The 144,179-nt window shown below is 39.9% G+C and overlaps 1 protein-coding gene across 1 annotated transcript; it reads right to left on the reverse strand.

The window, feature by feature from the left end:
- Positions 1 to 11,582: 11,582 nt before the first annotated feature.
- PREP (prolyl endopeptidase) lies at positions 11,583 to 96,453 on the reverse strand. Its single transcript, XM_064709866.1, has 15 exons — positions 96,251 to 96,453; positions 94,886 to 94,960; positions 90,933 to 91,066; positions 88,011 to 88,141; positions 84,378 to 84,587; positions 83,010 to 83,131; positions 74,459 to 74,564; positions 58,109 to 58,300; positions 49,456 to 49,653; positions 45,773 to 45,876; positions 26,643 to 26,779; positions 20,850 to 20,944; positions 17,582 to 17,713; positions 13,220 to 13,376; positions 11,583 to 12,463 (listed from the first exon to the last, which is right to left on the reverse strand). Exons 1-15 carry the CDS (start codon positions 96,293 to 96,295, stop codon positions 12,169 to 12,171), a joined length of 2,133 nt encoding a protein of 710 aa, XP_064565936.1. The 5' UTR covers positions 96,296 to 96,453; the 3' UTR covers positions 11,583 to 12,168.
- Between the last annotated feature and the right edge of the window lie 47,726 nt (positions 96,454 to 144,179).

Consider the following 144,179-nt stretch of genomic DNA (forward strand, 5'->3'; position numbering starts at 1 on the left):
CAGACTTAATAGTTTACTTTTCTAATGGTCTTTTAAAGATGTGTATTTGTGGAGTTTTTTGTTGTTTTCTCTTTTTCCTTTTCTTTTTTTTTTTTTTTTTTTTTTTTTTTTTTTTTTTTTTTTTTTTTTGTGCATCACAGAACTACAAGGCACACACACTTGCCAGCTGAATTACATTTTAACAGGATTCCCTAGCAGACTTCATGAAGTCTCCATTCTCTGAGTTGTTTATCCATAATCCTACCTTTAACTATTCCCATTCCCTCTGTTCTATTTATGAAAGAAAGTGTGCTGAAAACACTCTGGAGAAGTGTGAATCACTGCAGCTTGCTTGAATTTAATGAAGTTAGAAGAATTTTTATTAGGGAAGGATTTTGCCTTTTCATCTTCAGTTGTCATGGGTTTCTCCAGCTATCTCTGCTGTAAAACCCGAGGGGTGCAAACCTATATGATGAAATAGCATTGTGTAGTTCATTCAGATGGTTATGATTTATCTGCTCATTATAAATCACAGATATCTGTCTAGAATTGATTATATTTAAAGATTTTGAGAGAAAGAAATTCTTTGTGATATTTTGATTAATTCTGCTGTGATATGAAAGTGATCATGTGTCTTCCATAGAACACACTCCCATATTAGATGAAATAAAGACTTGGAGGGCAGTAATGGATGTGTGGTCCAAGAGTAACTGTTCTGAAGTGGAAAAATATTCTTTGTGTAACAGAGGCATCACAGCCTTTAAGACATCATTTATCTGGGTACGTAAAATTGAAGAAAACTTTTTCCTTTCAGCATAATGGAATCTTGTCAGGAATTATGAAACACAATTTTTCTTTTTCAGGTTTTAACACATTGCTAAAGAATTGAAATTTTTTGCTTTTGACAGAGACAATAGGTAATAATTCACTGTGCATGAAAATAATACCAAGATTGGACAAATCTGCAAAAGACATTGTTAACAGAGCTGACAAGAGCCGTTAATCTTTTTTTTTTCTTTTTGTAGCTGGCAAACTAAAATATATTTTCCATTTCCCTCTGAAGATGTGTCTATGAGATTCATTGTAGCACTATGATAAGTGGGCAAGAAGAAACTAAAAATGAGATGGTATAACCTGAATTGTCTGAATGGCTTAAGAGAAACCTTCCAGTGAGCTCCTCATACCTTTCTCTTGAGCACCTTTAAACTGAGCTCAGTGCACATGTGGCTCCCCGCAAAGTTACTGGGAAACACAGCAGGAACAGCATCCCACAGTCCCCTTTACTGCTGGAATCATTCCTGCCTCTCCCTGCACGCTCACGGCACCTGGAGCATCCCCAGAGCAGCCCCTGATGGGAGGGAAGGGAAGGGAAGGGAAGGGAAGGGAAGGGAAGGGAAGGGAAGGGAAGGGAAGGGAAGGGAAGGGAAGGGAAGGGAAGGGAAGGGAAGGGAAGGGAAGGGAAGGGAAGGGAAGGGAAGGGAAGGGAAGGGAAGGGAAGGGAAGGGAAGGGAAGGGAAGGGAAGGGAAGGGAAGGGAAGGGAAGGGAAGGGAAGGGAAGGGAAGGACTGAGCTGCCCTGGGGACGCTGGTGGCTCCTGCCCCGCTCCTGCTGTGTCACTGTGGGCCAGGCTTTGCTTCTGAACAATGGAAACCATGAAGGAGGCTGAAGCCCACAATTTCTCACTACTGTTTCAGACTTGCCCTCGAGGATCAGAGTTTTCCCCACTGCCTCTGAGACTGTCAGAGAAAGAGAAACCAAAGCACACAGAAAGGGGAAAAGAAGGAAAGCCCTTTCACTGGGCAGAAGCATTTAAAGATGAGACTTAAAACATGGCAAAATCTTGCACGCAAATATGGATTTAGGAATTCTAGAATGTAACTGCTACAAATCCTGCTGAGGACACATGGGGAAGTCTCTCCATCCAGCAGAACTGTCACTGCAGTTAAAGTAATAACCAAGAGGTCATTGATTTTGAATCAAGGCTGAGAAATAATCCCCCAAGTGCTGTTTATAACTGGCAAGGATTTGGCAGGAGGCACTGATTAATGCTATTGTGCTCTAGCTCCTGTTGAGAGCTTACATGTTTTCAGCAACAATCTGGCAGGAAAAACCAGAGGAGCAGCAGCAGACCCGTTCTTTGAAGAAACCTTATAAAAGTAAAGGTGGAACCACACTAAAAATCTCTCCTGGGCTTATAAATGCTTTGGAGTAATGTAAGATTATTTAGAGCATGAAGGACAGTGAACAACAATATGCTCAAACAGGACTCCATATTTTAGGACCACATAGTGATGTGTTCATGACACATTCAGTGAATTGTTGGCAAAGAGTCTCACAAAATGTTGGTAAAATCAAGTAATTTCATTTTCTAATTTCCTCCCTTTTGTAATAGATGTGCTTTTTTGCCTTTTTGCTTTTTTTTTTCCTGGACAAAGGACAATTTTTCTACAATTAAATAAGAATTTTAGGACATGTGTTTCAGTGAGTAAAAAAACCAAACAGCAAGACATTGAACTCAATATATGTGAGTTTGACCAGAAAACTGAAAGGGACATTTGCACAAATAGCAGAGGTGGAAAATGGCAGTGAAAAGGCAGAGACTGCTGGCATCAATGTCAGTATCTACAGCAGAGTCAGTTAAGTTAGAAGAGAGAAGAAAAAAGAATGAAAGTATCTCAGCTTAATTGCCAGTTGTCAAGCCAGCTTGAAATCGTGTGAGTAGAGCAAAGGATGTGTAGGTATTTAAAGGCATTTCTAGTAACGAGCTGGCACCAGAAGTTTGGTTTTGTTTTCATTAGGAAGCAAAGAGCTCAGGGAACTCCTTGATAGCCCTTGCATTAATCCAAGTAGTAAGGGAGTAGTAGTAATGAACAGGTACACACATATTCCTTTGCATAAAACCACCTCTGAGCATTTTACCTGTGTCTCTCTTTCAAACACTGCTGTTCAACCTTCCCATGGGCAGCAAAGTCCCCTCAGATCATCAAAGGGGATGAAGACACACAAGGACTGAGCACAGAAGGGCATTCCCTTGGCTGAAAAATCCCAGCAGTGGTAGGGTGTCACATTCAGAGAACATGTGAAATTAGTCTTTATAATCTTATTAATTTTTAAATCTTAAATGGCTTCAGACTGCAAGAGCTGGAAAGGGTTTAAGAATGAAGGGAAATATTTCCTTTTTACAACCATTTCCTCACTTGTCTCCCACCATCTTTCTAGTGTGAACAATCCTCAGGATGTGTCATGGAGACTTGAGAGCCACGATGTTTGGAGGTTTTTTCCCCTTTGATTTAAACAGTAAATTGTACATGAAAGTGATTTGCTCCAGTTCAGAGGGGACTGTCCACACCTTTGTGGTAAGGCTTAGACTTCCCAGGACTTGAAGTGAGCAGGTGCAGGAGGGTCTCAGGCTCTCTGCTGCTCTCAGATGCTGTCAGGGATGCCTGCAGGGCTCCCTGGGGGGAGCTGCTGGCTTGGAGCCAGGTGGGGCCTCCCTGGGGATGGGGCACAGCAGCTCCCTGGCCTTGTCCCTTTGCCTTGTCCCCAACATGTGTTCACTGAGGGTGGCTCTGATAATGAATGACCTGCAGTGCCCACATTGCTCAATGACTCAGTTAAATATAGGCACAAAATTAGAAGTGGCAGAACTACCCAAGTGAAGTATACTTAAATATCTCAACAGGTATTTGAGGGCTCTTTCGTACCATCTACACTGCAACTTCACAATTACACCAGTGTGAAAATTTCCCTGCTGCTTTTGGATCTGATCTGAAAGTTCATTGCCAAAATGGGAAGATTCACACGGATTGTTGTGCTTTGGATGAGGAATGCCTTCTGCTGCCAGTCATTTTTCAGTTGTGTTGGGGGGGATGGTGTTTCACTCTCAGGAATCCCCAGACTCCTCCGTTCTGTTGGATTTGGTTTGATTTAGATCTTGCTGGCTGTGTTTTCCTGAAATGAGAATAGGAAAATGCCAGACATACTACTTGTGTGCCTGCAGGAGATGCTGAAATGAAAACAGCACAGAATTTGCAGGAGGAGAAGCCCACATTTTCTTGGGGGCCCTGTGTCTCTGAGACAATTACTGGGACAAGTGGCTGCTGTAGAGGTGAAATCACCATCGGGGCTGGAAGCTCTGCAAACTTCCCATCTTCCAATGTGGAAAGCATGCACAGGCAGCATCTTTTCATTAGCAATTTCAAGGAATGAGATGGAGGAGATGCACTAGAGGTGGCAGCAGTCTGTGGGGACAGCTTGCCCTGGTGAAATAATGAGAGAAAGGAAAAAACAACAGAAGCTAAACCACAGCTAGTTCCAGCTAGAGGAGCTGATTAAACAGACCAGGAGGAAGTTCAGAGCAGCAGAATGTCTTGGGCATTACTTGTTTGTTAAGTAAGGACATCCAATTATCACAGAAGCAACTGGAGAGAAGGTTTTTCTTATGTTCCAAAAGTGTTTCTTTAAAAATCAACAGCTGGAGTTTGCAACAGATGGTGAAAGCACAGCGAAAGCAGGGATTACAACCAGAGGGCAAAACGGGAATTTTAATGCTAGCACCAAACATTCCTGATGGGGGAGATTCAGTGGTCTGTGGATAATAAGCATGCTGTCACAGTCCCTGCAGCATCCCAGAACTGCCATTTGAGTGAAACAGTCCTTAGGAGGGCCACGCTTGTGGCAACCATATGTCACCCAAAGAGAACAGCTAGTCCTCAGAAACTGGCCCAAGGGATTTCTGAATTTCTAAAAAGTGATCTGGAACAGAAAGAAGAGAGAAAATGAAGCAAAACCCCAAGGAAAGGTCTCTCTCTGCATATGTGTGTGTGTTAGCCTGCAGCTTGTTTGTTTTGCCATAAGCTTTGTAGACATTCTCAGATGCTGAAGCTCTGGGTAGTTCAGAGTAGACAAAGCTAAAAAGCAAGAAGGTGGAAGAATGAAAAATTATCAGGTGTAATGTGATTAGGAAATATGAGAACACTTTTTAGAGCTCAAAGGTAAAGAAAATTAGGTATTCCTGTAACATGCAAAACAGTGCAGAGAGAATGGGATGGGAGAATGAGAAGGACAAAGCTGCTGCTGTAAGATATGGGCTCAGAGTCAACAGGAGGATCTGTGTCAGACAGGTTTTTAAGTCTAAAGCTGTCACTCAGAAAACCCTGTCAGTTCATTGCTTCCCTCCAAAAATATCTCTCCTGCAGGCCAGAAATCTCTCTTGGTAGCCAGAGATCTCTGCTCTAGCAAAGGCCTGACCTGAGCAGGACTGCTCCAGGCTGGCACTGAACGACAGGCCAGGCTGTTTCCTGCCAGCCTCACACTTTACAGGCCAGCAGGACACTGAAACAAATGAGCCAGTGGCAGAATTTTGGTAATTCTGTAGAAACTGGGGCTCCCCAGCTTTCCTTGCCTTGGCTGCTCTTGCTGGTCCAGGGGGTCTCCTTGCTTGTGGCATCTCCCTTATCTATAGGTCTGTGTGGTCCTGGGTTGGCAGGGCAGGAAGATGAGCTCCATGCCTCTCTTGCAGGGAGGAAAACCCCTGGGAAGCTGGCTTCTAAGCTAAACTGGTATTTGCATCAAAATCTGTGCTAGAGAGAAAGATGACATGTTCTCCCAAAAGGCTTGTGCAGCCTTTGAGGGCTTGACAGAAGAGTAATTAGCTTCCCTAGATGTCTGCTGTCATCCTGAACAGTGGAGAAAACCCACAAATGAGATGAGCAGGCTAAAAAACTTGGGAAAAAATAGCTTTGAGTGCAGATGTTTAAAGGCAGAGAAAGGTAGCCTCTGTAATTTGGCAGCACTCAGGCCCTCTGCTGAGGCAGGGCATGTGGTCCTGGACACCTCAAATTCCAAATTTATTTCCCAAGTTCCTATGTAAGCCCATTTTTCTCCACAGACAAGACCCAGGTCACAGGATCAAGCATTCAGAATCATTTAGGTTGGAAAAGACCTCTGACCTTTGATTGTTCACTACCTTGTTAACTACACCACAGCAATGAGTCCAGCTGTTTCCTGAACACCTCCAGGGATGGTGACTCCAGCACTCCCCTGGGCAGTCCATTCCAATGCTTAACAACCCTTTCTGTGAAGAAATTATTTTCAATGTTCAATCTGAACCTCCCCTGGCACAGACTGAGGTAACAACTTCTGAATTTTACCATGGCAGCCAGGCAAAAATAATTAACACCAGACTTCTTTCTTGAACCTTAATTCAGGAGAGGCATCTCCCACTAATCAGATCCTAACATGGAACAAGTATCAAAGATAATGAAAACAATCCAAATTCTCCAATGAAATGTTCTCAGTAACTGTCTAACTCATTAGCTGGAAGCAATTCTGTAAATTTGGTACCCTTCCCCCTCATTTGACTTCCTCTCACAATCGCAGTGCCTGGAAGGCTCCACCAGGCAGGAGGATTGGGCAGCAGGCCCATGGCAGCAAACTATTTAATGACTGGGTTGTTGTGTGAGTGACTGTCATCTGTGAGAGGAGGATGTTTTCCAGTTTGTCCTTGGCAGCTGAAGCTTTGCTGAAGGATTACCACATTACAAAGATGGGGAATTTCAAGAACTGCTTTTGCTTTTTGGCATTTTGAGTGATGTGTGCTCTTATGAAGTTCAGATTTGGAGCCAGACTTCCTTGAAGCTCAAGGAGAGCTGAGCATCTCTAATTAGGAAAAGTAATCCCTTTAATTTCAAATAACAGCTGGAGGCTTGTTTACATACAGTCAACCACAGAGGTTTCTCAAGATCTTCAGTCTACAGGCAGTGATCATCTACTCTCACTCATTTCACTGTTTTACTGTTATGTGAAGTTTTTCTAGCTCAGTCTGAAAAAAGCAGCTTTGGGCTGACCCAACTGTGGCCTTTCAGTACAGGTAGGAAGCCTACAAGAAAGATGGAGAGAGACTTTGTACTAGGGCACGTAGTGAGAGGACAAGGGGGAATGGCTTCAAACCAAGAGGGTAGGTTTAGATTAGATATTAGGAATAAACTCTTCATATGAGGGTGGTGAGGCACTGAACAGGTCATCCAGAGAAGCTGTGAATGCCTCTTTCTTTAAGTGTTCAAGACCATGTTGGATGGGATCCTGAGCATCCTGGTCTAGTGGAAGGTGTGCCTGCCCAGAGCAGGGTAGTTGGACCTGGATGATCCTTAAGGTCCCTTCCAAACAAAACCATTTTATGATTCTACCTGTGCCTACTCAGTGAAACACAAAATGAAAGGTAACCCATTCAGGAGCTGAAGCTGGGGTCCCCTATCAATGGTCTTAGGTCTACAGCTTTATGCCACTTATGATGAAAACATGGTTTTAATGCTGAGAAACTTTAAACTAAACCAAAGTTTCAGCAGCAAAATGTTAATTATGGACACTAAATATATGAAGTAGGAAGTATTTAACAACCTGGCCCAGTATTTCTTTTTACTGAAAGAAATATCTGCACACACCTAGATCACAAAGCTTGTTCTACAGCAGAGCTTCCTCTGAAACAGCAGTACTACCAGAAAACAACACATCTTGTTGTTTTGAAATGACACTGTTTCATTTGAAACAATCAGAAGACAATAAGTATTGTTTATCTGATTCTGTTGCTGTTCCAAAGGATTCTGAAGAGTCAAATGCCCAAGCTCTTTATTCAGTTTCTTCCTCAGGAAGGAAACAATAGTCCAAGTCACAGCATTTTGTCACTTGGTGCCACAATGACATGCTCTTGTTGCACACTAGAAATGGCCTAAAATAATAAATCAGCATGGGTAACAGTTTTTCACCAGCTAAGCATTCCCCAAACTTGTAAAAAATTGCCTTAACTGGTGTAAAACTAACTAATGAATAAACTCCTCTGTTATTTAATATGTTCATGGTAGTTAGCACTACCAAATACCTACCTAGGACACATCTTGCTTAAAACAGCATGTGTTCTCCCACCTTAGGGGCTTCAAGAATAATAGCTCCTTCCTTTTTGCACACAGAAGGCCTGGGAGGCATTGAAAGCAGTGCACAAACACAAATAAGAGTTTTCTGAGCAGCATGTGGCCAGCTGGAAATGTTTAGTGAAGTCACCACACTCTGACTCTTGCTATTCAGACTTTCAGCATTAAACTTCCACTGCAATGGGTAAGGGCATGAGCACAAAGTTTGTTCTTTGCCTCCTTTACTCCTGGTAACAAGGCAGAGGGATGTCAACAGAAAAGAGATTCTCACTAATACATTATGGCTTTGCTTTGGCTTTAAATGTTGAGTTTTCAGTTATTCTTATTGAAAATTGGGAGAAACAGTCAAACCACAGTCCTCTTAGTCCAGAATTTCAGTAAATTTCTGTGCCAGTAGCTAATCCAGCTTGCACTGAGGGGCTCTGTCACTAGGATTGCCCTCCTGTGAATAAACTGAAGACATGAACTTACTCAGAATTTTCTATTCGTGGATAATGCTATCTTGAGGACACACTATAGTTACCTTCAGGGACATGAGAACTGGAAGGCTACCCCACATCACTCTTCTGCAAGAGCAAGCTAAAAAAAGCCTGAGTAATGCCTTTTTTTTTCTTTCCTTCTCTCCTGGCATATCTGAAGGCAGAAGTAATTAACACAAGGAAAAATGAACAAAGATGCCAAACCTGGCTGTTCAAACCTATCCACATTCTGAGAGGTCTGTACAAAGAGACAATTACACAAAAGTGGTCTACTAAAGATTTTAAAAGTAGAAGACCTTGGCAGAAAACTGTCTGTTGTTTATTAGCCTGGCTTCCAAGTCCCTCCCTTGGCCTTCCCCCTAAATCCTACTCAGCTTGGAAAACCCCTTTCACAGGAGACTGTCAGGAAGTCTATAAGCAGATCTTTAGGCAATCCTGAGGGGCAACCTCAGGCTAAAAATAAATAAATGACCTGGCAACACTGATCTCTGAAAGCTGCTGCTGGCTGTGCTGAGTCCAGAAGTGCTGCTGCTCATCTTTCTGCCTCCCTACAGACAGATGGCAAAGCAGAGCCAAGTCAGGAAAACCCCGCTCCAGAAGCTCCAGGTGCTAGGGACAGGTATCTATCCCCAAATTCTCTCTTGAGCAGCCTTTATTCTTACATACCCACTGCCAGCTGCCCTCTTCCATCCCTAGGCTATAGAGTGCAGCTCCCAGCTGAAATCAGTGCATACAAACACATAAATATATCTATACATACACATCTATCTTTTTTTGCAGCTACCAAAATGTAAATCAACTCCAATGCAAAGGAATTCAAATCTCTCTCTCTGTAAAGAATATGAAGACTCTCAGCTTTTAAAAATACTTCTGACTTTTTTCACATAAATCAACTCTAATGCAAATGTACATTCATGGGAGGAAAGACAACTAAGATATCTTTACATCAGTTGTAAAGACTATTAGGAGAATTATGTAAAAAGTTCATTTATTTCTACATAAAGCCAGATTTTTGTCATGCAACATAAGCCTCTTACAGGGCTTTTTTGGGGGGTTTGGATCTTGGTGCAAAACATCAGTATTTATTTTTCTAAGGTGGTTTTGAAAAAGCAGATATCTGGGAGGTTACCTTGCCCAGCTTGTGAATTTTGCTTCACATACTGGAAATAGACACCATAAAACAAGATACAAGAGTATCTTCATAAAATAGCACTTCCACTATAGAGAGAATAACCTTGAAACTAGACTAATAGAAATTTCATTATGTTTTATACAGCAGGAATAGTTTGTCTCCAGGTCTATTTAATCAAAACCCCAAAGGTTTAAATCCCACTATATTACAAAAGCATTACTCACTCAGACTTAATTACAGATTCCAGTTGGAGTATGACCCTGTCTGCCTCAAATCAGCAACTCAGGTAACAGGACAGCTTTGCAACATCATTTTTTTGGCACCTGAATCCTGAATGTGGCACAGCTGATTAAGATCAAATAAATGTTGACATGGTGACCCTATCAGAGAAACACAATGCCTTTCCAGTACTCTGCAACATTTACTTTGTGAGTGGTGTCTCCAGCAAGCAGCTCCACGTTCAGTACTTCTGACTGCCACTCACAGAAATGTTTGTTTCCAAAGTGCCCAGATTATGGGTCATCTGTCATGACACGGAGTCATTCAGGGAACTCAGCCTAAACAGAAAGCTTCACAAGGAAAAGGAGTTACTTTTAACCTGTGCCAGAAGTTTTGTGCTTGAGCAACTGGAGAACAAGGAAAAGCATTTTTAGGAACAGGCCTAGAGATGACTGAGCTGGCTGTACTCAGGTATTTGCAATTCAATGCATGGACACAGTTCAGCTCTATTTCTTGAATGTCTGAGGACCATGCTTCCACTTCCTGCAAAGGTGAACTGGGTACTGCCCTCTTGACAGAAACCACACATTCTATAGAAGGCTACATGCCACAACTATGAATATTTCAAATGGAGATGGCATGGCTTTATGTGCTTTGTTTCTGCCACGTGGGAAAGCTGTTGAAAATTTCTGGATGATCAAAGAAAGCAATTCATGCACCTCTGGGAAAAGGGACGGTGCTGAATCTGTACCCTGTTTTCACAGCCTGGAAGGAAAAAAAAAAATCAACCCTCCCTCAACTCTCTACTCTGATTGTTTAATTCAATGCTGTGATCAGAGTGCAAAAGTTTACAGAGTATCTTGTAAACAACTCTAATGCCTGTGGGTCCCAAATAAACCCCAAATCACACACAGGTTTTACATGTGGTACTTCATATGAAAGCAGAAATAATTTTTTATTTTCTCCTAAAATCAAATTAGCCATACCTAATAAGGGCCTGGAGAGGATAATCTTTCCTGGACTCCAGAGAGAATCAGAAGAAGTCCAGATCATCAGGGAAACACAGAGTGACTCTGGTACAAATTTATTTTAATTTTGCTGCTCTTTAGAGCATTGCCCTCTCTTTTAAATACCACTCCTTCCTCTTCCTGCACCAAGACACTGTTTGTTTAGAGATAAAACTCCTGAGCCCAGAGTAAAAATACTGTCCTTAGGGTCTAAGTATGAATGTACAGACAAGCATGACTCTGGAAGATTACATCAGTTCATCCAAAAATGAGAAACACTGATGTTTTGTGGAGGGGCAGCAAGACTAATAATAGTTGATAGAATATTTTTTTCTGTGCAAAATCAAACTGTAATTCCTGCAGTGCATCAGAGATTAAACAGGAAGCAAATGCTCACATCTACTTTGCAGCTCTACACCTAGATGGGAAAAATGGCAGTTCAAATAATGTGCCTGTGTCAAATCACAAGGGAGTATGACTATGAGCTTTTGCTGTTTAGCAGCCAAAACTAGGTTATATATGCATGTTCAGATTTTGCCTTGTTAGAGAATGTCCTGTGAGAAGCATCAGCAAAAAACGGAACCTGAATAATCTGGACAAAGCTGTGGCTTTGGGTTGGAGTGGAGTTCTGTATTTTGTTTTGTGTTGGTTTATATTTTGTTCATTTACTTGAATCAGTGCCTGGTCTACTCTTCAGAAACAGTCAAAGAAATAATTTCATATGGGTTGTTGGAGATCATCTGTATAGCTTGACTGAGATTACAGTGAGAATCTAAGATTTCATCAAGTTTTTCAGCCTCCACTCTTCTGTGCAGAAATAAATTGCAGAAGAGAAGACTGGTGACATTTTGAAGTCTCTTTGGAAAGAAAGAACAATTTAGCAAAATCATTATTATAGACTGTAACACGTTTATGAACAGAATGTAATATAAGCTTTTTAATAATATTTGACTTAACTGGATTACCATCTCTTCAGTTTTTCATGGTTATCACTGAACACCTTCAATTTACATTCTTAAATAAATTACTGTGTAAATAAAATATGCTCAGAGATCTTGTATGTGAACAGTACTTACATTTAATTACAAATGATCTGGATATGTTTATAGGTGAAATACATTAAAACTGTTTACAGGAAATAAGCTCAAATAGCACTAATTTTGAAATCTAAATTTTCACAACAGTACTGAGAGTAGCTCAGCTATTTTTTTGAACATGCTTTTCAAAATGGAATTTGGAATGCAGTAGAAAAAAAATCAAAGAAATGCCAAAAAGAGGGAAGCACAGATGAAAACTCCATAGCAGGTTGGATCAATAAAATATTAAACTGTAGTTCTTAAATGTAAGTACTACACCATGTTGTAGTGTTGCTGTTCTTTAATGTTAAAGCCCTTGTTTTCTAAAGGAGACAGTAATAAGCACTTTTCCTATTCAATCCACTCTAGATTTAGACATCGTGCTACAAAAGCAAACATATCTGACACTTCTTCTATAACTTTAGCAGTTGGCTTTCCTGCTCCATGGCCAGCCTTGGTGTCAACGTGGATGAGAAGGGGATTGGTTTGTTTGCTGCTCCGGCCCACGATGTACTGCAGGGTGGCGATGAACTTCAGAGAGTGCAGCGGGACCACGCGGTCGTCGTGGTCTGCTGTGAGCAGCAGCGTGGAGGGATACTGGATGCCATCTTCTTCTGGCAGCTTGACATTGTGAAGTGGAGAGTACCTGAGAAAAACACACAGATGTTTCCATATCTCTTTTCTCAAGACCCAACAAGAAGGTCCTTTCCTACTGAAACCATCACAGTGGCGTTTGTTAGCACTCAGAATAAGTTCTCAGTTACATTAATCAGAATTGTGCTGATGGCAACTGACATGCAATAGGGGCCACAGATCTCTGGCTCTGAAATGTAAAGCAAGTATATTTCTTTATTTCTAAGAGAGATGTATGTGTACATCTCACAGGAATGTCCAAAACATCAAGAGAAGCCAGCAGGGAAACTGCAGGGAAACCTGTCAAGTCCATAACAGGATCCATCCTGCTGGAAACAGGGAAATTGAGACTCTCAACAGAAGCTGAGAAATTAATTAACATCCTATTATGGTTTAGTACAAATAAATCCAACCCACACTGTATTATACAATTCACAATGGTGACTGTCTCTCCCTCATGGTAAAAAATACAATTGATGTAGTGGTCCACTTGAGAATATTCTGTTGTAATAGCCTAAAAGAGTCATTATTCAGAAAGAAAACCTTATGAGCTGTTAAAAGCTGCTAGGAGCACAAGGTCTTTGAAAACAGGACCACTTGATTCAACTGGACTTTGGTTCAAAACTGACTTGTAAGGGAATGCTGAACTCCCAAATTCAGTGTGGGAAATGATAAGTAATCACTAGAACAGATATTGATCATGACAACTGGAAAGGTTTGAGCAGACTGTGTGTTTTAACAGCCACAGAAAGGATGTGAATGCACTCACTTGCGCAGCCATTCGAACTGCTCCTTACAGTCAGAACAACCATAGTCAGTGGTCCAGGCATGGCCGATGGTGTACTTGTGGAATTTCAGCATGTCCATCACTCCCACTTGGGCAATGGCACAGCCAAACAGGTCAGGGCGCTGATTGGCACACGCAGCTTCAGCAGGAGAACAAAGCCATTAGTATTCAGGTCTTAAAGAATTAAGTTCAACAGTAAAAGGTTCACTACAAGGTTGTACTGGGAGTAGGCTGTCAGTGCATATGAAGTCAAATGCAGTTTCAAGCAAAACTGTAAGCAAATACAAAAATGGATAAAAAACATAACTCTGAAAAATGGTACGTTCAAAAGAACTTAAGAGCCATTTCTGTGCTCTTCAGACACCAAACATGTCGTTCTATGAAAACTGCCTTTCAAACCACCAAATTGGGACTGAAAGAGAAATCAACTTTTAAAGCACGTGAGATTTTGAACTACTGAACTGAAGGTACCTAAACCATTCGCTGTTTAAACTTTTAATATTAGTTTCAAGAAAGAAAAGGGCACTAAGGATCAAAAGCCCCTCCATTTCCTGATGAAAGTTGTCTTCCATAATTACTATGTAAACCCATAAGAAAAGAGTTTTGTTAAAAGCAGACTATTACAAAATCAGTGCAATATCCTCAAATCAACAAAGTGAATTGCTGCGGTATTTTCTTGTTCTACAATTTTTATCTTCCAACAACTGGAAGGGACAATTTCTTTAAGAATAATGCTTGCCTCAAATATTTTAAAAACATCGGCAGTAGACCTATCAAGCTGAATGTTCAAGGCATAAGAGTGGCAACTGGGAGATCTCTCCTGTAAATTATTATCTGATTAATTAGCTATTTCAGTTTTCTGCAAGCTGGAGTTAGCTTCAGCTATTCGATTAAACAGCCATTAAATACATATCCTCTGTAAATACAACTGTTTCCTCTCTTACTGTTTATTCATCCAGTGTTCATCACAGCCTGTAAGTTCTTAAATTCCAATTCCTGTTTCTTGATTTAAACCTTTTCCCTGATGATTTTACAAATTCCCCTGCCTTTTTTGAATTTTAAGAAACAAGAGCACTGAAATTTTCACTACAAGGGATCCCAGAATCCCTTAATTAATTCAGAACTATTCACTGTGCATCCACATGTAGGTATGATCTTTCCCGGATTACTCTTATCTCATTTTTGTCCATTGTGAAAATGGATTGATTATCACCACTCTTTGCCTCCTGCTAACCATGACATTGCTATGACATGACTTTGCTTCCAGCTCAGCAAGGACTTTCTTTCACAGCTTTTGAAAATCCAAGAATAGCTCCTCACCTAGATCACTGTTACAAGACCCATATCCAGCCTGACTCCTTCAGATAGCTCCAATACATTTGAAAGCTGCAACTTCAGCCTGCAAAATTCTTTCTTTTATGTCAGCTATTATTTATTGGTATTCATTTATTAGCTTGCCCATTAGAGAAGTCAGATTTACTCATCTGCAGCTTGTGGATCACCATGAACCATTTAAAACTTGGCATTACACTTGCCCCCTTCTGTTCCTCAGATATTCAGGCTTAGTAGCCTGCAATTTCATACCAGAGTTCACTTAGGATCCTGCATGTGCACCATCTGGCCCTGGCAACACACCACTTTTCATGGATTGATTAATTCCAAAGTCTTTCCTGCTGATGCTTCAACTGGTGTCAGCTCCCCAGAATATTCCCCATGAAGACAGACCCATGCAGGGAACCCCCACCCTCTCCTCAGGAGGGAACATCAAAACAAACAGACCATTTAGTTGTTCTGCTTTGCAATTAATTTCCTTTAATGCTCCTTTTACATCTCACTAACCTGCGAGTCCCACAGATCATCTGGCCAGCTTCCTGCCTCTGATGAGCATGGAAAAATGTCATTGCTAATCTTAACACTGGAACCAATTTGCTCATCAGTCTCCTGTGATCTGTCTGTCTCTGCCAAGAGTTTACACTACACCCTATTTTCTTCATTTAAACTTTCTGAAAAATGAAATTTTGCTTCTGGTCATCTCTGATATGTAACTATGCTAGAATTATGAGTAATTTCCATAGGTACATATAGTGCCTTAAAGAGATGCTATGTAAATGATCTTCAGGTTTTAACCTAAAGATCAGATCCCTCCTCTTCAAGCTATTTTCTTTTATGAACATAAATTGTATTGTGGTAGGAACAAAAGACAAAAAAACTAGCATAACATTTTACTTTAATACTCTTTATTTCAGAGTGTCTCTTGAAGCACTGTCTGTTGCTCAGGATTTTGGAAGAAATTGCTCCTTGCTAGTTCCTTACGTAGTTACTTCAGTGAGAAATCTGAAGTATGGAGACACTCATCCATGCACATGACCTTTTCAATTAGCCATAATAATTATATGCATTAATAAAGTGGAATCTGGAACAACAATTAATTTGTGTATTTTATGCCCCTGTACATAACTTTGGGTTTTAAAATTCAGTATGAAAATAAGCCCTCAAAATGTCAGACCTAGTTTTGTCCAGGCAAACATGAGAGGTCAAACACTGCATTTGCAGGGAGGTTTTCAGCTCACAGCTGTGCTGCTCTGCTCAGCTTGGGGATCACACTGCAGGACAAGGAAGTCTTGTTTTGCAGTTGAATGAGGCAAGATGAGCTCAGGGCTCTGCAGTCCTCAGTCACCTCCTGTTAGTCTGACTGAAAGGAAACAGTATTTTGGAAGAGTGACAATACTCTTCCTTGTCAGCTCTTTCTTCAATAAATAAGAAAGAAGAAAATGTGGCAGTGGGTCTTTGAACCTACAGGATGAGTTATGATCTCTAATGTTGCATCAATAACTATTGCAAAATTTATTTTTGCTTTGATAAAAAGGACCTTATAAGAATTTCTGAATTCACCTAATTCTACTCAGTCAAGGAAAATACCTATCTGGCTCATCAAGAGCATGGAAATCCTGCTTGACTGTAATCTACCAGTAAATTCAAGGGAAGGATTCTAACAAAATTTTTTAGAGCAGGAAGGTCTAGATTCCCAACACCTGTCTCCTACAGGTGATGTATTTCCTGTAGTTGTCACTTGCTTCCCCTTATTGACACAGGAGCCCAGCTGAACAGTTCAGCCAGTAATCCAGGGGGTTTTATTACTGAAGCTGGGTAGGATGAATCTCCTCCTGACTGAAGCTGAAGTCCACATAACAATAAAAAAGTATTTTCAGAAGCTATGCAATATATTCAAAGTTTAACTGCACTTCCAACTATGTATTTAGGCCCAACATAAAACTGACTTGTGCACTGCTTGTATTTCCAAATGGAGTACAAAGCCTTTAATCCCTTGTCATATTCAGCCATTTCTATTTTAAATGCACAAACACCTTCTGCCACTTGTTATTGAGAAGCATATAAGCAAAAGCCAAAATACAGCTTTACAAGTACTTGTTACTTGATCTTTAAAACAATTGCTTTTTAAAAATAATAATGCAGGTCTAGCCAAGATGGCTTAGACCAAAGATCCATATAATTCCAAATTCTGTTTCTCATGCTGGATGCTAATTCACTGAAAAACAGAATAAAATCAATAGAGTCAGTATACAGCAGCTAATAAATACAAAAGAAGAGTAGGCCTAGGAAAACTGCTCATCTTCTATAATTCAGTGGTTCATGAATTTGAGGTGCCTTTTTTATCCCCTTCTCACATAAGTAGCTCAAATCTGTCATACTGTCACCTTTCATACTGCTTAAAAAAAGGCAAACAGACCCTGATACTATTACTGTATGTCTCATGTTCCTTTCAAAATTGCACAAAAAATCACCTTCCTTTTTCTTCTGTTACTTTCAGATAACGATCTCATTAGAAATAGATTTTGTAGCTCCTAGACTGCTCAGAATATGAGATCTTTCTGTGACAAGACTTCTGTTTAAGAGGAGGCTATTAATTTTCTTGAATTTAAGAACACAGCAGTGAATTTTAAGTGAACAAGATGCATTTGTAACAGACCACACACAGTTTTCCCAGTGCTACATAAATTAATAGGTCAGTGGTTATTTTGAAATGGTTAACCTGAAGAAAGAAAGATAAAAAACCTCCATGTTTTTGCAACCATTCTTACTTTCTGTCTGTGATTCTACCACAGGGTTAGCTCTTACCACACGTGTGGGGCTTTTCCAGAGAACTACAGAATTCCAATGTCCTATGCAAACAGCAAATGAAGTACTACTGTACATATTTAACACCTGGTATACATTAATGCATTGACATTCTGGCAACTTTTGACAGGCAGATCTCATCAATTTTTGTCTGATTACTTTGATAAGCCCAGCACCAAATCTGGGAAATAGACAAGCAGTTCTTACCAACTAAGAGGCCCCCATTTGAGCCTCCATTAATAGTCAGCTTCTTTGGGGATGTGTAGCCTTCCTTGATGAGGTATTTGGCAGCACACTGAAAGTCATCAAAGCAATTCTGTTTGTTGGCCAAGATACCACCTAGCAAGGAAACAAAACAAATCAGTTGATACCATCAAATCCTTTTGATACCATCTTTTCAGAAAAACATGTGTCCAAAAATACCTGGGAACAATTCCAGCTTCATGAACATTTTAATAATTGATGCTACTCAGAAAAACAGCAAAAATGAAAGATTCTGCCAACACAGAGAGGCTATAAGATGGTTCTGTCAATACCTCTGATGCTTTCAGAAACTCTGAATAATGCATACCTATACTGCAGAGTGAGTGCCAGGTAATGTTCCTAACCAGTGAAAGGAAAGCTAAAAGCTTTGCACAGCAAAATATATACAAAATGACCACAATACAACACACTTGAGGTTTAAGCTAATGGGACTTCAGCATCATTAAACTCAGTGACAGTTTCTTAGGGGAATAAAGATTCAGCTTATAAAATAGGCTATATAAAATAAGCACTTCTAATTTCCTGGATGTATAATATGTGGCTGGTAATTTACTTTTTTTTCCTATTAGTTGTTTTCAAACCAGATGATATACAGCTATGGTCGAAAAGAGACTTCAGAGTTCCATCTTGCTTTGAAAATTTATTAATTAATTTTCAATATGGAAATGTTTAAGATACTGCCATCATGTTGAATGAAATTCCAAATATCATCATATGTATAAGGGAACAATTAATGACAGAAATTGTTGGTTCTGATGACATCATTGATAAGACTTCTAGGTGTGAAAAAAAAAAATTTTCAGGGTCGAATAGGGAAGGAAAAGGATGGTTTTCCCTACAATCTTTGAATTATTTTAATAGAAGAGTATCAGCTTAGAGAATGCACAGCTGTCCAAATCTTGCTTGTTTGGCAAGAGACTAAAACTAGATCCTCCTCAAACATTATCATACCTAAAGCCCATGGTAATCTCAGCCAATTAAATGCTGGTAAGAAATGGGAACTAGGAGGAAAATCCTTGCATTCCTGCAGCAAAGGCAGTGGCCCTGCCATGCAAGTGGGGCTTACAGGATGCAGAAATGAAGTCCAGTTTCTTCTACTTTCTTTAAAAGTTGGATGTTTATTCCAAGCTAATTGCCTAAGGTTCCCCCTATGGTCCAGAAACCTCCAGGACAATTAATTTTACCCTAAATTAAGTTAGATGAGCTACAGTCTTGAGATGTCTCTTTATCTCCATTCTCCATCATGTGATCCTTAGATAACCAGTTTACAATGGTTTTGTAAAACCATTTAAAAAACCAATAGTTTTGTAAAAACTTTGTTTCTGTGCCACAGAAGTTTAGCAATGTAAGTCTGACATTTAGTCATAAAGATCTGCTAGAACTGGAACCAGTACATTTGTAAGTTTTGTTGGGTTTTTTTTAACAAATACACATCATTCTTGTATTAACAAGACCATTGAAAATAGACATACTGGGACAACAAAAAAGTCTTTAAGTATGTGGCAATAAAGGAGAAATAAATCTTACTCCTTGCTCAAAACACCAGGCTGGTGTAAGGTCAGAATCCTATTTATAAAATTGAACCTAAGCAAAAAAGCCTTCTGTAATTGCTTCTGGAATTAAAAAAGAACAGATACATATTTTATTTCAAACTGCAATAAAAGACTTGGGTCAAAATCAAGCAGGAAATAGGTGCATCAAAGAAGCATTATCATATTAAAATAAATTTTATTAAAATCTACTACAAATCAATCTCCAAATTAAAATTAATGAAGGATACTTCATCTTTAGCAATAATATCCTGTATCTGCAAGCACATACAGCTTCTATTTATGAAACTATTACATAATTAACTCAATTGTGAGGAAATGACCCAGACAAATAGTTACCACAGATGAAATAGTAAAATCAAGATGCAATGATCTGGAAATACCATTTTGTCTGATAAAAAGATATTATGGCTTACTGCCATGGCAAATTGCTAGATCATAAGCACCATTGTTTTGGTACATTTGCCTTGCTGACAACATTCCCAGCAACTTATGCACCAGATTCTTGGAATATGAGTAAAGTGTCACCTTTAAATAAGGATAGGTATGTTCCTGAAATAAGAAGAACTTTTCCAAGCTTTTTCCCCTGGTGGAGGAATGTGGACAGTTGTCAACAATAAGGCAAGTGGACAAAGACAATTAAATGTTTAAGACAAGATGGGAGAAACATGGACTGAAATACATCAAAAGTGTTCAGAAAAGGGGAAAAGAGACTGACAGCTTTTCAGTGTTTGACTGAGTTTCCCTGTGGCATGACAGTCAGATTTCAGAAAACCCTAAAAGGTCAAATGATTGCCTGCAAGTTGGATCCCCCAAGAGTTTGGAGGGGATGATCTGAATGCACTTCTGGAGCTGACGGTTTTCATATGAACTTCAATCACAGAATCACAGAACATTTAGGTTGGAAAAAACCTTTAAGATCATCAAGTTCTACTGTTAACTCAGCAGTGCCATATCCCTAAGACACATCTATGTGTCTTTTAAATACCTCCAGGGATGGTGACTCAACCACTTCCAGGGGGAGCCTGTTCTGCTTCTTGAAAATCCTTTTGGTGAAGACATTTTTCCAGTCATATTCATCAAATATTCAAAAAAAAAGGTCTATTCATAAATTATGCAAAAACAATAGAGAAGAGTTTATACTCGAAACTCAAGAGTTCACACCTTCCATAAAGTTCTGCAAATTTTTTTGTGTGTGCATGTTTCATACCAAGAGAGTCTAAATAGTCAGTGTTGTCTTGGGGATTTAGAATTGAGAACCTGCAATAATGAAAGAGGTATGTGAAAGCAAACCAGGTCTTTTGCAATAGGCAGACATATTTTGTAAGATCAGTTCAATATAAATAGCTGCATTTTCCTGTGTTTAACTCCAGGGAACTTGATATTGCTTAAAAAAACCCAATGCTTTTGTTGGAAAATATTGTCTTTGTACAAAATTGTTTTTAAGTAGGCTGCAAAAATGAAAATAATCTAATGAAAACCATCAAATTAACACTGGACAACGTACAGATCTAACATGTAAGTATGGAAAAAGATCTACTTTTTTGCAGAATAAATAAAATGCAAAAGGAGATGTGAGCATGGGAGAAGGAGTGAACAGCAAATGTTGCAATTTGCATTGCTAAGCCTGCAGTTTTGTTCCTGTGCTTTGACTGACTCACCTTTGTGCCAGGTTTCTCCATATTCGCCCCCGCCCCTGATGTTCGCCACTGCCAGAACCCCTCCCAGGTGTTGCACAAAAATAAGTCTTGACACGCTGAAAAAGCAAACAGATAAGAGGACTATTTTTATTTTCCAATTTTTATACACCTACCACTTCTGCAAAAATACTCTGAGGGAAAGATCTCTCCCAAAGTCAATGATGAAATTGTGAATTAAGTCCCTCTTGATGGTGAACCTGAGTAGTCAGGCTTTTTTGATGGTTATCCATGGAAATGAAACTCCCAGCAGCTTTAGGAGAGGAAGGAACAGTGCTGGTCTGCTCCTCCTCCCTCAGTTCTGCTCTTCAGAGGAGAGTGGCCAGTGGTTTGGCTTAGCAGATGACCACTCAGAATGTGTCACCATTTACAAAAATTATCTTCAAAGCCTGCAGTCTAGTCCAGTCTAGTCTGCAGACTAGAGTTATGCAGTACCACTGGACCTCCATAGCTTTCTGAATTGTTCCTCCATCATGGGACCTCCACTTCTACAGAGAGGAAAGGAAGATTTAGCCCAAAGGAAGAAATCAAAGAATTAAGACTTAAGATCAGCACTTGGTTTTTTTTTTATGAGCATGAATTTTCAACCTAACTTCCGCTTAATTTACTTCTTTTGGACCTTTGCAATATTGTGTTTGCAAGGAAAAATTCTGTATCTACCATTCTTTTGTGCCATGGTCAGCAGTCAAGTCAGCAGCTGGCCAATCCCATTCTTATTCATTTTCTTCTTACATTGCTAAATACAAAACAAATAGTATAAACATAAAATTACAGGTTCTGCCTCCCCTACTATCTCCTGAAACTGTCTGAAAGCGAAAATAGCACATTTTTTTAAAATGTCAAGTTGCAAAAGTATCAGATGTATTACTATCTTTTTTTTTTAATAGACTGAAGTAATCAAATTATATTTAACAATTAAAAAATGTTAATTGTTGATGTGCTGAGGCAGTAGCTTAATACAGGCAAAGCTGCAGAAGGCCAACCACACCTATGCAAAGAAGACAAGTAAAATATTAATATTTAACCTCAACAAGTCTTTTTTTTTTCCCTCTAGTAGGTTTAAATTTCTTATTTACTTGAATTCTTTTTTCACACAGAAACCACTGTCTGCAGGAAACAAATTTGTTCAACCACAAGGGCAAGGGCTGTGTCTTTTTACCTTTAAGTCCCACTGCTGTTTATCAGAAATGGTTTGAAAAATGGCAGTCTTAGAGTGTGTCTCCTGTGGAGGCAGTACCACAACAGGTGAAATTTTCACACCTCCCAAAGCAATTACTTATGTACTGGCACATGTTCTTGAGAGTATATATCAAGGAGTAAGGAAATGAAAAGGAAAGCACAAGGATAACTGGTAAGAGATTTCTGCATTTGCATAACCATCAAAGGAAAAGCTTCCACCTAGGCTGGTTATCCAGCCCATCAGATGGCTCAGGAGCCATGAATTATCTCAGCTTCTGTAAAATGAATTCTTAAGACCATCACTTGAATTGCATTTTCCTTAGACTGCTGTGACATGCTGATCAGATGCGAGATTGATATTCTAGAAGCACATTGTGCAAAGGTCAAAGAGTATTACTCTGTCAAACTCCAGGACTCTTTAATTTCAGCAGGTTGCTGCACAGCTAATGTGGAGTAACCTGACAGCAGGTTGCCTCATCAGACTGTGGCTTCTTAATTTTTGGTATGTAGAGTCACAAAACCCCCCAAAATATTCTGCACTTCTTTTCCCTGTCTACCTCAAACTTTGGACCTCTTGGTCCAAAGTTATTTGATTCCCTAATAACCAGAAGTAGCAAGTAACAATTAGAGGTAAGATAAGAGCTTGCTTCACAAACATACTGCATGAGAAGACTTCAAAAAATCAGATATTCCACAACAGAATCCATCCTCTTCCATCTGCTGAAAGCAACTGTGCCCATCTGAAGGATCATGGTGAGTCAGGACCCTAACTTGACCAATATTTTGAGTATTTGTAACAAACTTTCTCAAAGTTTTTCTCTTCACCTTTACCTTTAAGTTCAGGAACCAGGTTTTACAAATATAGATTCCAAACTCATTACTTGTTTAAAAAGTGAAAATTCCAAGTAATCAGCACAAAGCTCTAGTTTCACACACAACCCTAATACTGCCTGCTGTGTTTTTCTGGGTGGATTCTTGCTTCCAGATTTGATTACAAGTCAGTTTGGTGTCTGAGTCACAGCCAACTGCCCAGTCAACCTGCATGGCTATGAAATGTCTCATTCTGCAAAGCAAAGTCTGGCTCCCTGCCCTTCCCATTAGCCTTTTGCTCATTATCCCTGCTCTTCCTTCTCTCCTGGAAGCAGGGTAAAGGAAAGGACAACAGGGTCAAGATGGAGTCAGTGGAGGGATCAGAAGGCAGTTCCCACCATGGAGAGCTCCTTCCTGACCCTCTAATCACTCTTAAAGAGCATAAAACAAGAATTAATTAATCAGATATTGTTTTTTACAGTAGAGAACAATGTGAGGAGCAGTGCTTCACAGACCAAGAACACCTCCCCAGAATTACTGATCTGCTGTGAGGTACTAGAGTTGACAGAAAAACACAGGCTAGTGCACAGGTGATGGGGAAGAAGTCCTGAGCCACTGGACTTGGTTGCTTTTTAAGCTTTTGTCGAGCTGAAGAGAGCAGTAAGAGAATAAGCAAAAGGAGTAATCCTCCACTCTGCACTGAGGGCTGACCTTTCTCCAGGCTCACAGTCTCTCTTCCCTGCACCACCTCTTTGCTTAGAGGCTGGGAACATCCTGGCGGTGACAAGCAATTTCACAGTCTGCTGCACAACCAGCTGTATTCCAGGATGACTTAGAAATTGCTTCTCCTGTACCCACGCAGGCACACACACAACAGTGAAGGGAAACATGTTGGTTCCCACAGTGCAGTTAGCCAAATCTGAGGCATCAGTGGTGGGTTTGTGATGCCATTTCCCCAGCAGCTCTGCCAAGCCACTGGCATCAGCTCCATCAGCCTTCACTTGCACTTGCTATGTGGGCTGTATAATTAATGACAGTGCTCTAGCAAGCACCATCTCAAAATGCCACCAAATGAAGCTCCCCAGTCCAGAAAAGCCATATGAAAAATGCATGCTTGCATTCAAAAATAAACCACTACTGTAACTGACTTAATGACTTTGGCCCATCATTGCTGCAGTTATTTCTGGATCCTGTAACCTGTTGGTTTGTTTCTATTGCTTTCAGTGAAAAATATTTTTTTCATTTTTGATGTGAAAAGGAACATCAGTTTGTGAATTAAACAGAAATAAGTTCCGCAAACCAGAGAGCTGGCTCACACTAATGGGTATGAAATACCAGTAAGAAAATACTGTACAGCCTGGAAGACATACAGGACAGGATTGAACCACTGGAAAGGAGATGATGGAATGCTTTGTGGAAAGTTTTAAGTAAAAAAGCTTAGGAGTCTTTAGCCAGGAATTTTTGTTTGTTTTTCTTAAAGGTAAGCTGATTCCTACTGGTTACATTTCCATGGCTACATCTCAGCTCAGAATCAGGTGAGTGATGTAGCCTCAGCCTTGGCCATCCTGCGGCTGCTTTCTAGCACTCAAGCCTGTGGTCATAAAATAAAACAAAAACCAACCAACCAAACCCCCCCCCCCCCAAAAAAAAACCCAAAAAAACCCAAAACCAAAAACAAAACAAAAAAAAAACCAAACCAAAACAAAACAAAAACACCAAAAAACCCCTCCACCAAATCATGGTGTTGGGCTGTGGATAGAACAGCACTTGGATTTGGGAACTCCTTGTGGAGTACTGCATAATGTAGTAACAGAGATGGAGTAAAGCATTAGTGGAATCTGCCAGGTAAAGGGTGAACTGGACATCCTGCCTTTCTGACATAAATTCCCTGCCAGAATTTCCTTTCCCTGATTTTGCCTCCCTCCTTTTGGAACACATTCCCTCACCAAGTACTCCACTCTCAGGTTATTAGTCATAAACATGTATTTGAAGCTTTTGGCTTTTCTTTTTGTTTTTCTTTTAGAAAGAGAAAGCTGAGAAATCATATCTTGATATTACAGGGAGAGAGTAAGGAGGGAGCTGTGGCCAATTATGTTTTATTTACATTGGCAGTGGGACAATATATTTTGATCTGGAGGTCACTGATAGTTCTCTATGCATTTGCTTTTAAGGGACTGCTACAGATTCATATTCTTAATTTATGAACTGCATAATGAAGGTTTCACAGGGTTCAGGAAAATATAGGTCACTGCTCCTACCTCCCATCTTCCTCTCTTCTAAATGTCAGCTGCAACCTTTTGCTGCTGTTTGCTGGACTCCTACGAGAATCAATTTTTAGCTTGCCAAAATGGCAGAAACCCACCCACTCCGTTTTGCTGGGATAGTTTTCTGTCATTCTTGTGAGGTAAATCAGCTTAGCAAAGGCTCCAGCAAGCACCAGGGCCAATGGATGGGAGGTGGAAGCAGGGACTGTGAAATACCTTCTCCTTCTGCCAGCAACCAGCTCTCCAGGATGTGAAATTTTACCTTAAATCAACAGATATGTAATATTCATTTTACATTCTTTAAAAATGAAAACATGGTAAGTTTAATAGCAGTTCTCAGCATCTACAACAAACTGTAATAAATAAGTGGTTAAGCCTAAGTAAAAAAGAATTTTAAAACTATGCTAGTTATATAATTGTGTCTTTCAAGAACCACAAGAAATTAGAAGTGTAGCTTTATGAGGCAGATAAAAAGCTTACAAATAATCACAGAGTACAAGATGGGAGATTCATTGTTAGACAAGGTATTTGCTAAAAAGGACAAGAAACTGTAAATGCTATTCAGAAATACAATCACAGCAAATAAGAAAGTCAAGCACTATAGAGGATTTCTTGAAATGTGCTAACTCTACAGTAAGACTGGTAGCATTTAAACTTAATAGGATTGTTTTATAATAGATTATTTTTCGGTAGTGAGCTGCTCTTCTGCTTCCTGAAAAACTGTTCTCTATTCAGCTCTTTCCAGTTCTGCTTTCCTCTGCCTCACCTAGGAGCATTCCTTAGGTATTCAAGCACTGCCTCTTGGCAAGTCTATTCAAATTGCCTTGCTTAAGAAGTAAGCCTTTTCTTTAAAGGGATCATCTATGCAATAAAGCTAATGGTTTTTGAGAGCTACAAAGCCTGATCTGAACACAGCATTTTTGGTTTACAATGAGTTGCTTTGCATTTGTGAGGACAGTATCATTTGTGTGTCAAGACACAATCCTCTTTCCTGATCATATGGGCCACAGAAGGATTTTGTTTCCAATGTAATCTCAAAAGCATAATATGAAAATGCAGCCAAATTTTAATTATTTACATTAAGTTAGTCAAACACTTGATTTTCTATAATATTTAGACATAGGTAATCGTTTCACTTGGAATAAAGAAACTTTCTTACGGTATTAGTTCAGCAATGGGCTCAAATATTTCCTTAATATATTTGTCCATGTTTTTCTGTTCAACTCAGTGACAGAGCAAGAAGAGGTTAAGGTGTAATCCTAAGAGCAGGGTGACTGCTGTAAACCTCAGGAGAGCAGGGCACTTCTCTGCTCTGACATAACTTCTTCTGTGAGCCTGGGTAAAACCCTCAAATTCAGAACTAACAAAGCAGACAAATGATGCCTGGGCAGCCCTTATGGCCCTCATCTTGCTTCTTAGGAACCTGAAATGCATCCTGTCAGATTCATGGTGACAGCTGCTAATAGCAGATACTTCAGGAGAAGGTGTGAATCACCCTGCTTACCTGTAGCTTGGTGTAATTGATATGTTGAAGCCTCCATATCCATACAAGAAGGCAGGATGAGAACCATCTAATTTAATTCCTTTCTTGTGAATAATGAACATTGGGATCTTAGTGCCATCTTTGCTAGGGTAGAAAACCTAAGACAAGAGAAAAGAAATAAAAAATACTCTTAGGGCTGTAACTTCCCACAAGTGCTGTTAACAAGAATCAGAGGTGACCATTTCTATGGGGTCTGAGGGTAAAACCTGAGCAACTTGCACCAATTGCCCAGGTCAGGTTCAGTACTGGGCACCACCTGCTTGGTTGCTTAGCAGCTCTGGAAAATGTACCAAAATTAGACAATACCAAGGGTATGATGGTATCACCTTTAGGCATCTTATTCTTCAGTTCTACACACAAGAGGGTTTAAGAAAATGTTACAAAAAGAATACAGCTCTCTTCAAGGGAAGACTGTCAAAACACAAGGGCTGCATGGTCTGTCACATGTGAAAGGAGCAAAGACTGAGCTGGCACAGAGAACAAACAGAACTAAAACCAGATTTCCTGCACAGATAATTTCACTAAAGCCAGTCTGTATCCAGCAAAGGTGGACTAAGCATTGTCCAGTCTTTCAGGTTGTCTCAGGGACACCAACCTTATCAGGGTGGTAACACAAGCCATGACAGAAACTTTTGTAGCACTTTGGTGCATTTTCAGACATTACTAGGCAACTAGAACCAGGAGACCCAACCTTGCAGAATCCCCAGTCCGTCAAAGAAGACAACTGAACTGCTCACTGGCTTTCTTCCTGAAAGGAAACCAGCTCCCAAAACACAAAGTCTCCACGTAGCACATGCTTCCATACATCTTTCTATTGCTGCCACAACACAGTGTGAGGTTGAAAGCTGAACTCCATGTACACAAACATAGACTGTAATTGTTTAACACAGTTCCCACATCTTCTTGTTTTGATGCATGTCTCTGCCTGCATACTCTAATTTGGGATCCACTGTGTTATATTTTGCCAATCAAGAAAAACACGTGGCTGTGAATGCAGCTTATTGCTTGTCCTAAAATTCTGGCTGATTCCTTTTCGCTACCTTGCTTTAACATCGTTGCAGCTTCAACTCTAATTAGAACAAAAATGTAGTAAATGAAGAATGACACATTCTTATAATTTAGTTGCATGCTTACAATCTCTGCTTTTAAAGGAAATAGTCCTACAGTGATTTGTAAAGCACATGATCAACAGGTTCTATTTTTACAGCACATGAACCTCATCAGTAATATGAACCTATGCAATGCATTTATTCTGAGCATTGCCTGTAATGTGAAACATGTAAATCCACATGGCGGAAAACAAAGTAATCACATTTAATTTTAGTTTAATCATTGCTAAGGAAATGTGAGAAATTGCAAATGAAATCACATCTACCTCCAAAGGCTTTACCAAAACCTCTAGACATATTACAAATAAAAATTCAGAATTTCACAGCACCCACAGTGGATGAAAAAAACCCAACAAAACAAAACTAAAAGCCTAAGGGTGTTTCTACACAGATAAAATCACTGTTTCCAACTGTCATAACTGTATCTCAATTGACAAAGTGCTTGTCAGAACAGCAGAGTATAATGGATTTTTACTTTAAATAGTTACTTGAACACTATAAACAAATAAAATAACTGATGAACAGGAGAACTACTGAGGCTGATGATGAGGATTTCCAGAGACTCTTCCCTAAAACATTATCTGTCAACTCCAGCTGTTGCTGGAAATTCTCAGGAAGCAAGAACCCAGCTTTTCTATATTTCCAGAAACTTAGTGCAGTTGGCCAGTCCTGCCCTGATGATTGAAGTATGCCACTAACTTCACTGCTGGTTTCTGAATGAGGACTTTATCTTTTATATAACAGCTCCCTGAAAACTGACTTCTGTAGGGCTTTTATTGCCATCAGTTAAGATAAAATAACATACCATTAAATAAAATCTCAACAGAAAAAAAAAAATATGCATGTCAAGCTGCATGGCATTGCTTAAATTTGCGATTTAAGGGTTTTCAGTCCTATCTTTGCTAAAATAATTATTACCTCTCCCTCCAAGAACACAAGAGAGGGGGGACGGAAATAAATTCAGTGAGACGCTAAGATATGTGATGCCATTTAAACTTCTCCAAATAGACTATTTTCAACAACTGATTCAATCTCACCTTTAAATTAGCTGTTATCTCTGAAGCAAGTCCAATGGTTTACTCATGTAACCAATAAAGGGATGTGCTTGTATCTCAAAGATTAAGGTAAACTGCAAAGGGCAAGCCCTAAAAAGGATTTCCCAAGATGGTGTTTCATGCCTAACTTTAGAGGCTGTCAGCTTTTACAGTGCTAAATGCTCATAAAAGGGTACTACCTTTTCCTGTGTTATCACAGATAGGAGAGATCCACTTGTGCCAGTCACATTATATTACTCATTGTTCATATAGTTTCCAATAAGGTCTTATGTCACTAATGTCAGCATTTATAAGAAGAGGACAAGCTAGGAAAATTAATTTGAAGGGAAAAGGATGGAGAAAAACACTTCAGAAATATTATTATGAATGCTGAAACTCACCATTCAAAGAGGGACATGCTAAAAATAAGCACCTTCAGCCTTTAGGAATGCAAGAGCAATGCTGTGTGGCTGACAGGGCACTCCTGCTGCGTGCAGCCCTTGCTGCTATTCTAGGATTACAGTGCTGGAGCAGTGGAGCAGCCCTGGGATAGCTGTAACTATCAGTCTCACATTAATGTCCCTGTGCCACATGGCAGTGGGGTCTCAGGGCCAGAAACACCTTCAACTCAGATGGCAGAGCCTGAAGTATACATTTATAGCTTCTACTCTACTTATTGAGAGGGAAGGAGAAAGCAACACTGTTTGCACAGTTACTCATTGCTACAAGTTAATTAAAATTAAGCTATATAAGAGAAATAGAGCCCAATCTTAATAATTCTTCTTTGGTGATACAAATGTATTTATAGAGTGGTGTGTTACTTTCTTTTGATTTTTAAACTTAGCATTTGAAAGAAATTTAGACCAGAAAAAGTCAGTGGATGTTTAGTCAAAGACAGTTTACAGAGTAAGTTTTACAAGCCAGCGCAGTTAATAGCTTTGCCCTCTGGCTTGTAAATTTACTTAGGGGTTAAGCAGGATAAAAAAGTTCAATACATTAATTCCTGGGAAGGTCTTTGTCCTCCTAATTATCATCTGCTTTAAATGTGCAGTATTTATATTAGGTGAATCTTCACTTAGGGAAGAGGGGAACTACCATCAGGCATTGTAGACACAGACCTGAATTCAGAAAGGCTCTGTATTTATCCACCTCTGCCTCTGCAATGACAAGAAGCATCCTCTCCATCTCAAGTCACCAGGAGGCAAAACAAAGTATTTTAGAAAACCAAAAGGTCTGAAAAACAGATGCTGCAGATGAAGTTTTTCTTTCATTTATCTACAGAGATTACATAGCCAGACATTGATACACACAGAAGTAAAAACAATTTTGGCAATCATCCAATATGCACTTCTCTTGTAAATATGAAATTAGTACCCTAGAATATTAAAGAAATTGACACAATCACACCAATAAATAAATAAAACTAATCTGCTGCACACTCACATTGTGCCACATAACTAAAAATATCTAAAATTACTGACATTGAATAAAAACTTCAATTTTTAAAAATTAAAAACCGCAGCAACTTCTGAGTATTTAGTTTTACATTTTCTCCCTTTCAGAACTATTTTATGTGCTTATATAATGGAGAGATTAAAAGATGCATGTAATAATTATAATTGTTTGGGTAAGGAAAGTGCACCTGAACTCATCTTGCTTTTACAAAACCTAAAATCCTTCTACACAAAAAACAACTCCAAACCTTTACACATTTAAAATTCACCCTCTAAGGTAAGATTCAACACAGGTTTTGAAATGCAGCTGTAAAACACAAATCCAAAATACTCTTGTCCATTTGGGTCTAATCTATATATTTTTTGAACTGTGAACAGTATCTGAATGTTCACAAATCTTTTATCATTTGCCTGACTTGCTCATAATGGCAAAGCATTAAAATCCAGTTAAAAAGTGATTAATTTGTCTTGTCAAGAAAGAGCTATGTCCTGTAGATAAAACATGAATTTTATACGCAAGTAGAAACTTTTAATTTCTGAGACTTGAAAACACCCCCTAAGTCACAGCAGGCTAATTATTCATAGGAAGCCAGTAGTTATTTTAACAATATCTCTCCCAAATTCTCCTTCAAGATTAGGTATTACATACTAGAAACAGCAATTCTCTCCATGTCTGTGTGTGCTTGATTAAGAACAGGTAAGAATCACATTTGTCATTAACTGACATCCATTGTGTGAAATGCCAAAAAATTTTACAAGGAGCAACTAAAATGGCATATAAATCAAGCTGGAATGCTCCTTATTAAAAATTCATGTTCAATAATTTAGGTTTATTAACAGCACAATAATACCTTTAAAATAACTTTTTCCAGTATCTCCTATACACTTTTTCTGAGATAATTCCTTTTCATTTTAAACCAACACAGGATTTAACAGTTTTGTGGGATTTAGCAATTTTTTCTACTTCTAGGTAAGTATAACTGCCCTCCCACACTGCTGCAGCCACCACAAAGTTACAGACAGCACTGGGGAGGCAAAACACACTGCTCAGTCCCAGCAACCCCTGCACAGGGGCTACAGGGAATGACTACTTGGGACTGAGTTTCACATAAAGTATTCCCCTTGTTAAGTAAAGGTTTCTCATCACACAGCGACATTTCTGTTTTGAGATTTGGGGAACAAAAGTATAAGGAATTCATAGTAAATCACATAACGTTGCTCACATTTTGCCAAATGTCACAAATGCTTTGTTAAATGTTCACTGTGGGATTTTAAAAATCCCACACCAGTATCTTTGAAAGGTGATTAGAACAATAAACTTAAAGGCATAGTCCCTAGAGGAAGTCTTCCTTCACAGATGGTGGCATCAAAGTTTTCAAACCTATGTTTAGGTACAGAGATAAGGTGCCAGAACAATGCCACATAGCAACATCTCCCCCTGACAAGTCCTAACACTGGGTGCTTCAGGGGGGCAAGTCACAAAGACCCTGCCCTCACACAAGCAAGTCTGAACAGGCAGTGCTGGCAGGAAGGGAGAAATCCTCTCTTGAGATGCCAGGGCAGAAAATTCACTGATTCAAGCAGAATTATGTGCTGCCTTCCCCACCATCTGTCCATAGCTGATTCCATCCCTCATCACCTCTGATCTTACAAAACAGACACTAGTCTGGGGTTAAAGATCATAGTACATCACAAGCAAAACTCCCCATTTATTGCAGCAGTGGCATGGACCCAAGTGTAAGATCTGCAGTGGCCCCATGGGCAGCTCTGGCAGCCAGCCCATGGCCACACGTAAGAACAGCTCTTACTAAACACCAGATTTTGTATTCTTATATGGAACATGAATCAGAAGTCCGGAAAAATAACAGAGAACTGTTACCACTACAGAGCAAATCTACAGGATCTGAGGTTTCCTTTCTTCAGAGGGGAATCCTCATCAATCTTCTTTAAGCCTCTTAAATTAGCTTCAAAGCAATTCTGTGTGGGTTGCAAAGCTTGCTAAACACTGAGCTGGAGAGGGGCCAAAGTAACTCAGTACAGTAAAAATTCATGCAGGTAAAACCCAGAAAGAAGGACACCTACCACAGACATTTGCAAAAGCACTATGAAAATAATCAAGAAACTGCTCAGAAGAAATTGTTTCACTACCCACCCACCCACTGGCACAAAAAGCAGACTCATGCTGACCGAGGCAAAGTGCCAGGAGATGGTCTTTTAGAGGAAAGGTGTCCCTGCTACTAGGTTCAGCTGCCTAACAGGGTGGTGGGAGGATGCAGGGGAAGATAAGAGAAAAATACAGGTGAAAGATGGGAAATCCTGCAAGACTGGCATGGCAGAAACTGCTTTTAAATCACTCTTTTCTAAATAAGTTAAAAGGTATCATCCCCCTTACATAAAGCATTGGGGGTAAATGGGATCCAATGAGATCCCCACACACCCTCTACCTCTGTAGAGAGGCTTCTTGCCTTTTCTGTTTATCCTTTGCCCCTTCCAGTGCAGTCTCAGAGCCTCCTGCAGCAGAATAACTTAAATCCACCAAGTACAGTTATTCCTCTTCTTTCATCAATTTGTCTTGAACATGACTTAGTGTACAGTGGAGAGACAGATATGAGACAGATAAATCTACCTTTTCATTTAAACATACACTGTAGTCATGTTAAACAGAAAAATGTCCCAGGGGCCTTTGTAAGTTACAGTCTCTTTTCTGAATTACCTCTGTGTTTATGCATTCAGGAAATGTACTACTGTGAAGCAGTATAGCATGAGACAAACAAAGGGGTGTCTTGATGGAAGTAGCATACCATTTTGAATAAAATCATAAATAACAGCTGCTGGCTAGTGCATTTTCTTTCATTAAATCAAGGTTTACTTCACTCAGTAAACTGCTCTGACAAGAGACAACTCACTGCAGTAGTGTGTAGGCATTAGAAAATAAACACTATTCATTTTTACCATGCTGGAAATCAGTTCAAATTGTAATGAGAAACACTCCAAGAACAAAAATGTAGAGGCAACTTACCATGGGGTAAGCAAGAGGAAGAACTTACTTTTTGCAAGCTACTTCACAATAACTATTCTTATTTATAGTTTTATGATGTGGAAGATTCACACACCTAATCCAACACACTGAGAGATGAGAGAGATGCATTCATTCAAACTAGCTGGGAACTAGCTAACTAACTAACATTTACTAGTAACTAGTAACTAGAATTAGTAACTAATTCACCTTCCCTAGTAGTGACTCCATCTTGCTTCAAGCTTTCTTGGCCATCCCAACATGCCTCACCGCTGAGTGTTTACAAGCTTCAGGAAAACAACACAACTACTGTTGGATTTTCTCCCTAATGCTGGGCATCTACATAGTTCAGGGTGCTTGAATTTCACCTGCAAGCTCATACCCAAAAAATTCTTGCACAGAGAAAATTCAATCTTGACAATGGGGATGTCAAGTGTCAGCTTGTGTCAAAGCCTCAAGAGGATCCATGCATTTGCTTACATGGCCAAGAAGCTTGTTCAGGACTTTCAATGGCCAGGTAACTTCAGAGGGCTCTGCTCTCTCTTCCTTAGAGAACCACACCATGTTTACTGATGTCAAGTTGGGTACCCAAAATCAGAAGCACTATAAATCACTAAACACCTACAAAAATTCTGCATGTGGCTAGTAGAATATTAAAAAATTCATTAATGCTTTTTAGTTTGAAAGAAAAGAGAAATCTTCTACACCAGACAGTGCATGTTTCAAAATCAGCTCCGAATCACTTTCCTGTGAATACTTATTCTGAAGTACTAACTGAAATAAATAGGTCATTAAAAGTACTGCGAAGGAGTTCCATATTCATTTTCTCACTCAAATTATAGCAACATATAATTTACTTTCTGAGATAAACTTGAATTTAAAGTTACTCATTTGCACCCCTACATGATTAAAAACAATAAAAAACAAAATGGTAGGAGAAGGGGACCATTCTCATTCCCTTGAGAATGGTCAAGAAAAAACTAAAGTCCTGTAAAATACCTGGGGTGCTAACTTATAAAAAATAATTCTAATGTTCAGATGGTATTGATTTCAAGCTTCCTGTGGAGACAGTACAATTGTCTTCAGATTTGTAGCAGTCATTTGTACAATGAAGAAAAATCACTCAGTGAGTAGCAAGAAGCAGAAGTTTTCATTCATTGTTGTAACAATGTTTAGGGAAAAAATGATTCAAAGTCTAATACAAAACAACCCAGCAAAAATTCCAACTGATGGTATAGTTTCCAGACAGATGTCAAAACTAAGACATTGAAGGGACTTCATACCAGGAACACCAAGGACTGTGCTGAAGCACCTTTGTAATACTCTTGGAGCAGGGTAGAGAAAAACAAATAACAAAAGAGGAATTCTTTTTTTTAAGCCCTAAGACTAAGGACAGTTTGCAGCAATCTTTCCTTTCTTAGGTAAAACATGAACAAGACAGCAAAACCAATAAACCTGTATCATAATCCACAACTAATATTCAACTCTCAATAAATCAACAGATCAAATTTGTAATGGCACCAGATCAACTAGAATGAGTGCTATCAGTTCAAAAACCACCAGCAAGCAGAAATAAAAAGTCAGGGATGTCCTTACTGGTAAAATATGACTCTGGGATTTCAGGCATTATGCGTTGAAGCCTTTCTGCATCCAGACTATTTTTAGCTGTTAGCCGGGATCTCTGTACACTGGTTCTTCCAAAATAATTGACAAATTGGATTAAGAGCAAGCAGTTCAGGGAGTTGCCAAGGAGAATTTATGTAGCAATTTTTCCCTGTCTGTGAGAACACAAGCTGGGACTAAGGAAATCATCTCTTTCTTTATGTCAGTCATCTACACAGTTGAAACACTGGTTACTGTGAATAATAATAGTTCTTAGAGGCTCCCCATGTCCCATAAATCTCCTGTGAGATGACTCAAGGACAGAGAAGAAATAATTAATCTAAGGGAAGATAATATTTTATCAGTACCTCTGATCAGTGTTGATAAAATCAAATCAACTGCTAAATGAAGATGCAAACTAGCTTATCATTAGTAAAATTGCACACTGATGAATTTGTGCTGCATCATAAGCAGACAAAAGTCCAGAGAAAATGAGTGATTTCAATGTATTTCTGAGTAGAAAGTGAATTGAAAAATAACTATCTTCCTTTATTTTCTTTCCAAAAAATATCCTTTCAGAATTCACCAAGATTTTGTGATTTTTAAGTTTTTACTACTTCAGTTGTTATACTGAGGACAAATAAGAGAGGTCTGCAGAACGATTCCACTCATGTGTTCCACTAACACAATTTTGCAACTTTGCATCTCTGGATACTTATCAAAGCACTTTATGTTTAGCTTGTCTTTTCAGCAGTGATTCCAATTTAAGAAAAAACAAGCCATCAAATCTGTTGACAAAGCATTGACTAAGATTTTTTAACCTCTGCCTTGTTGTTACTAGTGCAATTTTTTTCTGTCTTTGGTATAAATTGAGTAAATGGAGACTCTGCCCTTCACAGTGGTCAGCAACACCAGTGTATTACTAAGAGGTGTGGTTGTGCCATCTAACACTGAATAGAGGTTCTCCAAAGTCTCTTCACTGCTATTTAGCAGAAATTATTTTCCCAGTATAAATGGAACTGCTCCTAATATTATATGATCATCCTGGTTAGTATGCATCCTTTTCTAAGGTGATTATGCTTACAGTGAATGCAAGAGCTGTAACTTTAGGTTACCAGACTTGTTATAATTTGCTTCTCTTATCCCCTTCCAATAGCAGAGTCTGCTCCAAGTAGTGGCCACACAGAATCATTTTTCAGAGGTTTTCATCTTCCATATGTCTATGTAAGACCTCACCAACATCTGAAATTGTTGTTTTCCACTCTCAACTCTGTTAATCTGCTTTCTACCATGATGATGAATGTTAACTAACAACAAGAAAAACCCTAATCCACCAAGCAGTTTTGACCCTGGATGAAGACAGCAAGTATAATTTTATTGGGCTGCAGTGATTATGTGTGTGTATATATATCAAGAGTTTATCTGCATTTTTTAGCAGTTCTAATTTGGTTTTGTCTCCTTTAGGTAGTTAATGCATAGCTACCATTATCAATCTTCCAAATGTAATTTATTTCTCTGTTCTGCTTCAAGCTGTGGTTGGTAAGGGCCCTGTGGTGGTCTGCACTTCCATGCTGCCCAGCACACTGCTGAATGTGGCCCATGATTAACTCTCTTAAGTCCTGCAATAATCAAGCAAATAAAGGAGCAACAACCTTCTCATTTATTCTCTGTGAGCTGCCCTACCTCCTTAAACCTTTTTGTAACCTAATAAATAACTGCATAAACTAGTTATGAACCTGTGTGTGCCTGGAGGCCTGCAACTCTGAAACAAAAACCTCCCAGCTCTGCCAGAGCCACTGCTATTCTGAAAACACTCCAGTTCCCCAGTTGCCTACAGAGACACTATTCAGAATGAGAGATGCATCCACTGTAAAGTATTTAAATGGGAGTATGGAGATGTGGTGAAGCTTACTTGCTAACAGGAAACACAGAGACACTGCAGAAAAGAGGGGACAAGGGAGCCCTTTTTGGAAGGAGCAACAAAGAGAAGCCAAAACTACCTGAAATAGTAAAATGCAATCCAGCAAGGCCAGAAATACAACATACTATATAACCTGATAGATGTAATCACATAAAGAACTGTGAACAACTCACTAAAAAGTAATTTAGAAAACTATCTTGGAGATGTACACATACCAAACTGAACAATGAATTGTTTGGGAAAAGGCAAACCCTACATGAGGACATAGAAACCAAATTCTCACGCCCAATGTGTTGTGAAGTAACCCCTCCTGTTGCATTCACATTTGCAAAGCCTCAGCTGGAGTGCTGTGCTCAGCTGACACCATGGCACACCATATGCTGAGCATCTAAACAGATTCCAGAAGAGGATGCAGAGTGAGAGGAGGCCAGGAAATACAATCCACTAGAGAAACTGAACAGAGTGCAGATTAAACATTTACATGTTAAAACCAAAGAAAACATTTTAAAAACTCGCCCATATGGATAACACAGATGTGCAAACACCTATTAACAGAGCGCCCAACATTTTATTTTCAAGTAATATGAGCCTCACTAACAAATAAACTACTGTAGTTGCTACTGTTCTGGAAATTTGTTGGAATTTAAACACTGTCCTATGGCACAGACAGATACATACCTGGGTATATAACTCTTCCTAAGAGTAAATCCCCTTCCTAGGAAACCTAATGACTATTAAATGCACTTACATGACACTGCTAGTAGAAAAATACAACCAGAAAAGTCTGGTTTTCTAGGAGGCCCAGTAAAGGCAGCCAGTGTGGCTCCCTGCTAGGGCAGTGGCTCGAATGCTGGCTCCTCTGCCAGTGACGAATGACAACTGCCATCATCTAATCATCTTTTGCCAGCTGAATAAAACTAATGATTTTGGTCCCAGAGCAATCTGTCCTCAATACAGCATTATCATCACAATTAAACCCCACCCCACCAGCCAGGCTCCATGAGGCAAAATGATGGGTGGGCAGATGGATAGAAATATTCCCATTCTGCAGAGGAGCATTCTCATTCTGAACAATGCTGGCATGCCACAGTTTGACATTTATCTTCTTAGTGAGAAAAGGGGCAGCTATCACTTTTTTCTTTCAGTAGAGGACTATGCTGAAATTTCCCATTTTTACGACTACTTGGTTTAAGCAAGAATTAAACAGCTATAAAGAGGTTTTAGAGCATTTTTTTTCCTGTGGACCTATTCTGTGTTTGACCCTCTATCATGGATGGTATTGCCCATTCAATCTGCACTATACAAGACACACAAACACTATAATGATCAAAAGACTGTGTGATGTCAGCCTTTATTACTATTAGACATATCAAGAGGGGGGCTTTTTATTGATGCTGAAGTTCTCTGAACTATTTGTGTAGGATTTTAATAACCATCTTGATTAGGTTTTCAATCCACATCTGAAAAATCAACTCTGAGGATCAGCAAGCCACTGCCATTAGAACAGCAAACCACATCTCCAGAGCAACACCTTATCAACGTGAAGCCATGGACAAATTTCATCCTGAATGTTTCTGTTCCTGTAGAATGAAGTTAATAATATTCACTACCTTTGAGAAATAACACTGATAAGCCTATACAAATGGGAGAAGAAAAGATGGAAGTAGATTCCCACTGAGGAACATTAAACAGAATTCTTACTTACCCTGTGAGTAAGAGAGTTAATTAAAATAGCAATGTGCTCATGCTTAATTAGTGGAGGTGAGTTCAATCAGAGAAGTGAATATCAAAGTTCCAGGAAAAATAGAAGGGAAGAAATTCTTCAGTGACTTTTTAGAAGGAAGACAAACCCCAAGTATTTTTACTACGACATTATCATTTTAATATCTCTATATCAGCAAAGAATCTACCTACTGAGCTTCCTGAAGACCTCAACACATGTGTTTATTTAAGGTGTCTGAGTGAATGACTTTCTAAATCTTTTTGATAGCAAAAGGCATTTTCCCATTTACTGTAAAAATCAAAACTATTTTTTATTTACAATCAATAATGCAATCATTTAAGACATGTGAGGCAATCCTTTAAGCTCCACTACAATTCCTTAAGCTCTTGTTTAAAACTCCTGGGTGCAAAGAGGAATTCAATTCACCATAAACACTATGTTTAATGCTTACAGGTCTGTCAGTCTGTGCTATTTCACCTTGTGTTTTAAGGAATTCTGAGAGTGTGTGGAATGCAGTTTGGGATTAAGTAAGCCAACTAACATCTCCCTTCACTAGAAAAGTAGAAAACAAACCACTGCAAGTTCAAACAAAAGTTCTACTGAGTAAGGTGCAGGAACAGTCTTTCATAATGAGCTTTAGTTAAACTACTGAGCAATCACTTCTCTTGAATGCTTGAAACCAATGAACGTTTTTATAAAGTCTAGAGCATGATGGTTCTACAGACACTTCCATTTTAAGAAGCTCTCCAGCTCCCTACACACTCAACAGAAAAATAAAGAATTTACTATTAAAAACTTGGAACTATTGAATCTCAAAGCCTATATGACAATACAAATGAACATAGAGAGTTTTTAAAAAAAAAATTTAGTATTATTTTCACATTGTGTAGTTAGTAGTGTATTAATTCTTCCTAAGAGAAGTTTTGCACTCCCCTGCATCCCAAACCACATTTCCATTGTTCTGCATTCTGCTGAACAAAAGCTCCCAAATTCCTAACTATGCATCAATCCCCAGGATATATAAGAGACAGAACAAATCTACACATTAGGACCTTAAAATAGGATTTGAACTGGATTGGTGAAGAAAGCAATGCAAAGTCCATCACTTCAGCTTCTTATTTGGAATATAAAGATGTGATTCCTACTCCAGATACCTAAGGAATATCTGAACTGCATTTGATGGGGCTACTTAAATGATAATGGAGGTAGAGCCAACTGTTATTCTGCTACTCCAGCACACGGATTTCAAAGTTCAAGAGCATTTAAGGTCATCATAAGAAATCCATCAATTGATACTCTATCTAGATGTAAAGTCCTTGATTCTGACAATTTCCTCCCTTAAGGAGTGTAATGTGGCTGCAAATATTTAACATATTTAATATACAATCTCTTGGCTTTCAAGAACTACAAGGGCCTTTAAACTAGAGCACAACATTTTCAGTGTTTCAGTGTTTCTTCACTGACCTCCAATTAGGAGAGATAATGGCAGACTGATGTGGTGTTTGTAACAATCACATGCCAAGGGTGTAAGATACTGTATTCCACAGGCAACTTGCCAGGGCTGTCACAGTTGTCACTGTGATTTTGTTGGTGTCCTCCAGAGCAAGACTGGTGCCTTGGTGCCAAAGCACTAGGTGAGATCAGAGCCAAAGCTTTCAATCTCCTTCCTGGGAGCTCTGAAAGAAGTGGCTCAAAGCTTATTTTCCCCTCTGCCGTACTGTGGCAAGCACTAAAACTGTGGTGTTTGTCACATTCCTTCTTCCCACCAATATTTCACAGAATCACAAATATGCTTAGCTGGAAGGGACCCACAAGCATCACTGAGTCCAACTCGTAGCCCTGCAGAGGACCATCCCCAAGAGTCATACCACGTGCCTGAAGTATTGTCCAAAGCTTCTTGAACTCATTTTCTTCCTTACTACAATACAAAACCTCAAGGAAATAAAAGGAATAAAATAGAAACAAACAACAATAAGCAACTTGTTTTCCCCAAGCATTAATGCTATCCTCCCATCCCATGAGATCAAGGCAGGATTCAAACCCCAAATGCTGAGAGAAGAAAGAAAGTCCAACTCTTCAAAAATCAACCCCTTTTTGGTTGTGATGGATTCTTAAGAGAGGGATGAAAATTATGCCAAAATTACTTATTCCTCTGTAGAAAAAGGGAAAATTATATGTCTCTGCTCAGAATCAGTTGCAAGTACATGCCTTCAGTTCTCTGGTATGAGAGTGCTTTGTCTCAGCAGATAGATTTAAATGATCTTACAACTTACAATGATCTATTAATACAGAAAGTCATACGAGTTCTGGTCAGTGGGGCAGTTCTGGGGCATTTGGGCTGGTGCTGCCTAACACCTCTGTCTGCAAAATGGACTGAGAGTATCCTCAGCAAGTCTGCTGGCACCAAGCTGTGGACATGCTGGAGGGAAGGGATGTTAACTAGAGGGACCACGGCAGGCTTGAGAGGTGGGACTGTGTGAACCTCATGAAGTTCAACAAGGCCAAGGGCAAACTCCTGCATTTGAATCAACACAATCCCGAGCACAAATACAGGCTGGGGGGAAGTGGACAGAGAGCAGCCCTGAGGAGAAATACTTGGGATGTTGGCTGACCAGACACTCCGTGTGTCCCAGCAAAGTGCACTCACAGCTCAGAAAGCCAACTGTGTCCAGGTGCATCCACAGGAGCATGGCCAGCAGGTAACCCCTCTGGTGAGGCCCCACCTGGAGCTCCTGAGGTGTCCCTGGAGCACAGGGACACTGACATGTCAGAGCAGGCCAGAGGGGACACATGAAGATGATCAGAGGGCTGGAGCTCCCCTCCTATGAAGACAGGCTAAAAAAGTTAGGGGTGCTCAGGAGAAGGCTCTGGGGTAGCCTCATTGTGGCTTTCCAGTACCTAAGAGGAACCTACAAAAGAACTGGAGAGGAACTTTTTACAAGGGCATATTGCAACAGAAAGAAGGAAATGGGCCTAAACTGCAGGAGGGAAAGTGTAGATGAGAAATTATGAATAAATTCTTTACTGTGAGGGTGGTGAGACACTGGAACAGGTTGCCCAGAGAAGATGTGGATGCATGATCCTTGGGGCCAGGATGGATGGGACTTTGAGCAACCCGGTCTAGCAGAAGATGTCTCTGCCCATGGGAGTGGGGCTGGAACTAGATAATCTTTGAAATCCCTTCCAACTCAAACCATGCTTTGATTCTAAGATATATATGTGAGTAAGGGAAAAAAACCAACTATGTTAAGACCATCTCTATAACCGCACTGAAAAAACCAAAGATAATTATAGTATCAGCTCTTGCATTGCTTAGCAGGTTGAGCTTACTACAGTTTTCAGAGGACACTGCTTTCCTCTGTTTTTTTCATTAATGAGGGAATCTAATGCTCATGGAATGATACCACCAGCAACAGCAAGATCCAGGAATAGCATGGGCAGGTGCTGTGCACAAGTTTCTCTGCCAGTCAATCTCAAGCCTGACTCATCTCTCAGTGTTGTATTTTCCTGAAGCAGAGATTAATCACTGTGCCAAACTGTATGGTGTAAAGTTCCACTTGGAATGAGAATGACTGTAGACGAATTTTCCCTATCAATGCTTCATAACTTGAAATCAGTACTGCAATGGCTTTGGGCTGGGAGTGAAAGTGAGCAAGAAAAGAATAAAATTCTCATGAAAATGACTTCACCTGCAAAAGTAATTTCTGCAAAAGAAAGGTGGAAAAACTCCTTCCAGCACAAACAGAAATATATTTTTTTTAAGGCCTGTGCTTCTTGCTTCTGTGCTGAAATAACTAAACAGCAGCTGCTTTTTTAATCAAACTAAGTTGTGTTATGAATTTCACCTTCTGCAAGAGCTAATCCAAAGTGCATCTGTCAATAGCAACATCTATTTTTGGTTCATCTCAAAGTATTTTAAGTACTGGAGGGTATTCAAAGAATGCTAAAAGGAGCCAATCAACATTTTTATTGCTGCAATTTTTAACACTTAAAAGCCTACACATCAGCCTAAAAGTAGGTGTGCTGTGAGCCACACCAGAAGACTGTTTATCCATGATTAAGTGTCACTGAGAGGTGCTAACATGGAGAGGCATATAAGAACATAGTTGGCACCTTTACAGAGATAAAATACTTTTGTTTAAATAAAATGCTTTTATTTAAAGCAACAGTTGAGTTATTAGCACAGTAAACATCTTAGGGCAAGTGCTGTTTTTAAGCTCCTATAAAAGTGTTTTTTCCTTCTGTAAAGCCCATCCCGGGCTATTTCCTGGAAAAGTCTGTCATTGTGATAGATGGAAGTACACAGGGAAGAAAAAACAAATTCAAGAAGTGCTTTGCAGAGGAAGATTAATTAATACAACTTAATGTGTCATTTAACAAAAGCAGCCAGGATAAATTTTTGATGTGTGGCAAGCATTTTAAACAGTTTGACTTTGTCATGAAGGTCACAGAGTCTTTCAAGGTAAGGACATAAATACAAGCTACAGCACAATGAACTAGACTGTACTTGCAGGGTGTCACATGGAGCCAATAACTCACAAACATGCTCCTACCCTGGTGCAAAAGTCAGGTGTGGAAACAGCTCTCCCTTCAGTGCAAGTTGGCTAATTTGTTCTCAGTTTGGGCTGTCAAAGGGTAAGATCTTAGCCCTAGGTACAAAAACATCAGCAGCTCTACCACAAAGTTTCTTAGTGTAGTAAACTTTATTACTAGTCTACCCTTGCACTTTGCAACATATCAACATATACCAAATACTGTAGATTGGATTTGAAAAACCAAAAATCAGGCACTGTGGCAATTTTCCAATTGCCATTAATTCAGGTTTCATATACACATGACACCTTACATTTCAGTTCAAATCTTGACCCTGTTATATTCAAAGATATTTAAAGAATAACTCATTACATTTTCATACATGCTGCACAGCAAAGCTGGGAAGATTGCTGGTATTAGTAGGCATTTCTTCAGGTATATGAGAATAAAGAAAGAACCTTGGCAGGAGACCTGCATTTCATTAAGGACATGGATTAGGACAGCCAGCAACATTATCCTTTATTACTTCATAATTCTGATGGAAATTACAATTATTAAATAGATTATGTAGCATTGTTCATTCTCCTTTAATAATCAAGGTTTGCCTACTTTCAGTATATTTCTTGTATCCTTATATTAGATTTTTTCTACAGTTCCCTGCAATGCTGCCTGTGTTTTGAAATGGCTGTGTATTCATTTAGGTTGACAGCCTTTTATACCCTGCTTTGATACCCCTCCATCCCCTTTCCCTCCTCCAAGCAGAAGCACCATCAAGGCCCTAAGTGGGACCACACAAATGGAAACAAAGGCTGGAGTCCATCTGACCTGGGCAGCACTGACAGGCTCAGTCACTACAAACTCGAGCAGGCAGCCCCAGCCCTGGCCTTGGCAAACAGCCTTTTCCACAGCTCAGCTGAGATTCCTCCATGGATCTGAATGAAACGTACCAAAACTAATTTCCAAGAAGTTGCCATACTGAGATAATTTCTTGATATAAGGCAAAACTGGATGACTGGTGAGCCAAGAGTGCTCTTCATAAGCCCTGATCCCAGTGTAACTACACAGGTCACATCTCCCTAGGGCTGGAACTGAGCAGAAGCCAAGTAAGGACAAAACCAGAAGCAGTGATGCTGACTTCCACCACATTACAGCCTAGCAGTGAATCTCTGCCAGTGCTTTACAAAGTGAAAGTTTCCAAGGGCATAGCAACAGCATGCTTCCTCTTTGAAATGATCTGTAGTACTGTTCTACTTTACCTTAATTTAGCATGCAATTGATTTAAGTGTAAAATGAGATTTTATTTTTCCAGACATTTATTATATAAAATTTGATTTACTGGAAGAATATATTATTTCTAATTTACAGCAACCTCTTCTATATCCTTTTTAATTACATGGGTATTTGTGTTTCATTATTATCCTTCTGGGTTTGATGGCAGCATTACAATTGTACCAAGTTCTTTCCTAAAGGGAATGCAGTTTTCTTTTTCTGATCCAGCTCACTCTGCCCTAAAGTTATCCTGAGAAAGACCCTTAATAAATTTGAGTGAAGCAGCAAAAATGCATTCTCTGTGAGAACATTTCCAGCAAATTGTTCTCTACCACACTCTTATTTCTGTCTGGAGATGTAGAGACAAACAGATGGGGCTGTTTACAACCACCTCATGTACACATACTACTGCCTTTACACTTTTAGAGAATGTGCCTTGGCATGTGTCAGAGGCAAAATTAAAAACAAGATATTAAAAGAAGTATCTAATCTCTTTTTGAAGACTCCAAGCCATGCTGTTACATGGCTTTATGTTGCTTACCTTCTACACAATTTCACCTTTTTGCAGGCTAAGCTTATTGAAGTTCCACTTTTGGCACTAGATTTTGTTACACCTTTGTCTATAGAAAGAAAAAGCCCCTATTCCATTCTTACTCTTAGCCAGAAGATGGAAACATCCTACATATATAAAATTGAATCCACCCTTCAATATCTATTCTAGAAATTGCAAGTCATAAATATGCTAAGCATCCCAATATAATGACTGTTTTTCTAGACCCCTAATGATTTCAGTTGAGTCACTATCCCTGGATGTTTTTAAAAGACAAACAGATGGGCACTTAGTGACACATTTAGTGATGGACTTGGCAATAATAGGTTTATGGTTGGATTTGCTCTTAAAAGGTCTTTTTCAGTGTAAATAATTCTATGATTTCAACAAATTTCCATGAACTCTACAAGTTCCATAACTGTCTTAAAAGTCCTGATCTGGGCATAGTACTTTATCAGGGTCTTACTAAAGCTGTGTTTAGTGAAAAGATCATTTACTACTTAAAATGTATATTTTGTACAATCTTTTTAGTAACAATAATTGATACGAGGTCATAGCAATTGTCTATGAAGAACCCTGTATTCTCCTGAACCTGTTCCATATAATCTGTAGCTTACACTGTTTTCCACTGAAATAGTTTCTCTTAACTTTATAAACCTTAAATTTAGCTAATTCTTATACACCTTCACTACGCGTAATAGGCACCTCCAAAGGAGTCTCCATGCTGCCACACTGAGATACTCGTATTGAATACAATAGTATTTCAATTCAAAACCAAAGCGTAGTTCTAAAGCAAACCTCCTCACCAACAGCCAAGTCCAGCTGTCTTGAGCTCTTGCATAGGTGATTAGAGCAAGACAGCAGGGCTCATGTTTATTACCTGAATTGTCTGGTAAACTGAAGGATCAAATCCTTTAACAGTCACTTCTCGGAAAACTCTTGGCTCCAGTTCCTCTTTGGTCAGATCACAGTGATATATAATACCTAAAATACAGAATACACATCCATCATTAAAAAGATGCCAGTTTAGGCACTGTGCTGGAGTCATGAATGGGAAAGGTAACTCAGCAAGGTGAAAATCAGTAGTTTTGGACACATTTTTTTCATTTATTACACAATTTAACACTTACATATATGCATTTCATCTAGGGAGAGTGCAAAGGCTTTCTGTGCAGAAAGAGTAATTCTCACCACTCACACAAAGCCAGGGGGACTTAAGCAAAATAGGGGGAAAAAACCATTCACATCAAGTTAGAAAGGACTTATTAAGAACAATAATGTTAGAAGAAAGAGATGTAAAGTCAAATTTAAACCACTCCCTTTTACATCCACCAGACTGAGAATAAATATATCAAGAATTTCACTCAGGTCAACAATTTTCTCCTTATGGTAAAATATTTGAAATTAAAATTCAAAGGGCCCAGATAACAGAAAGAGCTAAACATCCACTTGAAATTGTGGCAGACAGGCACAGGTTTCCTATGGAACTGAACAAAATTTGGTCTTGAGTAGCTTTTCTTACAACTTGATCCTGCAAGTTTGAAGACAACTTCACTTGAGTTGTATATATGATTTCCAAAGGACTGTGCCCATGAGAAAACTTATGTCTATAAATAGTAAAGAACTTCTAGGCTGCAGCAGAGGCTGAATCACAGGGAATGCAGTATCTAGACACTACACAGATGTGCAATTAACCAAGAATAATTTTGCATTTAAACTATAAAACGTATTTCCTGTCATTCAACCCTCATAACATTTGACTATGTGTCATACAAATGTGTCATACAAATGTGATAGTCATACAAGGTGACTATCACGTTTGCACACTGGTTAACATACTAAAAAATCCTAATATTCATGCCTGTACTACAGATACATGTGATACACAAACTAACTTGAGTGTTAATTATTCTTTTTCTCCTTTACAACAAGCTGGTCCCTGCAAAATTTGGAACATATATGAGGGAAAAAAACAGCCAAAGGTATGGCAGTAAGCATTCTACTGGGATCCTCAATGTAATAAAGTTAACCAAGGTGGACAGGACTTGATTGAAATCCTGATGTATTCTGTGTATTATAGATACATTCAGGAAATAGAAGTAATTACTACAGAGTTTATAACTATAAAATTCATACAGACTAAAACATGAAATAATGAGGAAACTTATCTGATACCAGGGAATTGCCTCTTTAAGTTAGTTTTATAGACTGGAAAATCAGGAAGATAGAGATTGGTAAACAAATGCAGATGTAAGCAAACATTTCTAGCAATTGATAAAGCCTTTTTCCATAACAGTGAATTAGCAGGGGACTAAAGTAGGACCACCCTAGTTTGCTGGGATTTTTTTTTTTTTTACTTATCACAAAATGATTAGTAAGCCTAATCAGGCTGATAGGTCCAAATCAGCATTAAGGTAGCATTTCCCTTAAAGATCAGGATCCAGAAAATTGTATGGAATTTCAGTGTAAAGCTCTCCAGTCAGCAACAGCAGAGCAGCTGTTTGACACACAGGCAGCTGCCCAAGCTGGGCAATGTACTGGCAAACACTGCACACACAGCAGGCACAATTCCCACATCTTAGCAAACCACATGATGAAGAATAAGCACAGTCACAGACTGCATTCCAGAGCAAATCAACCTTATGTTACACTAACATGCAATTCAACCCCTGCTACTGCATATCTTGTTCTGTTTTATTTTTAGTGTCACAGCAGTTAATATAAAAAAAAAAAAATTGTAGTATTTTTAACTGTTTTGCTGGGTACTAAATAAATGTAAAATGCCAGTGGTCACCTAAGCATCAGACCAGAGTGGACAGCAGGGATAGCCATATTTTTCAGGGAATAACAGAAATTGATTTATAGTGTCAGCATGTGTGGGTTTAGAACTCCTTTACTCATTATTTCATATGTATGGTTATTATTACTTTTGTTGTAGGTATTAAACACGAGTATGTTAATTTGTTTGTCATTAGAAAAAAAATAATAGTCCATCCAATTTGCATCAGTCCTAATACAGGTGCAAATTATATTGATAGTAAAGTAGGAATATTTATGTTAACCAAGGATCAGCCCCATACCTTTTGTATGATTATTCCACTGATGAGGTGAACAGAGGTTGCACACAAACTAAAATAAACCTACCTAAAAATTACCTCTTTGATCTGCTTTTCTCATTCTTTCCTTATCCTCATACAGTCTACCCACATTTCTTACCTCCCCTTTTACTTCCAGATTCCAGGTCACTCTGCCCCAGTTAACAGAGCAATGCCATAGTGAATTCTTTGTAGATGCTAAGGAAATCAATGAAAAGGAGAAAAATAATCTGCCTAAGCAACCAGCAAGCAGCGAGAGAAGTTATTGCTGGCCAGCTGGAAAGCCACAGACTAAAACAGGTCTGGACTCTTCCCCTACACATTTTTAGCAGCTGCAGAGACTCTGTTGGATGAGCTGAGATGAATGGTGCAGGCCTGTAAAACTGGCAACTTCTGGCCAACAGTGTGGGCAAGTCAAGCTGGACAAAGTTAGAGATAAACCACCAAGCTGGATGGACAATGTTAGAGATAAATGCAAGAGTGTCCTCAAGCTACTCTCCAGCTCCAGTGGATGCAACAATCTGAATGTTGTTTAAAAGAGGAACTGAAAATAGATCATATTTCTGTTTATGTAAACAGTAAGACAATAGGCAATTCATACACTTCTTATCTGCTAAGATCAAAACATAATTTTGATAATTTGACATAATCCTTTCTAGCAAAACCAGCAAACTTATCTGAAGTATTTTACAGCCATTTTGCAATGTAATGTTGCTGTGCTACAACTGAAACAAGCAAAAACACAGGTCAGATGCTATAAGCACATTTTTTATCCCCTTTTGATACAAAATCTTGCAAGGAGATAAAGGTGCCAAAATCGATCTGCCCCTTCATGTTTGAATCCTGTTTTGTATTAGGTATTGATTGTTTGGGCCATAAAGAAAGAAAAAAAAAAGTGAACAGTAAATACATTTTCTTGTCATGTACTAGATTGACAATTGACAAACTCCCTTCCTATGCAAAATCCTAGGATATTTACTGTTTTGCCACACCTGTATTATGTAATGCTATGGACAGTTCCAGCTTTGCAGGACTGTACAAACATGATTCCTACAGCAATCCAGCAACACCAAATACTGTAAGGGCAGACAGTAAGGATGCTCAAATAAGGATCATAAAAATATCAGAGAACAATTTCTGTGACTTTTATTAATGTTCTTTAAAATTGTGATTAAAAATCACATTAAATACATTAACAATTATCTTTTACTGAGGTTTTCCCCTTCTATCTTGCTGTATGAAGCAAGAACTGTGAGAATGCTACAATTTTATCTCCAGTACAAGTCAGTCTTTAGTCTTAATGAAGGTTTCTCAAATACTAGCAGTCACATTATTTAGGCTTGATGGATCAAAGACTGATGCATTTTTATGTGCACAATCACTGCTAATATGGGTGAAAACTACAAAAACTGAGAAAGGCACGGTTCTTGGGAAAAGGAACAATAACATGAGACAAAACAAACCTTACCTGGAGATAAAAAGGAAGTAAACTGGTAGAATATTTCAGTGTCCTTCTTTTGGCCACTATATCCCACAATACTACCAACTTCTAGGGGAAAAGTCTTGAGATGAGCACCAGTGGCTAGGTCATGAAGCTGCAGGATATTCTTCACATCATGCAGGTAGCACAACACCAGGTAATTGGACCTGACACAAGCAACCCATTCTGCACAGCATGGAAAAGAAAAACAAAGCCACAGAAAATACAATTTAAAAAAGTAAGAAAGAAAACAATCAGACATATTCTGATCCTATGCATTTAGCATACCTAAATGCATGCAGCAAAATTTTTGACACACACTGCCTTTAACTTTTAAATCTTTGTAAATGAACCCAAAGTAAAGTCTGACATTCTCTGGAAATACATTAACCATGCTGCTTAAAGTTAATTTATGCAGACACAGGAATAAAGAATTGCTTAATCAATATGCTTATGCATTTAGGATATTTATAGATCAATACTGCTCTTAAATATCACAGATTTCAATGCATAACCCAAGCAAAACATTTATCTTTGCCAGCAATACTTATGGAAAGTAGTGAAAATCAAAACAATCATTATGATTTATACTCAAACTAAACTCATAAGGAAAAAATACATGATCCTGTATTACACATTTTGGTATAGAACCTAGATGTTACTATTTCTCTTGGTTCTATTGCTGAAGTAATTAGGAGGCTATTCTTGAAGCAAGCCCCACTGGGTGTAAGAGAATGGTTATTTTGGGGTGATATTCTCATCATGCCATTAAAAAAGCCCACGTGCTTATTCAAGATGCTAATGTTGCTAAACAGCATTCTTGAGACTGTAAGGTAAGAGGAGCAGGATGCAGCACAGAGAACTGAATCCAGCAAAAGGATCCAGGAACAAATCCCTCTGCAGAGGTTCATTGCCTTCATCTCTCCTGGCAGTCCTAGTTCCAGTCCCACTGTGTCTGTGCAGCTGTGCAGGAATGAGAGCTTCTGCTCTGCAGAACTTCTCCCATCCTGAGTTTGTTCCTTGGAATAACTACTAGACATATGTGAAACTTTATTTCATGGCATGTTAATTTTTCAATTGGACGTAAAAAAATTAAACCAATTAAAATAAAATATCTGGGCTGTCATTTCTAAAAATCTCTGTGGTTCTGCTGAGTATCCCACTTCAATCTCCATCTCTATGGCCTGCAAAGTGTAGAAACTCTTTGGAGCTCCAGTTCATGCATGATATATAATGTAACATATTCTCTCCTGTCTCCTGTGTCATTGGCTTTAGATCTCTAGTGACAAGTCTATTTATTTACTCATACAGACAAGAGAAAGATTAAAACATCTTAATCTTGCTCAATATTTCTGTCATTTAAGAAATTATTTTGCAACAAAAGCATTTTAACTTCTCATTAATTCACAAATTGAATACAAGCAAGACAAAATATAAGCAAAGTTAAAAATCAAAGAAAGTATCCTGAAGGAGGTAATGTGGGAAATTTTTATTTGTTTGTAAGACTAGATGAGCAGGTGATTCTCTTCCAACTACATATACACAACTTTTTCTCTGACAACGAAGACTGGAAATCTATATCATGGGAAAAATATCAGTCTTGGAAAATGGCTTTTTTTTCTGCTGGAAGCAAAGAATTAGGAGAGGAACCAAATGAGCAAGAAATTTTAGGTAGGACCGACAGGGGTACACTGTAATGCCAAAGTAGCACTGTGAGATGGAGAGTTTAATGTGACAACATTGGAGAAAAAATATTAGAGCATAAGCATATAAAAATTGATGGAATTTGAGTTTTATGCCATTTTATCTTATTCACATCTTAACAGCTCTTTCTAGTTTCCTCAATGTCCTATAAAACCAAATAATTTGAATTCACAGAGTTGTAAAGAAGACAGTCTTATAAATGCATCTTTGCATATTCAAATTCCAGAATAAAAGTTCTGAGTTGTATGTTGTGCCCCTTCCATTAAGGGTAACAAGTTTTTGGACCTGAAGGTCAAAACTCATTATTCTGAAAGCATCATATATGCCTTCATATAGAGTTCACGTCTGTCATGATCTCCTAGAGCTCAACGACTTTCAAATTTTTTTAGCTTCTTTCTGAAGGACCACTGAAATGTGATACTTGTCTTTCTAGACATGTGAAATCATGTTTCATAAATACCTAAATAAAGCTTTACTACTCCCCTCTTCCCCAACACCACCATTCATTTTTTTTTTACCCTCAAACTTTCCAACACCCTCATGAACTTCTAGTCTAAATCTGGGAATTTTCTGACCAAAGCCCCAGAGAGCACTAACTGAAATTTTAGCCATGACCTGAAATAATAAGGTACAGCATAACGTAACACTGTTTATAAATTAGTAATAGATGTGTAATTTTAGCTCTAGGGTGGCTAAAATTTCTTAAGTGAGGCTGGAGAACATAATAAACATTGCAAGCTAATAGTTCTATTCAATTACATATTTTGAAATAGAGAATCACTCTTGGCTGTATACACAAAGAGAATATGTAGTAATTTAAAATATTTTTTATACTATCACTGCACAAATTTTCCAACATTTTAATGCGGTTTATGGAATTCATACAAAATATGAATTTAAAAGTTAGCATCCCAACAGCAACACACCTTTTTTGCATGCAGAATTATTGTCTCTGCAATGAGTAGATCCCATGAACTCCACTGCTATTCTTTACTAGATCAACTTCAAATGTATATAATATATAGACTTGCCTCAAGAAAAATATTTACGATATTTTTATTTTAAAATTATGTTGTGGTGATGCTTTCATTTCTCACTAATTATTTGATTAAACAACTCAGTTTAATGGATTTTTTCTTTAAGAGCTCATGTTCATTATTACTTTGACTTATATATTTATGAAGAGGTATTATTCTTTTTATTAGAAAGATTCAACTGCTCAGGAGAAAGGCTGCTGGCTTATGTGGGGATTTCTGCTACTAAGGAATTTGCCTAGGAAGCAGCAATATCAACTCTCCATCACCTCTTTGGTTTACAAATTAGATGCTCTCAGGTGGAGATAACAGATGAGAAGCCAGTGCAAAATGTCTTTAAAACATTCCATGAAATTTAGGAACACACCTTCTGTGTACAGTACCTGTATTATAACTGGGTTTGGTCATTGCTAACTGCCTCCAAAACTTACAGTAATGGCAGCTACAAAAATCAAAATAGAGCAAAACACTGAAGCAGACTTGAAAGACCAGAAGTAAAGGAAGACACTAAGAACCAACACTTACATACACAGCAAGCTAAAAAATGCTGAATTATTAACAAGAGCTATTTTTGGACTGCAAGCTTTGAGTCTCTGTTATTCCCATGCTCAGCACTGAGAACCACAGATACTGCTGGGTGTGTTGCATCAGCAGCCAACCTTTTGGTTTTCTCGTGCAGTGCAGGATGCACCCTGCATGCCTCTGAACTTCCTAGGAACTTTCAAGACTCTGTGATTTCAAATCTCCTCTCTAAGCCTGACACCACTGCTGTAGGCACCCTTTATAGACAAATGGAGAGAAGACATAGCACCTTTAGAGTGCAAGTGAACCATTTATTTTGGATGCCCCATTCTGGGATACTGTGAATTGCTTGCTGAGCACTTTTATATACACAAGTGATGGTTTTTGAAAAGCTAACTATCCAAAATCTCTCCAATGTATAGGTGTACAGGTATTGTTTTTAGTTAACACCAATGAACAGAGCAGTTACTCTATGGGATATACCCAAATTTACCAACTTACCTACTTCCAACATCCATCAGGCACAGGATTTATATTACGACACAATAAACAGAGGTTGCCTCCTCCAACCTGAGCATCTTGCTTCAGGCATCAGAGAGAGATGAACACACTTGGAGGCAGTCCTAAGTAGTGAAAGCAGCTATGAAGAGTTATCTTTGGTACGGCCAGTTCTCTCTGAAGAGTACAGTGACCATTTTGGTGATGACAATAGGTTACACACAATTCTTCAACAGCTAAATTTGGGCTAGAGGAGATACAATTCTTAACAAGGCCTAGAAAACTGAGCTCAACTGTGTTGAGAACTTCTAGTTCAACCTTCCAGAAATTCATATACTGCTACATTCCAAAAACTCTTTTTAAAATTTTGACAGCTGTCACTAATCACAAAGTCACTAACTGCAATGCTGCTATGAACAATTTTTTGAAACAGTTTCAGTGAAAAAAGGAGTTGAATCTTCACACTAAACATCTGTGCCACTAACCCTAATGACTTAAAACAGTTTTGACCTTTCCTTTCTGCAGCACTACTACAGCATGCCAAGTGTCTGAATGTACAAACATGCTTTGACAGATGCAGGCTGAAATGCTGATGGAGAACACACCACGCCAGAGGAGCCAAGCAGCCCCAGAGCTTCAGCAGGAATTGCTGAGTTACTCGATGTGGCTGTGCTTATGTGTCCACTCAACACACGTATTGCTGAGTGAGAATAATTAATGTATTTCAATGGATGCCAAAGCTGTAGCTGCAAGACGGACATGGAATGTCATGGTGGTTTTTTTGGTCATCACAGACAGTGAGAATAAACTTCAGGGTCTCTGCAGATTAACAGGTACCAATGCTGATCTCAACTAGAATGACCTGTAACCATTACTCAAGGCTACTTACAAGTAAATTTGCAGGTAAAGCATGAGCAATTCACAGAATAAAACATGAATAATTCTGAAATGTGTGAGTAAATGTTGACAAGCCCTTGCAATATAAAGCATGTATCTTCTCACTGAGACCCCATCCTCAGTGGCAGCCTGCCATGTTAAAGTTAATGGGAAAGCTTCAACCAATTTCAACAAGTCAAGGATTTGATGCTCCTTCCAGACTTTCCCTCCTGGCTTCACTATGGTGCTAAAACACAAATATCAGCTGCAGTAACTCACCTCCCCATCTCCCACACATTTATGAATTAGTTAGAAGGTTAAAGGTATATAAAAAAAACCCCAACTATTTTCCACTTGGGAATTGTAACTGACAAAAGGGAAGCTTTTACATGCACTGAGTTTAGGTGCAGATGTGTACAAGGTACAGGGAGCACTGCTAGCTTTGCCTCTGCTTGTTAAATGGCCAACTGAGATTCAAGGAACTGTTAAAGATCCTCTCCTCATCTACAACACATTCAGGAATTTGTCTTATTCCTCAGCTCTCCTTACACAGGAGATCTATTTTGCTTTTCATTGTCACAAGGAAAGGGCTGGATACTAACTTAGCTGCTCTCCAGCTGCCCTGCTCTACCAGTCCTGAGCACCCTGGGTGCAATGGGGGGTGTAACAGTTCTCAAAATAAATAATTTAACCTTCTAAACCCAGCAGGTCTATCCTTTGCCTTAGCACTAGGGCTGCAGGTCTGTTATGGTCAGTCTGCATTTAGAGTGTCATAGCTGCCTTACAATTCAGCACACTTCTTGCAGCTATGTGGTCATTTAAAGCACAAGTTCCATGTCAGATGTGAATCTCTCCTGTGGTTTGATTTCAGATGCCCTGAAAATTAAAACTAACACTTGATAAACAAACTCCAAAGGGAAGGAAATTAGCCTCATCACACTACAATATGCTCTGAGGTGCCCTCTTCAATTTCCTTTTAAAATAGCTGTCATTTATTTCTTCCCCTCAGCTCACAGAGTAGAGAACTAAATTTACCTCATCCCTGTGTAAAATCCTTGCTGACAGTTGTAGCAGGTGTGTGTACAACATCACTGCAGCAATATGCTTGATTTTTCCCCTTATTTCCCAAATTATCTCACTTATAAACAGTTGTTGAAAAAGAAAGGGTCAAAGCCAATAGAAAAGTCTATCTTAAAGGATAAGTTGAGGAAACCAAATGACATTCACACCATCACATAGGCATGTGTCTTTATTTCTTTAGATTGTATTAGCTGTAGCATCTTTCTAAGAATACAATAATACTTTGTGGAACATCTCTTTATGCCAGTGATGGACACTGGTAGAGATTCTTAATTCTCAATCATGAATTTATTATTTGTAAATAGATCTATTTCTGTAACTGCAGTTTTTATGAAACTGAATCTAAGTTAAGATGCAGAAATGAACAGCCTATGTCTTCCAGGTAGGTCATACCAGAGTAGGATCCATACATCCCAATAAAACAGATTTGTGACCTAGAGTATCACTAATTATAATGCTTGTGAAGAAATACTAATACAGCTAAATTACATCTTGTTAAAATCACTCCTACACATAAGTAAAAAGCAGTAATACCCATTTACCCTCTGAATCACTGCTGTCTTAGCTTTTGCAGAAGGAGCTTTATTACACTGTCATCTCTTTATCACCCAAATCAAATTCACTTGACTCCAAGGTTTTCAAGAAAGAATTATTAACTGTCATTGCTGCAATTATGTCTTCCTTAACAAAACTTGTAATGATTAAAAGAGCCTGACATGGAGACTGGCTTGCTTGCTGGCTACATCAAGTGAAGGAGTGAAGTTTTTTATTTATTCAGGACTACAACTTCCTGAACATGATAGAACTCCCATATCTTGATGCTACGATACAACATTAATCTGCAAGTGTCTGTAACAAAGAAGCAACTGAAGAATTTAAATTTACTTTTCTGTAAGATCTACTATAGATTTATTAAGATCTACTTAAAACTCATCTTTTTATGGAGACTCTTGCATTTGTTGGTTCAATCCAATTGCTTTACATACAACTCCAAAAAACTATAGAGAGAAGTAGACATATCATTGCTTGTTCTGGCTTCACATTCAACTACAGTAAAAGATTAATGACACACAACATATTCCTGAAAGTCCCCCTGATGGTTTTGTATGACAGATTATGTTTGCTTTCAACTGTTTAAGAGCTGAATGCCTGTTGGGTTTACAGTCTAAAGGCCAGTGTCCTCAGCAAACCCATTCCTCTGAGCTTTCAGCTTTTTTAGTGCAGTTCTTGTTCAGTCTGTACTGTCAAGGCTGTCATGTAAAAGCCATTAAATGAATGCTGCATGCATTAATTTTTTTTTGTTTGTGCATGAACATGAACTCATCACGACTTTGCCTTTAGAATGAAACCAAAATGGAGTTGAGCTAAATACCACCGTGCAGGAAAGAGCAGATCTGGCATTTATCTTACTGGGAAGGAATAGATAATCAGTGCTTACAGAGCCACTGGTCAAAGCTCCTTTGGCTGCCTAGACCACTCTCCATGTAAATCCACACATGGCAACCACATTTCATGTCAGCCACAGGTTCCTATCCCATTCAGTTTATACATTCACCACATCAATTCTTCAATTTGATCCCACTTTATAAACTTCCATCCCTCACAACTTAAGCATAGCTTAACACACTGCCAGTGAATTTGCACATGACCAAAATTAAGACTTGGAAGCAATTTTCACTTACATCTATTACTACTTCTCTGCTTAGGACTTGAAACATACTTCATTTAAGATGTAGGTTGCTCCTGATTCAAATAGTTCCCAATCTTAAGAAAAGATTTGTGCCTTACCAAACTCTAATTTGCTACATTTCCATTCACTAAAATTCTCTCAATATTCTAGACCCCAGTCTTTTGCAAAATCACTACAATTCTGGATATGTTTAGAATAAACATTTATGTCACACTGGGGACATCTAGTCTGGGGCAGAAATCACAAAGGACATATTGAGAACTGCAGACAGAAATAAAGATTTTTTTAAGTGACAAAAGCGTTAAGATGACTTTGAAATGCAGTAAAATAGGTGTGTCTTAGTGAGGAAAGACAGAAGGTACACTATATGTACATATGAAATCAGATACACAAAGAGAATTCTACTCATTTTACAAAGCAGCTCTTCACTGGAAAAGCAGCAAACATGACGGAATTTGTACAAAAATTGATTAATAAAAAATTCAGAGTATTTTTGAATAACTAATTATGCTAGTCAGATAAATCATAATTATACCATGTACTGTATGGAGAGCAAATTACATAAATGTACACGAGGTATCTGTCAAAAAACAGCTCAAAGGTGGTTCTTCTGCATTATCTGAAACTAATTCTAAGCTTTCACAGAACTTTCTGCAAAATTATAGGATTAAAAAATAAACCTTTATTTTGATTATATCAAAACCAAACGTTTATGTTTTGAACTTACTTCTATACTTTAAGAATTCCATGCCCTTACACTTTCCTGAGGCTTTTTTTTTCAAGTATTGTTTACTCCTCTTATTCCAGGAACAAAAGAAATCCTGTCTCAAATTCTGACCAATTCTGTTCAAAGCATGCTGCAGTACTGCCAGATTTGCTCTTTCCCTTCTTTCTGCTTACAAAGTCCCTCTTGATGTAATCACTGAGTGTCTAGTAAACATTTATTTCACTGACATGAAGCAGGAAAATACTTTCCCCTCATTTCCTATGAACACCAAATTAAAACAAGGATAGATGAAGCAACTTCACTAGGGCCACACAGGAAGTTGGAGAGAGAGAGAAAGAGATGTTCTGAATTGCTTGTATCTCAGCAAGTCTTTTAAACTGCAAATTCTAACCAAAGCTTAAACACAGGAAAAAAGCAAGAAGGTCTGTAAAAGATCATTCAACAGACTAACTACTGAATTTATTTGGAAAAAGCAGAACCTAATGTCTTTAACTTGACATGAACTCTTACCTAGAACATCTTTTTCATGTTCAGGGATGAGAACTTTCCATTTGGATTCCTCTGGATCGTTGAAGTCAATGTTGATTAACCGATAATTTGGAGAGTGGCGGTTTGTCTTGAAAGTGAACACTGTTCCTTCATTGGTGACATACTCGTACTCAGCCTCAAAGTTATCTATCAGCTTCACCCACTGAAGAATTCCTGTAAGATCAAACACAGAAGGTCAATTCCTCAAAAAAAGGGAAAGCCAGAATGTGTACCAGGTATTAAGAACCTCCAAAGACTGCTCCAGATCAATAGGCTGGAAAAATGGTAGTGGAAAAATGCCAGTTCACAGATATATTAAGATGACTGGTTTGGAGGAATTTCTAGCAAAATACTGACAGAATTACGGCTTGTGTTTTACCAGCTTTCCTAAGGGGCTTCTGGAGAGCTCAGGTGTTTGCCACAGCAATGCTCCTACCACAGTGGCTGCTGTGAAGCCAATGCCACGGAGCACGTCAGGTTCAAGGAGCTCACAAGTGCCCCCTTCAACAGACTCAGAATGAAGGGCTGCAGCTGAGCTGAAAGACTGCACTAAGCTTTCAAGTGCAATTTTATTTCTAACAGTTTTTCTAAAATAACTATTTAATTATAAAGAAATGTTTGGGGATTTCAGTTCCTGCAAAAAAATTTATTTTTAATGGTAATTTTTCCATTCTCCTTAAAAGCCCAGAACTTCCCGCAGAATAGAAATGATGCTATTGGAATGAGTACAATAAACTTCAACATGAGGAATTTCTCTTTCAACTCAGAAACAACATTCCTGAAATGCTGTTCTGCAGAAATTTGTCACCATCAAAGGACGACTACATTTAGGAAAAACATCTGGGTTTCTGAAGAAAGAAACTGCATTTTGCCTATCAATCTCTTAGAATAACACGCTCACTAAAAGAAAGACTTCTCCAAAAATGAATTGCCTCAGTTTCAGACTGTGGTACAGAGTGGATAGAATTGACTCAACCTGAAGATGGGATTTTAAGACTCCACTGCTTTTTATTCACATTTTCCTGTTTTGCAATAGGTTGAGAGGCTAGTAGAAAGAAAAATCAGCGAGGCTAGATAAGATATGTGACATATTTGTTACATATACAACCCAGCCTATCAACCAAACTTACTATTGCAAGCATGATACATTAGCTATGCTGAAAAATCAGAATCCTTATTGACATGTGAAACTGAAGCTCTTCTATCTTAAAATAACATTTAGTGCACTGTCTGCTCCTTTCCTAAAGCTACAGGTTGGGTCTTTGCTTTTAAGTATAAACAAACTGTACATAAATCTATTTGTGAAACTCTGAAATGCAATGTTTGTATCAATAAAAAAAGCATTTCAGCTTATTTTATAATAATAAAAACTGAGCAAGTAGATCATAGCCAAGCTGTAATTACTGTAAATTTTAAAAAAAGAAAAGAATAATTGAGGAAGCAGTGAGATGACTAAGGTCATTTTAAACCCATTAGATGTAATAACAGAGTATAGTCAGGCCTGGTACATTCATAAAGTTTGTATCTCTTAATTGCCATTTTGGTTTAAAGAAAACTTCCCTGTCTCATCATGCAAGTGACTAAATTCTACTTTGTGTACTGCTGTAGTATGAACTTTCCACACAATCCAGTCAATTTAGTATCCTCAGTGAATACACTGCCCCTTACATTTGATTTTTATTGAGATCCAAAGTTTAGGCCTTCTCAAGAGATTTCATGCTGAAGAAAAATCCTGCTAAGTCACTGCAGTTGCTGTGAGTTCCACAGAGAAAACCTGCTTTGATGCCCAGGAAAAACAAAGCAAATCCATCCTGCAGTGAACCCTAATAAGCACCACAAAACCATTTCAAGATCCCAAGTCACATGGCATTTTAGTAAATAAAAACTTTAACTGCAGAGTAACACCATAACAAGACTGGTAACTGACAGAATGAAACCATCATACTAAAGTACAAGACTTCATAAAAAGAAATTGCCAGGCTGCTGAAAAAACACACTTTTTAAATGGCAAATGTGCACAATTGTTGTAGTCTCCATGAGTGCAACAGAACTTGGATTCCATGAAGAAAAAGGACAATAATGTGACACTAGGGAGTTACATTGCTTCCTTGCAACTCATTCATCCACTCCCAAATGAGCAGAGAGTAAATAAGTGAGAGGGTTGATGTTCTGCAGGGGTACACTTAGTTGTTATTATACAAAAACAAGAGCATCCATCTTATTAAAGTGGCTTTTATGTAGTCCTTAGAAGACAAATATTGCAGTTGAATTACCTCTTAACCACTATCTTACTGAAGTGGTTAAATACACCAACATCTAATCCAGGATCAGAGGGATCTAGAGGCAGCCCTTACATCAGACACATCACTGCTGCACAGGGTATGTGCTGCTGCAGCTCTCCAGTGAGAGAACAAATCCTTTGCAATGGCACAGGTATCAGCCATAAGAGGATGCTTCTTTATGCTTGGTTACAGGTGACCTAGTTGTGGCTGTGACTGGAAGGGAAATTTTAGCATTGCTTCAGATCCTCTTGGTTAGCCTTCTCTTTTGGGCTAGAAATAACAACCTGATGACAAACACAGGCACTAATATGGCTGAAAAGTGATGGGGACAGACATCATTTCTCCCCAGGTCATGCCAGTGGCAACACAAGGAAGGGACAGGCCCATACAGCTCACTAGAATGGCACTGCCTCCATGTCAAGCACTCTGGCCTTGCCCCTCCGTAACAAAAGAACAGTATGTCTGTAAGTTATGGCTTCAAAAAGTACTTGAAAAACAAGGTGAAAGACAGACATTCAGTCCATTCTTCATAAAAAGGAGAGAAAAGAGTTGAGGAACTGGATTTTGATAAGGCATTCACAGGTTTAACCAGAAGCCCTCTGAGAACATGTGCCTTTGAGAAGAGTCACTGGGAAGTGGCATTTGGATAGTCTAAGGCTATTCTTAACACCTGAAATGCTGAAGACTTCAGTTTAATCCACATAAGCACACAATGAGACAGATTTATTACATACAGAAAAGCATGACAGTTTCTGTACTGCTGCTATACCCTAATCCTTTCCCCTGCCAGTCCTTCTATTAAAATACATTGCTGAAAAGATACAGATGGTTTTGCCTATATGTTTTATACCTATCAGTAATTCATCATCACATAACTGCATTACAATAGGAACTGCAGGTAGAATTAAGTGGACAATAAAGCCATGGCACACAATAGAAAATCATAATCCTACAGAGCTAGGCTTCTGCAAAAAACAAAAGCAACATTCAGTGTTACAGACAGAATTTTTAAACCAAGTTCCTGGATCCATGGAAGATCAAAAGATAAATTTTTTCAGATAAATTTTTTCAAGCATCACAGAATAAGCCCTGAGTCTTGTACTGGCCCCCGAACATAGTAAAATATTGCACAGTCTGCTGAGAGCTCTGGGTGATGAACCCTGTGGTCTGTGAATGACAACAACTACAGAAGAAGCTAATTTGAACAAATTGGTAAGAGCATGAATTGTCACAAGGTCTTGTTACCAACCCTCTTTATACAGAAAGGACAGAGTAGCTGAGAGTCACTGTCAATCACTTCACTTGATACTTCTACATTTCATTTTTCATGGAAAGGCTAAACAATCAATTAATGGCAAATAACCTCTTGCCTGTGCCTACTGGAGGACAGGGTTTAATGTTAGGGTTATCTGACACTGGGGAAAAAAGTTTACAAAAGGCAAACATTTGCATTTGGCTTTTTTCATGTGCTCTAACAGTCAAAATTATCAGGTGAACATATAAATGCTCACCTCCATAAATTCCATTGTGTCTTGTCATTTTTTGCAAGACAACTTTTCTACAAATGGGGCAGTGTTGAGAAAGCTCAGGAAGTGAACCAGGAGGCTTGGCTCATAACAGGACAGGTTTTCTAACCCAAAGAATGATGCCACATTTTATTACAGCACACACATTAAATAAATAAATTTCTACCTACAGAAAGATCATGATTTTTTAACTCCCAGATTTTCAAAGAATCACAAAATGATTTGGGTTGGAAGGAATCTTAAAAGCCATCTGGTTCCAACCACCCTGCCATGGGGATAGGGTCATGTTCCACTAGATCAGGTGCTTAAAGCCCTGTCCAACCCAGATTTGAATACCTCCAAGGATGGGGCATCCACCTCTCTAGGCAGCCTTTTACAGTGTTTCACAGTACTAATCCACAGTAGTGGATTACTTCTTTTACATTCAATAGAAGACAGATAATCTCAGGGTGTACAGCATACATCAGATTGGAAGAAACTATTTCAAGGCCCCTGTGGCATGTTCATTACATATTCTGGGAACTGAATGGCAGAGTCCTTACTCAGACATCTACTTCCACATCAAAATGCAATTTCTTCTTGAATCATGCAATACTCAGCTTGCTCCCAAGCCCGTGCTCTGAGCGAGGCAGCTAGGGAAAAGAACTCAGGGGTTTTTCCCTCTTTTTTCTTCAAAGACACAAATATTTAATTGTCTCACTCTGATCTCCAAAGGCCAGAGATATTTTCAAACAATTTGGACTTTCTTTAAAAGCAAGATCTCTCTATGTCTTGGGACCTGACTTCACCTATAAACATCTGAGGGAGGAAATAGGAAATACTGTAAAGGAGATATTAAGATGTTCTTAAAGGAATGCAACTTTTGTATTTGTATTGAGAGGGTACAACTCATCTTGCAGATGATGGATGACAGCTACTCAATGATCATGGAAAGATAATGTATTTGCCATCTAAAATATAAATAAATAGAAGGAAGCAATCTTCATTCCTTTGAGTTAAAAAGTTCAGACGTGTCAAGATATATTCAAAGATTCATCCAGAAGAAAGAAATCAAGCACTTTTATGAACAGACATTTCTCAATCACTTTCAAGGCTCCAATTTTACTTCCACTGGGATAATCACTCAAAAGACAGGAGAAGAGAATATAGATGATTCATTTTGAGAGAGTTATAGCTCATGCCCTCAGACAGCAGAACATAGCAACTGAAAAGCAGGCATCAAAGCTAATCTCTCTCCCTCACACTACACTTTCTCTAATACAAACAGATGAAGGCACAAATACCTCATCTAAAAAATAACTTCATTATGAATACTATTTACCCTGGTGGTGTTCAAAGCCAGTCTGAATAAGGCTTTGAGTAACCTGGTCTAAAGGGAGATGCCCCTGCCCATGGCAGGTAGGCAGGTTGGGACTGGATGATCTTTAAGGTCCATTCCAACCCCTCAACATTCAGTGATTTATAAATGTAATGTCCAGTCAGAGAGTAGCAGCATGAAGATGTCCTTGCTCAAATTAACAGCAAGCTATTTAATTTCACAGAATAGTTTGCATTTGAAAGGCCCTTTGAAGGTCATCTATGCCAATCCCTGTGCAATGAGCAGAGACATTTTCAACTAGATCCAGTTGCTCAAAGCCCCATCCCACCTGAATTTAAATGTTTTCAGGAATGGGATATCCATCACCTCTTTGTGATGTGGCAACCTGTTCAAATGTTTTAACATATTTCTTGTAAAAATCTCCTTTCTTTTGTCTAACCTAAATCTACCCTCTTTAAAGTTTAAAGCCATTACTGTTTTTTGTATGGGAACAAGCCCTGCTAAAAGTTTGTCCCCACCCTTCTTACAGACTCCCTTGAAGTTGTGAGGCAGCAGCAATGTTTCCCTGAAGCCTTCTCTTCTCCAGGCTGAACAACCACAGCTCTTTCAGCCTTTCCTCATAGGAGAGGTGCTCCAGTCTTCTGCTCTTCATCATGGTCCTCCTCTGGGCCCACTCCAACAGGTCAATGTCCTCTCTGGGCTGGGGTGCCCAGAGCTGGATGCAGTGTTCCAGATGGGAGAATGACAGAGGCACAGAATTCCCTCCCTCACCCTGCTGCCCATGCTGCTTTGGATGCAGCCTAGCACACAACTGGCTATCTGGGCTGGGAGTGCACATTGCTGGGTCATGTCCAGCCTCTCATCCACCAATACCAAGTCCTTCTCAGACCCAGCAGGGCTGCCCTCAATCCCTTCATCCTGCAGCGTGCATTGATAAAGGTGGTTACCCCAGCACAGGTGCAGCACCTTGCACTTGGCCCTATGGAACTTCATGAGGGGCCCATGGGTCCATTCCTTGAGCTTGTCCAGGTCCATCTGCATGGTATTCTGTATGGTATCCTGTCCTTCCTGTCCTTCAGGAATAAAGCACCACTCAGCTTGGGGATGTCTGCAGGCTGGCTGAAGGTGCCCTCAATCCCATTGCCTATTCAGCACTGCTCCCACTCTGGGACCCCTGAGTACCTATAGACACTCCTCACCCCTGACCATTGGGACACTGAGCTGTGGACCCTTGGGATGTGATCATCCACAAATACCTCATCCACCCAAAAATCCATCCATCAAATTCCTATCTTTCCAATTTAGAGAGATATTGTAGGAGATCACATCAAAGGTCTTACAGAAATTCAAATAGATGACACCCCGTAGTGCTTTTTTTGTCACTAATTTTATTTATTTTTACTGCTAATAATTTCCCTCCAAAAATAAATACAGACAAAGTATGTATTTATACTTCTATTTATGCATAATAAATAAAAAAATACAGTGAAAGCAAAACTGAAATTGACATTTAAGGGATATGAAACATTTTTCTTAAACACTCTATTGTTGATCCTTCCACATATTTTTCAAGACAACTAATTTTTTTTCTCCCCATTTGTTAGGACACAAGAGCCTTGTTTTGATATTAATTTTTGATTTTTTTTTAATTACTTCAATCATAGAAAAGTTTTTCAAGACATGGAAGAGTATATTCTCTCTCACCACATTCCACTTTATAGCTGATGTCTACTGTCACCTCACTGTCTCTTGCTCATGTTCATTACAAAGGTTTTGACCCACTATTTCAGGCTACACAGCACACACTGACTCATCCCTTTGATGTTACTGTATATAGCACTGTTCATTGCTTATTTATTTATTAAGAGAGTCTGATAGATTGCAAGACTAAACTAAAATACAAAAGGCCAAACAATCCTATTTTCAACACTGAAGTGGACAAACATTAACTTTTTCCACCTGCCCTCAAGTCATATATATGCTTTTTTAGTGTGGGGGAAAAAAACCCCAACATTCTAAACACAGAAAGAAAATTTTAAAAAATTCTGACTGACAGCCTTGCTCCTAAATTCTTTCTTGCAACCCTTCCCTGCCAGTCTAACACAAAGCAATTCCAGCTGACAATGACTAAGCAATTCCAGCTGAAAAATGACTAAGCTGTGAACTTCTGTGTTTGCTCCATTTTTATCACATCTTTTCAAGCCAGTGGTTCTCAAGTATTTTCCACTAGCTCCTATTCCTGTGCATGTGTCCTCCCATCACCTCACACTGTTCCCACCAGACACAAACCACCAACCTCCAAGCAGCCCAGTACCCAAGCACAAGAGCCCCTATCACTGTTCTCTCTCCAGAAAGCTCCTGTACCTCCTATTTAAAACAAATCTGTGTTTAGCTTCCTTTCCAATCCAACAACTCAGGTGTGCTTTCCAATTAGCCAAACCTCTCAGCTTTTTGCATTCCAGAAATCACTGCATCTTTTCATTAAGTCTGTGTTTCTACACAGCCAAAGACTATAAGAAGAGCCACCTCTTCTGCTCCCCATGCTGGTTTATATCCCTTCTTTTTTCCCCTCTGCTCTCATGCTTCAGGTCCCTTAGGAAGAGCAAAGTGGGGCTCTGCCCAGAGCTCTGAGTCAGTAACTCACAAACAGTTCTATAGTGTTCACAAGAGGATCCCAATATTTTTCATTAGGCTTCCCAGCTGCTACCACAATACAAAATAAAGAAAAAGGTCAATACTAAGGACAACTTCAACAAGACCAATAGACCATGTCATGCTGGTCTATCTTCATAGCCAAGGGTGATTAAACAGCTTTCATTTATTTCTTGTTGCACATCAACAGATTGGTGCTAAATTCCTTCTTCACAGCACCAAATAACATATTCAAAAGAGTAAACAGTCAAGGCTGACAATCTAATGAAAAAGAAACAAACAATCTCATTTCTCAAGAAAAAGGAAAAACAGAATTATTACCAGGCACAGAAGCATGAAGAGACATGCTACATAAAAAACTGCACTATTTCTGTGGTTTGTTTGGTGTTTTTTTTTGGTTGGTTGGGTTTTTTGGTTTCTGGTTTGTTTTGTTTTTTAGTAAGGTGTACAACAAGGTTTGCTAATAAATAATTGCTTGATTACTGTGTATCCAGCTGTTTGGCTACTATGAGTCCTTTTCAGGTATACCAAGAACAGTTAAGCAAAGTGATTAATGAAAGACGTTTTCTTGTTTGACTGGTTCAACAAACAAGCAAACCGGAGTGCTGTCTGTCTTGTGGAAGCCAAGTTTGATAAAACAGCTACCAAAAACTGTGCCTTACAGTGCTCAGCTACTGGGTAAATATGTGGTTTTTAAAGAAATACTTAGCATTAGATCACTTTTAAATGTTTGTTACAGGAGCCAAGAGTTGAAAAGCCTACGAGCAGCTTAGCAAGATAAGCAGGGAAATCTGGAGTCCTGAATGAGGGAATAACCCTCTGGTCATGAACCCACAGGGCTGTCCCTCCTGAGCCAGCAGGCACTGCACTCCTGCTACTGATTCATAAGGCAAAATTAAACCTTATCAGCTGGCTGACACAGTGGTCAAATCCAGACAAGAATCCCATAACTTTGTCCCTGATCTTTCTAAACCTCACCCCACAAGGAACTAAGAGGAAGAACAAAGCACAAAGGGAAGAGTTATCCATGTCCACAGTTACTTGAAACAGAGTGGAGCAAGGGAGTTACCCCAAAAGCTTAAAGGGCAGCCAGCTGTCTGCTCCCAGAGGGTCTTCCCACAGCACTGCCTTGCCACAATACTGTGAACTATGACCTCAGGTCTTGAGAAAGAGAGTATTTGTAAAATACTAATATGAGATATAAATCTTTTTAAAGATGTGTTTGGTTAAGTTAGCTGTAAACATAAACTTCTAATTGGTAAACCTGGTCATTTCTAACTCAAAGAGCTTTGTCACAAAAACTGCCGTGAACTGGGTTAATCTGGTGGGTTTCACAAAACTCCTATGATAGGAGGGAAGGAAGGGAAACAGTATCTCCCCAAATCTCTTATCTTTTCAGACTAATTTAAAATCTCCATTAAAATGAAGCTATTCCATATTTGTCATAACTTACTTAGCACAGTGATTTTCTATTCTAAAAAGGAGCATTCTTGGCACAAGTAACTCACAATGGCCTCCTTAAAAACCTGAACATTTGAAGAGGAAAATGACTCAGTCTGTACACAGTAGAAACCCTGTGAAGGGGGGAAGGAAAGCATGAAGAACATTTTAGCTAATCTGGGAGGCAGAAAAGATGCTCAGACGCTTCCTGTACCATTCTTGGAAAGAAACAGAAACACTGCTGTGTAGATTATTTTCTGAGGAAAACAATCTGACAAGGAATATCACAGGAGACTGCACAGCCAATTTGATTAATCTACAGCTGTTGACAAAAATATCATGACACAGTAAACGGGGAAGATTATTGATGCACCTAAATTTTCAGAAATAGACAAGTTAAATCCTTTTAAGTCTCCTGAACATTTAGAAATAGTCTACTCTCATTTATGAGATGTGATCTCCATTCAGAGACCAAGATGATTTCCCACTCAACACAGGACAAGTTAACATCTGTTGACTCAGCCTGAGAAACACATGAACAACCTATGAATGCACAGGACACAACTTCCTTCAGTACAACAGAACTAATACAATGTTCTCTCTTCCAGAGAGTCTTTGATGACATCATTATCATCTCACTTATTATTTAAAATATGCAAAAAGAAGCAACAGCTTATGCTGTGCAGGAAGGTAATGAAATGCATTAACTCAAAGATTACTAAAGCAATAATTAAGTGGCAAATAATGGACAAACCATGTTTTATAAAAAGATAAATTGTGAGAAAGATAAACCAGAGGTTTCCCCTTCCTCAAAGCAATTTACTTCAGTTTGTTAGCAAAATCATTCTGTTCCATTTCTTGATGATTCTTGTAGAACAACCTGGATCATTCCTTTTAGTGTCTCAGATTGAAAAGGTGCAAATTTACTTTTTTATTTGTATTGTCTAGACAGACAGCAAAAATGGAACAGGCATGTAATTGAGCATAAATATAGAAGTAGTTCACAATTTAAGAAGGCAAAAAAGGGTTTTACAGCTTTTTTTTTTTCAACTGAATGAGCTTATCTGGTTGGATTAAGATTTTCAAAACAACCACAAACTGTTGAGTTTAATTTGAAATTTAAAAAGGAAATATTTTCTTGCTATAAAAACATGCCATATATAAATAAGAGTAAAAATGGAAGAATACATATTCCTTTCATCTACTGGGGAAAGAAATATCTGAGCTCCTGCAAGCTTGTTATGGGTTCTGTTGTGTTGCTTGATGATTCCCACAGTAGCTGACTCACCCCTGAATTCACAGTCATATTCCAAGTTCTATCAGGCAGATATTTATTAACCATTTTTTATTTCCACACATGAGACATACTGTTTAATTTTCACTCCTGTTTCTTATTTCTTTTGCCAAGATGGATACCCCCCTTTTCACTCTGCTTCCCCACTCTACCCTGCAAATTTAAGCAAAATAATTCAACCAGCTACTGTGCTCTTTGAGGGAAAAGACCTCTTTTTGTCACTCAAACGGACAAAATGAACTTTATTCTGAGCAAGAAGGTCTCCTAACATATGGGTAGAAATATTTTTTAAAAATTGTGCCACATCTCTTACCTACAGTAAGTTAGAAGCAAAGCCCACAAATCAGCTAGCCAACCTTAATTCTAACAATCCTTAAGTAGAGCACATTTACTCATTCTAAACTATGACCTTACAATTCAAATAAACTCAGAAGTATGAGAAAGTTGTTGACACCAGACTTGAAATATTTAATGAGCATATAATTTCATGTCCAGCTGTGTGCAGAAGTAGACTAGTTCAGCTAAATCAAACAAGTCCCCAAAAATGAAAATAATTAAAAACTCTATCAATAAAGTCTATAGATGAAAGAGAAGACTTAAATTTTTATTTGATCATATGAAATCTGCCACATCCTGACCTCAATATATCCAGTGCAATATTGCCAGATTGCATGAAGTTTTCAAAATCTTTTTCTTCAGTCTCAGTGAAATGAGAAAACTATAAAAAACAATCATTGTTTCTAAATAAGCTGTACATCATACTACCAAAAGGATCCAAACTATCAATCACTTCATGGAAACACAAATGGCATTCACTGAATCCAAGAGCCTCAACCTAGAAACCACAATATTGCTATCCAGTACAAGAAGAGCTAGTACCAGGTAACTAGCCTATAAAATACCTATACAGGAATAGTTTGTTATTGTGATTACTTCATAGTTGAGGGATGTCCTAACCTTTCTTTTGCTCCATCCAGACAAGGGAAGTCAGGTCTGCCTATTCATCCTTGCTGCTACAGCCAGGATGCTGCTGCAGAGTGACAGAGTCAGTACATTGAGCACAGCAGCTTCTATGAGCATTGTGTGGCTTTAGTCCATAAATACATACATGTGCATTTATCTTGACCTGCTGCTCAAACAAGACTTAAATTCTGATGTATCTCATAGAAATTAAACAGTATAAAGGACACTTCTATAACCAGCCTCTGTGGGATTTTCAAGGACAAGTCCAAACAGTGTAAGTAATATAAGGAACACGGCTATAAGAGGTCTATTACAGAGGGAAGGATAAAAAAGAAGAGGGGGACAGAACCACCTAAGTGCAAAATTGCTACAAGATTGTTTGTAATACCAGTTGTGTCCTTTCAGTTCTGAGGTACATTCCATATATTAGGTCCTTTCCTTTGATTACTGACTCTGTTACTTTTTTCCCCTTCATTACAAAACCATAGTCCTCTCTCTTAATAGAAATTTTCCTTGGTCAATTAATTTTAACAATTCAGGAAGCAGTTTAGTCAATATCACTTCAATAAGGTGTTAAAAACAAAAGTAACTAAGAATTCAATGGTCATTTCCAGCTTTCAGTTGCAAAATCAGACTTATTTGCACCTTGGTTGCTGAAGAACCATCTCCAGGATGCAAAAGCATTTTGACTGAATTAAGCAGAGCCTCTCCAATATTATTTCACTACTTCTTTATGGTTACTAAATTGAAGCTTCACTGTAAAATCACTCTATCCTTAAAAGAGCATCTATATCAGATGTGTTATCTGCTAGATCCTACACTACCTATAATATCATCCATTTTCTTTCATTTTTCAGCTTCTCTCTTTCCCCTTTGCCAGTCAGTACAATTTCTGAAATAACCGGTATTCACTCAGACAGTCCTGAAACTAGTTCTCTTTTTTTCTGACAGCTTCTTCACAAACATCTGTGTATTAATCAGTTCATTTTCTATCTCCCCTCAACTTCATACTTTTTTTCAGATTTCCTGCTTTAATTTTTTCAAGTTGCTTTCAGTTTTGAGGTATTTCTCTTCTCCTTTTCTCCCTTTAATCTTGGAAGCATGTGAGCTACAAGCCACTTTTTGCAATCAGTACAGGGGCCCAAATCTGTCCAGAGAGATACTTGTATTTCACATGGACTGAATCATCCTGAGGGAGCACAGGAGAGCAGGAGCCTCAGCTAATGGCCTAAACAGGTACATTCAGTCCATCATCTTATCACACCTACAGTCTGGAGGTGATTCTCACTTTATCTCCAACACAGAATTTGGCAGCAAGCAGCAGAGTCCTTCACTACAGCACAAGGTTAGAAAATTCATTAATTATCTCATCCACTTTGGATCTCAAAGCAGTCAGTGATGTAACAGCTGTTGGATGAACATGTGGCTTAGACTAACTTAGACTTATTATTACATACCCGATAGCTCATTCAAGGAGATGGGTTTACAAATTTAAAACCTAACAGAACTACTCCACTTGTCCAACCTATGGGTCCTTTAAATCATACACCCCCCTATCAGCCAATATTACTTGCCTACAATATTACAATGCATTTCCCCATTTATTGAACACTCTTCCCTGTCAGACTTTATTTCAACTCTGAGAGCATACTTGTCTAACACACTATGAACTGGTCTATGACTTAAAGATGGCACTTCTGAGAAAAATCAGAATAAAACCCAGGTTGTTTAAAGAGCTCTACAGAAATGTAGCTATGCTTATAACTGTTCCTTCTAATCCACAGATGGGTTCTGAAACTTCATCATCTCAGGTCACCACAACCTTCCAGTGATGACAAATGAACACCATAATGATCCAAATAAACAGATGTACAGGAAGGGTGCATCCTAAAAGTCCTCTTAAGTGAGTACAACACACAGACAGAGTCATGTATGCAACAAAGAGACACAAGTCTCTGAACACTGGAAACAGCAGAACCTAGTGGTGTATGGGTTTGTATAAAGTCATTTGACATTCTAACTTAATTATATTAAGATTCAGCATAAACAGAGTGTCATCCAAGAATTCACACAGGAGAGTGCTATTATGAATATCAAAGTTGGAAGACAAATCTTCATTGACTTTCATATCTCTGAGAATCCACAGGGGAGAGCCACTTTGAAAGTGGCTCAAGTGTAAGATGACAAAAATTTCTTCCAAAGCATTCTCCACATCTCAGGAATCCATAAGGGTGTCGATTTGAGTGAGTCTTCAAGGTATAACAAGATTAAATTTATGCCACAAGCTTATGGTCTCACATCTGCCTGGCCAGCTGACCTTCCACACATTCTTGTGAGGGTTGGACCACTGGGACTTCTGTTTTTCCATTACCACTGATTGCATTTGGGAGCCAACACTTCCAAAAGCAAAGTGGGATTAAGCATCTCTTATTTCCAGAAAGCAGGCTCTTATTTACAGCAAGTGGGCTGTAAATAAGGAACGGGAGACATTTATCCATACACATCCAAGAGGAAAATCAATGATTTGGCATCAATTCTAGGTTCCCCATTCAGAACTATTGCTGCACTGTTGTCCACTAGATTAAGCAAGGCAAAGGGATCCTTGCAGGTTAGATAACCCAGTAAGCAGAGCTTTAAACCAGAAAAAACAGGAGAAAGTGATTCCTTGACAAGTAAGGAAGATGTACATGGGGTAGGCAAGCCAAGGGCCTGGGTGGTAAGAGTGAAAGAGACACAGCAATCCACAAAACAGAGCTGAAGTGGAGTTTCTCCAAGCATAGGCATATGAAGAAGGAAGTGCCAGCAGAACAGCCTCATGGAGAAAACTCTCAAACCTGTACTGAGGAATCAGCACACAATAAATTGCATCTTGTTGATTTGTTACTGCAAAACCCCTGTGCCTGTGTTGGTTATTTTTGCACCCAAAAATCATTCGTCACCCGTTCATTTTGGGCGGACCTTCACACTGCCTGAACTGCCTCTACAGTGATGCACACAACATGGAAACAAACAGGAGGACTTAGAAGTCCATAGTTTCTGGACTACGACTTCAATGGGAAAATGGAGACGTAGTGGGATAGCTCACAGGAATGCTGTGCTACCAAGGATAGGTAAAGGTTGTTCAGTAAGGATAGTTTGGCAAGGGGAGGAGGTGAGTTGTCTTTTATGTGAAAGAACAGCTGGAGTTTGTGGAGTTCTGCCTTGGGACAGTTCAGGAGATGGAAAGTAGCTCACAGGTTAAGATTAACAGGCAGACCAGCATGGGTACTACTGTAGTGGTATATACTACTGTGTGCTATAGAGCACATAGTAGCAGTCTACTGTATGTAGTAGCACATGCTATGGACTTCCTAAGTAGGAAGAAGTAGATGATGCCTTCTTCAGACAACTGGAAGATGACTCATTTCACAGGCCATACTCCTTAGAGTGAAAATTCTAGCCACTGTGATGCCTTCTTTGTGGAAGGACAGTGTAATCCAGGGCTCAAGCAATCTAGAATTCTACAGGGCCTTGATGAGTTCCCAAAGTGATCATGAAGCCAGAGAAAGAAAGGTGCCCTGCCTGACCTGGTATGTACAAATAACAAAGAATTGGCTGTGCATGTGGAAGTTGCTGGCAGCCTTGGCTGATGTTTGGCTGTTGACAAGTCAGTAGTAGTGTCCTCTCCTTAGCCTGATATATGCTGTTAATAAACAAGAGAACAAGCTTCTTGAGATCCAATATTCAACAAAGAGATACTGCAGTATTTATTCTGTTTCTGAAGTTTCTGAAGAGAGAAGCTGCAAGAATCAAAAAAGCTAAGTTGTGTTCTATGCAAAACAGAAATTGAGGAATACCTGTGGAGAAATAGCTACGTGACAAGAACCCAGCTAATCTAAGTCCTGCACCTGCAAGGACACTGTCCTTGAGCATAACTGTGTTACCATAACAAAGTGCTGTAGTTGAGAGACTAGAGACATGAGAAAAAGCAGATGTAACTCCTTTGGGATGAAGAAGCTGATATCTGTATATAACCAATAGATTGCTAGCTTACAGAATATGCATGAGCTTATTACTTGTTGTGCATAAAAGTTTGATGCTCTCTTCAATAAACGTCTCTCTTCAAAAGGTCCCAAGACTTCCCTGCACCGAGACAAATGGCCTGCCGCGACAAATACCTTTCAATAATCCAACAGTCTGGAAATACAAAACTACCAATCAGTAAACAAGCTAACTATGCCAACAATTACCAACAGCCATATGGTGTAAACTGCCATACTTTCAGCTCATGCCATTGTGGCTACAAAGCTTAATACACAAAAGCCAAAGACTACTCCAACTAGAAGGCAAGAAAGGAGCATTTCAGGAGAGCGCATTTGAAATATGAGCTGATACTTCTACTCTACTCCCACTGTAACAACAATGGTGTTACCAAATAACACTGGAGGATTTTTATTTCCTAGCACTATACATAGAAAAAAAATGCTATCTCTAAGTCACTTTTTGTAAAAAAGTGCTATCAGTGCTTGAAGGGAGATAAGTGAAATTTTTAAAATATGAAAAAAAGTTTTAACATGGAAAAGTATTAGTGGTGTAGAATGAAACTGAACATACACTGTACAGCTGCTTATACTATATCAACTTTTCCTTGTGACCTTTTAAACGAACTACAGAATGAAGAATGGAGTTTTTAATCTACTGATACATAACAGAAAATGGAATGCTAGCAGTGCTTATTTTGTCTAATTTCTGCATTAAGGTGGTTAAAGGTGGTTAAGCAATACATGCATTTCAAGACATTTTTTTTTCATTCAAACATAAAGTATTTCAAATTTTATATTACCTTAAAAGGAAGCAAGCTAACAAAGCAACACATACCTGATATACCCTGAGACTCCTTCTGTAGATCACAGTACCACAGTCTGTTCACTGGATCACAGCCTTCCCTGATAGAGAGCAACACATATCGACCATCATCCGACACCTGCAAGAAGTTACAGAAAAATCAAAGACAATTCACCCTCTGGAAAAGAAAACTCCAACTTGAAAAAGTTCACACATGCAGAAAAATCTAGTGCTGCTGTTAAAAGAACATTACAAGCTATAACCACATTATAAATTATCTGATGAAGCCTCTTGGCTTGCTTTTGCACATGCATGTACACACTCAACACAATTTTTGAAATGGTGTCTGCTAGTACAGAAAGTCATCAATTAATCCTTCTTGCTACTCAGGCTTTGCAACACAGTACATTTCTTGACAAAGCTTTTGAAAGTGCAAATCCAACAAGAAAAGGCAGAAAGTAACACGAAGTCTTAGTGTCTCCTCCTCCTGATTGAGCTGTTTTGAGCTCAACCACCAAATTTTGATGTTTTATTAACAGAGATGATAGAGAAGGCTGTTTACTGTTCATATTCTTATATGATCTTATCTAATGGAAATTTAAAGTCACAAAATACGAATCTGGGTTCTGGACATTTTCCACTTAGCACTATACACAGCTTCAAAACAATTCTTATATTGTAATTACTTCTTAGATATATTTCAGTTTATATTTGTAACATTTGTTATGCAAAATATCTGTAAAATGAGTTGTGCAAAATAAATTTCAAAATAATTAAGTTTTAATTATACTGCTATTCCAATAGAGCCACAATCTTAAGGACACAAGAAAGGGACCTAGTAGAATAGAAACAAATCTCAGTGTATGAAAGTTAATAAAATAACCCCAACAATCAAACACTCCTTGAAACAAAAACAATCCCCAAATGAGTGTTTCCAAATCGTATTTTTACAGGCATTTTGTTATGATCTAATTATACCACAAAAAAAGTCCATACAGCAAAAAGCTCACAAGACAAATAGGAAAGAACACCTAAGATTTGTACTGTAGCCAAAAAACCACTCCCTTACATGAAACAGCAAAGACATCTTTAACAGGGCACCCTGCACCTAGAAACAAGTATATCCAAAAATGGAAACCAAGATGAGGTGATCTTTCTTGAAAGATACATCTTCAGTGGTTTTAGGTAAGCAACAATTGCAGGTGTAAATTTTAATTAAGAAAATTATTGCAGTATACTGCTTAAGCATCTGTCCACACTTGTGAAAGCACCAAGTTCCCTTCACTTCCTCACCAACTGAAAAAAAGTAACAAATAATTTTAAGTTATATATAAAAATACAGATTTCAGTTACAATCAAGAGTATGACACACAAAACTCTTTTAGTCACACTCAGAACCCACATAAATTTATTCCTTGATTCTGTGACTAAAACAGTTAAGAGAAGACTGAAACTTTACCCAAGAAAGAACAGAGATGTGCAAATTTCTGATGTTGTTGCAAGGGCAATTCAGGATCTCTGATGACAGCAAATCTGAGTACATCTAATTTTTCCTTCCATATTCCCAGCTGGACTAGTTAAGAGTTGATAGCAGTTTATGTTTAATTTGAAGTAAGAACTCCCAAAGCATCTTGCTGGTGGGATACCAATTAAGTGTGTCTCTATCACTAAAGCTATTCTTATACCAGTGAGTTCTACAACCCAAAGGATTTTGACAGAAACAGGACAAGATGGTTGACTGCAGCATGCTAAAATGTTCAGTATTATACTGCAGATTTAGACATCTACACTGCAGTTACAGTTTGATAAGCAATCTTGGCAGCAGCATCACCTTATGCAGTTTCCACCTCTAACTCTTCCTGCTGCTGTCATTGCTTGTGTCCATGTAAATTCATTCCCCATGTCATGCCAGAACAAGCATCCACCATTTGTGAAGCACACCAGTTCAGGGAACTGATTCAACTGATAAAATGGCATGTTCAACAACAACAAAAAAATTTAAACCTCCAAGAACCAGAAAAGAAGAAAGAATCCAGAAACACCCAAACAAGCAAAGCAAAGAATCCAGGAGGGGAAGGAGAAAGAAAAAGAAAAAATACTTAAACAATCCACAATAAAAACCAAAGAAGAATAAAAGAAGTCCCTCTGCCACATTAGTATCTCGATCAGTTCACTGTTCAGCTGCACAAATGGCTAAGCTAACACACAGCACCAAACAGCTGGAAAGATGAATAACAGGGGTAGAGATTGCTTAAGGCAGCTCAGATTGCAGCACTGATGAATGTGTAATCACAGCCCAAATGCCACTGACCCTACACTGTAAACAGACAAGAGTCAGGGTTTCAGGACAGCAAAAGGAAAGAGGATTTACCAATTACCATTTGAATTATTCTTACACTGCTAAATCATCTTCATAAGCTGAGCTGCAATCACTGCTCTTGGCTCACAAATTTATGAACTGAAATTTCACGCTAGTACCTCACTCAAATCTCAGAGTGCATTCATGGTTCAGCATAAGGGGGACAGCTGCAATGTCAGACCTGATTTCCCACATTTAGGATGAAAAGGAAACATCTCAAAAATTTCTGAGAGTGATCTGGAATGCCAGTCAGTGCACATTTCTCTCGTTAAAATAATTACTATAATTTCAAAGAACACCCACTGCTAAAAGGTAAGCTGGCTATAAAGCAATTGCACCTCTTAAAACAACATTTAGTATCTGTCAAAACAGGACAGAAGAAATCCTGTAGCCTTTCAACTGGAGCTTTTGAAAACCTTCAGCATAACAATGATTTCACTGGCATAACACAGCACTAATCCCTAACTCAGCACCAGTAAAGGAAGGATTATTTCAAAGAACTGATGTTAGTATGTAGCTTTAGTTTCACTACTACTGTCATTCAGTCGGTTGGCAATTTTGAGTTTGTCAGACCTACTATTTCTTAAATATTTGTTGTGACCATCATTACACCACACAAACAAACACAACAGTATCACTAAGATAGCTGTACTCCTAAGTACAATTTCATCTAGTCTTTCAAGCATCAAAACCTTTAAATTCTCCTTTATAGCAGAGTTCTGGTTTATAGTGGAGTGTTTTCTCTGGGCTGTTTTTCTGCCTAGTGATTTCAATGCTACCTGTTCTCTCCATTTTGATGAACAGTAACCACTGCTAAGACAAACATTAAGAGAAGAACCTGTAACTTCAATATATCAATGAACAGAAAATAAAAAAAATTATATGAAGTCTAATCAGTAAAAACAATCTAATCACTCAAATCTCATCTTTGTTACAAAATACAACTAATTCACTTTACAAGCCACATAAGGAACTGCAAAAGGGTTATGAGGATCCACAGCAAAAACAAAGTGAAATATTTTGTCTAGCAGCAGATTTCAGACCAAAAACTCATACATAATTGAACAAACAACAACAAAAAAGAATGAACATGAGAAAGCTGTTGGGTTTTTAGACTTCCTGGCTTTATGTATTACTCAACTAAAATGTCAGTATGAGAGATATTAGAGTGCTCTACTTTCAGGTCATGTGCATACCAACAGTGAATATTAATGCAAGTTCTGTGAACACTACCTGGACAGTCACAGTTGCCAAGTTCAGGATAAGGAAGAGCTCTCTATATTCAGTTCACAAATAGGGGTCCTTAGAGTATGCTGTATTCTATTAAGGCAACTACATATACACATCATTTCTTAACAGATAATAAATTAAAAGTTTTACTACCTTTGCCCTTTTTTATTATCAAGGCGGAAAAAACCTAATCACTGCATAATTTGTTTCTGCATAACAAGGAACTAAAAATAAACAAAATTCAATTATTAGATTCTATGCCTGTGTTGAGAAAAAGACAAACTCTCTTCTTAACTGCAGGCATTAACACTATGGTAATCTACAACCTGATCTGCATCTTCAGTGATTTCACAAACTACCACTCCTCATGCACTGGTGCCCTTTGCATATGAAACTGAGCAATCATCACTGCTATCTAATGCATTTCCAATGAAGCACAGCAAATGAATCATGTACAAAAAAAAAAAAAAGCAAAGTTCAAAAAAATCACAGACAGAATCAAAGCTTTCCAACAGAGCTAAAAGGTCAAATTACTAACTGTAATGTATCCAGTCATGAAAGATCAGATCATCCAGAAAAAGAAAGATGTGTGGCAATAAAGATGCAACCGTGCAATGCATGGAACTACAAACTCACTGCATGAATAAGCTGGATTTTAACACTGCTACCATTTTCACTATATGCTATGGATGTAACCGCTTAAAACCACCCAGAGAGACTGAACAGATTTTTTTTTAAATACTTATTTAGGAATGTACCCAGTCACCATAATAAAGCAGATTAATGACAGCAGTTACTTCCTCAACTTTAGATATATGCTGCATGAAGACTTTTGCATAACACCACTGACCCTGGATATGACTCCACTAAGAAGAATTTACATACAAGAAAACTTTCACTTGTTGCAGAAATTACCTCTTTTGTTATTTATGAGTATTTTAAAGATTTTTATCAGATGAACAAACGAAAATATTAAGCACAAAAATCCACAAAGCATGTTGCTTCTACAGAGAGAAAAAAAATTACTGTAAAATTTGCTAAAATATTTGGCAAGTAAAGAGCAATTACACTGTCTGAACAGCCTCAAGTGTTCTACAGATGTGCACATGTGCCTGTGCTGCAAAGATCTGCCTGCAGGATGACAAAGAACTCCCACAGTAGTCTCCCAGCCTTTCAAATTCCACTTTTATTATCTCACATTTATTAGAAAAATCAAAGCTATTTTCTTTCCTAGAACAGGAAACTCTTTTGTAAAGAGTTGTGGGTTTTGTGGGGTTTTTATGGGGGTTGTGGGGTGTTGCACTGGTTTGTTGTTTTTTTAATGAAGGGAACATACAGCTATGTTCTGATATTATCTTTGCAGCAGTGCCAGAAAATCACTGAAGCTTGAAAATAGCTCCTATCACATTTTATGTTCTTGCAGTCTTTTAAGATGCTGAGGACTGGGGCACAAACTCCCTCTCACACAGCAACCTCCTGGGACTGCCTGCACAATCCAAGCCACCTGAAGCTGCTACTCTCAGGCTGTAAAGGCGCTGCTTTGTTTTCTTTTGCAGAGTACCAGTTTCAGAATCAATCACATTTCAGAAGCCCTAACGATGGGTGATCACAGGAATGCAAAAGTTCAGGATGAGGTCCAACAGAATCTCCTTCCTACATTCTGAGGCACAGGCCTGACACTTTATGCAGGACATGGACAGGGTTATATGCAAACATTCTGATGTGGTCTGTCCACCCACTCCCCAGGTTAGAAAACTTGCTCCGGGCATTAATTCCAATCTCTTATTCCAGCTGGGTTTTTATTCTTGGGTTTTAGATACAATGTGCTGGTATAACAAAAACTTCTGTTCTGACCATATTTTGAGCCTCTGTCAGCTTTGGAGTTGAAGGAGCCACACCAAAGCCAGAGAACAGGGATTTTGACCCTAGATCATCACAGCAATATGCACACACATATTTACATGCATTCTCTTTCCTAAGTCTAGCACAGAACAAAATCAGCAGCCTTTTGGGGTGACAAACATCAAACACATTTTACTGTGGCTCTCAGCTTGCTTTTGAGCAATGAAAGCACCAAAGCATCTGGAACCTGGCTATGTAAGAAATTATCAGCTCCCATAGTCCCATGTGCAGCCACAATTACCTGCCTCCTTCTTATGAGTAAAATTCTCAGGGCCTGCTGCCAGGGCTGTAGGAAGACATTCATACTAGTCTTCTATTCAAGATTCATCCTTGACTAAGACAGTGTAAGGCTTTAGAAAAATTCTCAGAGCCCTGTTTTACCCAGCAGTGTGTCTCACTTGAGTGAACTGGCAATGTTTTCAGCCCTCCATGCTGCTCACTCTTCCCCAGTGGATGCTTCTGTGTTGCTGCAGTGAAACCACTATAGCCAGCACACATCTGGCACAGCCTGCTCCTCTGTGCTCTGAATTTCATGTGCAAGATAATCTCCCTGTTTCAGAACCACTGATGTTAAATGACAGCTCTAAATATAAAATGAAGAATTAAAAAAAAATAATTGTCAATTCAGAGACAGTAGACAGTGTTTGTTAGAAAACATGAAAAATTGTACTTGTTTCACTGCTGGCAGAATTGGGATAGGAGGGTTCCTCTCACCCACTCCTTTCTGTTCTGTTTACTTTCCTGCTGGTACCACAGGGACTTCTTGCACTACCAACTGTAAGAGACTGTTATATAACTTATTGTTTAACTTTGAGAATAACAGTCTGTCTGTGAAAGAGAGATATGTTCAGTCAATCTGGAGAAAAGGCAAGAAAATGCCACTTAAACAGAAAAGCATGGGAAGCTCCTGTTTTCCCAGAATACCTATGACATTGCCAAGGTTTTAAAAATCTTCATACCAGACTGCCCTCTGCTGGGCTGTTATTAAATTAAATTCCATCCCTGCTTTTCACCACTGTCCCAGAAATGCTTATGCTTTTTCTAGACTAATGAAAAGATTATTTTTCCAAAACTTACATATCTGACTAAAAAAACCAGAATTTTTCCCTCAGAAACAATCCATTCAAGTGAAGAGCTGGAAATGCATCTGTATTTTTCTGCCAACACCATTTTCAGCACCACAGATTTTGTTTAAATCAAGCATACTTGGGGTTGGTGTTGAATGTATAATAAGGAAAAGCACCCTGAAGCTATTTGCTTGGATACTGTCTTATAAATATATTAAGCTGACAAAATTTTATACAACCCTGTTTTGTCCTTATGAATGAGCTAGTTTCCTATCTCCACTGAGAATACACACCACTCTGACTCCCTACAGCAGACTTGAGATTATATTTTCTGAAATATCATGGCAACATTATTAATTCTGCAGTCTCTGAAGAATTTTCTTGTCAGGTGCTTTTCACTTGCAAGTGAGGTATTTCTCTTCCTTGACCTTGGTTGCAAGACCTGCAAATTCTGTTCAAACCTAGGTATGAAAATTCAACTCTCCCTCCACCATGGAGAAAGGTTTGGTACTAGAACACCTACACTACAAATCAACTGTTTTCATGGAAGCTTATGTAAAACATAATGTCTCTAGCTAGCGGGACTAGTAAAGTTGGTAAAATAAAAACATTTTTTAATTTATCTGACAAAAACACATGAAAACATGCATTTTATAACATGTTGTGCTGTGCAAAGTTGTATTTTAAAACCTATAGCAGCATCTTAGCACCAAGGAAGTATATTCAGGATAGCACCAAACAGCCATGTAACTTGATTTGGACTAATGATATTTTAATTTTTCCCCCACTACTTTGTGGTCTTCCACTTTCTAAACACTTAGAAAAAGCTGGCCAGAAAACTTATTGAAATGGCCTGCAAAGAAGATTTTTAATCCATTGCACAAGGACAAAACCACATTTTGCAACTACACTGTTTTGGTTTGGGTTTTGTTGTTTGGTTTTTTTTTAAATTGCAGAATATTTTTCTCTGACCGTTAAAAGTACCTTTGTTTTCTGTCAGCCTACAGTAAAGACAGCTCTAACATTTTCATGGGTAAATGTGTTTGGAAGTCACACAAACTGATGATCACATTTTCCGAAAGAGGTTCTTGCAGAGAAAAGTACTTGTAGGAACTGAGTACCCCAAACCAGGCTAAAACCACTTCATATTCATCAAAAGTGTCAGACAAAAAAGAGACCAACATAGAAACAAAAAGTACTGATCAAACACGGTAGGCAGGAGAGTACAGAGTATTAAAAGTATTCATCCACAGGGAAAACATCAGTTCCCTGATAAATAGAATGACCATCACTACATTCCAGCAGCACTTCAAATAAGGGCACTCAACTGCACATTGCCAAATCTAATATGGGGAATAAAACACATTAATTGCAAAAGGGTTACTGGGATTTTGCACTATAAAGCAGTAGTTCAACAAAATAAGCTAAGGAAATAAATTCCATTTCCAACAACACAGTCTGTACCATATGTGTGCTGATAAAACTTATAGGGAAATTTGGAGTTCTCCAAATGTACACAGATTATTAACAGATTTTGACTTGTATATCTCCATTCCTCAATTAAGAAGGACAGATATATTTATTTTTTCAGGGAAGACATTGCAAAATTAAATATAATCAAAAAAATATAAGGCAGGGAATATCCAGACAATGGATATTAGAATAAGCTTTTTGTGCAGGAAGTACAAGCTGGGGCTAAACACTGACCAAGAATAAACAAGAACAGTGACACACTGTCCATCAAATTATCTTCTCTGTCTTGAAATTTGTGTCAGGCAGAATGACCTCAGTGAAGAAAAAGGGTATATGATTGTGTCATTGCAGGCTGGAGGAGTGATTTGAAGTAAATTAGGCAGTCTTATTTTCAGAAATTCTAAATCAATGATTCTTAGTTCAATTGTCAACTCTACAACACTAATAAAAAGTGTTCTTTTAACAAAATATTTTCAAATTAATACTCACTTTCACTTGTTAGAATCTGAAAAACAGAATATGATACTGGTAAGGTGCAGGACATTTACCATACCTCAGCTCCACCCATCCATTTTGGTTCATCAGGAAATTCAGCACACAGGATATCATCTGACTGGTTAGTTCCTAATACGTGATAATACAGCTTTTGATGCAGATTAGTGGAGGTCTCAGTACCTAGTGAAATGCAGATATTTAAACTAGTAAGCTCGCAAAAAAATGCAACAATCATATGAAACCCTTAGAAACTTGTGTATCCCTTTGTATATGAAATAGAAATTCAGAAGAGAGGACTAGGAATGGTTGCAATCTACAACCATTCCCCTCCAAACAAACACCATCCTACTAAACAAGATAAAACCTCATGCTGGAAACCTGTTTAAAAAGTAACCCTTTACTTTTATTGTTGATAACAAATCTTCACATTTGAAGAAGGTATCATTTCAAGCTTTGCTTTCTAGAAATAAAAGCAAGCAAAGTGAAGAAAACGAAGAATCCCTGCCACTCTCTAATTACATTTTCCTTTCCATTTCACCCAGTGCAGTTAAGGGGAGATTTACTGCTAATTACATTCCGAGAAACCTTCATACTTCCATTTGCTGAAAACATAAAAGTGATAAAAGTGATGTATTTTAAAGCACTGTATGAGGTACCACTTGATTTAATTTTTAAAAAAAAATTTCATTCTTGCAACATTTTCCAACACTTCAGCTTTTGAACTACAAACAAGAGGTAAAAAAACCTCAACAAAACAAGGCTGGTGTCTATCTTGCCAGTCTGGCAAAATTACAGCCTTCAAAAGAAAATACGGAGGCAAAATTCTGGCTCTCTCCAGTTTAGTGAAGAGCACATCTCCAGAAGAAACTTTTCAGTAGCTCTGCCTTATAATAAAAGCTGCTAAATTCCTTCCCCCTTGATGCTCCTCCGCAATTTATTCCACTGTATGCGGTGCTCCTTGAATTTTGCTAGCATAAACATTTCGTTTTGCTTTGCTGTGAACCACACATGAATTAATCTGTTTGAACAAGAGAAACCTTATGCCTCACATTGCTATTCATCAGGTCAATCTCCCAAAGCAGTTTATCTATGCCCACACAAATGCATTAGGGGAAAGATCTAAGTAAGTTTCCAGCAGGCATCAAATTCTAATCAACACCACCAACAATATGGAACCTAAGTAAATCATCCCAGAGGAAAAGAAAGGGAGCAGCAAACTTTGAGAAAAAGAGGGCCAGGCAGACAAAAAGTGATTCATACTAACTGAACATAGGCTTTTTGGAGATACAAGAAAATTTCATCTCTAACTGCACAACCAATACAGCCACTTATTTTAATATAGATTTGTAGAGCTAATTGTTGCACCAATTCACTGCAAAAGTGATTCTGCTTCCACACAGCATGCAATTAGAATGGTCATACCTACCATCACTTTTCCCATCTTGTTGTGGGTAGCTGTTATAGAACATGCCTTTTCCATCATGGGTCCATGCCATGCAACTGAATTTAACTCTCTCCAGTGTATCTGGGAGATCCTCAGGACCTTCTACTTTCATAAACTTAATAGTAATCCAATCAGAGCCACTAGAACTCAGGCCATATGCAAAGTATTCACCGTCTTCACTGAATGCATAACCTAGGAAATCAGAAACAAACAAAATGAAGAGACATTAAATTGGGATACTAGTTAAAGAAACTGCTCACCAAACAGTAAGAGGAGGTTTATTTTCTAAAAACACTGCAAGACACTACATCTGCTATCACTTAGGAGTCACACCACTTTGTCCAGCTCTGTGGAATTCTCAATTAATTTGCAGATCCAAGTTTAGGCACAGATACTCAGTAAGTGTATCCATATTCAGTAACATAAATTGTGCCAAACCAATTATGGCTTGAATCATATTTCTTCTACTGCCTGCCCTAAGCTTGGCAGGAAGAGCTAGAAAATTAAAATAGGTGGAGAACTTGAGTGAAATTTTAAGAGAAACAGTACCAAAGAAGCTAACAAAGATGCACGCTGTATATTGAAATAGTGCAAATACCACTTAAAAAATGGAGTCACTGAAAACTAGACCCTTTAAAATCCTGAAAACTGAAGTAACTGGGAAACCACTAGCATGCAAATGGTTAATTACCAGTATTCTCAGCTAAGCCTGTGATATATATTTCATTTTATCCAAACAGTGATAAGACAATAAAAAGCTTCCATTTTAGCTGATGAAGATCAAATTCATGCTTGCAAATCAAGTCAAGCAAAGAGACTTAATTACCACGGCCTGTACAGACCTGAAAGCATCAACCAAAAAAACAACCTAAGAAAGAGTTGCATTTCACAGACATGACAGTTTTGAGAGGCACTAAATATATTCTCTCCCAAAAGAATGTAAGAGTGGCAATTCTGATTCAGAACAATTCCATCTAGTTGTCCTCAGGAGTAACCACAATGTGATACCTACACAAGAATAACCACATAATCATGGAATGGTTTGGTTGGAAGGGATCTTAAAAATCATCTAGTTCCGACCCTCCTGCTGTAGACAGGGATGCCTTCCACTAGACAAAGGTTGCTCAAAGCTCTGTCAAACCTGGCCTTGAACACTTTCAGGTGTGGGAAATGCATAACTTCTCTGGGCAACCTGTACCAGTGCCTCACCACCTTCACAGTAAATAATTTTTTGATAATATCTAATCTAAACCTCTTTCAGTTCAAAACCATTCTCCCTTGTCCTATCACTACATGCCCTTGTAAAAAGTCCCTCTCCAGCTTTCTTGTAGGCCCCATTTGGGTACAGAAAAGCTACTAGAGGGTCATCCCACAGCTTTCTCTTTTCCAGGCTGAATAATCTCAACTCTCTCAGCCCTTCATCATAGGTGAGGTGCTTCAGCCCTCTGATCTTTTCATGGCCCTCTTCTGGACTCCCTCCAACAGGTCCTGGAATGGGGCCTAGATTTAGGCACAGTGCTCCAGGCAGAGTCTCACAGGAGCCCAGTGGAGGGGCAGAATCCCCTCCCTTGCCCTGCTGGCCATGCTGCTTTGGATGCAGCCCAGGATTAAATCTCTTTCTGGGCTGCAAGTTCACAGTGCTGACTCACATCCAGCCTCTCATCCACCAGGACCCCCAAGCCCTTGGTAGCAAGGATGCTCTCAATCTCTTCATTCCGCAGCCTGTGCTGATACTGTGCAATGCAAGCACAAGAACAAAATGCAGGAATAAATGCAAGAACAATGCAAGCACATGTAATATTTCCCTCAAATATTCTTATTGCCTCCAACCATATTTAGTTTAGCCAACTCCTTTTCCATGCAGTAGTTGGCTAATAGTCCTGAATGTTTCCCTTCTCCTTGATTATGTCCAGCTTGCTTTCTTCCACCACCAACATCCATTGGTAAGGGTACTACAGATCTACTTCTTGCAGCATGAACCATCACCTTCTTCTGTTTGCTTGGGACTTGACTGCTTTGATATTGATATTCCCTCATTCTTATAATAGAAAAATGACTAATCAACCCTTATTCCTTCTCTCCATCCTGCAGATGGAATGATTCTGCAGACCTCTAATATCCTTGCTAAATTGTCCCTTTTCCATGCTGATTAATCCAGGCACACTCAGTTTTTCCTTTGATTGTTCCTACTGCCCTCCTCCAACCTGTATTTCAGAGCCCCTTTTGAGCTGAGGAGACTGGGACTTGATCTAGTGTTCAATGGTACAGTATAAACTCCTGGGTTGCTAATGTAACTGCGTCTCCTTGTTTTGTTCTCTGTTTCATATAATGACAGAATCATGAGGGTTGGAAAAGACCTCCAAGAGTTCAATCTTTGACTGATCACCTTGTCAACTAAATCTCAGCACTGAGTGTCACACTGAGTTTTTCTTGAATGCTTCCAGGGAGAAACTTCTTCCTGATGAATAAATTGGCATTTGATGTACTTGTTCAGCTCCTACCAAGAATCAAGTCGACATTTTCATGGAATTGCATGTTACACTCCAAGCACTGCTCCCAAGAGGTCATCATGAGCTCAAGAGTTCACTCCATCCATTCCTCCATAAATGAAGTTAGGATTGTTTGTTCCTCTGTGCATCACTTAATTTATCTGCACAAAGACTTTTACCTGTTAATTGCCTACTTAAATTATTACTAAGGTCTTCCTGCAACTCTTTAGTCATTCTTCAACCAGGAGTAACTTTGTACTGTCACCAATTACTGCCACCTCACTGCTCACTCCTTTTTCTAGTATGCTCACAGATGAACACTGCAAATCCTAGCACAGTCCTTGACAGGACTTTACTTGATAGCCATTCAGTTCTTCCTTCCCTGCCCTTAAATCAATTATTAATCAACACTGGGAGTTTTTCCTCTTGTTACACAGCTGTTGATTTTCTAAGTGCATTTGGAAGGAGACTATGCCTTAAGACTTCTAAAAATACTAGAAGAATCTCTAAAAATTCTAGAGATTATATGAATGTAATATACACAGATTAAGGCAGGACTTCACTATTTTTCATAAAAAAAGCCATATTGATTCTTTTCAGCTAGGTCACTTTAAGAGAAACATTCACTAATTCTGACGGCTGTTTTTATTAACTGTCCTTGAGGACTTTGAGGACTTCTAGTTCCAAGAGTCTGCTTCTAAAAATGAGCAAGGAGGGAGTGAAAATTGACAGTTGAGAGAAGTTACAGCTTTAGTGAACACAAACAATTTTGTGATTATAGAAGTTAATGCTATGTTCCTTCATAGTCTCTTACTTTAACTTGTTGGCTTGTGTTAAAGCTGCAAAATACAAATTTAAGATAACTAATCACTATAAAAACAAACTTTTTTTCCTTGCTATGGACAGCCTCAAGAGCTGCTCATATTTCACTGGAAACCTGTTACTGATTTGTGAAAAAAAGCATTGGGAAAGTGAACCAGGTTAATTGTGGATACAAGGTAGATTTAGAAATGTTCTTCTGACACACCGTACAAATCCACATAGGGCTATTGTAATTACTTAGATTAAATTTCCAGCTTCTGCTGAAGACTGAGTCTTACTCAGCAGGAACTGCTGTCTCACTAACCTCGTAAGGCCACTGTGCCATCATCAGAAAGCTTATTTGGATCAAGAAAAACTTTGGCATCGGCATCCAAGGAATCTTGTACATATAAAACTCGCTGATTCTGGAGCCCGGTATTGTAGAAGTGAAAATACCTAAAAAGAACACAAGAGGGAAAAATTAAGTAGGAAGAACTCTGATCTTCAGTTAGGCAAGCACAAAAAAACTTGTATAAAGTTGTCATGAAGTGAATAAAAGACAGATGAACAGGTTAGGGAAACACAAGTTTCACAGCAGAGTAGGAGTCATGGCTAGGATGGATTCAAAGTATCATTTAAAAATAAAAGTTGCATTGCCACAGTGCATTTCAAAGAATTCTAAGTATACTATAAACTCCACATAACTGTCTATGTTAAACAACTCTGGCAGCTGCAGCATTTTTCTGTTACAAGCACTGGCACAGGTTCCCATCCCTTATGTTCTCAGCTTTGTCATTCATACAGCTGCTCTCAATCCATGCTAGGTGACAGACTTATGCTCAAATCAAATAGAACCAAAACTGTTTCAATGTCCTTACAAATGTGTGTTTGAAAAAGTTGTAGGAACAGACAATGACAGAGCTGTCTTAAGTGAGTGATACTCCTGATCATCCTAAGACACATCCTAAGACACCACAGAGCTCACAGAGATTAACACCCATCTTCACTGTACTTTACTATACAAACACATGTCTTAAAAAAACAGGCAGCAGCTTTGCCTGGGGGAACAGGAGAATTTACAGAGCAACATTCAAATCTAAATATAAGTTCATCTATTCCCTAAGGCTGACAAGTACTTGGGTACAAACATGGGAGCTTGGTAAAGCCAGAAGAGGAAAATATACTCACAAGGCTTGGTTAACAATATTAGCTAGTAATACGTTCAAGTAATAACAGTAATGTTCAGCAAGTGCAAAACTGAAAGATTCAAATAAATAGAAGAAAAAGCAAAGTAATTTTCTATTTGATCAGCCATTTTCTTGATAATTCCATTTCTGCAATGCTGGGCAACAAGCTGGGAAGCAAAGGTCAAGCAATGAGACAGACACAGCACCTCCCTGGGCACCTTTCCTTTCTGCAGACTCCACAGAACAACTCCTCAGACACTGCCCTTCAGCAGCTATCCTTCATCAGAAAACCAGAGTGGTTAAATTTAAGGATTTTTAAGTGTCATGAGCAGTTCAGAAAATTCTTCAAATAGAATAGTTCCTTTCCCCACACCTTACTGACTGTTATTTAAATTGGTAGAGACCTCTTGATCACCTCAAACACCACAACATAGGGATTATCTATTATATTTGAACTGCTCTGATTTAAATCCAGCACATGTCAAGAAATAGAGTATCCCCCAGAAAGACTAAAATAATATCTATTAAAGTTGAAGTACAGTGTCATGAATTACAAGCACATCGAGCTCTTGGCACAAATGTTCTTCCTGGAGGACAGTCAGCTGCATTAAATAAAGAATTTGTATCTGTTAGCAGAGACTGCATTTATCACTGCCAGCCCTCCTGCAACATTAGGCCTTAACAGCACTGAAGGTAACAACACCCAGACATGTTTGCATGCACAAGGAGAATGGGTCAGAGAACCCAGAGCAGACAATGACCACACCTGGTCACCTGCTACATCTGCATGAGCATCACATACAAACTAACAAGCTTTGCCTGACTCACTCAGTAAGGCAAACTTCCCCAGATGCAGCACTGTCCTAAACAGCTCCACTGCCTCTGGGTTTAAACCTCACACCTCTACACACTCACATGTTGTGCCACATCCAATTAAAATTCACATTAAATCCAACAACAGCTTGGGCTCACTCCCCACCATATACCTTCAACAAACCCCACACAGAACAGAATTTCCCTCCTTTAGTAGTATCAGTCAGTGCCTTCCTCACAGCAAAGATCACTAAAACAAATCCCCCTCAATATCTGTGTAGAAATCTTAAGGCAACAAGATATCCTTTCTTTCTCATCATCTGTGGATTATGGTGAACACATGTATGACATACCTGGGTGCCCACTCAACAAAGATAAAACAAATTGAAAATATTGAAAAATATTATCTGTGTTTCCCATTATTAAGAGTGGCTGGTTGTTTGCACTACCTCTTTTTTAACTTCTGAAACAATCTTTAGATGTAGTTAAGTCCCTTTACTCCCTTTCTCTAGAAGCTTGATAATGTTTCTAAAAGAAGTCACATTAAATTCAGTAGCAGCTGCAGCCAGCCTCCAGATCTTGGGAAAGACACAGAAACACCATTTCTTCACCTGGCCACAGATTTAAAACAGGGATATGAATAGGTAAGGCACTGGAATATAGCAGGATTTCTTTGTTTCTGAGAAAACAGATCTTTTTCCATCAGTTGCTCTAAGTCCTCCAAGTGATTTTTCCTATATACCCTGCAGCTACAGGAACAGTTTTTCACAAGGGAATTCCTTCTGCTTTTCACTGGCTATCACTAAATAAAAAAAGCCTACCAGCTGCTCAACGAATGACCAGTGTAAGAGCAGGGTTCTAGCAAATATCACACATGATGAGCTTATTCTGTTTTCAGAGAACATGCCTTTAACTATACTGACAGTGACCAAGCCTTTCTGAAAGGAACTACTCAAAGCTTTACTTTTACAATAATTATTCTACAAAATCGTCTAAGTTCTGATAAACTCAAAAATTCTTCTTATAAAAGAAAAGACAATAAAAGAAGAAGATAATATGATTGGGAACTGGAGAGAGTGAAGCACTTTTTGCTCTGCATCATGCAACCACACATGTTAACATTGGCTTAGTTTTCTTACTTGGCAACTATAAAAAAATAAATACAAATATAGTTTGTTTTCCTAATTAATAGTTGCTTCTGACTTGCTTCACATTCATCACCACCTCCAAAGACATTCCTCACATACCTTTTTCCTTTCTTGAAGTGGCAGCTGTACTTAGGATAATCATAGAGTTCAGTCATTCGTTCCTTGAACAGCCCTCTCACAGGACACTGCTCGAGAAAGGGAACTGTGAGCTTGTTCTGAGCCTCCACAAAGGCCTGAAAGAAAACAACCAAAAAATATAAACTCAAGCAGAAATGCCTATTCTCTACAGAAAACATTTTCAGAAGCAATGCATCATAGACATCTTTCCCCCATATAGATTATGCAGTGTCACACCTGAAGAATCCTACATGCTTATTTGCATTATGCCACAATTCTTTAATAGGACTCAATTTATATCTTGAATAATGACTCTCAAGGGCATACACTGGAGTAACCAGCCAGGAGACAAGACAGTCCTGCCTTTCCCCTTAAAAAACCCCAAAACAACTACCAAAGAAACCCTTAGCAAACAAAAACCCAAACAAATACACAAAAAAATCCCCAAAACTTAAGGTAACAACTTCCAAAAGCACACCATGCTTTTAAAAACTCTCATATTTGCCCAATAGACAAATATTGCCCACAGACTGCACTGTTATTTCAGGAGGTGGGAAGAGCTTTAAGATGACACAAAATGCCATGTGCATCATCTGTTCATATTATTAACATAACACACAGAATTAGTCCCAGTCAGTATTTCATGATAAGCCCAAAGTACTGCTCAAAGATCAGTTCTTAGGAAAAAAATACTAATCTCTGAAAACTTTGGGAAGTCTGGTTTCTTTAGAACACTCCAGCTCCCATCACAAACACTTATGGACAGTGATCAATACCATTACCACTCCAGCTGTTTGTTGCATGCATGGAAAACCTGGTGCTCTGTTGGTGTTTCATCATCCCTATTTATAGCATGGTACATTAACCTAAAATTAATACCTAAGCATCTTAAGGTGAACCACAGCTGCCAACAAGCAGACATGCAGGCTTTTCTGCCTCTAACATGAAGGTAGGAGAGGACACTGTGTGTGGCTCTAACTCACAGCCACATGTCGCCAGTGGCAGCTGCAGTGTCACCCTCGACCTCCAGCTCCTCATCTCCAGCACAAAATCCTGTCCACTCATCCCTTGCTTACATGGGGCTCCTTTCCAGGAGAGGGTTTGAAAGAGCCTGTTGTTTCTACCTGTCCTGAATCTGTTACAGGCAATCAGATCAATGCATTCTAACATCTGAGTTACACCTTCATTGCATGACCCACAGGAACAGCAGTAATCCACATTGCACAACTTGTTCTCCACAGATCTCCAGAAAAGCCAGTGGCTGTACAGGAGAGTACCTGGCACACACTTACCAGCTGCTATCAGTGTTTAGTCGTGTATTAATTCTTCAGGTGAAGAATTAATATGTGCACAGCACATCCCATTGGTAAGTCATGCAGCCTCCACACTGCATTGCTATAATCATTCCCCCATCAGATGGTTGAAGAACTTAATTTAATGTACCCAAAAATTATGTGTATCTGAATTGGTTTCTCTAAATGGAAACATGTGAATTTCAAAGACCACATACACAAAAATATGGACTGCGGATTCTATACAAATGAACAAACTTCTCCCAGTCCTGTGACATTTACAGAGAAATGGTGGCTTATAAAAACATGTGTAAGACCATCCAGTGTACTGGACAAGCTAAAGCACTTTCCAAAAACATGCAGGGAACAGAAATTGGCACACACCTTTGTCTCATCCATCAATAACATGACCAAAATGACAACATTGCTGCAAGGGTATACTTGAACTGTGTGTTACCCACTTTTAACTGCATAGACACATCTTACCACATCTGCTTTCATTAGTTATATTTAAAGAAACACAGACTTTTCCTTAAAGCATTTGTTGCCCAAGAGCGTGCTTACAGACTAATTATTACACTCACACCTGTATCACTCTTAATTTTGCTTTCACAGGAACTTAATATATTTTTCTCATTTTCAATCAGTATGCACCAAAGATTCTTACATTATTTGTAAATGGAATGCCACAGCTGCATGAAAAAGGAGCAAGGAATTACAGATTTTTCAAAGAGTTTTGTGGAGAAGAATACAGTCCACTTTGGAAACTTTCTGTTTCCACACTTTTGAGTGTGAAGTTACACTCATGTTTAAAAGCAATACATAATTGAAATATTGCTCTAGATAAAGTACAAGAACATATGTCAGCAGAAACTCTCACAGTAAACAACTTCATCCACCACGCTGAGCTAAACAGATGCCACCAAACTTCAGGTGTAACAGTAACTGTATGCCTTCATGAACCTAGAGAGAAAGATTTTTATTGTACCTGTGGGTATCTGCATCTGACAATGTATCATAAGCCTTGAACCAGGACAGACTTTGCAAGAAGCAGAAAGGAAAGAGTAAGGGTCCAAGTAAAGCAACTTCTTATGGCTGCTTTGGAAGATAAGGTAATTTGAAAAGCAGAACAATTTTTGAAGCATTGTACTAGCAGTAGAGATGGTCTACTTGAGGCTGAAGTGTCTGGCCACTAAGCAGGCCAACTGTCATTCTAAAATAACAGTCAAACTGAATTTCATCTAAGAAACGCCACAAGTTCTTTTTAACCATGCTTTTCTACAATGTATCACCTTTTAACATTCTACTAAGCCACTCTATCCAGATAATTATTCCACTGACAGTATATACTTTCCATGAAAAAGCCTTAGAATAGAAACTGTTTTAACATGACCAGTCTTTGTTATTACTCTGCAAAGCATTTACAGTTCATATATATATATTCAGCCAAGGTTAGCTCAGTGAATTCCTACAAGAGAGCACATACCTTTCTAAGCGTTACAAAGAAAAATTTATTAGAGCTCTTGTGACTTCCAAGGGCAATTGGAAAATTAATCAAAACGTGAACAAAACACTGGTCTATTATCAAATCCATTTAATTGTAGATTGAGAGTTTCAGTTCTAGTCCTAATTCAATTACACATATGTTCAGAATAGTACAAGCCAACCCCACATGATCCCTGCTTTTTCACCATTTGTCCATCCCTCATGTCTGGAACAAGCTCAACATTACTGCCTATACTGTCAGTGAGTTGAGGTACTGTACATGACTAAACTAGCAGCAAAAGGCTTTGCTGTAGTTTAAAATGACCTTATTTCCCACAAAGTGTTGAAATAAACCAAGAAGTTGGAAGTCCAACTAAGCCAAAGCCAAGACAACAGTGAAAGTGTGGTGTTGCAGTTGTGGCTTATGTCATTACCAGAAGTGTTTCACCAGAGTAGCACATTTCAGCTATGCCAGGGATGTTTCCTCAATCTGTCTTAGAAGTCAATGGCCAAAAAGCAGCAGACCATGAACTCACATTCTGCACTCTCCCCAAAGTGAGACAGGAACTTCCCCACCTGACCACGGATTCATTTTTATTACATTATACACCTTACATATCTGGAGGAGGGAGTTTAGTTACCTTACATATCTGGAGGAGTTGGATTGTGTGCTTGGGTGCCCTTGACTGGTCCAACCAAGCACACACAGGGAAAAAAAGTTAATGTTTCTTTTCAGTATGACACCACCACCTTGAACATTCAAACTGGCCAAGAAAAATTGGCACAAGATAAGCACGGGTTTAGTTTTAAAAATTCTGTGATCTAAGTTATATCAAGTATTCCAGACTTTCATAGAACCATAGAATGGTTTGGGTAGGAAAGGACCTTGAAGATCCTTTAGTTAAATGCCATGGGCTGGGGCATTTGCCAGTAAACCAGGTTGCTCAAAGCCCCATTCAACCTTTCCTCCATTAAAACACAGGGAGAAAATAATGGCATTGCTGTTGGTGCCACGAAATACCATATGAACTACACCTTTGTTTACTATGCAAGTTTCCAAAAGGTATTGGCAGCTTCTTCAGAAGCAGAGTACCAGTGCATATGGTATATAAAAGAGAAGCATGTGAAAGCAGCTATTCCCATGCAAAGAAGGGCTACCTTCGTCTCCTCACTGTCGGGATCTTCGAGCCAGCAGTACGGATCGCTGATTTTACATCCATGGTAATCCGACACCTGAATTTATAAAAAACAGTCATTTGAAAAAAGACATGCACACAAGCAAATTCTATCCATCAAGGAATGATAAGTCAGCATGAGGAAGGGCATTTGGAATTTCACAAAAGCATACACTGCTAAGGAACAAAGACAGAACCAACACATTGCTCCCAGGTGAGTTACAAGTATTACCACTCTTTGGTGATACACCACAGCAGCAGAGTAGTTCTCAGAAAAAAAACACAGAGCACCACAAAAATGGTGAAAGGCACATAAATTCCTTCTATAAGATAAATTAGTAAGCAAAAAAGAAACCCCACCAATCAAACCAAGACCCTTAAGGTTTTCCAGCCAAATTATAAACCCCGATTACTGGATGTACCCAAGGTATGGCTCCTGGTTAAACAAACAGTCTCTGGTTTAGCCCTCCAAACTACTGTTGCCCACAATATGTGCATAATGTGTATATATATATAAATCGTAATTTAAAAAATAAAATGCTCACCCCCAAAACAACAAACAAAACAAATAAACCACAGAAGATTAATCCACGTGGTTGAATTTACCTGCTTCCTTCCTCCAGTACATAAAAAAGACTAGATACCTGCTACTAGGGCTTGTCAGTTCAGCCTTACAGTCAACTAGGAAAGTAAATACTTCGGGATTTCTTCCAGCTTTGGCTCATATCGGCAAACATTTTGTTTAAATGCAATGCACAATGCGGTGCACAATGCACAGTGCTTTGAGGAAGGCAAAGAAAATCGATCCCATTTTAGCTAAACTTACACTGTAATCCCTTGTGTATCCAGATGCGGTGGAAACACAGGGAGATGAGACTATGTTACAGATGTGCCATCCTATATAAATAGACTATTTGTTCCTCTGCTGACGCTGCTGCAGCCCGGGCGGAGGCCTGGGTTTCCCTGACACACGCACCGGTACCGAAGCTCCGGGACGCGCCCCGGGGCCGCTGCTCCCGCGCCCCGCTCCCGCCGCCCGCCCCGCACCGGCTCCCGGCCCCCGGCCCCGCACACGCGGGACGTGCCCGGAGGCACCGGCGCAAGGGCCCCAATCCCGCCCTAACGAGCCCCCGGCAGCCGCCGCGGCCCGCGGGCGCGACAAACCCGAGGCTCTCTGCACGGAGCACGCCGGGCGTTCCGCGGCCGCCGCCGAACAAAGCCCCGAGAGCCGAGGCGGCACCGCCGCCCCGAGGCGGCCCCGCCGGCAATGGCGAGCCGGGTGCCCCCGCCCGGGCGGGCCCGGCGGCCGCCGCACACCGGGTGCTGTCCCAGCCAGCGCCCTACTCACGGCGGTCTCGTCGCGATACACCTCGGGGTACTGGAAAGCCGGCATGGCGGGCTTCGGCGGAGAGGGCCGGGAAGCAAAGGAGGCGGAGGAGGAAGAGGAGGAGGAGGAGGCGCGGCGCGGAGGCGGCCGCGGGGCTGGGGCCGTGTTTTGGGTCGCGGCGGCAGCAGCCGGCAGCAGGCGCGCAGCGCGGCACAGGCGCAGCGCCGCCGCCGCCATACGGCCGCCCCCCGCCAGCGCCGTGCGCCGCGCAGCGCCCCCTGCCGGCTCCCGCCGCGCGGGCGGCACGGGGCCGGGCGCCATGGCGGCGGCTGGGGAGCCGGCCCTGCCCGTGCGGCCCCGCCGCCGTTGGACTCTGCTCCCCGCTCCCCGTGCTCCGGCAGGGTTCGGTACCCGGCTGCACCCGGGTTTCATCCTCCTTATAGTAAACGTTTGCCAAAAAATAAAATCGCAGGTTCTCCTTTTCCCGCTCGGCTCCCCAGCCTTGGCACACAGTGAGGAAAGAAGCGGTTCGGGTCTGGCTGGCAGAGGTACCCTGCGCTGGCCCGAAATTAGAGCTGATTCCTAGGTGGGGTTGATTATTTGATTCTGATTCTGTGACTCAAGCAGCTCAAAGCCAGATCATAGAATCACAGAATCGATTAGGGTGGAAAAGACTTAGAGATCATCAACCTGTGACAGAACTCTACCTTGTCAAGTAAACTGTGGCAGTAAGTGCCATATCCAGTCTTTTCTTAAACACTTTAGAAATGGTGACTCCACCACCTCTCTGGGCACCCCATTCTGATGTCTAATCACCCCTTCTGTGAAGAAATTCCTCCTGATGTCCAACCTAAACCTACCATAGTGCAGCTTAAGACTGAGTCCTCTCGTTCCGTCACTGGTTGCCTGGGAGAAGAGATGGACCCTCACCTGGACAGAACCTCCTTTCGGGGAGCTGTAGAGAGCGATAAGGTTACTCCTGAGCCCTCTCTTCTCCAGGCTAAACTTGGCTTGGTCCACTCAAACCTATAGAGTAAAACCTCTAGTGTGTTTCCATCTAACAGAACTCTACAAGTTTCCAGTGACTCCCCTTCACCCTAGAAGCGAAGGCCAAGTTGGCCACTTGGTCCCAGTGGAGATGGCACTCCAGAGCACCAGCCCGGCTGGCTGGTGCTTGTCACCTTTGCTTCAGAGTCACGGTGTGTAGTCCCACACCAGCCTCCACTCTGGCCTGCGCAGCCAGGCTGGATGAAAGGGCACCCAGTAAAGGTGTTTCAAGTGTATGACTTCAGGCTCATTCATGGATATTTTTTTTACAATAGGATTTCCTGGGTCAGAAAACTTGCAAACATTTTTCCTCCAGGGAGAGACCAGGTGTACTCCTCCTGCACAATGGAGGAGACAGGAGGCAGTGTGGCAGCATGGATGAACCAATTTTCTTCCAAATGAAGCTGCTGCCCACAGCCTTTGCCAAGCTGTCCTGTCAGCCTGGGGAGGACTTCACTGCAGCTTTTCATCCAGGGTAAACTCATGTGTATGTGTGGTTAATGGCACCAGCTGGAGACACGGAGGTTTGTGTGTGGCCTTTAAAGGTCTGGTAAGCCCAAAGAGTGCTCATGGTTGTTAGTAAAATAACCACCTGGAATGACAATCACCTAAAACATTTTGGAAATGGCATCAAACCTTTATAGTTACCAGCTCAGACCTGTGTCTTGATTGCCTTCTCTTAATGAAAAGTTACCATCTCCAATTGGACATCCTGTGTAGAAACTGCAGGTTGTGTACATATGAAATATGCCAGGCCTGCAATGGCCACTGTTACTAAGTGACATAACCGTGCTCATCATCTTTGCTTACATCCTAAACAACAGCTATGTGGCTTCTTTTCTCTCATCCCTTCTCTTTGGGTCATTTTTCCTTTTTACCTTGTTTTTTTGTTAATCTTCTCCCTTTGCAAGGCAGCAGGACAGCTGCTGACTACTACTACACCTTTTGTTCTGGGGCTCAAGAACATGCCACCAGCAAGGAAGTTGATGGCAATGCCTTGACATGCCTGATGCTGATAAAAGCTTGCTAATTTTCTGAGCAACTTGCTCTAGGTAGATACTGGCAAGCCAAGGCTGTTCCTGTCTAAAGCTTCCCAGACAGAATTGAATATGCCCACAAATTTGCATAATGGGGAGAATTATTAGCTCAATACCTCTGTCAAGCATTCTGCTTGCCAGTGTGCAACACAAACAAAGCTGTATGTCCACAGCTTGTCGGGGAGTTTTGGGCAGCTTACTGTAAATTTATTTTGTAGACAGTAGAGGCTGTGCATTTGATTCAGAGCTACAGTTTGCCTTGTCTTTTTCAGCCAGGATGAATGTATTTATGTTTGTCCAGAATGCCTGACTGTTTAGCAGCTCAGGCACAGTTATCTGTCATATATCTGACTGAACAGCCCTACATCTCAATATCCTGGGCATTTTCCACAACGTCTCCGAAGATCAGCTTCATGCTGTAAATGCAGCCAGCCTGAGTTACAGTGGAAGTCTTGGGCAGCTGTGCTTCTTCCGCACAGCTGGAGCTCCCTGAGCTGGCAGGAGAGGGCAGCCTGGGCACACGGCAGTGCCCTGAGTTCCTCCAGCTCCAGCAGGGCAGGGCAATCCCTGAATGGGCTGGCAAGCATCCAGGAGCACAGCAGTTATCCATCACAACACCTTTCAGTTCATCCTGGATACAGGATGAAGGTGGGAATATACAAAAAAAACCCCAAGTACATAGTGGTCCAGGGTAAGATCTTTGGACCTGTAATTTTACAAGCAGTAATTTTCTTTCAAAGATGAGCACCAGGTGAATTTTCTCTGTACTGTAAATTTCTCCCTTGTTTTCTGGGAAAAGAAGGAAGTAAACAACAGCAGAAGGAGCAAATCTACACTGTTGGATCATTTCTTATCAGGAAAGCAGTTAATGCAGGTTCACATAGTGTCTAAAGCACTGCACAAAACATATCTTTTTTTTACTGGACACCATGCACGCCCTGTACAAATGAAAGAGAGTTCAGTGTGCAGTCTGAGAACAGAAATCCTTACTATGAAAGGGGTAGCACTCTTCTGCCTTTTTTGATATGTTTGGCTAACACAAAATTAAGTTATTCACAATAGGACTGTGCTGTGACTGAAAATTTGACGCCTGTCTCAATTGTTTGTATTGTAGCAGAAAGTAAATTTTTACTAAAATTTTACCTTTTCTTGGGCGTAACTAACACTGACAGAGTTAATCTTTGATATTTTGCTGTGTTTTGAAGATAAATTGCTGAGTAAGCAGAATTTTATCTTCCCATATATAAAATAAAAAGTTTTTGAAAATCTCTCAATAGTGTTTGTCATCTTATCACAGTCCCGTGTTAGCGTGATTCTAATCATTTGCAAAACAGATACCGGTCTCTGCTGATATTAATTATAATTCTGCTGATCATCCAGTCATTAGCAAATCTCTTTCAGCTTAGTCAGCATCTCCACAATGACTCATTGCAAGTAGTATATTGACTCAGTAGGAAGTGAACTCATCATCTTGGTTAGGGAAGATCTGACAAAAAAATCTAGCAGCAAATTTTGTTTTTACCTTTCCTTGTCGCCCTTTCCCCAACCTCACTCGCATTATGACTTACCAATAACTGGAAACTTTTCTGTTATAGAATGAAGACACGTCTGTACCTTTACTCCTGTTTTCTATACATGTTTTTTATTTCGTTTACTTAATTGCGGGACATCGGTTCTGCTGTTCAGACGTTTACCAACAGGTGTCAGCAGAACCTCAGCCTTGTGCTGCGATGAGCGTGTGCTGAGGTGTACGAATAACTCCAGTTTCGGAGGAATGTGACTCTCAAATTGTCTGCCCTGATGGGTTTCTATTTTGGAAGCACTGAGTCAGGAGCCTAAGTCCTGTTGATTTTCAGTGATCCTTTGATTCCTAAATTATTTTCATCTAGCTTACACATTAATTATGATAATTTTGTATTGTTTATAGGTAATTAAAGGATTGCTCGGTTTTGAGCTGAATTATGGAGTGGCTTACATAATAAAATATGGTTTTATTATCTCAGTCACAGAAACTTGTCATAGGACTGGTCAATATTTGAACATACTATCAAACAAAACAATATTTCATTGTGGCAAACTTCTCTGTACACCATGGGACAGGATGGGTTCATTGAAGTCAGTCACACGGCAGAATCCTCCTCTGGCTTGTCCTGGGTATGTGCATTGGTGTGCTTACATGTGCTTACACTGCTGTGAAATCACTTCAGTGATGCAGTGATGCCCACAAAGCATTAGTGGCATTGCAATATCAAAATAGTATCAAAAGGTATTTCATCAGGTAGGCAATCTAAACCAACATATCTTAACTGCTGTAGCAGGGTGAACACAGAGATCATAGTATAAGTACACCCAATCCAAAAGCACTTTTCTGTGAAGGAACTTTTTCAGACAGATGAAATTTAAGGTGTTTTAAGTTCACCTTTTCCTTGTGCAGGGACCTGAGGTGAAGAATGAACACAATTCTAAGACTGATGACTCTTTATTATTATTATTAAATTTTAACATGAAGGGTTTGCCAAAAACCAGAGATCACATAGTAAAATCTGTGCCCTTGTGTCCTTGGGTAGACAGTCAATAGTCAGGTCTCACTGCATGTGGTGTGCTTGGGTTGTTTAATAAGTTTTCACAGAGACCTTCACTGTTTGCAAGGTTTGTAGGTCTGGTGCCTACTTATGCACCAATTCACTGTGTTCCTGATACTTAGATTATACTTACTTCAGCATTTCTGGAAATTAATCCTAATCTTATACAATTTGGCCGGGACTCATAGCTCAGGTATTTTGCCAAATTCTTCTTAAGAAGGCTCTTGCAGAAGAAAAGTTAGAAGGAGTTGAGCTTTTCTTGCTGCACAGTGTTTTATTGCTACACAGGGGGCTAGGGTGTGACACAAAGTCCAACAAAGTGAATAGAAGGTTTCGTGTCTGCTTTTTTCCCCGCACCTATTTCACTGAATCTTGAATCAGCCCTTCCTCCACCTCCTCCCACCAAACATCACTCTGAAAACAAAATTATCTTTACAAATACAATTTTCTGTCTAAAGAAATTAAGTTCATTCTTTTGTGTGGAAAGGTAGCAAATCCATATTAGTAAAATGGAAATATAAGTGTTAAATTTCAGTGTTTGCTTTTGCCTTTCCAAAGTATCTTTTGTTGTTGTTGTTATTGCATGCTGCAAAAACACCTTATATGCTAACTCCTGACTTCAGTGTCAAAAACAGCTAAGATAATCTTTATATAAAAAAGGATGACAGTGTAAATAATTCTTACATGGCAGTATCTGAAAATAGAGATAAATATGAATTGGAATAAGGCTTTTCATTCTTTTCCATTCTGAAAATGTAAGGATAAAAATTTTCTTGCTTTGGATGAGATCTTCTGCCTATTGAAGTCAAAGGAAGTTCTGTCACTGACTTCAGGAGTGTAGGAATGTCATCCCTAATCTTGGCAGTGAGCAAACCAGTAGGCAGCTTCCTGTTAACAGATTATGACATGATGACAGAATTTGAAATACACTAAACATAGGGAATCAGATATATTTTTCTTGGAAAGGAAAACAGTTTTAGCTCTTTTTAAAAGACTCCACATCTAGAAATATCTTCTGCAGTCATCATCTACCCATGTTTAATATACTTTGAATGTATGTGTTCAAATTACTTAGAAATAAAACTTTCTGTTATGCCTCAGAAAACATTTGGTTTGGGTTATAAAAATATAGAAACTATAGATCCCTGCAGAAAGAATAAACTTTGGAGTCAGAGCACCAGAAATGTGCTTCCAAGAGGGACTTGCACATGCCTTTGAGAAGAACCTCTCAATACTTCAGAAAGAAAGAAAACTATATGTAATTCAGTGTTCACCATATCTGAAATTCAAAGTAAATTGAACACAGTGCAAGATTATCCCACAAAGTAGTGCTTTAGCAACCCTGTATAGCAATTTGTTTAAAATATTACTTCTACAATTCCACAGTGAAGGTAAAAATAAGAATGAAAAAAATCCAATTCCAGAATTGCTTTTTTAAGAAAGGTACCTGATTTCAGTAGATGCTAATTAATCATAATAATTATAATTCACTTTTTAAATATTTAGGGATAACTTTAGACTCCTCTCTGAAGGAGTGTGAGTCAAACCTAGTCCTGAAACTGAATAACACATTCCAAAGATGCTGAATATCAAATCTCTGTATTTCTAGTACTGCAGACTCTGTTTAGTTCACATGTAGACTGGGTCATCACTGTGCCATTTTCCACAAAGGGCCAGGTGCTAGAGATGCTCCATGTGTTTATGATCTACTACTTTCAGTCAAAGTGAAGAACACAAGACAACAGATAGCTTGTGTGACCATGGTCACAGGGGTTTTCAGGTGAAGAGAGAGACAAGAATGTTGACTCTATGATCAGAAGGCTTGATTTATTATTTTATTTTATATATATATATATACATATACATATATATATATATACATATATATATATATATATATAACATTATAACTATACTAATAGAATACAATGAAAACAAAGGCAACGGGCTCGGACAGAGAGACCCAGCTCTGCCGTGAGTGGTCAGTAAATCCAAACATCTACAGGAGACCAATCACCGATCCACCTGTTACATTCCACAGCAGCAGATTACTATTGTTTACATTTGTCTCTGAGGCTGCAGCTTCTTAGAAGGAGAAAAATCTCAAGAAAAGATTTTTCACAAAAGATGTCTGTGACAAGCTTGCATTCAGAGACATGGAGAAAAATAATGTGATGTTCTAGGTCACTGTGCGTGTAACACTTGCAGCATGCCCACAATCTGGTGTTTTGTAGACTGTGAAAAAGGAAAGCTCCCTGTCAATGGTTGAAGGTCCATAATAGCAAAGTTCTGTATGTTTTTACAGAGAGCTTCACCTTGACTGGCAGAGCAATGTAGAAATGGAGCATTACTGATGTGAAAGGTTCCTGAGTGTGTGATGACAGATGGTGCCACGGATGGGTTGTCCAAGATGGCAGAGTGGCTGCAGTCTGTACACAGTGGAATTGTGTTGTGCTTGATGTCAGGGGAGTGGATGGGAACACGGAGGAGAGGGGGAGCCTGCTTACAACATGGGCATGGAGGAATGAGCGGGAAATGGGCTCCATCCAAATGAGGGAGAAGCATCTTGTGGTGAAAGGATGAAAGCTGGACTGGTAATTTTGGCTGTGTGGAAGTATGAGGAAGGTCAAAGCTTTGAAGTTTTGTGTATCAAAATTTACAGAAAGCCTTGAGAGTCCTAGACTGAAGGTGCTGGACAAGCTCAAGGGCCAAGCAACAGAACAGCCAGTGATGTTAACCACAGTGACTGAAAAAGCAGTAGCAAGGAGAGCTTAGAAGTCAGATTAAGAGCTCTGGTGAGCCATCCTGAGCTTGAGCCAATGGCGAGACGTTCAGAGAGAGGCAGACTGAGCTTTGAGCTTGGACAGGCTGGAGCAGACGGTGGATCTGAGTCATCAGTGGGAGCAGTTGGGCCTGTGTGTGCAGACGACCTTCCCCAGAGAGGAGGTGCCCTCTCCAGTGGGAGGAGGGACACTGACCAAGGACAGAGCCCTCTGGAGCTCACAGAAAGCTGGAGAAAAATGAGGGCATGTTATTCTCCTGCTCCAATATGTGATTTGTTGATAAGCAAAGCTTTTAATAACTAATTTCAAACCATACAACCAAATCTTTTCAAGAGATGCATTCTAAAGTAGTGTGGGGCTGGTACAGAAGCCCGATGGGATTTATTCAGTATATAGTCACTTTTGTAGAAGAATGAGAAGTTTTTCAAGTTACAATATTACTGAAAATGAATGTCTTTAATGAATTCTGTTATTTCCTTCTCTTGGAGAATTGTGCAGGAATTTCAATGATCCAGTGTGTATTAGAATATTTTTCTTCAGCTGTAAATTTTAAATCAAATTTTGCAAACCTTTTTTTTTGGTTTTTTTATCCCTATGGTTTCAAATTCTAACAAAACATGAAGGAGGAGAAATTGAGAGAAATTTCATGGATATAAATTCCTCTTCTGAATCTTTTTATTAGATGTTCTTCCTTTGCATTCAGTCTAGACAGAGAAGATATTTTTCAGTGCCTGGAACAGGCTCCTGAGTACAGCCAGAAAACATGGAGCAAATCAGAGAAACTGCAGAAATAAGTGTGCACATTTGAGTAGAAAAAAATTCCACAAAAAATTTCTCACAAACTTCTAATTCCTTGTATATAATTAATCTAATTTATTTTTGCCTTTTGGCAGCTCTCCTGTTCCAAACTCTGCACATGCCTGAGAGTCATCAAAATGCACAGGACAGGGCCAAAGTACAACAAGGCCTCTGCCCTATAATTTCATAGACCAACTATTCCAAAGCACTGCTGAAATTACCCAGGTCAGAAGAGCCCTTTATGAATCTTGAGAAAAAAATTTAAACAAGCATTTGTACTAAATAACAGTGGTGTTATTTAGCTCCCCATCTCCCCTGTCCTCTCATATGAAGTGGGATTGTGATGTCAATATTCTTCACCTATTTCTGATGTTTAGCTTCTGTGGAACCAACAGACAACTGCTACAGGTTATCTGATCCTTTACAAAAATTATTTAATTATCTACAGTTAAATATTCTAGAGGAAATAAAAGTACTTGGGAAAGAAACCTAAATTAGAGAAAAGCAAGAATTAAAGACAAAGACACATCTTCTGCAAGAAGGGTCTTGCTTGCCTGCTAGACTTTCTTTGATCTCTAATTATGTTAGATGTTATGTTGTTGATGTTAGTGCTGTAAATAATCCCTCTGAATTCAGTAATTAAATCTTTTAATATTATTCATTCCCTCCTACCAAAACTTACTTTAGTAATTAAAAACATCATGGTAATTTATTCTGACTGTATGACTACTTTGTCAGTTATTTATTTAAATAATTTTATTTTATTACAACCTCACAAAAATTCATCCTCATCATTTAATTAAATGATGTATGTGAAAAGCCAAGAGGTATTTGGAGTTAGGCTGTGTTTGTTCACTTTATTTATGCACTTACTCTTGCGAACTTCAGGGTATTTACAAAGGTATAAAGGGTAACAGTTGTTACCACACCAAGTAAAACTTGCAAAATATCTCCGTTTGCTTCATGATAAGCATGTTATCTAAATCTTGTGAGCACTAAAGAGATCAGAGAAAGAAATGTACCTTTCTCTTGTGTAATGCTACCTGGATTTTCTTTTTGTCTCGTGGGAGACTGGCATGTTGCTGTAAACCAGCCTTCTTAATCACTTGTGCACTCACTGCCCTTTTACTGATACCACTCACATGGAGAAAGACACATTTCTACACAGCTCTTAGGATTTCTCTTTTACCAGAGCTAACTGAAGGTGGCTGCCTATGTAAGATCTTTGCTCACACTGGCAGCTCTGAGCTGGGGGATTTCAGCCAGACACACATTGGAGCATCTGACAGACTTGCTCCAAGACTCAAACCTCTGGAAAAAGCACAGTAAATTTAGTAACCATGCCCCTACACCTACTAAAGAGACTGAATTTGTCTTCTTCTTTCAGGTTAATAAACCTAACAGCCTCATTTCATGGAGAGTGTTGAAAATAAATTCAGCCAGACCCCTTGTTCCAAGGTGTGGAAAAGTTGGCAAGCAGTGTTCTCCAAGGAAAATCACACAGAACATGTCCCTTGGTTGGAAATCCAGGGCAGTCTTCCTTTTTCTTTTTGTAGAGCACAGACCTGAAATCATGGTTGTCTGAGTTAATCCTTTTTTATTCCCTGGAGGCAGCCTGATATACAACATAGACACTGTGCCAACACCAGCCTGGAGCACGTGCCTTGCCTGCTGAGCAATCACTTCCTACAGCTACCATAGACAGGGGAGGTCAACTCCCACTGATTTGCTCCTCTCAACTTTTCCATTTTAGGAATATTTGCTTATCAGTGAGGAGAGGCACTCAGTGATAAGACAGAGTGTTACATCTGGGCCTGACATGTCACAAATCACATTAAAATAATATTTATCTGTGTCTTGCCCACTGCCATTCAACTCCTCCAGTCCCCCTCATAATCTGTCCCTGAATGGGCAAGATCAGGTTTGGAATGAAAGCAAGGAAATGAGGAGAGCATTGATTGCCCAGCTCCCTGAGAGTCTGCCCTAGAAACCACTCAACCAGCCCATGGCTCATAGCTGCCCTAGTGAAACTGTTGGGATCATGGCTATAGGCAGGTGTTCCGTGGAACCTCACACTTCTGTCATTCCACAACATCCTCGCCTTTCCTCAAGTACATCAAAGGACATCTTCACCATATGTGAGCAGAAATCTTATGTTACCTTATGCTGTGCTGATTAAACTACTTGAAGACCCATCTGGAGCAACACAGGGAGGACCCCACCTGGTCTAGGAGAGTGGAATTCTGGAATGGCAGCACTGGAGGACCATCAGCAGGTCTGTGGTCCAGCTTGCACCTACAAAGGAGGTGATGAGTAACTAGCAGGACTGAACACATGACCATGTTTCCAGCCCATATACCTAAACCATTCTGCTAACATCCAGCTTAACTGTGCAGTAGAGACATCTTGCATTGTTTTTCTACAAATCTTGCAGAATCCAATGCTGTCCAAAAGGTGTGCTCTGAAAGCTCATTTACCAGTACATACTATGCTGTCTGGTATGATAAAAAATGCCCAGTCCAATGAAGTCAGGTTCCCTCCTCCTTTCCCCTGCCCTTGCATACCTGCACACTCAGCACTTCCCTCACATAAAGCATGATCTACCTCTAGGTTTGCTTATCACAGTCTCAAGAGTAAGTACTATGCAAAGTTAAAATCTGTTGAGCACAAGGGCATTTGACCCTGACCACAACCTGCTGTTCCTTTAACAAACAATTAAGACATTCCATGTGTGACTAAATTTGAAAGCAAACCCAAGAATTAACCAGCTTGTTTTAAATAGGGATATAAATAAGAACCAGCCCAGCCATTGCCTAAGAGATAAGCCAAAACATTGGGGTTCAATAAAAGTTCAGTCACTTCTGAAGGCTGAATATTTATTTAGGGAACAGGGTCATGTTTAGGAAAAGGGTCATTATTTAGGGATTCTAGGGAACACAATGTCCCCCTGAATCTCATTTCTATTTGAGTAAGTTTCCTCTGAGTATGAATGATGCTAAAGGAAAAGAACAAAGCCAAATCCATTCTTGCCTAGCACAAAAAGTATTTCTGTAGGACTTCTAATTCGAGTGTGAAGTAGCAACAAACAAAATAGTCACAAAGGCATCTGCATAACTCTGCATAACTCTGCATTTATGTCTATCTCATGGCTTGTGAGAAGAGAATGTAGTAAAAAAATCTGTAAATCAGGTTTGTCATAGAAGCTTGGCTGGCATTATACAGATTAGCTTTTAAAAAGATGCTGACAAAAATACTCAAATTAAAATTAGTGGCACCTTGCTTGATCAATTTCATTAGAATGACAAATACCATTTCTTATATGAAGTGGTGTATCAAATCCTTGAATAAGCTAATTGAAATACATCTAATTTTTAATATAGTTTGTGTTACATATGTGTTATATGGATCGTAGAACTTAGGAAAACCTAAAATAGTTTTCATAATCAATCTAGGTAAAAAATTGTAGAATAAAACTGCATGTATCAGGAGAATTTGAAAGTAGCTTTTTAGCATGAAAATTTTCTCTGTGGCAGAAAAATAGATGAGAGAACTTTGGTTCTGTTAATAGTGTGAAGTTAAGAAAAATCAGTAATTAAGTTATGAGATCATGGAAAGTGACTATACGCACACATTTTTCGAGGTGATATGGAGTGCAGAGGGTTCGTTTTTCAGGGTTTGTAGATTGAAGATTACACATTAACCACTGACCTAACTGATAACTCTATGGACAGAGTCCGTTTTTCTATGTAACATGGCCTTACTTGTCCCATGCATGAAGTTTTATGAGAGCTCTAAAACCTATGCTTGCACTGTTTTCTTGCAAATTGTTTTCCATGCAGGTCAAAAGAGCCTTTCCTAAAGGGTAAACTTTCCTAAAGGATAAACAAAATATCTGAGGATTTTCATGTAGATAAAATGAAACTTTACATGAAAACTATTAGAAGGAGGACTTTTACTTCAGAATATGAAAGTGATCAATTGTTCCTATTCCTGTTGAATTTGGAAGAGCACTGCTGTTTGTCTAAGAATTGCACACTACAGTCTATCACTGCAGTGTAAAGCTTAAATGCTTGAAAGTATTTAAGTACCTAGCAAGTACAGTGATTTCAAAGAGACTGGGTACATGAGCATCTTTGATATCTTAGTACCTTCTGCATAAAATCAGAAGGGCAGTAGCAAGGTCAAGGGGTTTTTGTGATGCTTCTGACACTTCTTTTTGTGAGAGATTTTCTCTGAGTAGCAGAGAAATTGTTAATGTGTCTGAAGTTGCTGGTTTAATATTCTCTTCTAACAGCAGAGAAAGATAAACACATTGTCACAGCAATTAGTATAATGTTAAGATTTGCTTTGAAAAGAAGGAAGTTTCCACGCAATATTTTAAAGAGATGCTTCATGGCAGTATCAGGGGTGAGATGAAAGTCAGAAGATCCATTTGTTCTGTTAAACACAGGGAAATATATAAGCACAGCTACAAGTGGACTAAAATTGTGCAGCCATTATGGTAAGTCAACACTCAGATACAACACAGTGGTATCAATATTGAATTTTATCACCCTGTAGATCCTTTGTGATAGTTTTTTCTTTCAACCTTACATAAAGAAAGTGAACACATACTAGTACATTCATTACTAGTACATATTTTTCTGTATACATTTATAGCATTAGCAAAACATTAATTTTCAACCACATAACTTTTTATGTCTCTTTTTTCACAGACATGCTACAAAAGTGTTTTAGTCACCATGATGTTGAGGTTTTCTATTATTGATAAAAAGAAATTATAGGTATTTTGATGAAATCAAAACAATTCTGAGCATTTCAATGTCTGTATTTCCAAGATGAAAGTTGTACTGAATATTTTGACTCACCCATTTGCTCCCATTTCACCATCCTAATCCATTTTCATTATGTGGCACATTTTATTAATCATACATTTAATATGTGCCTACTATTTCAAATCTACTAATACTCTGGTATTTCAGCAGGACTTTCAAAACAAATCAGCCCAAATAGTTTGATTTCTTTCCCCCAAATTTCCACTTTTCCAAAAAATTTCAAATTAACAGCTTTTCAATCATAAAAAATCAAATATCAAAATGTAAAGAAAAACTTATTTCTTTGACAATGATTAATTTGTCTTTAAAAAGTTTTCTGTTAAAACTAGCAATGGTAATTTTCATTTGGAGTAATTTAAAATGCATTTCTTCTCTGTAACATACAACAAATAGATTAAGTTTTCACTCAGCTGTGGCAATAATTGCCTTTTTGAAAGGCTTCAACCCCAAAAAATTTTAGAATATTTAATTAACTTCAGAGAAAGCATAGATTTTTGATTTCCTGAAAACTCACGTTAAAAGGCAGATAGTACTTTCTTTTTGATTTATGCCTCCTTTGAGGAGCTTCTTAAAGATCAGAAAGTTTAGAGGTCAATGAGATGATCTGACCCTTAGTAAGTGAACCCCTAATTATTCCAAAAGACTGAGGCACAGGGGATCTGGGATCTTCATTATTCTCCAAAATGCAGTGTTTCCACTGAGCTCTGTTGAGAGATCCCTTTCCTCAATCAGCTCTTTGCCTGCCCAGCAATTCTATACTTTACATTCTTCTTTTGCAGATAACACAAAATCTGTCAAATGAGATATATAATTGATCTTTCTTATCATATTGTTTTACCACAAAGGATGCAGTGCATGGTATACAATTCTAAAATAGGACCAGAAACTATTATATTCTGCTTCCAAAAGTGAGGCTGTCTGAAGTCCACAGATGCTGGCAATGTCTTTCGAAAACCTTCAGGAGCTTGATCCAAAGCCAGCTCAAGCTAATGAGACATTTTCCACTGGCTTAAAAATGTCAGAGTGCAATACATGTTATGAGTTACAAAGAAATAGGTGCATTTTACTTTCAGGCTTTTTAGGGTGTTGTGGTGTGGAGTATTTTTAAACAATCAGTTTAAAGGCTAGTTCCCAAGTCCACTGGACTCAGAAGGCTGAATCAAGCTGAAAATTCTGTTCTGTGAGTATTAATATTTCACTAAGGCAGAATTCAGCCCATAAATGCACCCATCACTTACCCAGCTGACTAGATCCTTCCTCCTCTGCTTCGCCCTTCTATTGAATATAAGTTGACTGGTGCCCATGTTTGCAAAAAAACATGGAATAATGTTTGCAAAAAAACATGGGGCAATTTATTCATAGTTAGATTTAGTGACCTGTGCTCCTAAGCTGCAATGATAAATGATACAATAATGCAAATGTTTCAGGCTCTAGATCCTCTTTTCCTTGAGTCTTATATGAACAAAATGACAAAGTATTTTCGGACTCTGAGAGATGCTCATTTTTAAAAGGAATTTTATATAACACACATGAATCTAGTTAAAATGAATGACAACTGGGGAATTCATTCAGTAAAAATAGTGACTGGCCAGGAGTGAGCTCCAGTTAGGAGTTCTGTGTGAGTTAAATATGATATTTTACTTCTTCACCCCTCTACACCTCAGTGAAATGGGTTAGGCTTATTATAAAGAAACAGCCAGATTTTTGTCTTTCACCTGTTTTTTACTGCAGGTTCCTGTCTTTTAACTTTGATTTGTATAGCTGCACTGTCTGCTGTGCACTGGGGTCCCCACAGGACCCTTTGTTTCCTACCCTTGAAAACATTCAAAACAAACAAGACCCTTTCTCTTCCCATAGACAGTACACATAATATTAATGGTTATCTACCTGTGATAAGCAGAGCAGTATCATTTTACATGACTTGAAAGGGCCATCCATATCGTCAAGCACAATTAACTTGTCTTACTCTCACAAAATGGGCTGGGGGAAGAAACTAAGAGGCCATACTTCTTCACATACCTGGCAAACAGTTCCAGGACAAGGAGACACCCAAGGGACACAAAAAAGATCCTAAACAACAAGCACAACAGGCTTTTTATTGAGAAAAGAAGCTGTATTGCACCTTTTTGATGTGACACTCTCAATTTGTGGTGCCTGTGTGTGTATTTACTGAGGTGAACAGTTGCATACAAGTTTGAACAAGCCAAGCTGCAGAATTTAACTTCCTGCTGTCACCTGCTTATCCCATTTTAAAGAAAGCAAACTCTTTGAAATATTTCTGGAAAATGAAGTGAAAGTTGTTTTGAGGCTATATCCAGACTTCAATAAAAAGTGTTCTGAAATGTCACAGAACTTGCACTGATTCTCTATTCAGGTTTTGGTTTGCAGCCTACCTAGATCAGAAGAGCAAACTAAGAATGAGTGGTAATCCCAGCTCTCTGAAGGAGGCTTTCACACCCTACAGTACCTTTCAATTCTCAAAACTAATGTGAAACAAAGATTTTGTTTAGAGGAGAAAATGTCCAAGTAACCACTGTGTAGAGAACAATGTTTGTTATTGAGCATGTGAGCATGTCCCCTGTGAGTCAGCACTGAATCAGTGTCCCAGCTGATGTTTAGGGTAGTGCCGTCCTGTTTAATTCAGATGTAATGGTGTTGACCGCTTGGGCTGTGGAGAATGGCACAGCAGTTGACACAATAACACAACTATTAAATTTGTGACGTGACTAAATGCCATATCAAAGTACTGTTCTAGCCACATACATTATTCCTGCAATTAAATTAAATGTATTTCACTTCCTGTCTCAAATAACTGGGTAGAGCTGCTGCCAAGAAGGTGCTGACTTTCAGCAGAAGGATGATTGACTGTCAATAGCACATCCTTTATCCTTTAGAGTTTTTTCCTACAATGCTTTTGGATCCTTTAGGAGAAAGTGACCTTGTTAATCCAATTTTTTTATTTATTAAGGAAATTATAAATTTTATTAATTCAATCTGACTTGTAAATTTATTAATAAAATTACATGTTTGAATCTGCCATTTTATTTTTACTTCTAATGAAAAAAAATCTTTAAAATGCCAATCATGTTGTGTTTTTTCTCCATTTAATATGCCTGTATAGGGAGAGATGGTCAGAATAAAGCAAAACTTCCTTGCTCATTCCATAAGCAGGAAGGCTAGCTTTATTCTGACCATCTCTCCCTATGGTGAAATTTAAAATAGAGAAGTAATTGAACACTGCCCATTTCCCATGCTTTTATTAAAAAAAAAAATCTGTAGATTTATTTTTTTCAGCAGAAAAAAAACTGACTTGAAAAGAAAGAAACAGCATTCCCAAATATTTCTTGTCAATGTTAAATTATTCTGTGATTCTGTGAATCATTTCTACGTGTGTTTTCACCTTGATAAGAAAAGGAAAGCTGGAAATGCTTCAGACATCCATTTTTATTTCTTTGACGATGATTAAAGCTAAACTGGTATGTTTTGGTAAAGAAATCGCCTTTTACCCTGTAGAGTCATTTTTTTTTGCGAGCCCTGTGTTGGGCGAGCGCAGCCTCTATGAAAGCCGGGAGGTGCCCAGGGTTCTGGGACGGGCTGGATGGAGAGGGCGGGTTTGGAGTTGCAGGGAGAGCGGAGCCCCCGGCAGGCAGCGGGGGCCCGGCATGGAGGGGCTCTGAGTCCCCAGCGAGGGCCGGGCTCGGAGCAGCTCTGAGTGCCCGGCAGGCAGCGAGGGCCGGGCATGGAGGGGCTCTGAGTCCCCAGCGAGGGCCGGGCTCGGAGCAGCTCTGAGTGCCCGGCAGGCAGCGAGGGCCGGGCATGGAGGGGCTCTGAGTCCCCAGCGAGGGCCGGGCTCGGAGCAGCTCTGAGTGCCCGGCAGGCAGCGAGGGCCGGGCATGGAGGGGCTCCGAGCCCACAGCGAGGGTCGGGCATGGAGCAGCTCTGAGCCCCCAGCGAGGGTCGGGCATGGAGCAGCTCTGAGCCCCTGGCAGGCAGCGAGGGCCGGGCTCGGAGCAGCTCTGAGTCCCCAGGGACAGAGCAGCTCTGTCGGTGCTGCTGTAACACGAAGCTCGGGAAAGGTCAGCGGCCGCGCTCTGCAGTCGGCTCTCTGCCTATCTGTGCCATCTCTTGAAATAACAGCGACTTCCAGGACTCCTTCACCTTCTTCCCTCTCGGGCCCCGGCATCCCTTCCCTCCCCGGTCCTTCTCTGGCACACATCCTTCAGCGCCACTCTCGTTTCTTCCTAGAGCTTTTCCTGTTGTCATCACCAAGACCTCTATGTCCTTTATTGCACTGTGTCCTCTCAGGCTCAAAGGCTATCTCTGGCCCTGGAGATAAAGTCTCCACTAAGGATGGAGATTTAATTTGGAAAAGAAAACACCATAAAGGGTTAAGAAAAAGAAACATGCTGGTGCCCTGTTTTGGGAAGGAATCTACTCTCTCTGTTATTTACTCACATAGGTAAAATCAAAATTTGCTCTTAATTATCTATTCTCTCCTTATCATACCCAAACTTTGTGAATTTCCTGAAAAAATCTATTTATGATCTGTACCCTTGAAAACTTGGAAGCAGTTCTTTGGAGAAAAGCTTCCATATTACTCTGCCAAGTGGATTACCAAAATAGACCTGCATTGTTATTTTTGAGTATTCGTGACCCTTCATTCATTTGTTTGTTTTAAGGGGATTTTTTTGATTGAAGCTGTTTTGCCTTGGTGACAATGAAAGTTGAAAAGGATGTTTTAAGCAATAAAAAAGTAATTGTTTAAGTTTGCAGTGCAATTTTTTTTCAGAGGGATCTGTGTATTTGAAAGAAGGAGAGTGCTTCTGTAACACGCTGTTATGTGGTAGATCAGGTACTAAGAAACTTCACTAACCTGAAACTGAAACTTTGGTTTCAGTACTTTACTTTGGTACAAAAGTAATTTCTAATGTACTTTTAGGTCATAAAAATCTTGATGAAATTTTCTTCTGAAATGAAGAAACCATCCCTGCTGCAATAGTTGTGCTGGAGGCTACGGAGCCACCTGTAGCTTCTCCTTTTCCCACGTGCTTCTCACAGATGTGCCAGCAGTGGGTCTGTTGCTGCTGGCAGTGTTTGTCACTAGCAGTTTGTCACTAAACACCTGCTCAGGTGGGCACCAGCCTGGTGACTGGCAGGGGAGGGGGAGACAGGCTTTGCTGTTCACAGACACCAATCCTGGGCAAATTAAATGCCTGTCTGCAGAGGTGCATTGGTGAGTAGCTGAGTCCCTTCTCTCGATGGTACACGTGGCAGAGAAAGCACCCTGTGCACTGTCACACCACAGCACTGATGGGACTGAGGAGTAATAGCAACCTCTTCTCTCCCTTGCATTGCTAAATTGTTTTGCTGCAATACAGCATAAACACAAGGAAAAATTTGTGGCATCCAAATCATGTCCCTACCTGAAGAATGTTTCACATTAGAAAAAAACACAAGAAAACAAAGTGGAAATTCTTAACCTAATAGAAATATGATGAGCAATGCAGAATTTAACAGACTTTGTAATTAACTGTTCCCCAGTGCCTGCTGAAATATTTGACCAGACTCTCCAAGGAAATTCAGTTATGATTAAGTAAAAAAGAGAGTAGGGCCTATTTAAAAGGAAGACATTTGTAGTAAAATACCTCAAAAATGTTCTTAGGACAGACAGATAATCTCTAAAAACTTCCATGCACTTTGCAATAATACTGTACCTGGTTTCAAAAAGACATCTCAGCTTGTACAGACAGAGGAATCAAAACAATAAATTGCTGAAGCTATGTTACAATTTAGGAGCATCCTTATATCCACTCTACTGGAGATAAAATCTCTTCCTCAGCCCTGAGTACCTGCAGCCTTTCAGGACTGGGCACTGAAGTAGTGCTCTGAACACATATATAAGCTTATTTGTAAATAATTCTGTACACATACATGTGGCCTTCTCAAACATCATGGTACCTATTTGTCAGTGATTTGTCTGCATTGCTGCTCTTTAATTTGCTTTTGAAGCTCCTAACACCCAAGACAGATCTGAGCTCAAGAGTTATAGACATGGTGTGTCCTTCCTGAAAGTTTCACTAGGAGACCTCTGAAAGGAAATTTTCAATTTTCACACAGAGAAAAAGTATTCCTTACCCTTAAAAAATGCATAGATGTCTGACTCTACCATTTTCAAATGCCATTAGATAAACATTAGATGCCCTCTCCTAAATATGGTGGAAGAATATACCATTTGCAAGAACACCTACTGAAAAACAATATTTTAGGTCCAGAAAGAACTGCTTTTTCAAATGGCAATTTCTTTAAGAAAATTCTTTAAGTTATGGATTATTCCATAACTTCATTGAATAGACATACTTAGAGGAATATGCATGCATTTCTGTGCCCCAAATCCTGTGTTTATCTTCTAAAAATGATGACCAAGACATTGTTGTCTCCATTAAGATAAATGGTAGGATTTCAGTCCAATAAATTAAACTAATATCTCACTGGAGGAAGTCCAAATCTTTACATCTCTTCCACTTTTCTTTTACACTATTTCTGTCAGAATAGTCCATTTATTTGACAGATAAAATTACAGTAAAGAGTGATTGATTTGACATAAAGTCATGCCAAAAAATGTGTAAGCAAATTGCAGAAAGAATTTAATGGCTTTGTGGCTATAGTGAATAATTCTCCTGGCTTTGATAGCTTGATGCAACCTAGAAATATTGTTATAAGTTCAGCTCATCATACATGGCATCACAGCTGCCACTTTTCTGTCATCTCTTTCCAGTGAAGAGTATCCATCTAATCTCAGTAGATGATGGCGCAGCTTTGCTTATCTATGTCATTCTGCTGAGATACAGCAATGTGATGTCCACAGGATTTTGAAGCATCAGATGACATGGGACACTACAGCATATAAATTATCTAAAGCTATTGGAAAACTTTTATTTTTCAGCTTCTACAAACCATTACATGCACAAACCAAGAGATTCCTATGTCATGTAAAAACCATGTGCAGCCAAGCCCTTCCCCTGCTCTAATAAAACTAAGTGTAATAAGGATGATAGTTTTTGAGGAAGACAAATTATCAGATCCATGAGTGAACTCCTGTCTAAAGAGTTCCACCACCTTCTCTTCCAAAGGCCTAGCACCTTGGGGCCCATTTTTTTGATTTGCTTTACATAAATATATTTGGAACAAATATTAGAACATGTTTTTCAACCACTGAAATAACAGGTTTTGAAATAGCTGCCAGAGTTGATGGAGAAAGAATACAAGATTACTCATAAATTAAATATATGAATGGGATTAAACAGCAAGAGAAGATCATGATGATCTCCAAGCATGGACATTAATATTTAAGTCATCAGGCTTTGTTAGTTTCTGGATGTCTGGACCTTCTGATCAGCACTAAATAAATGTGATCTCTGTTCATTGAAAGAATTCTGTCACATTAAGGAAAGGCTTTACTTTTCTGCTGGCCACTAGCCGAGACCAAAGATTTTTTTCTCTTGATATTAAACTTGACTGTAAATTTATTTTGTGTTTGAAGATAATTTCTTCCTGCTCCTTTCTGTGGCAATAAACTACCTACAGTAAAAAAAAGATATCACATAGGATGTGCTGGGGGTCCTATCTGCTCTCTTGGGTGCATAAAGTAGCCATCAGATTTGGGATCAGGAACACATTTTCCCTCATGCCCAGTTGGTGAGGCCCATAGGTGTCTGGAGAGAATGAGGGCTTCTCTACAGAGGCACACATAAATAAATTCCTGCAGCCCTGTGAGCAAACCAAACAGTGAACATAAACAGGACATTGCCAGTGATCTTGATTTCCCTTGCTCCCTTCTTATGGCACTACTCGGTCCTGCAAGGATCTTCACAAATCTTTTTTCTGTGGTATGCTGGGAATTACATGGTTTGTTGTAGATGGAGACATGTGGAATATGTGTGCTCAGCCTCCTTTTAGGCCTTTTCTCTGGACCCCAGTCTGTGTGATAGCCTTAGATCCCACAGTATATTAAAAAGAAAAAAGTCCCAGATTCTGTAAACAGAAAATCCAAACAATGCACTGTGTGCTTCTCCTCTTGGAGGAAAAGAGGACAAGAAAATATTTTGTGCAGATATGATGAACACTACCTGTGCTACTTAATGCATTAATGACAATTACTTGCTAACTTCTGGTGATTGAGCTGTAAGACTAGAAAGCACAGACTAGAATAAAGTATAGGGAAGTAGCACAGATAAACAGATTTCACTGTATAACACCGTAAGTATTTTTAGCATGCTAAGCATAAATTTCCTTCAATTACATAGATAGAAGGACTCAAAGGTAAATGTAATTGTTACTATTCCCAGCATGTGTATCTAAATTATGTAATTTATTGACCATTTGTACTATGAATAAGTGTACTTAAAGACACTTTAGTGTAAAGTGTTACTTTCTGCTAAAGATCTCTTCACTAAATGTTTGTAGAGTCCTGAGTGGTTTGCAAGTCAATTAAACCACTGATGGAACAGAGATAAACACTTCCTATTGAGAACTGTCACATCAGTCTTTCTGCTCCATTTCATTGTGTCATTTAATGCACTGAATGGCATTCGAGTGACACAGCACCAGCTATGATATCATGGCATGGGCTGTATAACGTGCTGAGCCACGTGCAGATGCATAAACAGTACTGTGGTTGTAGCAGCTGGCACAGAGACTAGAGACAAGCTGTCATGTATCTTTTCTTAGGGCACTCTAACCTGCAACTGGAGTTTTGATAAATGGGTTTTCTCCCATGCATTGCTCTCTAAGGAGCAGCATGCAGGCATGTGCAATTTAACACCTGCTAGCTCTCCCTTCCTTGAAAATTAAGAAGTGTGGCAACCAGTGTTGTCAGGATATTTTTAGGATTAGGTTTCCTCTTGCTTTCTACAAAGGGGAATGTCAGCAAACACTGTCACTCTGTTCTACCTGATACATCACTCACATTGTTCAGGTTAATAGATAAGGCACTGGAGTTTCAGGAGTGCTAACAAGTTGCAGTTCAGTTAGTGCTTACAATTTTTCAAACAGATGAAGTACCCACCTATTATAAACTGTCTTTATGAAGAGCTTAAGAGGTCATGATTTCTTCAGAGCTATGTAGTTACAAGGAAGATAAAAGCATTCTTGGTGAGCAGAGAAGCCATATGTCCCTATTTTAATATAAGGCCTCATGAATTCAGTTTTAAAATACTTGAAAGCTTCCAGATTTATATTTCATTGTTTAGATGTCTGATATGGTGGATAGCATTTTGTTTAATAACAGCAAAATATATGTTAGAGTTGACTTAGAATTCATTGTTAAATTCAGTACTATGTTTCATTCAAATCTAAATTGTGGAGGAGTATAGGTGTATATAGTAGTATTTAGAAATATTTGGTGAGATAAACACAGAAGAAAGAGAAGATAGCTCAATGCACTTGGGAGCTATTAGATTTGTTCTTGTACTTCAAATTAATGTTGGTGTCATATGATTCATAATTTATGATAAACTAATGTAGCACCCTGAAATAGAAATAAACACGGCTCCATTTCTCAGAAATGTGCTTGCATTGCTGTTGAATCAGAGCTTGGCATCAATACCAATGGAACACATGAAAGAAGTGTCCCTTTTTCTCCTACAGGAATATTTTTGGAACTGTGTTTTGAAAATACTGAAGTACTTGTATCTGCAGCAAACCAAAGTGAGCTAGGTAGCCAAGATAACCAGGAATGAAACTTGCTGCATTTCCTAATCAGAGCAGTGACACAATATTTTCTCTGCTCCTCTTGCCAGCTAAGGGTGCTCAGCCTCCTTTCCACTGCTCCTGAACTATGCTTCCAGCACTGGGTGTGTCACACAGACCTGTCCCTCTTTTCCATCCATGCCTTTGCTCACAGAGTCCACCTCAATTTGACCTTGATTATTTTTATACATTCCTGGTCCTTTTTTTTGCAATGTGTTTTAAAAACAAAATTAGAAATTAAATTGGAATCAGGAAAATGGGATGGAAAAGACCTGGAGGCTTCACTTTCTGGTTTTGGGAAAGCAAAAAGACATGAAATTATAAAAGTAGAAATCTGCATAGAAAACCGAAGTCAGGGGTTTGTGTATATTTCTTGTCACCCTACTGTATACAAAAGGAAAGTCATTAAGGTTACGAGTCATGAGAGTTCTTCTTGATGGTAAAATTGCTTTGTCAACAAAAGGGCTAAGTATGTTAATGTATCATATTTCATCTCCTGCTCTTTCTGTCTATATATTATATGCTTGCTCATTTGTGTATAATAAACCCCTAAAATTTACAGCTTCTTCTAGGATTTTTATGTGAAGTTAACTGAAAACAGATTTTACTCAGGGAAAGAAAACAAAACCCACTACAGTATTTGCAACTGAAATGCTTCTGCTTTGGAATCAGTCCTCTGAACAGAGAAGGCTCTCAGTGAGCCAATGCTTCTGGGTCTCTGTGCTGTGGGACCCTGTACACGAGGCTCTTTGGCAGATGGGAACAGTGCTCATTGTAGTTTGTTTAGAAAGTCCTGTCAGGCTGAGTAGAGCCCTCAGACAGGAATTTTTGGGTGCTTACTTCTCTCCAGTCAGCCTGCTGATACCTCACCCAGAAATCCCCTCCAGTCAGCCTGCTGATACCTCACCCAGAAATCCCTCTCCACAGCCAGGTGTTCCAGCCTGTAGTGTGGGTTATTAAAAGGCTGAAATTCCTTCTGGTGCCTTGTCCTCAACAAGGTTCTTCATAAGTAATAGACGCTCAGCATTGGTGTGAGCCAGCTGCTTCAGTGCATTCCCATTGTGTCATGGACAACATGTGCCATCAAGTGCTGAAGGTCACCACAAGGTCACCTAGAAGGGTATGGATGATTCCAGGTATGGATGCAGCTGGACACAGAGCTCTTGCAAGAAAAAAACCTCAGATCTGCAGTAACTAGAATCCAACCCAGAGCCTGTAGGGGTCAAAGCAGATATTGCTGTCTTCAGTGTGAAGGAGCCACTCCATTAGCTGCAGGAAAAAAGCTCTTCAGCACAGGCTTGCTATGCTAAAGCATCATTATGCCACTTCACAGTTAGAACTTTAGAACAGAATAACATGAAGATTATTGGGAAATCAAAAGAAAATATTTTAAATTGGCTACACTACATTAGAGGTAAGAATACATCTTAAAGGAAATTTTCAGAGAGCTTGGATAAAATATTAAATATTGTAACATTTTAAAATAGGCAGCATCTTCCAAGAATTTCACCAGGTGCCTGAATTTTTTTGTCCTGGGGAAAAGGAGAGTGTGAAATAAAACCAGAGCAGATTGATAAATCTGTAGTATAATGCTGCAGCAAGCCAGTCTTTGGGCAGCATCTCAAACTGCAGCTACTGAGACCACATGGATTGTCCCACAGAATGTGTTACAGAAGTCAACAACACACAGGGTGAGCTGCCCTTTCCTGCCTTAAATCCTGCCCATCTTAACCTTCTAAACTGCCACAGTGGTCATGTCATAGCTTAAAATATATCTTTCCTGGTTCCTTATGTTTGTACCCTGAGAGTTACTCTTGAGGCTAGTGGAAGGCAGGAAGTTAGGTGCTGTTATTTTTTTCCATGTGTATGTAAAGCTTAATAGACTAAACTAGGAGGGTCAACAATAGGCGAAATTAAAACAGTTCTAAAAATGAACTAGACAAGAGGAAACAATTATAGGGCTGCTATTTGGAGGAAACAAGCACTGGGTGGTTCAGCCGCTAACACAATGAAGGAGACAGCCCATGATGGTGCTTCTAAACCCTTCCTGGTCTGATATTCCCAAACTGTCCAGTGTTGTTTAGTTGCCTGGAACACTGCCACAGACACATCCTGATAGGTCAGGAGCAATCCTAGGCAATTGCTGTGAGAAATAGGAAGCAGGCAAAGAGGGCAGCAGTAAGTGACATCTGCTCCTTTGAGGAGCAGCGAGCACTTTCCTCTCTCTGGGTTGTCTGAGGCAATGCCTTTGGTCAAAAAATAACTCCAGGAGGCATCATAGATTTCAGAAAACATTGTCAGATAACATTTACTGTTGCCCAGGTCTGCTTGTAGGATGTCAAAGAGCTTGGTAATATTCTTGCTGCCATAACCCCAAATCACTAAAGCAATATTAGTTGGTGGGGATCAGAAGAGACATGACCTTAAGCCAAACTCACTGACTGGGAACTTAGAAGACTTGTCCTGGTTTTTGTGTTGATACAGAATTACACTTACTGCATCCTTGGAATGCTCAGCTTTCCATCTGGGACCAGAATTCTTTCTTTCTCTTCATCCTTTAAATGATATATTCAGCTGCAAGAGGTTTGTGGAGGGCACTGTTTTACATTGGGTGTTAATAGTCCACAGGCACAGCAATGCTGGGTTTCACTCTGCCTTAACAATAACAGAGAGAGACTCTTATATCCATCTGCCTTACTGCTAATTAATGAGCTTACCTATCAAACCCTAGATCTGTAAAATAATCAGTTTCATTTTTAGTGGCAGACTTTTGCCAAGCTCTCTGATGTCTAATTGAAAGTTAATGATTAAAAAACAAAGTTATTTGTTGAACACACAGCAATGTCAGAAAGCGAAAGTGCTAAGAGCCCAACACATATATTACCCAAATATGCATTGATAAGTGGGACAAAGATAGGAGAGAGTTTCTCTAGTGTAATTTTTTTTGCACCTCCTAAAACATTTTTAGTAGGTAAAGGTAATCTAAAAATTTTCATTCAAAAGGCTAAATAAGAAAGCAATGAAGTGCTTTCAAACCTCTGCTCTGGAGAATGTATGGAAGACATCGTGCACAGATTTCTTGTCTGTCAGGTTTTATGATGTGAGGTGAGAGTGGTGGTTTTTTTTAATCCAGAAAACAATGCAGACCACAACTATATCATAAGAAATTTACCACATTTTTTTTTTCTGCAAACATTTTAATTGCAGCTGCAAGAGACTGAAAAATCTTGCCTGATAAGCTTGCTTTTCTGCTTTGAAAATACAATGGAAAGCTATGATGCACACACAAAAGCTCATTAAATTAAATGCTAGGGATTATCTCTGAAGGTAAGGGAATATAGAGGGCAGGTGGAGATAATGAAAGCAGGACATTATCCCATTAACATTTGTTCTGTTACTGCACCCACTTAGCTGTCAGTCCTCATTAGCTTCCTACCAGAAAGCTACAGACTAGCTGGTAACTCCAGCACCTCTGCATACCGGCCCCTCCTGCAGGGTGACAAAGGTGCTGATGGCTGCACGTCAGCCAGGGCACTCACATGCCAGGGAGAAGTGCAGGCTGCAGGTGAGGCTGGGTGCCCTTCTCAGCACAGCCAAGCGCTGTCGGTGATGCAAGAGCTCTGGTCAGGCCCCACCAGAGAAGTGTATGTTCCTTCAGTGTTCCATTGCCTCACAGCACCCATGCAGCTGGGAATGGTCCTCCTTCTACTGGAAAGTCATTCAGCGTGATGCACGTGTCCCAGAGCACACTCAGCACCCACAGACCCCTCTCCAGTACCTAGGAACTCAATGTACTCATTAAACACAGGCTGGCAACAAGGGTGGTGCAGGGCTGTGCTGGCCCTGGGGCAGCTCAGGGGAGGGAGGCAGCAGAGTGAGGATCCTCTTGTGACTCCTGGCCTGCCAGGGGGCACCTGGCAGGGTCTGCAGCCCTGTCCCTCACTCACTGCACGGCTCTTCCAGAGCAGGAAAGCCAAAGGGGAAGAAACAGCTCTGCTGTGTCCCTGGCTCTGCCCTCCGGAGTTCCCCAGAAACAGGAGAAAGGCATTTGCCTGCATTCCAAGGTTTTGTTTGTTTATTTGTTTGTTTTCTGGAGAATCACAGTCATGGCAGTGGGAAAGCAAGAGCCACTGGGAGCTGGTTCTTTGGGCTTGCTCAGGAGACTGATTTAGAGCTTTCTTTTCCCAGAATTTGAAACCATTTCTGCAAGCACAGATTGACCTTGTTTGTTCATCTGATTAAGCATAGACTTTCATTCCTCCTGCAGAAGATGAGGAAGAAGATATAGAGTAAAAAAACACCCATGGAAGAGTCTTTATGATGCCCCCAAATTATTGCAATTATTACATGATAGTAGAATTTGCAGAAATGGGGACACTGTAATTAGCTGGCAGTCAATTCATTGCCAGTCCAGCTCATTGCCAATTCATTGCCAGTCCAGCTAATGCACTTTCAGTCAGTGGCCTCACTATTTTTACCTTCTTATTCCCTCCTATTCTTTCCCTTGCCTTTGGAGTTTCTCTTGTGATTTCACTCCCTTCCTTGAAACCCTATCCCAAGAAGCAGACTCCCAAATCCATTAATCATTGCTCTCCCTGATTTTATGCTTTAGTTTTCCCTTACCCCATTTCTAGTTTGTTTACATACACAAAAACCCCTAATCTGTTGAGGTGGGGAAAGCCCATTATTCCCTGTTTCTATTCTAAATCTCTTTTACCTCTCTTCTTTCTCCCTCTCACCCCCTGACTGCCCCTAAGGCTCCAAGTCTTATAAACATAAATACTATTGCATTTGGCTTTGAAGCACATATCAGCCCCATACAATAAGATGCCATACACAGGATACCTATAGGCTATGCTTCATTTTTTAAACTGTTTTCCTTCCTCTTTTCTTCTCCTGTTTTCATTATCTCTCTGTTTTTGTTTGTCTTCTCTGCCCCATTTTTCATCCAGGACCTCTCTCTGCTTCACCCCACCCTTGCAGCCTCACCTCAGAGGAATGCAAACCAAATAACCATTCAAGACTGGTGAACTTTAAAACCCATGACATTCAAGTGGGTTGAAAATTAGGCAAAACAATTTCACCCATCCCTTGTTTAGGACCCTGATGAACAGCCTGCTGTAGCCTCCTGGGTTAGTGTGCAGAAGGATGTGCTGCTGCATGTCTCCCTTTCATAAGGGAAACACTGGAATGTGGCTGGGTACCAAAAAGCCTGTTGCAACATGGTTTGTTAGAAGGACACCCTGGATTCCCCACACACATCTCATGCACAGGGTTTTTCAGCTCACCTTCTTTGATAGTGAGCACATGGAAATGGCAGGATGAGTCTTGTTGATTGCTTAAGTGGAGTAATTTTTTAGGGTAATGAACAGACTAGTTGGCAAATCTGCTTGGCGCAAGTTGAAAAATCTAACCCAAACAACCATATAGAGCTTTGTTTTCTTGAGTGAGAAAACAAAATTAAAAGGGCTCCCCACTTTTCATTCCCTTGCTTTTTATAAACAATTTCTTAAGACTGCCCAAGAAAGTCACGTGCCATCCCTTCATTGTCTTCAAAAATCACATCCAAGCTGGGTCTGAAATGTATTTTATTTAGTTAGAAAGTAGTTTAAACAGTGTCAGTGTGAGCAAAGCCAGGGTGCTGGAGCCTGAGACATCAGGGGGAGATACTTTCCCCTGTGCCCCCAGCATGCCAGGCCTGCAGGCAGCAGCCAGAGTCCCTCAGTGTGGGGGTCCCCAGAGCAGAGGGGTCCCTGCCCATGGCACAGCAGGGGGACAGGGGCTCAGACACAGGTGCCAGCAGGGCCAGTGCTGTGCCACTGCACACAGGAGCAGCAAAAGCCCACCCCTGCCCATTGTTTACTCAGCTCTCTCCCTCTCTCTCCTCACACACAAAACCAGACTTGCAGTTATCACAGTAACAAAGCTGGAATTGAATTTGTTTTCTAGAAAACCTTTAATATCAGTTCTAGTTTTGGCTCTTATAGGATGAAGCTGTTCTTTTTACAGGAAGGGATGGAGATACTTTCTTGAGAATGAGCAAACAAAGTGAAAATAAAATATTGTGACCTACAAGAAAATGCTTGAATCCAGATTCAAGCAATAGCAGATTCTTTAAGGGACATAAATCGAATTTTCCATGCAATTAGTTTCAAATCATGATAAGTGACAGATGCTTTCATTTATTTGGCTGAATTGTGACAACATTATTTTTTTTTCTATAACCATCCAAGCCTGATCCAAAATCTACTCATGCCAGTGGAAAGATTCCCATTGTCCTCAAATGGGCTTTGGATCAGGCCCTGATTAGTCTAGGACAAACCAATAAACTCAAATACTTGAATTGTTTTATATTGAATCTCAAATGATACTTTGTTTTCATTCTACATTTACTAGAAAAGCTATTAATAACTTAGATCCCTTCATTTAGGAAAATTTAACTGAATTAATTTCTATGAAAAGCCCTCAACAAGTTAAAAACCTGGAGACACTATATCTACATCATGCTAACAAAAAATAGGAAAAGCATACAGTTTTTCCATAGACACAATGCACACATTTCAAACATTGTAAAAAGCATACCCAGGAATCTTCCTCCAGCAGAACCTTAGTGTTTGAAATGACACTGCTGTATGCCTACCCACACCACAGCAGCTGATGTATGTATGGTATATAAAAGAGTGTGTACACAAGGATGCAAAATAAGTATACCTATAAACAACTATAATTTTTATTGACGTAAATAAACTACACTTGCTGAAGGATATTTTTTTGTTGATATAATTATATCTACATTAGAGCTCTTTTGGCATGACTGTGTGCTTCAGGTGAATTTTTCACACATCATAACAAAGCTGGCAAGACTTTTAAGGGTTATTAAGTCGTAGGCTGGATAACATTTTAGTTGGCAAGGCGTAAGCTTCTTGACTTGCTCTGCATTAAGATGATACAGTAGAATTTACCTAATGAGCATGCTGGAGAAGGTGCATGGTTCAGATGCTTAAATCAAAATCTTACATTCATAACAGATCCAGTGCCAATCACAAGTTTTTATAAGGAATAAAAAATGCAGAAAAGGTACACAAACAAGTGCAGACAGCTGCCTTTCCCCTCTGTTTATAATTAGAGCAGACAGCACCCTACCTAGCTCACTCTGTTCCAGAAGACAGGTAGCCACTTTATTATTGCCACATACTCTTCCAGCAATGTGGTTTATTAGGCTGGGCTTGCTGCCATGATGGCACAGCCTCATGACTTTCAAAGCAGACCTGGTTTGTCTGGCTAGCTCAGAACGGAGCCATGTAGGAATCAGCTGCATTGCAATACTGGGTGGGACTTCTGGTTCAAAGTTAGAGGTCCACCATGTAGGCATCTATGTCTGAGTAAGGTCTCAAGGCTCTTTTTAGAGGCAATGAAGAGAAATGGGCACCTCTGGGGTTCTGCTCTTTTCATGTGCAGGTGTGTGTCTAAAGTCAGGGGAATTACGTGTGCAGGTGTCTAAACTTAGATGGGGTGATCTTCAACCACCTTCATAGATAGCTGCAGCTTGGGCTTGATAACAGGGAAGATGCACTGGTTTAAGTAAAAGAGAGCTGCTATAGCCACATGGAGCCATGGCCATGGTACAAAGTGAAGATGTGTGCCTGTGGATAGTATAGATAAGGATTTTCAAGAACACTTCAGCAAAATTCTCTTTTGGAGACACATCAAATCATTGTGCTGTGACTACTTCCCTAGGGAGCCTGTTCCAGTGCTCAATCACTCTCTTCATAAAAAACTTTTCACTGGTCATGAGAGAAAAGAGTGGGAGTAATGGCAAAAGCAAATTATGTTCTTAGTGATGAAGAGGTCCCACATACTAAGGTCCTCTTGCATGGAGTTCCAATGAAATGGAGGATGGCTGTGTCAGCAAGCAATATGTCTTACTTAACCAGGTCATTTACAGGAGAATAGCCAGCACAACCTTAGGTTAAAAAACATTTGCAGGCTTCCAGCAGCTATCCATCCAAATGAATAAACTGATTGTGGTGTGTCAGACACTCCTGACCAAGTCTGAAAGAAAAACATTTTAAAAGCCTGTTCACACTGCATAGTTCCTTATGTCCTTTCTGGTAATTAGCACATCTCTTCTGTAAAACACCCTGTTAAATAAATGCATTTGATCTACAGAATTTTTTGTAAATGGTTCAGACAAATTCACCTAGTGCATCTTTAAGAACTAAATCTGCTGAAAGAGGGGTTCATTTTATTCTGAGGCAATATTCTTAACAGACCTCAGCTGTGTGGGAATGAACAAATGGGTGGCTTTAGAAGGTGCCAGCAACAGCTTCTGATGTGTATTTGATATTTAGAAATACCTTCATGTTGTAAAGGCATCTCCTATTTCCCTTTCCCATAGAAAGCAGAGTACTTGGGTGGAATCTTTCATGTTCACTGGTGACCAGATAATCCTAGTACCCGTCACATTCAAAGCTGGGGTTCTTTTAATCTGCCCATATGAAAGTTTGCTTCACAAATTTATCTCATTACAATATATAATGGTCAAAGAAGGTTATTCATATAAATTTGAAATGAGGTGTATTATTCAACAGTCTCTCCTCTCTTGTTTGGCTTCCTGAATAACCATCACCAGAGTATGTGCACATAAAAGAAATCGAATCCAAATCAGCAGCTTGCCTACCTCTGTGATTTGCTTCATTCGTCTGTGGAAAGATTTTTTAAAGTTCTCACAATTCAGTCTTTTAATGGCAACAGCAGATTATTTTCCTGATAAAGAGGGAAAGCATTTTTATGAACACCTCAGGCTCTTCAGATTGACGATGCATAGCAAGAAGAACTCTAAGTACTAGATACAACTTCTACACTTTAACCAAAGGCTACTTAACAGAAACGATTTCTTCTTCTGTATAGGAGACTTTTTTTCCTTCATTGATTCTTTCTTCTAAGGTCACTTTACATACCCTGGATACACCCAACTTTTTTCGCTTGCAGTTTTTGAGCAACTCTCCATCAGTATAGCAAGTAAATGTCATAGGGATCACTAAGGTAGGGTTACATAAGTAAAAGAGTACAATTTCATGTCATTTAAAATGATGTAACTCTCCATAATGTTCACCTTGCCTTCAGACATTTGTTCACTCAGCTTTGAAAGAATAGTTAGGAACGTAGCCCTGGGGGCTCAACTAACAAATCTTTGATCCAGCTATGTACAAATAAGCAAGTGTTTACTCTCTGTCTGACAGCTTGGCAACAAATTTCACCCCTGATTTCACCAAATCCTTCAGAAGTAGTTGCATTTATTTTGACAGACATTGTTTAGCCATGTATAGTATGTCCTACCAGATCAACCCAAAGTTTCTTCAGGTAAATGCATGCTGCAAGGTGAGAGGCAGGTCAGGGGATGATTAAAGGCTGTATGTCTGACCCTGGGGTGCCATGGTGTGGGTGTCACCCACCCACCTTGCTCTCAGGGCAGCTCAGCATGCAGAGGAGCTGCCTGCCTGCCCCACAGGCCTGTTCCCCAAGGAGCCAATGCTGCTGGCTCGCCAGGCAGGGCTGTGTGACAGTGACACTGCTTCAGACAGGGCTGTGTGACAGTGAAACTGCTCCAGACCGGGCTGTGTGACACTGACACTGCTCCAGGCAGGACTGTGTGACACTGACACTGCTCCAGGCCGGGCTGTGTGACACTGGCACTGCTCCAGGCAGGGCTGTGTGACACTGACACTGCTCCAGGTTGGGCTGTGTGACACTGGCATTGCTCCAGGCCGGGCTGTGTGACACTGACACTGCTTCAGGCCAGGCTGTGTGACACTGACACTGCTCCAGGCCAGGCTGTGTGACACTGCTCCGAGGGCTGTTATGTTAGAGTGGAGTAGGGCAGATACGGGGTTGGTCCTTCTATAGCAGCTGGGAGTCATGGAGGCCGAATTGAGCGGAGTTTCCGGTTGCGGCTAAAATGAGGCCTAGTAGGGGTAGTGTAGGAGTTTAGGAAGGAATGGGAAGTTGTTGGATTTCTCAGGTGTTTGTGGCGGAGCTGGCATGGGAAATCCACACTGAGCCTGCCCAGCATCTCTGTGCTGCCCCTGCAGTGGCAGTGACAGGGGCATGTAGGGCCAGCCTCCTCTGCCTCCCAGTGTGGGTTTGCTCTTGGCTCTCACAGGGAATCCCCTGTTGCCATCGAAATGCTCGGACTGCTGTTCAAAAGGCCTTATAAGGGCTCAGATCAGAGTAAGGTCAACATGAAGCACTGCTGGCCAATTATTTTGTGACTTCAGCCTCAATTTTTTTTATCCAGAATGCTGGAAACCATTTGCTTGATCTCTGGTCAAAGGCAGGCTCCCACTACCCCTCAGCTGTCACTAGAGGGGTAGTGGAGAGCTCTGGTGGATGGACAGTGGTTTTCCTAACTTCAGTACCTCCATTCAACATTCAGGCTGTTACGCTTGGATCTGCTATTTCCAGAACTTAATGTCAGTGGGCAATTAGTCACTGGAGAATGAGACAAATATTTGCCTGGAAAAGGGACCTCATGAGATGAGTCAGCAGATCAGCCTCTGCTCTCTCCCCTAACAGGCAAATCCTTACTCAAATGCTAGTCATCACAGCAATCAGAATATTCTATAAACTGGTAATCCAGGCAGAAGTTAATGGTGTGAAGTAAGAAGAAGGGATATTCCTAAATGTTTTACCCATTCACTCATCCCGAGCGTGAGGAGCTAAATTTTAGCCCTCCAGCAGATGTGTGCCAGAGTTCACATAATGTTGTGTTGGTGTTCATCAGTTGTATTCATAATTAAACTTATGGCACATTTCTTATTAGAATTTAAAATAATGAATGAAGCAATGTTTTCCCCATGGAAATTTCTTGGCACAAGTTCTTGGGTACTTTCAAATATGATTTTTGAAACATCTTTATAAAAAACAAAAAGTCATTGCATATTTACTTGGCCTTACCATGGATAGATTTTCATCCTCTGGCCTAAAACAAAAGAGCTTCTCCCCTGAGTGAAAGGAGATTTATTTGAAAGGAGATTTATTGTGAATTCATGGGCGAGATGCTGTTGAATTAATGTCCTCCATTGGCTACTTTCCTCCATACAGACTTTGTCCCTGTTGTTGTGTACCAGGGTCACTGTCAGCACCCCAAAAACCACTATCGCCCTGACAGCCCACTTTACTTCTTGCACCCCCAGTCTCATTGCAAAAGCAGTCCATGCATGGGAGCAGGGCTCTCCTCAGCCCCACTAGCATTGAGTGGGACCCACACAGCCTGAAAGCCCACTCCCCTCCTGGACCCTGGTTTGCAAAGACTCCCTGACACCTTTCTGCACCAGTCCCAGGCCTTCCAGGTTTGGTGAGCCACTGGCCACAAGAGGATGGAGATGAGGATGACTCTTGCAGGGTGCAGCTGTGCATTGGTGCAGCTCCACTGGCATGGGCTGGCCAAGCACACTCCTCCATCCCCTGCTCAGGCCCAGCAGAAGCTGGTCCCATCAGGCTGGTGTTGTGAATGTGCAAAAGCACTGCCTGCAGCCACCATGTGCAAGCAGGCAGGCAGCAAACAAAATATATAAAAGGGTCTGCTTTTTCACTGGATGCAAAATACTCCTCATGAAGTAAGGATTTTGGGACATGGTGTTCTGACATGCTGGTTATCTTCTCTCCTGCTCACTCCCAGAGCAGCAGCAAGAGTGGTATGGAGAGGAGTGAGACAACTTTTGCTCACACTTGTGTTCTTCAGCCTGGTTGTACAGCTCCTGGGGACACTTGTCACAAACACATGCCAGAGCACCCTCACCTGACACCATCACTCCTTGCCAGACAGCACAGGACCTCTGGACTCATTCTTTTCACCCAAACACTCCTAGGCAGAGGTTCCACTTTCTGCCTCCTGTATCCTCCACCAGCCAGCCAAGCCCAGCTGTCTGGGTTCAGACAGATTCCGCTGCTTTGGGAAAAGCAGGTTCTGAACCTGTCTGTGCTGTAGAGAGACAGGGAGCTGGCCAGGACGTCAGAGAGCTGGTCAGAACATCTTCCAAGGAGTGGGGCAGGGTGCTGGCCTGGCTCCTGGCTTGCTCTGCTTGCACCTGGGTAGTCATAGTGTTGGCATCAGCCTTTCCAAGGCTGGAAGGTATTGAAGGGGCAAAAGTGATGCTGATGTTTCTGAAAAGGCCCTACTGGGGCTTAATTAGGTGTGAGTCTCATCTCAGAGAGGTGAACCACAAGCCAGCTGGCCTCCTGCTGCCAGCATGATGGGCCTGGACTCAGTTCCTCCTAAAACCCCCAGGACTAGCATGCTGGGGCACACATCTGGTGATCAGAGGGTGGAGAGAGCCTAAAAAACTCTGGAGAAATACCCTCCAGAAGTGCTCTGACCTTTGTCAACAGCTGGTCTGGAACCTATTTTGTAGTCTCTTCCTAGCCTCACCTTTTCCCCCACTTCCTCCACATCTTAAAATTACAGCCAAAGCACTCCCTAGATGCCTCTAACTAATACCTTCATATGGACTGGCCTTTCCCAGGACCTCTAACTTACTCAGGCTGCTGTGTGAGAGAAGGAGTCACACTTCTGTGCTCTTTTGATTTCTAAGAAATGTCTCTGAGAAGACATCCTAAGAGATGTCTTGGGAAGTTGTCAGAGAGGGAGAGCCTCAGCCCTGGGAGTTGCACCCCTTTGGCCACTGCTTCTTTTATTTGCAAAAAATGGTGCTCAGGGTTTCCTGGTAATAATTTAAATGATTACTGGCTTTGTTTTTCAGTGTGTCTGAGATGTTCCCAGAGCTGCCTCAGGCAGCTTGCAAAATGAATTTCTTTCCACACAGTTCTTTGATGAGCTAGGAGCTTTAGCTAGTCACGGCAGCAGGTTCAACAGCATGGGCCAATAGGGAGGGCTTGGGGATGCTGTTTTTTGAAAAGGGTCTATATATTCAAAGATGCATTGCCTAATGCCTTTTTTCCAGGTCTGTTGGCTGAGTAGCCAGTCCTGATTTGAACACTGTCTTGAGCTAGTGCCGGATTCAATGCTGTTGATGCAGTTGGCACATTGCAGTGTAGAAGAACAATTTCTCTTGCAAATACCTGTCCTCCATGGATCCCATGAGGATCCTGGAAACTGAAGGCATTTTCCCCCTTTTGGAGCATTTTTGTGAATCTTGGTGGACTGCAAAGCATCACTTACAAATGCCCTGACCCATGGGGACAGGCTGCAAAGCAGCAAGTTCATTGGACTAGTTGGGAGAACATGTGTGTTTTATCCCAGGCAGTATTAACAGGCTTTGCTTTTGGGTTGGGAAGCCATGCCACGTCACTGACCTGCATCTCATCTCCCAGCTTGGAGAGGTGGGAAAAGATGAGTCACAATTCCTCTCACTCCAAGGTGAGCGCAGTACCAGTGAGGGTCACCGCCACTGCTCGCAGATGGCAAAAGTGAGCCCCAGCCAATGCTCTGCCTGTGCCCAGCCTCCTGCCCTGAAGTCTGGGAGAAGAAAGAGGAGAAGCTTTTCACTGTAGGCAACCAGACAGGCCAGTTGTGTGTAGGTGGAGCCTGGCTGCTGTGTCCTTGTGGGCGGCTGGGCAGAGGCACAGACAGCCCTGGGGAAGGGAGCAGAAGGTAGCTGGCCCAGAGCTCTCCTTGTCTGGCCCGTGCTTTTCCCTATCCCCTGCTTTTGCTGGAAGGTACTGATGGATAATGTAGTGAGTCAGGCAGTGCTTATGTGGTCTGCTGCATTTCTTCTGGGGACATTAGGTGTTTTGATTTTGTGGTTTGGGATTTTTCTTTTTTCTCCCCCTTCTGTCAATAATTGAAATGAAAGGTCAAGAGGAATAACCAGAAAGAAGGGGAATAAAAATACTTACAAAGCAAATAAGCTTCTGGCTGGGAATCTTGGCTGATATCTGTTTTGCACAAAATTCTCTGGTATCTTTTGCTGTCAAGGAAGACCAGGGCTGACAACTCAAATACCAAAACCAAGGCAGGGCCAAACTAAGTCCATTCCCTAGATGGAGAGCTAGACTGTGGAAAACATTATCATAACTGGCAATCTCCACAGGTGTTTTAGTAGACACACAATCCAAATCTGTGCATTTAGCTCAGCATAGCCAGTGAATAGCTTATTTGTATTTCAACTGCACAGTGGAGGCTTAATTGAATTGGTACAAATCTCCCACTGACTAAGGAAGGTCTCAAGGCAGCATCAGTTTGAGCCTGCTTCATGAGGCAGGCCAGAAGTTCTGCTTATTTCTCCATCTGCTTTCTAGCAACCTGACAACACATCTGTCACCTCCGTTGCTGATTTGAACTCTAACCAGTCGTTTCCAGGTAGCATTAAGGAAGCTTTGCATACTTACAAATTAGCTTCTCAGTTATCCATTTATTTTTTGGTGTGTCCTGTCAATGCATTATAGGTAATTTGAAACAGGTAAAGGTAAAGGTGCAGTAGATCCACGAGGAGATATCCTAGTAATTAGGGTGGGAAGCAGTCTGGGTTTGTGAAAAGTTTTCTCCATGAGCACAGGTACTAATAATTTAGTTTTAAAGAGGCTGTAGAGCTAACATATATTTGGGCTAGTAACTACATCTATGAGTGAAAAGAATACTCTAGTCTCTGAAGTGAGTAGAAAAGGATAAGTAATTCAACAAGTTTTCTGCCCTTTCTAGCTTTTCTTCTCTTTCAGTTCTCTGTAAAAAGGCATGAGATAGAAAGGAGTAGAGATGACAGAAAGAAAACCTTAAATCAATTTTTTTGAAAATTTAATCTTGGATGATCAAAAACTCAGAAATTAGTCACCTTTAGTCTTCCCAAAAATTACCATGGATTCTACCATTTTTGGTCAGCTCTTATGGACAAAATGCTAAACATGATTTTTCAAGAATAGAGTCACGAGAAAGGACCAAATCAAACTTTTACCATAGGGCACAGACATGTAATTGAAATAATTCCCCTCTCTGCTCACTGAAACTACATTCTGTAATTTGATTAAAATACAAGAAAAATGATGTGTCACTTGAAGGGATTAATTTGTGAGAGAAGATTTAGATAGGAGGTGTTAAGTGTATTTTTAAAAAAGAAGCCCCTTTCTAATAATTGAGACCTTTATGTAGTGCAGATATATACATCCAAGAAAGGGAAGAAATGTGCAGGTAAATCTCTTTACAGCAGGATACATAGTTCCTTGTGGAATTGTCTCCCACAACAACTGGTGATAAAATAGTCATTTTCATTAGATCTGACATTAGATCTAAATACCACCAGGGCAACTCTGTATACCAAATACCCAAGGACAACCCTGCATAATATTGAGTGTTTCCTTCTTTCATGGTTTTCCTCTCATAAAGATCTCATTTTCTTTACAAAATGAAGCAGGGGAACTAGCAGGGCATATCTGATATAGACAGGTTAGAAATAGGTGAAAACAAAGCCTATCAGGACCTTTCCTAAACTGCAGAGGTGCAGCCTGATCAGTAGGCTTACCAGCCCTGACACCTCTGCAGCAGTTATCCTGTTTCATTATGCAAGAGCAGAAAATACTCCGATCACCTGGTTCTTTTTCACTCATCTACTGCATAGAGGTTAGACAGCAGTGAACCACCAGATCTTATCAAAGAGTAAAAGAAATGAGTAGGTTTGTGAACAGTAGAGCCAGTGCAGCCTGATCTGTGGGGAATTGTGTCTTGTGGTTGGGTTCTGATGTCTGTTAAGGTGTGAGATTTTCTTGAAGCTTTACACACAAGGGAAGCACTTGTTCACCATTGCTGTCTCCCACGTGAATTCTCTAATTCACAAAGGGAGAACCGATGACACACTGATTCCTTGGAACTGGATTTCTTGGAAATAGTCTTTCTTTTCTTTTATCTCTCCTCCCCATCCTTTGACACTGCTCTACAACTAAAAAATTTAGTTAGCATTGGTTGTGTGAATCCCCAAGTGATTCCTTCCCAGTCAGTAGTCTCTGCTCCCTGGAGGCTTTCATGGGACCAGAGCAGAGAGCTGAGTTGTTCAGAAAAACTCAATTAATAAAGCCAGTGGGTCAGTTCAACAGAATGGGCCAGATCAATAACAACATGTTCTGGCTCCCTGAACTAGGTTTCCCCCAAATGTTCGAGCCAAGAGAAGGCAGGGGACAGCCCAGGGCATGAATGGTTGTTTGGGGCAGGATGGCAGCTCAGCAGCTCTCTTCCGGCAGCTGGTGATGAGCCTGTGGTACAAAAAGCATGCCTGGAAGTGTTAAACAGTAGTCTCTGAACAAAGTTCACTGGCTGAATCCACACAGTGTGTGCTCATACCTACTCATGGGCAAGCCTGTGGCCATCTATCAGGTACAGGGCCTGGGCTGGGCCAGTGGTTGTTTCCCTGAGAGAAAGTATGTCCTTGCCAAAGCTGGATTATAACGAGCTCAGAGGCATTGCTTTGTTCTCAGATAAAGAGTTTTAAGCAAATGGAAATCTGGATAGGAAGAGTTGCAAAAAGAGTGTAAGTGTTAAAAGGAGCTGTCAGGTTTTTCACCAGCTGCTGGTCCCTCTCCCCTCTCAGTTCCATGCACTTCATTCCCAGGACAGGATGTAAGGCCTGGCAGCTACAGTGAACTGGTGGGGACAGACAGACTTCCAGAACAAAATCCCTGAAATATTGAGTTTCCTAAGTTGTCAAACCTCTGTGTGCTCAAGACTGTGGGCAAAACATTAGGGTGAAAAAGAAACTGATGCTGATTTCTGCCTATCTGAGTCCATGTGGCAGAAAAGGGTAGCCGATGGTGGAGATTTCTTTTTGTGGATTAAAGTTGACTGCATGTGGTGCTCTTGTCAGAAATGATACAGCCACCACAGAGGAACTATAAACACAGCAAAATTCTGGCAAGCTAAGTAAACCCAGGTAAACCATCTATTTAGATGAGTATCATTCTCATACATAGCATCTTTCTCAGTCTACACAGTTCCTGGTAAATCCAAATGTTGTTTCATAATAAATCCCATTGCTTCTAAAGGTCTTAGTTTCAGTGCTGCTTCCTATAGTTATCTTATCAGGCATAATTTTAATACTGCCCTGGTAGTGTGAGTGCATTCACTTTAGAAACTTTGTGTATTGGTGCCCATTTTTAAACCTCCTCCACTTTTCTTCCTTTGCTGTAGAAGATGTGGCAAGCATGCCCCAATTGATTAAGCTTTGCCTCCCTGTCTAGTCAGTGAGAAAAATTACATTCACACAGAAATGCTGAGTTCATAATGATGAGGTGCTGAAAAAGTTTTGGGCCACTTCCAAGTCTGTGTTTCCAAAAATGAGACCCAATGCAAGAAGCACAGACTCAGAAAAATATGAAAATCAGATTCACTTTTTAACCTTACAAGGGGCTTTTTCTTCATCGCAAAGGAAATTCTGTTCAGTTACGGACATGAAACTTCAACAATTTGAGGATGTAATCCTGTAATTCTTTGTCAGACAAGTCTCCCATTGACTCAGTGATTTCAAAGGCATTGCTGCCTGTGTATGAATGGCAGGATATGGTGCAAATTAATAATCATGAAGAGCTTTACTCTGTACTTTCACATTATTTTTTTTTAATTCACTTTATGGGAACACAAAGGGAAAGATATCCTGGCCTCAATTCATACAACTGGAGCTCTGCCACCCACTTCCACAGAGCCAGGCTTCCACCCCTTCTGCTTTTTGCTAGATAAACAACTTGTGGACAGCATCCCTAGAGTGCACCTTGAAACAGCATCCAAAATTATCAGAGAGCAGGTGATTGGCTTTAAGCAAATGCACAAATTGTTTGTTAGGAGAAGGAGAATGAAGGGTGTGTGGCATAATGGCACTGTGACAAGAAAGTTCACTCTGCAGAAAAGATCTCACAGTGCAGTGACTGTGCCTGACAGAGACAGCTTGTGGCAAACATCCTAACTTCCTTATCCTCCCAACCTCCTTTCTTAATATGAGCTGCCTTGATAGGAGGTGAAGGATAAGATGGATTAATAAAACAGCCTCTCTCCACACCTAAATCATGTACAAAGTAAGATTTATGGCACAGTTGGTGTCATAAAATAGAGATGTGATATCATTGCTGTGACATTATCTCCCTTGCTACCCTTGAACTCGAGAGACTTAATGGCCTTCAAATAAATGATATTTAAACAAACCACTTCTCAAATGATCTTGTGGAACCTATTTAATCATTACCAGGAAAAAGTGGTCATTTGCTAAGAACTGGATTTTCCTGGCTGCACAAGTGAGCTCAATCCCTAGGGATCAGAAGTTTGTTCAGCTACTTTTCTGAGTGCAACTGCATCCTTTAACCAATTTGGAAAATGATGACACAGATTTAGAAGCCTCCAATCACATTTTTGTTATTATGAGCGGTCTTCAAACTGCCAATCTTAAAATATGAACTCCTACCAGTTGAATATGTATATTTTTATATCTTCCTCTCCATGTACAATATATGGATAAATGTATTCTTAACCTTCAATTTCATCATTTTTACAAAGGGGCCAACAAGTGCATTGCTTATTCAGGCTTGGGACTGAATTCAGTGATGGCTAATCACCATGCTTCATGTGCTCCAAATGAGATTCCCAATTCTTTTTCCAAATATGCAATTAGTCATAGTGGTTGCTGTAAAAACAGAGTTAACCTGAGAAGATGCATCTGCTTAGACAGAAAAAAAAAAGGCTCAAGGATCTGCAAGTACTTTGTTTCTCATGTAATTTCACTAGTGTAGCAGCAACCAAGTTCTCTGAGCACGCGTTTTTCTGTTTAATCATATCCATGGACACAGCAGTTGGTGAGTGCACGTGCTTTATATATATCAACCCTTTGACTAGTAAATGATACTTCCTGTCTATTCTCATTTTCCCACTCTGTGTTTGTCTGTTTCAACTTTATGTCCCACACCATGATTCCACCATTGCTGTGGATCTTAAACACTGGCATTTATGTGTGAGATGTAGTAAATTGGAAAGTTAGATGGAACATTGCAGAGAAAAAGAAAAAGAGCTGTTATCTAACAAAATCCAGTGCTCCATATGTTGTCCTGCAGGTGTCCCTTTATGTTCTTGAGCTGAGTACTTAAGCACTCTACTTTTTGCATGAGCACTGTCAGATTTTCTTTACCTGTTTATATCGTCATGTCCAAACGTCCACAAAAGAATTTCCTGTCAGTAAAGTACTGCTAATGCCAGTCAGAGGAGATGTTTTTCTCAGCAAAGCCATACTTCTCGTGTCAATTTCTCTCCCATCCTGAAACATTTTTCTAAAAGATGAGAGAAAAGGAATTAATCTTCATAGACTCATAGAATAGTTTGGGCTGGGAGGATTATTTTAAGGTGATCTAATCAAAGTGAGCAGGGTCATCTTCAACTTGAATGTTGGATAATGTGGGTAATGCGTCCACCATCTCTCTGGGCAACCTGTTCCTCTGTTTAATCATCCTTACTGTAAAAAAATTCTTCCTAACGTCTAGTCTAAGTTTATTCCCTTTCAGTTTAACAATTTTTACCTTGTCCTATCCCTGCAGAACCTGCTAAAAAGTCTGTCCCTAATTTTCCAAGCCCCCTTTAAGTACTGGAAGGTGGTGTAAAGTCTTCCCAAAACCTTCTCTTTTCCCGGCTGAGCAAACCCAGTGCTCTCATCCCGTCTTTAGAGAAGAGGTGCTCCAGCCCTCTGATCATCTTCGTGTCTCTCCTCTGTCCTGCTCCTGCAGGTCAGTGTCCTTCTCATGTCGTGTTTCTAGATCTGGGTGCAGCATCCTGTGTCTCACCAGCGTGGAGCAGAGGTGCAGAATTCCCTCCCGCGCCCCGCCGGCCGCACTGCACAGCACTCAGCGCACCCCGCGCTTGGCTTTCAGCGCTGCCCCCTGAGTCCAATGCCAGGGACATTTCCAGGGCAGCCTCCAAGGGGCCAAGGCACGGTTTTAAGCTTTTTTCCCCGGCCCAAATTCCCTCCCCCCGGCAGCCGGGCGCTGCCGTTCCGGCTGCCGTCGCTAGTTGGGGCTCCCGGCCAAGGCACCGGCCCCGGCGCACGGCCAGGAGCTGCCGCGCATCCCGCAGGGCAACATCGCCTGCCCTGCCAGGATGGAGGCTTCTCCATCTCCTGCTCCAATGGCCCTGCCTGCCCTGCCAGGATGGAGGCTTCTCCATCTCCTGCTCCAAGGGCCCATGTGCCTCCCACTAAAAATCCCACCTAGGAAGTCGCTACACGCTGCCATCCCGGCTTTGCACGGAGGGAAAAGGAAAATACCCCTAAATCGAGCACCTTTCTCAAGGGCAGGGAATAGGGCTATTACAGGTATCTAGACAGACTGTGAGCAGCAATTATTTTCTTTGGAAGTGAATAATTTGTCATCTTAAAAATGTCCTAAAATCTGTGCGTGGTTTTAAGGACGTAAGTGATACTGGTGACTTCACTGGGGTGGCTCATGCTGCGGCATCCTCTGAAATGTGGTGCCGTGACTTGGTTTTAGAAATGTCTTGGTTGTTTCACATCCAGGGAGATGGCTTTGCCAGCCCTGAAGGAGCAACCTAAAATAGAATAAACTTCTGCATCTAAGATTCTGGGCAAAGTTTCAGTTTAAATCCTAAATAGCCTTAAATCCTTTCTTAGTAAGATGTGAATCATCATGTTTATAGTCAGAGCTAGAGAGATAAAACCCAGCACAGTCTGTAAAAACAATTCTGTATTAAAATGTGAAACTGCAGTTGCTCTTCAAGCTCTAAAACCTGATACCTGATACTAAAAAGGTATCACCCTCTTAGCATAAGTGCCAACTATCTGGTCGGACAGGAAAACCTGCCAAAAAGCTGGTGTCCCTTTTCCAGTCTCTGAAAAAAGCCAAAATCAACTCCTGCCAACCTTCAACAGTCAAAAGCATTCAAGCTACAGAACAGATTTTTCTCTCTTATTAGTTTTTTTTCCCCCTAGGTTTGTGTGTTTTGTCCCCTCCTCACAACCTGTGTTCCTCTGGTACAACTGATAAACAATGTTTTTTATTGCTATAGGCACATAATTCTGCTTAATACAATAGCAGGCAAGGCTTGGCAGGACTGCAGAGTGCAGGTGTTTGGAGTATTGTGGTCATCCAAACCAGATGCTGAGGAGATGGAGCACCTGTTTCCCTTCTTTTCTGTGCTGGAGAATACAGCACTATGCAGGCTACAGAAACAGCCTGACATTAATAGCACTGCTGCTGCAGTTTTCCCTTGACAGGGTAACAGAGATGTACCATCTACAGCTTTTGCAAGCTCTCCTCTGAGTGCTCAGACACATGTACTGGAGTTTTTAATTTTATTTTTTTTCCCAGACTGACAGAAAGCATTCAGAGATGGGTCTGCAAGGTAATTTCTTTCCAGATCATTTTATTCATGATTGATCGTGCCCTGGCATGAAGAAAAAGTTTGTTTTTATAGCCCTGACAGCAGTAAAGATAAACCCAAAAAATAAATGTGCATTTTATATCCATTTTTACAGGTTCTACAAATGTCTGTGTTGGATGCAGAGATGCATTTACAGTGTTGTGCTCAGGACAGTGGACTCTCAGCTACTGCCTCTGCAGTGATGGAAAATCTTCTGCTAATGTGAAAGAAGTTGGGCACCTGCCTCTACAGAAATGCAGTAGTAATCCTACAAGAAATGGTGCCCAAAATAACCCTAAATAAGCTCTCCTTTATCTAATTGGCAGTCCCCATGGCTTAGATGCTTGGGAGTCAGGAGATAGCTGGGAACTCCAGGCAGCTGCGTGATGGCGTGCAATGAGCCCTCCCTCGTCTCGCCTTCAGCTGCTCCTTCCCACCTCCCACCTGCAGCACTCTTCAGAGAGGGAGGCAGAGCACACCTTCAGCTGCAGCCTTTGTGGGACCAGGTTTTTGTCAAACCATAGGGAAAGGACCAGCTTCTCACAGCCTGGACGACTGTGTCTGATGCAGTGGCTGTAACCCCAATTTGTGCTGACCTCTGAACAGTAGTCAGTCTTTAAATGAAGAAATGAAACAGGTTTAAACCAATAGGGAACATAAAACAACAATCACTTTATAGCTGTTTGTTTGTTTTTAATTTAGGGAAATTTGAATGGGAAGCAATATTTTCCAGTTTTTGGCAACAGTGATATTTGCACTAAGAAAATGTAAATATGTGAAAAAACCTGTCAGAAAAGTAAAATTCAAGAAACTTTGAAGAATTTTATTTTAGGCCCATGTCACTTTTAAATGGAGCTCTAGCTCTTATCACTAAAAAAATACATCTACCTGAAAAAAAAAAAAGAAGCCAAAATCAAATACTGTCACTTTAGTTTTACCACCATATAAATCCCAGTAAAGCCAAGCTTTCACAAGGAGTAGACACTTAAGACACTATGGTGATATCACAGAAAAATGAAGACATGGTGCTTTCACTGTGATTTTAGCTCAGGATGGCTCACAGCCATTGATTATCTGGTGGAAGATGCAATCATTTTTGTGGAGAAAAGATGAGTGAACAAATGCTGCCTTTCTCTCATTCATGAATGAATTAAATATGCAAGCAAGGCTCTTGCTGGGCACAAGAGCTGCTCCAGGTCTTCAGCCATTCAAGCAGCTCCTCTGACATTTGGATTTCAGAAGGAATTGACTGAGAGCATGCAAGCCACAAAAGAAACATCTCAATTGCATCTTTCCATGCATGCCCACCTCAGAGCAGGGTTGGAATTGCTCCTGGCTTCCTCAATCCTCAGCCAAAGCCACCCATAAGTCCCAAATTATTCGGGGTAGAGGTGATTTTTTCCCTGACTCCTTGCAATTCATTCTACTGAAAAATGAGAGCTCATCATTGATACCACTTGGCATTCATGAAACTATTTTTCTCATGTCTCCATGAGCAAGGTACACTGGTTTCACCATGTAAGCCCTTTATTTTTATGACTTCTGATGTATACTGCAGTTTAGCCCCTAAAAGTCCCCTACTGCAGCACAGATAAACCCTGCCTGACATAAGAACAACCACATTCAATCCCCTTTCTTCTCCCTGCTCCCCCTCCCTGCCCCAAACAGACAGCGTTAATGAGCCAGAAACTGTTCTGAATCAGGAAAAAGGGAATTTTGGCAACCAGAGACCTATTTCTGTAAGGAATCAAAAACTAAATCAAGAGGAGAAAAAAATGTTACAAAGAAGCCGTTTAAGCTGGAATCACAAGAGAGAGGGAAATTACCCACGCTGGGAGACAGGCAAAAGAAGGGCAAGCTGGGAGACAGATATGCTGGGCAGACTTCAAGGTCTACAAAAGATTGGTTGTCTCTTTTGGGGTTTACACTCTCTTTGTCTAATTAGACTAATAGAGGTAAAATAGAACTGGGAGAGATTAAAACCCGTGATAAACAAGGCATCTTTTATTTGATATTATTGGAACTGGTTTCACTTATCTTTAGAGATCTTTCTTTTTGTGCTCCTTAATTTGTCCTTGAAGTCCTGTATCTAATCACTAGTTGAGCAACCAATAATCCTTCTCCAGCCCCTCCACCCCTTTTTATGGCCAACTTTAATCTTTCAACTCAGTGAAAAACATGTTTCCCCTATCATAACTAGTTTAACAAAAATTCCCTTTCAAGTTTAGATTGTGCAGATACAATGGCTTTCCTGCAGCTTCATGCTGAAGAGAGGAATTTACATTAGAAAAAAAAATAGAGATTTATGATAGCATTGTATTTCCATTTGAATATGGAGAGTTAATAACATGCATATGTTTTTTTTTATTATTATTATTTTAAGGTTTAAGCTATGCCATAAGCAAAAGGAAACCTGGAAACTGTGAGACTGGCAGGGCTCAATGAATAACCTAATCTGGATTTCATTCACAAACAGCAGCTCATACATAGGGAAAGGGCTGGTGTGTTTCGCCAAATCGGAACTGGAGTAAGTGCCAGGATTTCCTGATTTGTTTACATTTCTCAAAAAAACTTTTTTTCCTCTGGATGAGGCTAGAATTAGACTTCCTTTTCCACTTTTGGCCCTTTCCAAACTATTCTTGCTTGACATATTCTCTCCTTTTCCCTGTATTCTCCTTTGTTCCAGGCTCAGCTGGCTCTTTTGTCTTGGAAAACAGAAAAGGCAATGAAAGATGTCAGTCTATGATAATAATGATAATGCAGCCAGGTTTGCATGACAGCAAAACAATGCCTCGGGCTTTTCCAACACCCTTGGATCCACCACTCTTCCTACAATGGCTGCGGGGGCGGGGGATGGATGGAGTGAGTGGTGTCTCTCCGGGACCGCAGACTGGAACAACAGTGTCACAAGGTAAAAGGATAAAAAGATCAGAATGAAACTGGCCAGCTCGAATTCTCTTGATGAGGCGTGTCGCTGAGTTAATCAGAAATTGGAGGGGGCTAGTTACACATAACGAAATCACCTCTGCATTAGCTCACTGCCCTCTTGGTCAGCTGAAGTGCTCCTGTTCCCTGGCAGTCCTTTCTCACTTTCACTGACATTACTGTACTTTGCCCATTGTCTCCAACCTCAGTGCGATCACTGCAGAAACTTGTTTGGGAGACCTTCTCCGTGCCTTTGTTTAGAGCCCTTTGATCATCCCACAGAAAGAAAAACACTGTAGCTTGGACCTGAGCCATGGTTTTCTTAGCATGACAAGACTGCCAGCCTGCAATCAGCGCTTGATGCGCAGGCGTGTGGGCTGCTAGGGACTTGGAAAATCATGGGAAGACTATCAGCAATCTTAGGAGGGATCCATCTCCAGGGAACTTGGGCACAGTGCTGAGCAGAGGTGAGAGTTTGAAGTGCCTGATGAAACCACCCTGCCACTGCAGAGCAGCAGCCTGAGTCACCACTGTCCTTAGCAGCAGTGTTATAGCAACACCAGGTTGTTCTTGTGGGGATGTTGGGTCCCTCTTGCCACAGCACCTCACCTGCCATCAGGGATTGCCCTGTGAATAGTTTGTGCTTTAACAGGGTGAGGTGGCAAAGGAGGGGCTGTGCCAAGCGCAGGCTTCCAGCACACGGGTCACTGCAGGAGGCAGGGGTGCAAGACTGAATTTCTGCATTTCAAACAAGTGGTGTCAGCCAGAGTTTTAGCTGACATTGCTCCCATTGACATCGATGTACCAATGCTGATTTGCACCCGCCAATGAATATGCGTCTGGGAGAAGAGTG

The sequence above is a fragment of the Zonotrichia leucophrys genome, chromosome 3 (assembly GCF_028769735.1).
Source record: "Zonotrichia leucophrys gambelii isolate GWCS_2022_RI chromosome 3, RI_Zleu_2.0, whole genome shotgun sequence".
Classification (NCBI taxonomy): Eukaryota; Metazoa; Chordata; class Aves; order Passeriformes; family Passerellidae; genus Zonotrichia; species Zonotrichia leucophrys.

Bases quoted from the DNA above. Each gene is read 5' to 3' on its own strand.
- PREP (XM_064709866.1), bottom strand. From the start codon at position 96,295: ATGCCGGCTTTCCAGTACCCCGAGGTGTATCGCGACGAGACCGCC. The intron at 74,565-83,009 runs GTATGGTAAATG...AACTTCTTGCAG, and splicing joins AATGGATGGGTGGAGCTGAG to GTGTCGGATGATGGTCGATA. The intron at 12,464-13,219 runs GTGAGTGCATTC...TGTTTTTCTCAG, and splicing joins CAGTTCGAATGGCTGCGCAA to GTACTCTCCACTTCACAATG.